Source organism: Vipera berus, assembly GCF_964194415.1.
Source record: "Vipera berus genome assembly, chromosome: 1".
Lineage (NCBI taxonomy): Eukaryota > Metazoa > Chordata > Lepidosauria > Squamata > Viperidae > Vipera > Vipera berus.
The window spans coordinates 202825788-202947683 of NC_138202.1; the positions used below are offsets into that span (position 1 = coordinate 202825788).

Here is a 121896-nt window from a genome sequence, read left to right on the forward strand (position 1 = left end):
GAACTGACTGAATCCCACCACTGGTCTAGTTCCAAAGCCTAGTGGAGGTTTCTCACTTGTTGAGATGGGAAGACATTGCACAATTTCAAAATGGAAGGAAGCCAGCAGCCTTACTGCTGAAAACCTGAAACAAAAAGCCTCAGCCACACTCAGAATCATGATGTTCCATACCCACTGCTCTTTGCCTTGCCCTCTGCAGCTTTTGCCCCTACTGGAAGTTTGAATAGGCTTTAGAACATATCTTCTTTCTCTCTTTCTTGATTGTACAAGGCTGAGATTTCTTTCTTTGTTCATCCAATCTCAGCCTTGCACAATCAAGCCTCCGGATCCTTTCCAGGGACCCTGTTCTGTATCAGTTAAACTGCCTCAATCTAGAAGGCCACCAAGGTCAAGGAAGTACCAGGAGTTAAGTTTCTTAAGTGCAGTGTGTGAGACACCATCTGACACTGTTTATAGATAGAGTTTGCCTCTGATTGACCACAGGATAGAAGTTAAAAGCATCAGTCTGGGAGTTCAAACACGTTAACCTCTGAAGTGATGTTTGAATTAGTGTAATAAAAGGCTGAGGTGGAGGGGGGAGTAGATAGGATACCCCAAAAGGGAGGTTAAACTAAAAAGGTTGGAAAATATTTTCAGAGGTGATGATTGTGTCTAAAGGTGAAGGTGCCAAATGCTATACTATCAGGGACTCTGGGATAGGAAGGTATTTATTCATTTTGTGAATTATGAGACGGGGCTCCAGCCATGACGAATAAAAATAACTGACACAATACAGAGCACACTTTTTGTTTTGCAGGTTACGATCGGCCTCAAAAATGTTGGTAGCAAACATGTTTGCTGAGTCCAGGGATCAGTCAGCCCTAAGAAGGGCAGTGTACCTTGGATAATCTCCCAAATAATTCAATATTAGCCCCAAGATGAAGTAGAAAAAAGAGAAGAATCTGGCTCCAAAGGCTTGTTTTACTTCTTGGCAACCTGCAGCATCTCATAAAGAAATGGTGAACAAACTGGCCAATAAGGAGCACTGAGATTGGTCAACAACATTTTTCTGAGGGGATTCAGATGAAACTGTACAAAAGGTGGCACTCAAGCCAGCTAGGGATGTAAGCATTGCATGGAGTGTACATTTGATAAGTGATTAACCCAAAGCTGCTCCGATAGCCACTAACCTGGTCCTAGTCACACACACACACCCCAAATGGATTTTGTAATGTGCTCATTGTGCGACTGCCCTTGAAGAGTATCTACTTCAGCTTCAGCTGCTGCAAAATGCAGAGATGCAGGCAGTAATGCATGCTCCAAAAACTGCACAAATAGCATCTCTGCTGTGCAAGCTGCATTGGTTGCTAGTTTGCTTCCAGGTCCAATTCAAGGTATTAGTTATGACCTTTAAAGACCTAAGTGGCATGGTTATCTGAGGAACGGCTTTGGTTACATCTAGCTGTCCCATGGGGAGGCTGGCAGAAGAGGTACGTTATGGCTCCTGCCACCTAGGGAGTTTCAACAGGCAAGATTTAGGAGGAAAGCCTTTTCTGTTATGCCCCCCCCCCCCCATGAAACAACCTTCCACCTGAGGGGAGGCAGGCTCTAACCTGTTGACCTTACAGGAGGCCCTCAAACACAGTTTGGTCAACTGGCCTGCAGCTCCCTGATAGTTACATGATGGTTGACTGGAATGCATTCTCTGTATCATTATTACTTTTTGCCATTTGTTTTTTGCCTTTTAAATTTAATTTTGGTTGTATTTTTAAATCATTTTTAACTCTTTGGATTGTTTTATGGTCTACGCTACCAAGTTACTACTTGAGATGGGTGGCTATATAAAATTGATAGATGGATGAAAGGTGATAGATGAGAGAGACAGACAGACAGACAGACAGACAGACAGATAGATAGATAGACAGACCGACGCAGACAGATGATAGGCAGGCAGGCAGGCAGAGACAGACAGACAGACAGAGATTATGTCCTTTTCTACTGTCACTAGGATTAGTTCAATCTGAGTGCCTCACTAGATCACTACACAAAGACAGAAGCCAATGCTCTTGGAGGTAGGCAATGTGAAGCACCAGCAGACTAAAGGCTCACTTCATTCAGAAATAATCCCACTGTGACTAATTGGTGGATTGCTCTAATCCATGTGCTACGATAGGATTTTGTTCAACAAGAAAGATCTTTCACATGCTACCTCTACATTATTCATCAACTAATTTCTTAGCAATAGCACAATTAACTATTAGCACATGGGTCCACGCATCAGAATAAACCATGGTTGGTTGTAGCCATAAAAGGTAAAGGTAAAGGTTCCCCCGCACATGCGTGCTAGTCGTTTCCGACTCTAGGGGCCGGTGCTCATCTCCGTTTCAAAGCCGAAGAGCCAGCGCTTGTCCGAGGACGTCTCCGTGGTCATGTAGCCGGCATGACTAGACGCCAAAGGCACACGGAATGCTGTTACCTTCCCACCGTAGTGGTCCCTATTTTTCTACTTGCATTTTTACGTGCTTTCGAACTGCTAGGTTGGCAGAAGCTGGGACGAGTAACAGGCGCTCACTCTGTTACGCGGCACTCAGGATTCGACCCACCAAACTGCCGACCTTCTGATCGACAAGCTCAGCGTCCTAACCCACTGAGCCACCGCCTCCCTTGGTTGTAGCCATACCAGTAGTTTATTTGACAATGGTCTGATTCTCATACAACATTGTGCCATAAAGTATGATTTAGAAATGAGTGACTTCACACATTGCATTAAATTACAATTAAATAAGTTGTATAATAAGTGGCTTTGTGCAATGTCTGACTCAGGTCAAGCATGAAAATCAGAAAAGAAAGAAAATCAGAAAGGACAGAATGGAGGAAGACGATGGTATGAGCTGTTTTGATGATATAGTCAGTGTCACTCTCAGACATAAGGACAAATAAATGGTGTACCAGAGACTTAGGTTATAGGAGTAGGAATCTGTAATTACAATCTATTTATAAAGTCCAGAATCACACAACACATTGAGCCAACACAAAGCACCTGATGGCTTAGCACGCATCAATTCAGCAGTTTCTGTGCAGGGAACAAGCACCTATGATGGAAAAAAATGCTGTGGGGACACTCCCTAGCCCAAAAAAGTAATCTAGCCCTAGCCTAGAGCACTTGTCCATGAAAAAGGCCTCCTTAATTTACTCCCAACTTCTGAAAATTATTTATTTGGTCTTCTAATTCTACCTTTCATTCCTGTCTCACTTGGAGCACTGGGCAGATCCTCCATATGAAATGCTTACAAGATCTACAAACCACCGTTAAAAAGTCAGAGAAACTGAACTCCTTTTCTTCATACCATTATTATTTTCCAATATATGTTGGTGTTGCACAACTCTACTGTGGCCCAAAGATGCTGGATAATGACCCTCAGACTACAAGCTGAGCCTGCAGAATTCATAGCAGGACTTTGGAGCATCAAATGATGGGACCAGCTTCAGCAGAGCTCCCTTACAAGTTGGCTCCCAACTTCACAATGGGTGGTGTGAACTGACTAAGATTTAGGCCAGAGGTCTTCAAACTTGGCCCTTTTATGACTCATGGACTTCAACTCCCAGAATTTCTCAGCCAGGCATGCTGGCTGAGGAATTCTGGGAGTTGAAGTCCATGAGTCATAAAAGGGCCGAGTTTGAAGACCCCTGATTTAGGCATTAGGAGGAAGAGAATGTGATATTAACGGGAGAGGAGAAAGGCCATTTTAGACTGCTCAGGCTGCTACCTGTAATATGTACCACGTGATCGTGCCCAAGTTTATGACTGTTTTTGTGGTGATCACTAAGCAAACACCATGGTTGTTAAGTGAACGCAGCAATTGTTAAACGAACCCATTTTTCTCGGTGGGTTGTTTTTTTTGCCAGAAAGTAAATGTAAACAACAAAAAATGCTAAAAAGCATGATCACATGATCACGGGCAGCTGCAAATGGCTATAAATGTGAAAGTATTGCAAAGCACCCAAAATGTGAGTACCTAATTGCAGATTGGGGGGCTGTTGGAACTGTAACCAAGTCTAGAAAGGTCCATCATAACTTCAAGTGGTCGCTAAGTGAGGATTACCTGTGCAGGTTTTCTGCTGCTTGTCTCCACATGGGGTTTGCAGGGCCATGCTTTCTCCTTAAGTTGAGAGAGGAATTTTGCCTATGCCGTGTGGGCTACTTTCAGTGCTACTGGTCACAGCCATTCCCAAGCAACACAGCCATTCCCTCGCGTCACTTGTCTAAGATGGAGCTTACTCCTTATCAGTCATTTCTTCCCCTTATTTGCCTCTCCTCCATATCTGCAATGTGTCACCCAGGATGTGGGTTTAGCACATTTTCAAAAATGCACTAAACTCCTGTTCAGAAATAGCCTCAAGGGACAGTTCCCCGGTTTGCAATCCCATGCCAGACTTGTTCACCTGAGCAACTTCAAACTGACCAAACTTTTCAACCCAGATACTTGAGATTCTTACCCAATCTTGCCCTAGACAAGAAGAACAGTGTTCGGTGGCTTTTTTTTTATTCTAAGAGGTTACACTTAGTGGAAGAAGCAGGAAAATGTGCCAATAATTTTCCTTTATACAGTACTGTATATCCTGCTTTAAAATCATATGGAAAGCTCCATTCCCATTTTTTTTGGTCTTGAAGCAGAACAGGGATCTGCGGTCAGAACCCCAGAGTTTATGCTGGGATACTTTTCTGCTGACTTGGAAGACCGGCAAATAGCATGTCAATGCAGCCATCTGGCTGTACATGGGAAGCCCAGCTTGATCTCACTAATACATATGACCCATATGCTAAGAAAATGGCTGAGTGAAGCTGATACTTTTTACTGTATCTCTCAATTCAGCCAATTTATTCAATCCTTGCACAAATGCCCTATTATGGAGATTTGGAAGATCTTCTTTTTTTAAAAAATGGAGCAGTGTTTCAAATTGCAAAATTTGTGTTTCCAAAGAAACAAACCAATCTGCTATCGAACAAATAAGCCTTGCAAGTGGCCCCAGATACTGTATATATATTTTTTTATCCTTCATAATGCAAAAAGGACAAAAATCTGTCTTGCTTCTCACAAAAGAGAGCAAATGACATAGGTAGTTGTAAACTTCAGACACACAGTGGGTGTGACTGTCTGTGTCTGGTCCTATGCGTGCATGTATGTCTAGTCATGGTGATGACAATATCTAACTGAAGGCTTTTATAAGCAGGTATGTAATAAATATTATTCATGTTCAAACCTTTTTAGGAAAAATAAGTGCAGGTCACTAATCTCTGATATGCTTCTTTTTTTTGCCAAAAATGTCTTCTGTTTCCGTATCTTATTTGTAGGTTTTTGTTGACCGACTGGTCTCCCATTTTATTGTTGACACTGACAATAGAAGACATTGTTTTATTGCTGCTTTTGTTTCACTATCTATGTGTTTAGTCATCTTCCTCCCCACAGACACATCTCTGTATTTCTCTACTTTCCCCACCTCCCCATTCTTCCTGCAGGAAAATTTTTAAAAAAACAAAAAATAGAGTAAAAGCTGTCACGAGGCTTCCTCTGGAATTAAATTGATTCGCAGAAAGGCCAGGAAAGGCACTTGTAGAACACAGAATTATCGAGTGAAAGGCAGGATAATTCTAACCTGCATTCCTTGGCCACCTCATTATGAAAATAATTACAGCCACTTCTGTCAAATCTGCCAAAAATGTCTTCTCTTCGGGGGGGGGGGGGAATATGAATCTCATTTATTTCCATCAAATGAAAGTCTTCCTCTCACGGACTTGACCGTAGCACAAAAAGGAGCACTGCCTGAGTCGGTACACCGCAGTCAGTATATGGAGGTGGGAGAGTAGGGGGAGGGGTACTGGAGATGAATATGAACCTGTGTATTCTGTGTGCAGTTGGATGCAGGGATAACAGAACGGCACATTACACCTCTGCTCTACAAGCTGCAATGATTGCCAGTTTGCTTCCAGGTCCAATCCAAGGTTCTGGTTTTAAAGCCCCTCATGGCATGGAACTGGGCTATCTGAGGAACCTCTCCCCAATTACTTCAGATCTGGTGGAAGAACTATGCTCCAGGTCTCGTCTGTTAAGAAACTACATCTAGCGGGACCCAGAAGATGGACCTTTTCTGCCATGGTGCCTGCCCTGTGGAACATCATTTCCCCTCACCTTCAAGACAAGACTGGCCCTGCCCCCGACATCCCTTCCAGACGTCCCTTAAAACCTGGTGATGTCAATAGCTTGGCATTATTTTTTAAAATTAATTTCAATAATTTAATATTTTTACTAAAATTTAATAATAGGTAAAGGTAAAGGTTCCCCCGCACATGCGTGCTAGTCATTTCCGACTCTAGGGGCCGGTGCTCATCTCCGTTTCAAAGCCGAAGAGCCAGCGTTTGTCCGAGGACGTCTCCGTGGTCATGTGGCCGGCATGACTAGACGCCAAAGGCGCACGGAACGCTGTTACCTTCCCAAAGGAGTGGTCCCTATTTTTCTACTTGCATTTTTACGTGCTTTCGAACTGCTAGGTTGGCAGAAGCTGGGACGACTAACAGGCGCTCACTCTGTTACGTGGCACTCGGGATTCAACCCGCCAAACTGCCGACCTTCTGATCGACAAGCTCAGTGTGCTAACCCACTGAGCCACCGCATCCCTTTTTTAAAATTTAATAATAGTTTTGTTTTAATCATAGAGCATTTTTGTAATTACTCTTTTTATGGTTTTATTGTATGCCACCCAGAATCATGCTTCTGTGACATGGGCAGCATATAATAAACAAACAAACAGATACAGTGTATATTATGGGTGAATGTCTATAAAGGTATTGCATGAGTGTAGTTAACCATAGCTATCAATATGGTTTTAGCCCTGCCAGCTAAAGGGCCTAGTGAAGTATATAATCCTAGATAGTAACCTTGAGGGTGAAAATGGAACCTAACCCTGGATGCATTTTTTTACTGTAATTATATATCCTTCTTTATACATTAAAGCTCAGAGACAGGATATCATTTCAATGAATTTCTGCTACAAAATTAAAGCAATCTATAGCTGGTTGTACCTTATTCCCTCATCTACCACACCGCTCTATGATTCCAAGAATTCAAATTCAATACTCTAGACAAGGCCTGCTGTGTAGAACATCATCCTGGGTTTGTTCTAGAAAGAGAATTAATGAGACCATAAATCCTAAAGAGAGAAGGAAGCTGAAGCTTCTTCAGCTAGTGTCTGCCCTTTTCTTCTCACTAAATGCCTTATGAAAAAGATCCTATAAAGAATTTTCATAATGTATGTAAGTGAAAGGATCTCACTAATTTTAAAAGTTTATCCCCCTCCAAAAATCCCCTTGGATGAGGAGTTAGTAAAAGAAGGATAACCTGAAAGCATTTCTGTCAAGCAGAATTAGGGCTGACCAGAAAAAAAGTCACTGTTGATTCTAATGGAGGTGAGTTAATCCATATGTATCAATCGAAAAATTATGGCCAGTGGTGGAACGTTTAATTGCACAATGAACATCATCAGTTGATGCAATATCCTTAAAGTAAAGACAACTACAACAAAATAATGTACAAGTAGCATAATAGAGTCACAATGGTTTTGTTTATTAAACAGCTGGGAATCCAATTTCATTTAATTAATGGAGCTTGTAATGAAGTGGTAAATGCAAATGGACCTGCCAATCATCCTAGGGCAGCCTTCCCCATTATAGCAGTTTCAGGCTTTTTATGTTCAATGGATAGAAAACTGGAAAGTGGGGGCATGCATACTGGTTATTTGAGCAACTGGAGAGAACATTACAGGTGTATTGCAGGGAAAATCAAGCTATTTATGACATTCATTTCTTTTCCTATCATACACAGAATTTCCCTATCACAGTATTGCCTGTCTGTTGTCCTATTAGTACATCAGACAACTTCCATAATTGCCAGTTACACTGGCTGAGGATTTTGAATTTGCAGCATGGGATGTTGGAATAACACCAGATTGAGACTGCTCCTCTGTCTTGCTTCAATCCACCCTCCTTACCAATAACGCTTAGGACGAGTAATGCACCATATGAGCACAGTGTAGGCCACCTGTACATTGTATTGTGCAAGGAACGATCCAGCTTAGCCGAATAATTCCAAATTATTTTATTTTAAAATTACAAATTTGAGGAAGTTACTTGTAACACAAGTCAGTAGTTATCTGTTTAGCATCTGACTGGGCAATTTCAACAACGATGAGCAATCAGGCTAATTCACCGGCAGCCTACTTCATGCCCTAGGATAAGCTCCTTTGAAACCGGGGAGTTTAAAAAAATATTAGCCTTGGTACAAGGGAGCTGTAGTATAATGAGTCTGCCATTTGAATGGGTTAAATGTTTGGAACCAGCCTGCTGGGGCATCCTCTAGGCCAGACATATCAAACTCACGACGTCTCATGACATCACACAACGTATCGGAGCTTTTTCACCATTACCGGCAATGGGGTGAGCGTGGCTTCCGGATGACGCGTCTGGCCCATGGGCCGGGAGTTGACACCCCTGCTCTAGGCACTTGAACGCATCTAATTCTTTGATTTTCTATCTTTTCTCAGTAACTGTACAATTTCTAAAATATATCTGCCTTTTAAAAAATATAAAATACCCTCCTCCCATATCCTGTCTCTATGGCAAGGCCTGTATTAACAGATATTTGACAGAGGCAGAAATGTGATGGCAAAGCCGATCAAGGTAAACATAGTTTAAAATGCTAATGCAAAGCTTAAATGATCCTTGTCATATTCACACTCATCCTTATTATTGTTGTCACCATATGAAACTGATCCTCTTCCTTTTATGGAGAGAATTTTCATTTTTTTTATCCCATTTATATCCCGCCCTTCTCCAAAGACTCAGGGCGGCTTACAATCTAAGAAGCACAAATCAATGTGCTTAGCAATAGCCTTCATTCTATGTATATGCCGGCTTATTAGGACTTTCCCCCCCCCCAGCGGCATTTTTACAAAGTCAGCTTATTGCCCCCAACAATCTGGGTCCTCATTTTACCTACCTCGGAAGGATGGAAGGCTGAGTCAACCTTGAGCCTGGTGGGACTCGAACCTGCACTAATTGCAGGCAGCTGGTGTTACTTAAGGAGGCATTAGCCCACTGCTCCACCAAGGCTCTTTTAATTTGAACCACTCCATGTTCTTGTTGTGCCTAATGTCAGTGTTGTGGTTTTTTCTCCATTTTTGTGTTTGTCCAAAGTAAGGGACACAAGAAGAAAGTCTGAAATAAGGCTTAAGATTACATTTTGGGAAATTCATCTTACTGTCTGGAAAATATTGAACCCCACTGGATCATTTCAGACACTGAGACATTCTTTGGGGTGGGAGCTCCATCCCTCGAAAACAATGTTCTGCTCTCAAGGTTGGCTGATCCCACCTAAGAATAAATGCAATGAGAACTCTCCATCCTGCTCTCAGACATTTCCCAAGCATGACTCAACATGGAGTATGTGTTTGACTTTGGTTTGTTTTTTTAGACTGCCTCTTAAGGAATTGGTATGGGGGCAACCATATAAGATTCTCATGTGAATGGCAAGTTCTCCCACTACTCCTGTATAACCAAAATATTTCTTCAAAGACCAAAATGAAATAACACAAAAATATGCCTTATTTTTGTGGCTGTATTTTAATTCTGTGGCTGGGTTTCAATCAAGAAAAATGTTTTTTGTCTCGAGCTTATGAATCAAAATAATACCTTAAAATAGATAGAGAAAACGTACAGCTTTGGAAACATAGATTACATTGCTCTGTTTTTTTATACAGCGAATTCACTACGCAGTGAATTTATGGGAAAGAGATTACAGGCCAGAAATCTGGCTCATGGTCTCTACCCACAACCTCAATTCAAATATTATTTTGTTACACGCATTTAATGTTTCTATTCTCAACACCCAATGCAGCTAACAAAATACTTACTATGTTTATTTAGGATGAGGTTCTAGAGTCCTCGCATCAAAGGATACTAAGATGGTTCCATTTTCCCCCTCTGAGGTTGGAGGTAGCAGTACAGCTTCAAAGGGGGAGTGCCAACATGGCATCTGCCTTTTGCCTTCCTGCCAATCTTCCTGTGTAGTCTTTCCAAGGATAGGAATTCCTGATTTTCAAAAAAGGTTGGAAAGGGAACAAGAGCAGGGTTAAGTAGAGGGAAAGGATAGGGATTAGGCGAGGGGGTGGGCGGGGAACGGAGTGAAATGGAAATGGGAATGGGAATAGAATAGAATAGGAATTCTTTATTGGCCAAGTGTGATCAGACACACAAGGGATTTGTCTCCGGTGCATAAGCTCAAAGTGAACATATAAACAGCAACTAATAGGTCATAGGTCATAAATCATAGTTATAATCCTTAATCATAAATTACAAACAACAACTGATAAATCATAAGAAACCAATAGGAGAAGATAGTAGGAAAGATGAGAAGGTGAGGAAAGATGAGAAATGGTTGAAGTTAAAGGTTGAAAGAAAAAGATGCAAATGTTTTCTTCAAAATGTAAATGTTTAGCAAATACTCCTTTCCCCCTACTTTCCCCTTATTCTTGGGAGGCATTTAGGAATTGTTGAAATACTCCGTCATTAGTATTCTCAGTTTCCCTCAAGGATTACTCTGTTTGAAAACTGATACCCAATACACAGGATGGCCTGTAAAAATTAAAAGCATTAGTGCAACCTTATCACACACATTTGTTAAAAGCATAAAACCAGGAAACAGGTTCAGTCAATAAAAAACATTTTAAAAGGAAGATCTGCTAAATAAAAACAACCATTGGCAAGAAATCTATTTGGAAGGCAGACCTGGCAAGAGATATATTTGGAAGGGAGAAAGATACTGCACACACAACCTGCAAACATTTCTCTCAGGGAAAGTACCTGCCCACAACCACAAAAGCAGCCCATTTTCTGTGCTGCTGCAGCAGCATCACCATTGTTGCTGTCATCTGCAAAAAGAAAGCAAATGGGGAAAAAGAACAAATGTGTGTACCTCATACATATTAAATAGTCTCTGGTAATATGATACAATTAATTTACTAGCATTTAGTTAACATTGCAACAAGGAGGAAAAAAATGTATAGACTGTGTATGCAGTCCAGATTTTGAAAAAGCCCTCCAAATAGTATTGCTTGTTTAAAAATAGATAAGTTTTATATCCATTACATACATTGATGGGGAAGAGATAATTTTCTGACCTTCTGTTCTCTTTTTTTTTGTGACCATAAAAGCAACTAATCTATTTCTGTTGCTCTCCTGCTAGATTTAACCTTTTGCATATAATTTCTAAAGAAAAAATGTTAGCATTTACAAAAAAAAATCAGAAGGAATATAAGAAGGAACTTTTGTGCAAAAGAGAGACATGGCGCTGCATAACCACATGAACCAGTTGCCTTTTTATTTGTTATTATGTATAATTTATTTTTATCCCACCTTTATTATTTATACAAGTAACTCAAAGCAGCAAAAAAAATCCAAAACGCCTTCCTCCTATTTTCTCTACAACTCTGAGCTGAGTTGGGCTAGGAGAGTGTGACTCTCCCAAAGTCACCCAGCTGGCTTTCATGGTCTGAGGTAGGACTTGAACTCAAGGTCTCCCACTTTCTAGTCTGAGCCTTAACCACTAAACCATATTGGCTCTCTGAGTGCCATTTGTCAAAAATTAGTTGAACCTGCCAATTACTTGTAAATAAAAGCAAAGGTGCTCAATGCATGCCAAGGATAATGCTTACTGAGTTAACTGTAATTTAAATATATTAAATAAAATATGCTCTTTGACACCTGATATTTGTGTCTTGCCGTTTCCATTCCTCATTCTATGGCTTCATACATATCATTAATCATAACCACTTAAATCATCACACAATCTAATGGTTGGGAACATCACTGGTTTGCGGACATCAAGGCACATGAGGTGGTGTTCAAAGAGGTGGAAAAACCAATAAAAATTATTTTTAAAAAGGTTAAATGAGAAGACCAAAATCGCTTACTGTATTTTGTGCAAGAATGCCAAAATGATGACCTCTATGCAGTGGTGGGATTCAGCCAGTTCGCACCACTTTGGCAGAACTGGTAGCTTACTTTTTTGTTGTCCAGGCCCAGAATGGACTTCTGGAAGCAGCATACAGAGATCCGGTTGTTCACATATTTGAATCCCACCATTGCCTCTATGGCAAGGTCACTTGCAAATATCTTTGTGGACCATGATCTCTGGAAGTGAGGTGGGCTTTGGGAACTATTGTCTCACTCCAGGCTTCCCAGTATTTGTAAATATCTCAATTAATATATCCCAACTACCGTTTCTGAGGATCTGTTAAAAAGAACAGAGTGTGGTCATAATTGTCAAATAATACTAGGTGCGTAGTTTTGCAAACCCTCTAAGAACAGGGACGATAGCACCAAACTGGGCGCTATCAGGACTATCTGCATTGGAGGGGCCTGCTTCGCCGGGAGCTGCAGAGGGAAAACCATTTCAATGGGACCTTAGCCAGGGAGCTTCGCTTAAAATTGGGAGAAACTGCTCTTACAGGGATTCTTCATCCACTATTCCCAGGGATATTCTTGGCGGGTTGGGTGGCGTTCCCCCTTCTGCAACACCACCACCCCCGCCCGCTCATTCCCAAGAAGGCTTCCAAAGAATGCCCTATCAAACCCCCCCCCCCGCCAAAAAAAAAAAACCCAAACCCAAGGTGGTCTGAAGGCATCGGGATCGAGGGGGAAAGAAGCAGTTTTGCCCGCGAAGAGCACTGCAAGACGTTGGAATGAATATTTATGCCGCGCGCCCGCCCGGACTCCTTCCCCCCCACACACACAAACACACACACAAACACACACACTGCCCGGGCATCACGCGCACGGCTTGAACTTTTGCTCGCGGGGAAAGGTGCACCCGTTCCGCCCTCGTCCTCTTCTTCTGACCGCCTCCTTTGCAACTTTAATCTGTTTGCTTTAGCATGAAAGGAAGAGAAACCTCGAAGGGAGCCGCGAAAAGCTGAAAGCCTCCCGGGCAAATTGTATTCCGCTTCAGGGCGTCCACGACTGCAGGACAAGAGGCAATGAAAAGGACTGGGTGGCAAAGGCAAGCAAGGCGAACGGCCGGCTGAGCGTGGAGCCGGACCAACTTATAACTTTGACAAGTTGTTCTTGTGTTTCGACCGGGCCTGCTGTGTCATTAATTCAGCTAGTAGTGCTCGGGTACTTACAGTAAGCACTCCCGTTCAACGTCTCCGATCTTGCATGTGACCACATGTAAATGTGTCTTTGATTTTATGGCGCTGTAATCGAGGGCTTTTAAATTCCCCATTGCTGGAAGGCATGCTGTAAAGCAAACGCCGGCTCGTTCAGGGTTCAGCTTGGACGACCGCTGCCTTGTTTGACTGAGTCTTACCTTCTCTGCCGGTTCCTTGTTCCCTATTAACTCTGCGAACAAGCCTCATTAAGGGAACAGGCAAGCCCATTTATAGTTAAATACTTTATTTCTTGGGGCGTTAGGCGACAAAGGCCCATCTTTTCCCACTGACTACTTCAGAAACGGGGAACCTGGTTCTGAAGGGAAGTAGCTGAAATTCCTGCTAGCTCCTGTTTTTCATCTCATTAATTTGACTCTTTGAACTGATCAGTTTTGCTGCCTTGAATAAAAGAAAATATTAATCCATTTGATTATTTCAAATTATACCTTGCATATTATATCTTCCAATATGTGGGCCTCAGAGTACTTAGACGCACACATCCTTTGCATTCCATTTAGAAATACCTTACAAGTGTATTCAACCAAATCTTTCTTGAAGCTTGACTGCAGGCAGAATAGATAACTTTTAAAGCACCAAATTAATTTTGTAAATTTTAATTACTCTTTTTTCAAATGAGAAAGGAACCCCTTATTGGGAATTCGTGCACCAGAAAAAGGAAACATTTTGAATTTCTTCTTAAAATAGAGCAGAGGTCCTGAACCGTTTTGGGCGTCAGGGACCGGTTCCGTGGAGAAGGGTTTCCATGGACTGGAGTGCTGCCTGCATCCCATAGATGGGGCTTTGCTTGTTTCTGCGAACTGGTTGCTGGCATGCCGTGGCCCAGTACCAGTCCACAGACCGGGGGTTGGGGACCCCTGCAATAGAGCATGACCTATCCTTAGCACTATATTATTCTCTTTGTTATACAGAAAAAAGAGACATACATGTAAAAATAACTCAAACTTTAAACCCAGAACTAAATTATGCCAACATGGAGTCTTTTCATACCTGATTTATTAAACTCTTAAACACAATTTGTTAATATGGAGATATTTCCTTTTTGCCAACGTTCTTACAAATAACTAATGCTACCTTAAGAATAGCATTATTAAAGAGTACTTTAATGATTTGGAATCACCCCAAACACAAACACAAAGGTTTTAAATGATGTCAATGCAACTGGACCAAATAGTAAACTTAAACCAAATTTTTAAATAATCCAATTTCTTGTAATAACTCAGATGGTTTTTGCTTGGCCATTTATACTCTAAAGCAGGGGTGTCAAACTGCCGGCCCACGAGCCGGATGCGTCACGAAGAAACCGCGCCCACCCCATTGCCAGCAATGGGGAAAAAGTTCTGATATGTCACGCGACGTCATGTGACCTTGCGAGTTTGACATATCTGCTCTAAAGTGTTTTTTTTATTAAAAAGTTTTACAATACATTTTATCTTTAACAAAACAAAACAAAACCCCTCCCAACCCCCTCCCCTCCCACCCCCTTCCCACTCCCCAACCCTCCCCAGCCCCTCCCTCCCTTCCCCCTCCCCCCTCCCCCCTCCCTGACTTTCCAGAGCTAAGTACAGGGTATAAGAATACAAACAATCATAATCTAGCTTATGCAAACAATCATAAACTATTAAAACTATCGCACTTTAACTCATATGAATTAACTCCAAACAGTATAAATATCACATCAATAATTATTCAAATGCTGGATAATACTTTTTAGTCCCATATTTACTCCGTAGTATCTCTGTTGCAAATAGTCTTTCAGGTACACTAAAGTCTTTGCCATATCCTCGAAATTGAAAACTTTACAGTCCATTCTTCTATAATCGGTAGTTCTTCCTTTTTACTAAAAGTCTTACTGCCATAGTTAAATTCAACATCCACTTGATATCCACAATAGTGTCAATAAAAATACCCAATAAAAACACTTACAGACAAAACAAATTTACATCAATCATTAAAAAAACCAATTTTCTATTCTTCTTTCCATCTGGGCTTTAAATTTCCATACTAAAACCAAGTTTATGCAATCTTTTCTTCTCTTAATATATTATACAGCTTCAAGTACCATACATTACTTTCCGAACTTAAATTTTTTTATATATATAATCACATCATTTTTATATTTTCTATTACGTGTTTCATTATTGCCCATAAAAATAGCTTACAAGTTAGCTTCCATCTATAGTTTTTCCCAAACTTGCAACAGAGCATGTCACAAAGTATATACCTTAAACACATTATCCACCTTCTTATCACACAATAGATATACATACCAACCAAATAGCAAATCATAACCTTCAAAATTTCAGTAAGCACTACTACAATTCTTCCCAGTTACGTTTTTGTAATTATCTTAAAATTAAAACAACATAAAATATTACAAAACATAATTATTTTATATAACTCTACATTTGAGGGTGAAAAATATATCCCCAAATATTTAACCCTTTTAACAATTTCAATTCCCGTTTACTCTTCTAAAACCACCCTTTATAATCCTTATTGCATTATTATCTCCTTCAGTTCTGCAACTAAATCTTCAGGCTTGTCTCGTTCATCTAGAAGCAGCACGCCTCTTCCAATTTCTGGCCTCCTCCAGTGACACTGAAATTTGATCCACTCCTGTAACTTTCTCATCTGTCTGCATTGTTCCTTCAGCACCTTGTAGATTCTCTCTGTATCGTTGAGACTCTCTCTCACCTTTCTTCTTTGTAGATTCCAAAAGTGGTATGGGGGCTGCTTTTAAAACATTACTGTAAAAATCACGTGCCTGAATCACCGTAGTAAGACGATGCCTCATTCCTTCATAGGTCACCACCATACCCACTGGTATCTCCCATCTAAACTTGATATCACGTCGTCTCAATTCTTGTGTCAAAAAAGCAGATTCCTTCCTTTTTCTTAAGATTCTTGGAGGGATCTCTTTTAAAATCAAGACTTCTTGCTCAGCAATTACAAATTCAATGTTGTAGGAGGCTTGAATAACTTCATTTCTAATCACTCTCTTTGTAAAATAAACCACCACATCTCTGGGTAATTTCCTTTGTCTTGCAATCCACGAATTAACGCAGAAAATTTTATCTATATCTTCCATTATTTCATCTGCTGGTCACCCCAGCACCCCTTCCAGAGCCTCAGAAACTATTTTCTTCAAATTTTCTTTAGGATTTTCTTTTAAGCCTCTAATCCTTACAGCAAACTCCATCTGATAATACTGTACCGAGGTCAAATCACAATCAATTTTCTCTACCACATTTTCAATTTCTGTCATTTTTACTTCCAGTCTAGTATCATTTTGACTGAGATCTTCCACTCTTTCATCCAAATTCTCAATACATACAGCCATGCCTTGAAATGCAGATAAAATGTCTGCTCTTATTTCTGTTAGTTTCTCTGTAATCTTTTCGTCCATAACCTCAGCTAGTTTTTCTATTAACTTCTCCTCCAGCTTTTTATCCATTATCTCAGCAAATTGTTGCAATTGCTTTTCCATAATCTCTTGCATCACATTCTGCAAATCTTTAACTGTAAGGGCTGATGCAAATACGGGTGCAGGGGGCAATAAGGCTTGTGACAAAGACTGCCGCACCAGAGCAGAAGCTTTAGAAGATATAGCCGCCATTTTCACCCACTATTGTTTGCTACGCACTTCCACTTTCAAGCTCAGCAAAGTCCATTGAGTTAAAGATCAAAAGCCCATTTTCACCTAAATCTCCTGTATCGCTCTGCCTGCGTCCTCGTTCTCCAAAGTTCTTTCTTGCTAGCAGGGATGGTTGCGGATGCCCTGTTCTGCTCCAAAAAGCCCGGAGCAGAAGCGCCTCGCAGTCTGGAGCATGCCCAGGCTTCGGGGGGGGCTCAATCCTTCAGCTGCCAAAACTCTAAGTTCTGGCGGCCCCGGAGAGCTCTACCCCTACCTGGGCGCTCGCCCCCTCCTCTTCTCCCGAGGAGGGGGCTTCCGAGCTGCTGAAACAGCTGATCGGCGCTGTTTTCGGCGGCTCTACGGAGCCGCGAGGCTGACAGCCTAAAAATGGCTGCCTCCGGCGACGCCTTGCCATCCGGAAGTCCTATCTGCTCTAAAGTATTAATACCCTGCTTGGCCCATGAATTCTAACAATACTAATGAGGACAAAAAAAATTATTGGGATCATCTCAGGATAAATTCATCAGCAGTCAATAAGCAGTCTGTTGCACAACAGTCAAAATGGACTTCTAGCTCAACATCTCTTAAATATGCCTTCAAGCCTTTAATGCTAGAAATATAGTAGAATTTTTATTAAAAGCCGAAGAGTCATCAAATAATGTTGCTGATAATGTTTTCTGGAGCTAATCACCTGGTTTCATATGGTAGAGTAATAGAGGTAAAATAAACAAGCAATAGAGATAATAGAGGCCATTTTTTCTCTGCCCTGGTTTAGTCAACAGTGGGTTCATACCGTATATCTATCTTTTCACCAAATATTTTCCCAGATTTGTCCATCTACATTTTGAAGGATGGAACTGACAACATAAACACACCCCAAGGTGTACATCCTGATCCATTCCCCTGGAGGATCTTTGAGCCCATCCATTACATATGCAGATGCTTGTAATCAAGATGGCCTGGGTAATTATTTCCTAGCCTTTGCTATCAGCAGTAAAAATCCCATTTGTCATAGCTTGTTTTCAGCACGGCCCTTATTTTCACTGTAGTAGCATTCATTAGAATAAAACAAACAAACCTGTGAAAACACTCACAGTTTATGAGTTAACAGTAAATATGCATATGCTCACACCCCACATGAAAGGAATATTCATCTACTGCCACCAATTTAATTCCCACAACTGAAGTCTATGCTGTATATAAATGCCTCAGCTACTGTCACACTCTTACTAAGCAGGAAATAAAATTCAGGGCGAGGAGGTGCTTCTCTGTTTCATCTAGGATAGTCTTTACGTAAATGAGGGGGACTCTCTCTGATCATAAACCTGAGCGCCTAGGGGCAAAGTGGCCATCATTTGCTGGAACCTGACGAGCAACAGTCTGCCCCTTGTTTGAAGGCAGCAGACCTCAACCCCACAGGATGCTTTCAGTATTAATCTTCCATGAAAGAAGATGGAGATGCCAAGGCTGCAATATTCTTTCCAGGCACTTTAGATTCCCATCACACCAGGGAGAGAGCATTTCTCAACTTCAGTGACATCTGCCACACACAGAAAGAAGTGAGGTAGATCTAGGGGCCAGAGAGAAAAAAAAGTACTCTGAACAAGATTTTTTCTCAGCAACAGAGAATAGCTTGGCTCTCTCGGAGGTTCCGTGCAGCAGCAAGTAAACCCAACCCAGCTCTGACCTTCTCTTCTACTGGGGTTTTTAGTGCATCTGCTGCAGATCTGATCTGAGCTCTCTAAAACAAAACAGAATACACATCCCTTCAGTGCCAGTTCTCCCTTTGCAGCTTTTAGTTTTTCTTTAAGCAGGGCCATTGCAGCAAGTGCAAACAGCCCTTACGTTAGTCTAACTAATGTTGCTGGCTTAAGCAGCCATGTTGACCTGTATCACTGATGTGTCAAGGTTGGCCTTTTCTCCCAGCTCCTCTGAAACAAATCTGGGAAAGATCATTTTATAAAAACAGGAAAAGGGGAGCAGATGGCACAAGGATGTATTGATGGTGGGTGCTTTATATCCATCTGCATCAACCATAAAGTGTCATCATTGCTTTCATCATAAAAGAAGCATGCTTGCCTGATTACAGTTCACTTTAGATTAAGATGAAAAGAGAACAATGAACCTGATATGTAATAATATCAGTTCAAGCTAACTTTATTTGCAAAGTAGCATTCAGTTGGCTTTCTTACTAAAGATGAAACTTTCTGCTTCAATTTTCCCATTTTAAACTGAGTTATGAACCTGTGTGTTTGTGGGTGTGTATAATGTGATGATGGTTTTCTGGGCAGATCATGTAGCTATTTAAAATAAAAGAAGGAAGTCAGATTACAGTACCATAGTATATCCCATCACCAAATACAGTAACATCAGTACAATAAATGCAATACAAGTACAATAAAATAAATTAAAAAGCCCAACTTTAATATAATCCAAATGATTATAGCATCTAAAAATGATCAGACCCCAAAATGTTAAATCCTACAATTATGATGAATGACATAAGATTGAAGTTCACACGCATTGTAGCAAATGTAAACAACTGGATTAGTGGGGTTTATTAGGACATAATTTGAATGACTGAGATGACACTGGTATCACAATTAAGATCAGGGAGCAGGCAATGTTGCCTGATGCACAGCTGGGGGAGAAATGAGGTCATTTGCAAGTAAAAAGCAAAGGAGATGACTTTGGTGGTGATTATTATAACCAATCTCAATAAAAGTAGTTTTAGCCTTCCTGTGAAGTTGGCATCTTAATCTGATCCTTCTAGTAGAGCTAACACAACTTTTAAACAATGCAAACTAGTTTGGAGTTAATTTTATTCATAGACCAAGGATGTTGAATGAGATCTGCCTACATTAATATCTCATTAGGTTTAGAATAGGGACGCGGTGGCTCAGTGGGTTAGGACGCTGAGCTTGTCGATCAGAAAGTCGGCAGTTTGGCAGGTCGAATCCCGAGTGACGCGTAACAGAGTGAGCGCCTGTTACTCGTCCCAGCTTCTGCCAACCTAGCAGTTCGAAAGCACGTAAAAATGCAAGTAGAAAAATAGGGACCACTACGGTGGGAAGGTAACAGTGTTCCATGCGCCTTTGGCGTGTAGTCATGCCAGCCACATGACCACGGAGACGTCCTTGGACAAGTGCTGGCTCTTCGGCTTTGAAACGGAGATGAGCAGCGGCCCCTAGAGTTGGAAACGACTAGCACACATGTGCAGGGGAACCTTTACCTTTACCTTAGGTTTAGAATAGGATTCTGTCTGTCTGTCTGTCTGTCTATCTATCTATCTATCTATCTATCTATCTATCTATCTATCTATCTATTCATTCATCCATCCATCTTGTAATTCCACCTGACTCCATGATGACTCTACTAAGCAGACTCCATCAGTTGTATGTATTTTAAAACTTTCTTAATAAAGCCATACTACCTTTGGACATGTCTTAAAACATATCCATGTTGTCATGATGAGGATCTGTCTGCTGGAGAATGGTGGTTGTCCATGTGGATCTTCCCAGACCTTGAAAACTGTTTTATAAAGAGACTTGGTCTAGCCTCTGTAGACAAATTTCTACAGTAATTCTTTCTCAGTGCCTTGTAGGAAATGCTTCAGCAACTTCCATGTTACAATCTAGTGCTTTTTCCTAGTCAAAATTCTGTGTGATTCTTATTAAACAGAAAAACCTCATCCAAATTTTATTTCTAAAAAATGAAAACATATTACATATAATAATATCTAATATTTTAGAATATTTTGCATATATATTCAGTAGACATGGCTCAGCCTAGTTTTTTTTTGCCTGGAATAGATCTTAAATCAACTGGCAGCATCAAACATCTAATATTTGCACACAGTTAGAAAGAATAGGATAAAAATAATCCTTCAGTTTCCACATTTTAGATGGTCAGTTTCCAAAAAGTCTTTAATTGTAACAGTCTAGGGAAGCACTCCCTTTAATTTTTACATTAAGAATACATTTCTGAACCCATTTGTTTGCTCATTTTTATTTGAAATTTATTATCTCAGGTTCTGCAGATTAATGCCTTCAAAGCAAGCACCCCATTATGAAATTAGGGTGCCTGATTTTTCTACCTCCACCTTTTGAATTGTTCATATTGCTTTCAAGTAGTACTGGAAGAGAAGAGCATATGCTTTGTGGCCATTTTAAGCAATGATTAACCAAAACACATTTCTGGGTTAAACTCACCCCCACCCTTTGAAATTGCCTTTCAAGTTGCATTGTAGCAACAAAAATGGGGGGAGGGGGGAACAGGGTAGTGGTATTTCCCAGGGAACTATGATAAGCATTCCGAACACATAGGATCCTGTGATTATGCTAAACTGCTTAAATAAATTAGTAAGATAAATACATGAATTGTAGAACAGCTGGTGCAAATGTATGCAACTACAAACAACAGAGGCATTTAAAACACAGGGAATTATACAGAGGTCTTGATGAAACAGGTTTTCTTTACTTTTTGGAATTGTTACCTCTAATGTGCCTTTTTACATTTGTATTGCAATCTTGACTTGTGAACAAACTTGCAGCTAGCTATCTCTACTTCTTTTCCTCATTTCTTCTTAAAAGTATAAAAACAATGAATCTGGCATGTTGGGAATACTTGAAGGGGTATCTCACCAGAGTTAGCTAAATATGGTTTACTTGATCATGTCCTTCACATGTCTTGGAAGGAGACCTTTCCAAATTCTGAGAAATGCAGTCTCAGTATAATTGGAGCATACAATGCTGCCTGGGTATCCATACATTGGATGTGAAAGGATTCCCAAGGAATTATGCCCATTATTTTCTTCAACATCTTTATTCTTTTTCATGGGCCTAAAAACGTTAGCTTCAAATTTCTATCAACAAAAACTTCCAAGCCAACAATGGAAGAGGACAGTTATTTTGAAAGAATTGATATTTCTAGAACATAATTAATTCCACTGCCCTCGTCCATCTAAGACAGGGGTCAGCAACCTGAAACAGTGAAAGAGCCACTCGGAACCAGTTCCTTCACAAAAGGAAAAACTGGGAGCTGCAAAAAATGTGTGCGCATGTGCATACATGCGCGCATGCGCAGAACAGAGTTTGACTGAAGAGTGGAGCCAAGGTGAGATATGCACCTACCCTGCATATTTGAATTAATTGGTTGAAATTTTTTAGTCTCACTTTTTTTTTTGGAGTACACATAGCAGAGGACTGGGAGCCGCAGGAGACGGCTGAAAGAGCCGCATGAGGCTCCGGAGCCACGGGTTGCAGACCTGTGATCTAAGACATCCTTCCTCATACAGTATTAATTTGAAATTATAGATCAAAAAGGGTTTTAAGTAAATAGAACAACTCACTCTTTTTGCTAATATATTTGGACATGTTTTTCCTTTGTCTGCATTCTTTTTTGCGTGTGCATAGGGAAGAGTGAGGGCTAGTAGCACTCATTTTATGTCTACAGTCTTAATTCTTTAATTTTATCTCCAAAGGCCACAAATAGCATTCTAATGACATTGTTAAACAGAGCAGGGCTGCACAATTGTTTTTTTTTAATATATTCTTGAAAGTTTAGAACAATGCCGGTTGTTGGAAATTCTCGGAGCTGAAGTCCACATAATTTTGAGGTTGCCAAATTAATGCATCTGTTTTACATCCATTGGAGACATACATTTTTTTTCTTTTTACAACCCTTTAGTCCCTTAATTTGGGGTAGAGACAGTGCAAGTGGATAGATCTGAGCATTTTCTGCCCGGATATTTATTAAATTTGTACACCACCCATTTCACCAATAAGGCAACCCTGGGCAGCTTACAAATGGTAAAAAAGTAAATATAAAAACAATTAAAATTAAGACAAGTTATAGAAAAACTAAAACCAAGGGGACAGACAGGACGAGAGCGAGATTTTCTTCTTACCCCATCAGTCACCTCCAGTGGAGAGTGCCCCCTCGGGGCCACAAGCCAACTGACAAAGTCGTATTGCTTATTTCTCCAAAAAGCACTCAACCTTGCATTGAAAAAGATAATTAGCTCATTTCTGAGTTATGATTAGAGGAGTCATATGCCCGTCCCATTCCAGAAAAGTACACAATTTGCTTATGTCTTTTAGATCATTGGCTAATCAGAGCTAACTTTGAGGTCGAAGCTGAGCAGGGTTGGCCATGTTACCTATCTGGGTGGGTGGCTAACATGGAAACTCAGGCTATAAATGAGTCTCAAAAGTTAAAAGACCTCCAGAAAGAAGGCAGTGGCAATGGAGGGATGTGTCTGAAATTATCCAGTCACTGAGTCTGTAATTCATAGACTTTACTAATACTTGTTACTGAGCTGCACCTTCACTTTGAATATTCCTGTGATCTATAAATGTTAGACACTTTTGTGTCTTTTGTGAATGCATCCTCTGCAGAGGAATATAGCAAGCAGGTTAAGTAGAAAGCTACCGTTAGCATTCTGGAAACACTGCAGCAGAACTCAACATTTGACCTGCATGCAGTGGGAAGGAAGCTTAAGTCCAGACCGAGATTGCAAGCCTAGGAGCAAGAATATTCAGAAGTAATTTCCGTTTCTCATCCTTGTCCAGACTCACCACAGGCAGGCTCTCAACGGATGGTAGCCTTCCCCATTTTTCTTTGCTCTCCAACCCCCCCCCCAAAAAAAACACCCCGTAAGTAACGATTCCCCTTTGATCTGCCTTTGCAACAGTGGCTCTCACTTTTTGCTGGGGTTAGATTCCTAGATCCCAACATTAATACAATGGAAAAACTCGTCGACTGAAACCTCATTACACCCCCTCATCTGTTCCACTACATTCTTTGTGAGACTGAGCGGTCTTACTGTGAGCGGCAATAAGACCTATAAAAGCAGCTTAAGTAATTGGATTGCTAGATGGTATTGAATTTCTGACAACAAATGATATCCATCTCTATTCTCCTTGCTGTATCTTTGTTCCTGCCCTGAATTTATTTAGGGAGGCACTTGGAACGGGGGGGGAGCCTCTGTCAGGAGAGAGAAAGATCATTGGGGGGGGCCACAAAGACAGGGCCAGCTGATGAACACGGGGAAAACCACAGTGCCCTTCCAAGAAGTTAATTACAGCGAACAAAAGCAGCAGACGATGACTTGTTGATCATTACCATAATCACATTACTCCACTCTTCGTTCTTTCCCAGCAGCGGTGTGCCTTTTCTGCCTTTTGTTTGACACTTGTGCACCCCATTAATTGTTTGCCACCCTAAAGTGACCAGCAAAATACAGACTCAGAGAATGGAATTCCTAGTGAGAAAACGAGAATAAAATTTATGTGGGAAGCCACTCGGCATTTTCAATAAATAAGTCTCCCCACGCCTTCCCACTGGAAAATTCTAGGAGAAAATGTACAGGAATACCACCACCTCCTCCTCCTCCTCCTCCTCCTCCAATGAGTCAAGGGTTTTCATTTTTTTTTCTGCCAAGAAAATGGGGAGATTTACATAAGGAAAGGGAAACACCCATAAAATTGTCAGATCCTTTTATGGTGCAGACTTTCTGGATTATAATAATAATCTATGTAACCTTTGCTTTCATCAGAGCTCCATGCTTGGAGGCATGTTCTACCTTTAATAATGGTAGATTTCATACTGATTTGTCTTTCTGGTCTCCAATGAACTTAGCTCACATCCAGAATCTTCTTTTAATACAGCTATAGCTTAAAGCACCAAGGAACAGAAATGCATACAAGTCCGGTGACAATGAGATTTTATAAATGAACAGCATAGTAAAAGATCTGATGAAAAGGATAGTTAGAAAAGGGATCCTCAACAGTAAAAATCCAGTTATACTTCTTTTTTAAAAAAAGAAATGGGTTGGATTCAGATTAAATTATCAGGATTTGGATTCTGTTGATATCCATGGGTTGAGCCATTCATTTCTGTGCCAAGTAAGTTCAGTTGATTGAGTCTAGTATCTCTGATCGCCAGCTCTTTTGCTCCACTTGCTAAAGCAATGTTGCTCTTCCCAGAAATAAACTAGAGTCTCAGTAAATTAAAAATGCAAAGTGTGGCACTGGGGCTCCTACAGGTTCATGAAAATGCCTGAGGATCAGTATTAGCAGCAGAACAATTTCAATAGGGGCCAAGAAGTCACAATTTAATGCAATGATATATTGACCAATTATCCCCAAAATGAGGGCCTATAGCTTTAGATCTCCGTGCGTCGTTTTGAATACAATATCATCCACCACGGTAGCCTGTATACAGGTCATAACATGGTATTCTTCCACATAATGTCCCTTACAATGAACTTGGTTGCCCATATTTTGCATATCTGTTAAGAAGTAATGCCTCTGGTATTCAATAAAATTCATTCCTGGCTCAATTTGTATAGAATTTTTAAGCATGATTATGAATCCCCTTCTCAGAGAGAATTAATATTTCTATTCTTCTATATAGAAAAGAAAGACATAAAATACTGTAAAAGGGTTAGTAGGGGAACACCTACCCTGCCTCCCTCAGGGTGGATTAAATACTGGCAAAGCAAAATATCTGAGGGGTTTTAGAATTTAAAATATCTAAATGTAAGCTTTCATGTCCCCTGAGATGCATTACTATTAAGTGCATTTTGTACAAATGATAATTGGACAATATTATCCACATAATAGTTACAATGTTTACCTAGTAGAATTATCTGCTAATTATTATCAATAAGTAGTCATAGATCAGCAGTTAAATTACCTTGAGTGAAATTGTAGAAATCAAACAAACAGCTTTCTGTTGGTTCACTAATTGTTCATTGCTTTCAAGAAGATAGAATTCCTAAGACTTTATCCAGTTTTTTAATGAGTGGTATCCTGTATCTATGCAGTGGCCCTGACCCTAGGCCCTGACGCACATTGATATTTATAAATGTGCAACAATTTTCACAGGAAAAGCAAAATTCACATTGTTTAAATCACACTATGACATTGTTAAGTCTAATACAGTCGCTTCTAAAGCAGAGGTGGGCAACTGTGTCCCCTTTACAACCTGTAGACTTCAACTCCCAGAATTTCTGAGTCAGCCATGTGGAACTTCATGGCTGACTCAGGAATTCTGTAAATGGAAATCTGCAGGTTGTAAAGGGGACACCGTTGCCCACTAAAAAAGGTTGAGTGCACTTACAGAGTTAGAAATCTATTCTGTCAGCTATTGACCAATGGCTCCATTGCACTTTTAATGCACCACAGTAATCCCATGTTGTCCCAGGCACTAACAGTGGATTTTCCACTCAGCATACACAGCAGTTTACAGCATGTCTAATCTAGTCTTCCCTGGATTAGAAGTACAAAGTTGCATTGCCTGCCGCAGATAAGGCTAATTGGGACTTGTTTCAGGCCTTCCCGGGACAAAGCAAAGCTGATGTATGATAGAAAAGCCACAAGATCAGTTTAAGTAGAGCCTATGCTGCAGTATATAAAACAGACAGGACTGGTGCTATCCTAACCACTTTGCAGTGCTACCTCCAAGCATGCATATTAGAAGCCTTGCAGAAACCTGGGTTCTAGGTAGAGCGAATACTCGAAAGCATACACAAAAGATCAGATTTTCTGACCAATTGCTTCTGCAGTTGATTCTGGGAGATTTCTCTGAGGATGGTGCTAGTTGAAGCTAGGGCAGATGACTCTAGGCCAGGGGTAGGCAACCTCGGCTCTTTTATGACTCATGGACTTCAACTCCCAGAATTCCTGAGTCAGCACAGCTGACTCAGGAATTCTGGGAGTTGAAGTCCATGAGTCATAAAAGAGCCGAGGTTGCCTACCCCTGCTCTTTGTTGTTAGCTGCGAAGTCGTGTCCGACCCATCGCGACCCTATGGACAACATTCCTCCAGGCCTTCCTGTCCTCTACCATCTTCTGGAGTCCATTTAAGCTCACGCCTACTGCTTCAGTGACTCCATCCAGCCACCTCATTCTCTGTCGTCCCCTTCTTCTATTGCCCTCGATCTTTCCCAGCATTAGGCTCTTCTCCAGTGAGTCCTTCCTTCTCATTAGGTGGCCAAAGTACTTGAGTTTTAGCTTCAGGATCTGGCCTTCTAAAGAGCAGTCAGGGTTGATCTCCTCTAGGACTGACCGGTTTGATCGCCTTGCAGTCCAAGGGACTCGCAGGAGTCTTCTCCAGCACCACAGTTCAAAGGCCTCAATTCTTTGGCGCTCAGCCTTTCTTATGGTCCAACTTTCACTGCCATACATTGCAACTGGGAAGACCATAGCCTTGACTATACGCACTTTTGTTGACAGGGTGATGTCTCTGCTTTTTAGTGTGCTGTCTAGATTTGCCATGGCTTTCCTCCCCAGGAGCAAGCGTCTTTTAATTTCTTGGCTACAGTCCCCATCTGCAGTGATCTTGGAGCCCAGGAAAATAAAATCTGTCACTACCTCCATTTCTTCCCCATCTATTTGCCAGGAATTGAGAGGGCCAGATGCCATGATCTTGGTTTTCTTAATGTTAAGTTTCAACCCAAGTTTTGCACTCTCCTTCTTCACCCGCAACAAGAGGCTCTTTAGTTCTTCTTCACTTTCTGCCATTAGAGTGGTATCATCTGCGTATCTTAGGTTGTTGATATTTCTTCCGGCAATCTTAATTCCAACTTTTGATTCATCTAGCCCTGCCTTTCTCATGATGTGCTCTGCATATAAGTTAAATAGGCAGGGCGACAGTATACAGCCTTGCCGGACTCCTTTCCCAATTTTGAACCAATCAGTGGTTCCGTGTCCAGTTCTCACTGTTGCTTCTTGATCCGCATATAGGTTTCTCAAGAGACAAATAAGATGGTCTGGTACTCCCATCTCTTTAAGAACTTGCCACAGTTTGTTATGATCCACACAATCAAAGGCTTTAGCATAGTCAATGAAGCAGAAGTAGATGTTTTTCTGGAACTCCCTAGCTTTCTCCATGATCCAGCGTATGTTGGCAATTTGATCTCTAGTTCCTCTGCCTCTTCGAAATCCTGCCTGCACTTCTGGTAGTTCTCGATCCACATACTGCTGAAGTCTAGCTTGTAGGATTTTAAGCATGACTTTACTAGCATGAGAAATGAGTGCAATGGTGCGATAGTTTGAACATTCTTTGGCACTGCCTTTCTTTGGAATTGGAATGTAAACTGATCTTTTCCAATCCTGTGGCCACTGTTGAGTTTTCCAAATTTGCTGGCAAATTGAGTGTAGCACTTTTACTGCACTGTCTTTTAAGATTTTGAATAGCTCAGCTGGAATACTGTCACCTCCACTAGCTTTGTTGTTGCTCAGCTTTTCTAAGGCCCACTTCACCTCACATTCTAGGATGTCTGGCTCGAGGTCAGTGACCACATCATTGTGATTATCTGGGACGTTAAGCTCATTCTTGTATAGTTCTTCTGTGTAATTTTGCCACCTCTTCTTAATCTCTTCTGCCTCTGTTAGGTCCCTGCCATTTTGGTCCTTTATCATGCCCATTTTTGCATTAAACGTTCCCTTCATTTCTCCAATTTTCTTGAAAAGATCTCTGGTCCTCCCTATTCTATTATTTTCTTCTATTTCTTTGCACTGTTCATTTAAGAAGGCATTCTTATCTCTTCTAGCTATTCTCTGGAATTCTGCATTCAATTGGGTGTATCTTTCTTTTTCTCCCTTGCCTTTCGCTTCCCTCCTTTCCTCAGCTATTTGCAAAGCTTCCTCAGACAGCCATTTTGCTTTCTTGCATTTCTTTTTCTTTGGGATGGTTTTGGTTGCTACCTGTTGTACAATGTCGCGAACCTCTGTCCATAGTTCTTCAGGCACTCTGTCTATCAGATCTAATTCCTTAAATCTATTTGTCACCTCTACTGTATATTCAACAGGGATATGATTTAATTCATACCTGAGTGGCCTAGTGCTTTTCCCTACTTTCTTCAGTTTAAGCCTAAACTTTGCAAGGAGAAGCTCATGGTCTGAGCCACAGTCAGCTCCTGGTCTTGTTTTTACTGACTGTATAGAGCTTCTCCATCTTTGGCTGCAGAGCATATAGTCAATCTGATTTCTGTGTTGACCGTCTGGTGATGTCCATGTGTAGAGCCGTCTCTTGGGTTGTTGGAAAAGAGTGTTTGCTATGACCATCGTATTCTCTTGACAAAATTCTATCAGCCTGTGCCCTGCTTCATTTTGCACTCCAAGGCCAAACTTGCCTGTTATTCCAGTTATCTTTTGGCTTCCTACTTTAGCATTCCAATCCCCCATGATGATAAGAACATCATTTTTTGGTGTTAGTTCTATAAGGTGCTGTAGTGCTTCATAGAACTGGTCAATTTCATCCTCTTCAGCACTGGTGGTTGGGGCATAGACCTGGACTACTGTGATATTGAATGGTTTGCCTTGGATTCGAACTGAGATCATTCTGTCATTTTGAGGATTGTATCCCAGTATTGCTTTTCCTACTCTTTTATTGACTATGAAGGCTACTCCATTTCTTCTGAAGGATTCTTGCCCACAGTAGTATACCTGATGGTCATCTGAATTAAATTCACCCATTCCTGTCCATTTTAGTTCGCTGATACCTAAGATGTCAATGTTCAGTCTTGTCATCTCTTGTTTGACCACGTCCAGTTTTCCTTGATTCATGGATCTTACATTCCAGGTTCCTATGGAGAAAAAATCTTTACAGCATCGGACTTTCCTTTCACCACCAGACATATCCACAGCTGAGCGTCCTTTCGGCTTTGGCCCAGTCGCTTCATTCTTTCTGGCGCTACTAGTACTAGCCCTCTGCTCTTCCCCAGTAGCATATTGGACGCCTTCCGACCTGAGGGGCTCATCTTCCAGCGTCATATCGTTTTGCCTTTTGGTACTGTCCATAGGGTTTTCATGGCAAAGATACTGGAGTGGTTTGCCATTTCCTTCTCCAGTGGATCACGTTTTGTCAGAACTCTCTGCTATGACCTGTCCGTCTTGGGTGGCCCTGCACGGCATAGCTCATAGCTTCATTGAATTACGCAAGCCCCTTCGCCACGACAAGGCAGTAATCCATGAAGGGGACAAGGCAGTAATCCATGAAGGGGAGGCAGTAATCCATGAAGGGGTACCTGCTCTAGGCTAAGGTATTTGTGATGAAGAGACATGAGGCATTTACAGGATTAGCAGGGAGGAGGGTGGCAACAACATCCTCACAACCAGTGATCCTCTCCAAAAGAAGCATATCCAGATCCCTGTTACTGGGCTTCTTTTCTGACTGAGGAGGCCATCTTGGAATCAAAAACTTTAAAAATGGCTACAGTGATGTTTCCAGGAGAAACTACCACTTCTCTTTCCCCACAGTTGTGTGGTTCTGTGGTTCAGTGCACTAAAGTAGGCAACCTGCTTATGCATGGCTATCTTTTCAATGCAATCAACCAACCCTTTGAATCTTAAAATGGATGAAAATGCAAACGTGCAGATACACAGTACTACAATTCCTTTAAGGGGGGGCATTATGTATCTATTTGGCAGTGGAGGAAATAGTCATTAATTTTCTAGCAATGCAGCAGGCGAGAAAGTTTTAGTTCTCATCTTGCAGTTCTTCAGCAAACTGGCTTTCATGGTAACATGAAGACATATACAGTATACTTATGGCATCGCTCTCTTCCCTGCTGGCCTTGTTTGTTGTTTTATGCATTTCTGCATCATTTAGAGTGTTCTCTTTGATGTGCATTCCTCCTGGATGTGCCATTTCCTTTCCAACTAATCAAAAGAAAAACCAGTTTGTTTGAAAAAGAGGTTTGAAGGTTCATAGGGCAAAAGCATCTATTTTTAATTCAAAGTAAGAATGGCAGTCCTGTCTTTCTCTCCCCCAGCATGAGGGGGAGAGGGGGGGACAACTTGCTTAATTTGGCTTCTGAATTAATCAATTTTCAGGATTTGCACTATGTGGTCGTTCATAAAATATTGAAACATTTAGCATGCCCAACACACTAAACGTAAAAAAAGAGGAAAAGTGGGAATCAAGGTTAAAACTAAACCAAGTTTAGCATTTAGGACAAATGCAGTTGTGGGATCTCTAACTGGCATGGTTAAACACATGGCACCAAGTCAGTCTGGTTCTGAGATTCTCTAGACCGAGTTGCAAAGCCAGATCCATGCTGTGGTTAACCACTAGAAAGATTAAATGTTGAAATACTTGCTTGCTTAAAAACTCAATATACTTCAGTGCAGCATAATTAAAACACAAAAAATATGAGGGGGAGAGCTATTTATTTAGAATCTAGATATGCATATGACTAATTAAGTCTTTGTAAATCCTCAGATTTGTAATCATAGGCCCCAAGAGGGATCTAAATAAATATTTACATTCTATATGTATTGGTTCTGTAATGCAATTATAGATCTATTTCATGTGTAGATGTATATCTAATTCGTGTGTGTGTGTGTGTGTGTGTGTGTGTGTGTGCGCGCGCGCGCTCATGTAGTTTGGGGTTCTAAAACCTTATTATAGGTCCTGGGAGCTTATGATATCTACCAGCATTAGCTGTAGATTTTTAACCTCATTGCCAGGCAGAACTGTTTATCCTACCTCTTCAGATACGACCATGTGTGTATCTGCTATACATTTTATAGTGCTGCATCTCTGATTCTGTTTGAAATGCAATACTTACAAATATAGGCCACAGGTTCATTTTGGAATGATACTGGAAAGTGACAGGAATTAGGCACCACAAATTCAAAATTTAAAATGTATAATGATTTTGCATTTAATTATATAAATTTCAGTTTTATGCCAGTTGGCCATCCCAATATCATATGAAGTGACTTACATGGGCACAAGCCTTCATTTCAATATGTGTAGAATACTCTTATCTTTTGTAGCAGAAAGTCTTAAGAAAGCTAGCTCTGCGGATATGATTCTACATTTAAAAGTATTTTTTTCTATACCGCAATGAATGTTACTACCTAAGAGGAAACAGTCCACAGAGAAAACTTTGTGTCTGTATCAACAAATTAAATAAAATTAAGTAGACAGATTTTATTTGGCCATATTCCTAGGTTGACTCTGTGACACCAGTTTTTTTGCAGAATTAAGTCCTTCCACCAAATGGCTATTTATACTAGAGCTAGAAGGTAAAACCTAATTTTTTTAAAAAAGAAGAAAACTTGGATTATAATTTCTGTCAATAATTTCAGACATATTTCTGTTATTTAAAGCTTATATAAGCTTACAGAGCTTTTGCATGATCAATTAAGATTGGCATGGCCAACAGGTTTACAACCTAAAAGGTGCAATATAAAAAGAAATACAGAAAGAGAAGAAGGAAGAAAACGGCAAACTCAAGAGCATATTTAAAATAATGCTTAAAATCATAATAATCAGCTAGAACTGAAATCATTTAAGGACTTCAAGTTTTTGCTGGTTGGCCACCATATATGACCAGTGGCACATGAAGTGACTCTCACATGCACAAGTCTTTCACCTCTATATCTTCTTGCACAGAATGCTTATAGTTCTGGAAGATATGTTGACCTTGTCACACAGTCAATACAACTGTTGCCAGAGGGAGAACAGTTCTTTATTCAGATCCTAGATCTCCATCATGTATCAATATATGAAGAGTGAAAACAATATATTGGGGAGAAGTCAAGGAATCGCAAGAAGTCTTGGATCTTGGAACAGCCCTAGGTTCCTTTTAGAGACCAGTAAATTCAGCTCCTGATTATTTTGCTAGGGATCCAACTTGATAATGTCTCCTGAAGCAGCAATGGAAAAGAGAGTTTTATTTATTACTATAATTTCCTCATTTAGGTTTAATTTCAGCTTCTTCTACCACTATGCAGCCCATCAGGCTTAGGTCAGAGTCAGAGGAATACCTTGCTTAGGATTCCAACCTTCACCGGGATCATTGTTTTAAATTTAGATATTATTTGAATGATTAAATAAGGACAGTCATTGAGACTTCTGATGAGAATGGGAAATTTTGGACAGGAATTTAATTTTTCTAAAATGATTTAACTATATTCACTCAATTATTTCATAATTCATTTGAGTGTTTTGTGAGCATTATTGGCTGCTACGTTTATATTATTTTGTTGCTTTTAAATTCTGGCTGTTTTTTGTTGATTTTTACTCTGTTTTAATCTTTAGCTACCCAGAATCCTGTATACAAGGAAAGGTTATATAGGATGGATGGATGGATCAGAGAGGTAGAAAAAATATAGAAATATAAATAGGAAAAATAAAAAAAACAGAACGACAAAATGTACTCATTCTTGAGCAAGTTGTGTGCAATACTGTTTTCATAACAAAAAGAATGCAAGGCTTCCAGTTAATATCAGAGATACTGCCCTAATGTAGAGTAATATAGATACATGGGAAAAATAAAATAAATCAAATATAAAAAATAAAACTGTATCAACTTTATAAACAATAAAAATAGATAACTATATAAAATGACAGTACCACATGGTTAATGTTGTTTATAGTTAAATAGATGAGGCATAAAAAGGCAGGGAAATGTGAAAAATTAAGAAATGTTCAAGGGACATATCATTTATTTATTAAGAGTATTTGCAGTCTACCCAGTAACAAAATTGTCTGTATAGTTTATCATACCAGTGAAATATTAAAATACAGTAATCAACCATAAAACAGCAGAGAACTCAAACGATATGCAGTGACAATAAAAGATTCACAAGCCACACGGAGAGATATACACATTTTTTTAACAATCTTCTACAGCAATTTAAGAACTCTAAATGCGCCCCACATTAAAGAAACAGAGCAGTAGCCCAGAGGTGGGTTCTATAAAAGAAACCAAATTTATTTTCGAGAAGTGGGAGAGACAAAGAGAAAAGCTTGATGGAGCAAAAATAGTACAAAAACCAGAAGTGTGATAACATTTGAAAATCACAAGGACGTACAATTTCACGATGAATTGAGAGGAGATCTGGATCCCCTCCTGATTGGTAGGGAATCAAACTCCCAGAGTCAAAACAATAAAATATCCCTTCTCTATCCTAATCCCTAAGGGACGCGGTGGCTCAGTGGGTTAGGACGCTGAGCTTGTCGATCAGAAGGTCGGCAGTTTGGCAGGTCAAATCCCAAGTGCCACGTAACAGAGTGAGCGCCTGTTACTTGTCCCAGCTTCTAGCAGTTCGAAAGCACATAAAAATGCAAGTAGAAAAATAGGGACCACTACGGTGGGAAGGTAACAGCGTTCCGTGCACCTTTGGTGTCTAGTCATGTCGGCCACATGACCACGGAGACGTCCTCGGACAAGCGCTGGCTCTTCGGCTTTGAAACGGAGATGAGCACCAGCCCCTAGAGTCGGAAACGACTAGCACGCATGTGCGGGGGAACCTTTACCTTTTTCCTAATCCCTGTATGAGTCTTTATAAATCGGTAACAATTGGGACAAGCGAAAATTACAAAGGTGTGCAGATAAATGTTAGTACAAACACCATTTCTGGCCCTGAAACAGACGTTCTATCTAGGTAGTTGAGCGTTTACTCTTGTTCTACCATTTCACACTCTTTTTCATTAGCCATAATGATGGGTTGGTTTGCTATGAATAAGTCTTAGGAATGCCTACCCTCAAATGATTTTCAAAATCTTTGGTCACTTCTCCACTGGGTGAAATTAGCTGATTCTGATTCTACAGGTGCTTCAGTACTGTACCTTACTCAGCTCCATATTTCAAATATGAGAAAAGCAAGAACCACTACAGAACATGGTATCACAATGGAAAAACCACATAGCCCTGTTGGACCTTCTTTTTAAAGGTGAGTAGCGACCTGTGTTTTGTAGAGAGCTCACCCAAATCCAACAGCTGATGTAAATGAGTCAGGAGTGCAACTCTCAGAATTCCTAGCCAAAATTCATTGAGAATTGTGGACAGCACCATGTTCCAGAAAACTGCTGTAGAGAGATAGTAATAACTACTACTTAGTAATGACTGCATTTTCTTCTGTTTGTGTAGGATGCATTCCATTTTAAAGTTGTATCTAAACATTTACTTGTCCCAAAAGTGGAGAAAAGCAAACAACAGCAGAGTAAATAACAGGCTATACAGCATGTGTGCGTGCATGCGTATCATTGAATAGTTAAGATAGCCACTCTTCTTCATTCATCTCATTGCAGAAATTAAAGAGAACTCATTCAAATGTAGCCAATCTTTCAGCAGGTTGAAATTACATAATCATAAAAAAACTTGATTTTTGCTAGGTTCCTTTATTGGCATCCTCTCATTCTGCTACTTGTTCATTTCTTGCACTGTTGCTCAAGAGTTTTTGTTTTGTTTTGTTTCCTCTAATCATTTTTAATGCCTTGCATTTTCTTTAGCCCAGTCACCCTCTATTCTACTGCATTAGGTCTGATCTCCAACATGCAGCTCCAGCCTTTGTTCTGTTCTCATTAAATTATGCCCCTGTGTCTGGGCATACCCATTTTTCACTGTGAAAAATTCTTGGTTAGGAAAGCAAAAATGGGATTTAACAACTGTATAATTAAAGATGGCAGGGGGCAAGAACATCTTAAAGGCAATATTAAGTGAAAGGAGAGCTAGACAGCAAAAAGAAAGCCACGATGAACACATTTTTTCACTGTTGTCTATGATTATGATTTATTTGTCAAATTTAGGTACTGCACATCTATCTCAGATTACTGTATTCCTAAAATATGTCAAAGTATTGTTGTTATCACATTCATATACCTAATTATGATGATGATGATGATCACACTCATAATAGATGGAAAAATATAAGGGGAAAATTAGAGAAAAAAATCAGACATATTCGATTGGATACATGCTGTATCAATTGAATTTCTTTTATAATGCAACCTCGGTCAAGCATAAAGAGATCATCTTGGCCTGTGCAGGGATGTCCATTTCTCCACTGAGAAAATCAAGATGATAGCTATTGATGTTGGCACACTTAAGTGGCAAGGCTTCAAGCTTAACCTCTCTCTCTCTCTCTCTCTCTCTCTCTCTCTCTCACACACACACACACACACACACACACACACATACACACACAATGCATCTGCTATGTACTGATGTAATAGGTTGAGTTTACTAAGCTCATTGAATCTACCAAGATACATAAGGATTAAGGAAATAAAATTCTAGCCTTACTCTTTCATAGCTAATCTTAAGTCAAAAATCAAGATAGTTGATGCCTACAAAGCATGAGAGAGCAGTTCTGCAAGGTTCATAATCTGGATTCTCACATCACACTGAGTCATGATTTAATCACAGTTCATTGCATAATTCACACTAGCTGTATTCATCAAACATCCAAGCTATGATTCACATCCACTGTGACTGGCTTTACCCAGCACACTAAAGCAAAATCAGACAAACTACCTTCTGTATGAACCAAGTGATCATCCCATTGGCATGAGCAGGAACTAAAGGGAAGGATACCATGCTCTTCTGCAGCTGCTTTTCATTGAATGGAGCTTGTAATGGGTTGTCCTCCAGGACTAGCTCTCCTTTACTGGAGCAAGGTTCCAGGTTTATCTAATTCCCATGTCACTCTTGAGGTTATGAGAGACACATGCTTTAACATGCTTCCTTTCCTTTAGGCATTATGCATGGAACATGTCCTCCATAATGTTCTCAAAACAGTAGGTTTTGTGAATTCTGTTATCTGAAATGGCTTACATGACAACATGTTTCCCACAGTTAAAGATTTTGATGTATGGTCTGGGTTTATACATCGGGCTAATTGTCTAAGCCCAAACCAATGCATTGCATTATAGTTTAGTGGGATACATTAATTCAACCACAGAAAGATAGCACGCCAAGAAGAAGGCTAGACAAGAATCCCTCTCAAGTCCATGTTTTCTCTTCCCTCTCCTTCATTCCACTGTCTATGGCATTGGACAAGTGCAGTATTAGTTCCACACTTGTTTGGGGCATAACATAGAAGGGTCTGAGATTTAAGTCAATTTATTTCTGCTTTTGTTTGAAAACTGGGTTTTCCCTTTAAATTGTGCCTGAGTAAAGCCCTGGGCAGTTTGCTCTTGCCACACTACATTTTCCAGCTCCTGGATTAAGGCAGTTATTACTTTTTCTCTCTGCTCACCCCCACACAGGACATCCCAGCATGGGCCTAGAAGCATTTTAGAGTGGGACAAGAATATTTAAATCTTACAGAATAACAGAGTTGGAAGGGACCTTGGAGGTCTTCTAGTCTAACCCCCTGCTCAGGCAGGAAACCCTATACCATTTCAAACAAATGGTTGTTCAGTCTCTTCTTAAAAACTTCCAGTGTTGGAGCACCCATAACTTCTGGAGGCAGGTTGTTCCACTGATTAATTGTTCTAACTGTCAGGAAATTCCTTCTTAGTTCCAAGTTGCTTCTCTCTTTGATTAGTTTCCATCCATTGCTTCTTGTCCTGCCTTACGGAGCTTTGGAGAATTGCTTGACTTCCTCTTTTTTGTGGCAACCAGAGAATCTTCTCCTCCTCCTCCTCTAGCCATTGCAGCAACAGAAATTCAAGATTGCAGCTATCAGGAAAAGCTCCTCATTGTAACCTGATAGTCCAATGGGTTATTAAGAAGAGAAAAAATGGTGGAGACAAATACAGGATGCTTTCCCTCCTAGCCATTACTCAGTTTTGTTTAGCTGGCAAGCAAGAAGACAGGTGCACAAAACATGTATGGAAAATGTGGATGGGGCATATTGTGCTAGCAATATGTTTTATTTCTCTTTTTAATGGCATGAGGATACAGAATACCAACTTTATACAATCCTGTTCACTAGCATTTACTTGCCTGTGATGATCTGTGCACCTTAATTTTTAAAATCTGCAGCAGGAAAGATGACCACAGGACAACTTCAAGCTGTAAAAAATTCAGGGACCGGAAGCCCCGTGTGTCTTGGGTGGAAGAGGTACATTGGGGTTTGGAAACATTTAATAAAACAGGAACCATGCATCTGTAATGGTACTGTTCAAGTATCACTTGACAATATCATCTACTTTTTTTTTATGAGAACTAGGCCAGAGAATAAAATGCGCAAATGACATTAGCAAATGTTCCACCCTGTACCTTGCCTCTTAATTAGTGTGAGAGAAAGTCAGAAGCCCTACTATTTCCAAACTGGATTATGTCCTTCCAAAGCGAATAGGTTTGGAATAAGCTGTGCTGTTGTTGCTACAACAGCTGCTCTGATTTGAGAATAAAAGAATGCAGGCTTTGTGTTGTGGGATCTATTATTGATCAGCGCAAGGTTAGGCGAACAGGAGGGAAGGGCAGTTCTCCTTCTTTTGAACTGTGGTATGTGCTTTTCAGGCTCACATGATCTAGCAGAAGCAACAAAAGCAAACCCCCCCTCCAATCTCACAAGCTGCTCTCTGCAGGACTGCACTTGTTGAAAATTAATCAGATGCACCCAACTTGGGTAATTTCAGACTCTTCCTCCATTTCTCACAACTGGCTCTATTGTGGCGCCATGTAGTACAACAGATGGGTCTGCAGAGCTTCTGATGGAGGAAAGAGCTCTTCCCCTACAACCATCAAAAACCAAGTTTTGTTCATATTAGCATTCCCCACAGCACATATTCCTTAGCATGTGCTTCCAATTAATATTTGAAAGGGGATGGGAAGGAAGTCCCAGTTTTGAATTGCACAGAGGAAGGTCTGTTTAACAAGTTGATGAACATTTGCCCTCCTTTACACTGTATAATTTCAGGACCAAAAAAAAAATCCCACGGATGTCGCCTTTGTAGAACTCCATTACTGTAGGTCCTGCATGTAGTAACCCCCAAATAAAACACTTGCCCTGCGTGAGCTTTCTCACGTGGCCCCGAAACAAAAGAGTAAACTGAAAGGGAGAAGATAAGAGCCAGCTTTGGTCTTGTATTTATTTATCAACTTACTAGATACATATCCTACTTTGACTTCAAGAGCTCACCCCCACTAATCTGATGTGCACAAATTCAATGAACACTTTTCTCTGTAGTAGAAAAGCTTCAGCTGCTCAGTGTGTACATAAAAGGCTAGGCTGCATTTAAAGGCAGGACAGGAATTCTAATAATTACCATCACCCCCCAATATACCTTTTGGCTGACAAGTGGCAGATCCAAAACTTCAGATCTCCGTGCAAGACTTCCAAAACAATTCTGTCTAATAATCTGAAGAAATCAACTCAAGAAATGGGGTTTTTTTTCCCTACAGTGGAGAAGGAAGGAGACTTTGATATCTATTCCCTCTGGATACATTTTTTAAAAAATTGAAACTCTCAAAATGTTAGCAAACGGAATGTGAAAGGATCATGGTTTTGTATAACTGCAGAGCTTAGCTAAAGGAGTTGCACTATTTTAAGCCAGATGCAGGTGCTATATTAAAGTAAGCTTATTGATTAGGCTCATACTGTTGCCATTCCTGTTTAACTTATATGCAGAGCACATCATGAGAAAGGTAGGGCTAGATGAATCAAAAGTTGGAATTAAGATTGCTGGGAGAAATATCAACAACCTAAGATATGCAGATGATATCACTCTAATGGCAGAAAGTGAAGAGGAACTAAAGAGCCTCTTGTTGCGGGTGAAGAAGAAGAGTGCAAAAGTTGGCTTGAAACTTGACATTAAGAAAACCAAGATCATGGCATCTGGCCCTCTCAATTTCTGGCAAATAGATGGGGAAGAAATGGAGGTAGTGACAGATTTTATTTTCCTGGGCTCCAAGATCACTGCAGATGGGGACTGCAGCCAAGAAATTAAAAGATGCTTGCTCTTGGGGAGGAAAGCCATGGCAAATCTAGACAGCACACTAAAAAGCAGAGACATCACCCTGCCAACAAAAGTGTGTACAGTCAAGGCTATGGTCTTCCCAGTTGCAATGTATGGCTGTGAAATTTGGACCATAAGAAAGGCTGAGCACCAAAGAATTGAAACCTTTGAACTATGGTGCTGGAGAAGACTCCTGCGAATCCCTTGGACTGCAAGGCGATCAAACCGGTCAGTCTTAGAGGAGATCAACCCTGACTGCTCTTTAGAAGGCCAGATCCTGAAGTTGAAACTCAAATACTTTGGTCACCTAATGAGAAGGAAGGACTCACTGGAGAAGAGCTTAATGCTGGGAAAGGTTGAGGGCAAGAGAAGAAGGGGACGACAGAGAATGAAGTGGCTGGATAGAGTCACTGAAGCAGTAGGTGCGAGCTTAAATGGACTCCAGAAGATAGTAGAGGACAAGAAGGCCTGGAGAAACGTTGTCCATGGGGTCGTGATGGGTCAGACACAACTTCGCAACTAACAACAATTGATTAGGTAATCAGTCACCTAGGAAAGAACATCTATTTGCATTCTAAGAACTTAGAAGATCAACATGACCTGAAATAATTTTATGTAAGAAAGAAATGTAGTCAGGGAAGGATACATTTCAGCTTGAGTTAGAATACAATGGTTTTTGCTGAAGCAATACAATTTTTCAAATATTTAGGATTATATTTTAAAAGGTATAATAAAGCAATTGAGGAAAACAAACCAATCTTAACATAAAATTTGGTGGTTTGAGTTGCAGGCCTGCCATGCTTCTCCTGTCTCAATGTTACTCATCCTTTCCTCTCAATATAGATAGCCTGGTTTAGGATAGAAGATAATGAAAGGGTCAAATCTGACATTTAACAATCATACTGCCATGCAGTCTTATTCCCGTGCAAGTGCACACATCAGACTGCAGGCTGATTTTCTTATCTGTTGCACATTATGCGGGTCATATTTAATTAAAACACAGAAGATCAGAATAGCAAATAAAATTAAAACTCGGACTTATCTACAAAGTCAATTAAGCGATAACCTACCCAATACATTAAATATTCAATTTATAATGAATACCATATTTACCCAAAAGGACAAGATAATATTAGCCAAGAAGAAGACCTGAATGTAAGAGGATTTCCCCCAGAAGACAATTCTCCATTTAAAAAATGAGATTATATTTGAGGAAAACTAGCCTTCCTTTCAGATTAACTACAGTATTATCCAGCTGGGAACACTTCTACAAAATAGTGTTAATGCTACTTTACAGCTTTCAAAGCAAAAGGTGTATCTGAATAATTTCCTCAACAGATTTAGAAACAAGCAAGCATTTACACCCACATTCATGAGCTTTCCACAAGTGAAGTAAGAAAAAACTATTCAATCCATTTTCATAAATAGACCAGCAGAACAGGGTATTGGCAATGATTGCTTCACCACAAATAATATGACATGAATAGTAAATCAGATGGCAACATTGTCCCATTTAAACCACCAGACTTTCTTGAAATTTTAATAAAGATAATCTCAAAGCAGACTCAAACAGATCAATAGGTAATTTTTCAAATCATAATACATTTTTTACTATGGAGCACCAAGGTACTTGCTCAGTATTTGCCAATAAAGATAAATCTCTGAGCTGAAATATATCACTCAGTCAATTTTTATTTCATTTAGTCAGCCATCAACTTAATTCTTATAATTTACAGAGAAACTATGGAATTGGCACATTTGCTATTTTGTTGGGGAGACGAGAGAATCACTTTAGAGGAGTTTGAATTAAACCAGTGTTTCTCAAACTTGGCAAATTTTTAAGATGTGTGAATTTCAATTCCCAGAATTATTGGTTAGGGAATTCTGAGAGTTGATGTCTACACATCTCAAAATTGCCACTCCAAATAGTCTCTCAGTGAGATGCAATAAGCTTTTTGGCACACAGTTGAACAGAATGTGACTTTGAATGTACTCATTTCTGGGTTATTTTATGTAGTTCTCAAAACATTTCCAATCCTGAACAGCAAAAGCAAAGAAACAAAAACTTTTGGGTTTTTTTTAAGGGATTACTTTGGAAAGGTTAATCTTAGGCTAATTATTTTCTTTGGGCATTTATGTTCTCAGTAGTGTTTAATGAAAAGATTTGTATTGGTCTCAGCGCAACGTAACCTACGCTGATTTTAAAGAGCTTTTCTTCCCATAACTAAACTATATTAAATGTTGATTTCTTAAATCCACAATAGCTGCCTCCTGACCAAACCATCCTTATTTTTTGTTTCTAAGGGTTCAGTTCAGACATCACACTAAATCAAGATTGAATTAATGTCTGAAATCAAGGTTGTAGTAATGTCTGAATTGGCAAACAACCCACTGGAAACATGGCAAGCTAAATTCAGACACAGCTACAGTACATTCCTAACCCATTGCTTACTTAGAAACTCCCAATCTTTCCTGTTCAGGAGGGAAATCAAAATGATACCAGAGGCAAGAACAGAGAGCGTACATCATTCCCCAACCCCTTCTCTTGAAGGAAAGAAGCTTCAGAGTATAGAGCTTTCACCCTCCAACATTTTGCCATCGCTTCTTGTTCTTATCAAATACTGTTTAATACAGCTGCCTCGTTCTATCCAATAGCAGGAGTTGCCTCTGTGCTAGAAAACCAATGTATTTTCATGCAATACTGTTGAAGATCTTGAGCAGGTAATTATGAATAACCCCCCTCTCCCTACCATATCTGGGCAGAATTCTCCCTAATGGATGGATGGCAGGGGCTCTCCAAGAGCTGGCAGCAAATAAGAGCAGCTTCTTTGCAGCTAGAAAGTACAAATGTTCATCTCGTGGTATCTTAGGTGGCCACCTAAGAACACTTTGGGTTGAATTCTCGCCTGTCAGATTTTTATGGCTAAGATTTTGAAGGTCAGCTAGTGACCTTTGGGGGATAGAAGGGGGGATACATCTATAGGCATGTCAGCATGTGTTGAAAGATCCATTTGTGTCAAGTAGTATAATGCATACTGATTTTCCTTTGAAGCCCGCTCCCTCCAACTTTTCAAAAGTGCTCTTCCTCTGGAGTGAAACCTGCCTTTTTAGTAGTTATGTCATGTACATCCAGTAGTTATATCCATGTATATCCAGTAATTATATCAAGTTCAAAAACTTTGTAGTCCTGGTCATTCTCATAATCGCAGGCTCCAATAGATGTGTACATAATTCTGTGCACTCCATACATCACATCTGTCCCATATTATCATCATATAATTGAGTCTTTTTATGCCTAGAACTTTGTTGTAGATCTTTGGGAGTTTATAGACCTGGACACAAGGCAATGGCTTATCCTTACAAGTTGGGGAAGAGAAGGCCCTCATTCTAGGGCCATTTTGGGCAATCAAAAAAAAAAGGCTAAGGAAGGAGAACCACTTTAATCATAATTGGAAAGCTTGTGATGCACACACAATCTCCCACTAGTTACTCTCGGAGGTGGAAGGTCTAAAAAATGCAGGAGTTTGAAATTGAGTACCCCATGGGATTGAGAACTTTACAGAAATAAGCCATTCTTCCTATCTGTCACAAATTGCCTTGGCATTTCAGCAGATAGGTGTCTGCAAACCCTCTCTGTGGGTATAATCCTTAAATATTGTACCCAAAGATGGCTTTCCAGAACAAGGCACTTTGACACATTGGTTTTGTGAAAGGTTCCACCCTTCACTCAACTTTCTAATTATGGATGCCAATTTCCTCTTGGATAAATATAGTACAGTTAAGAAGAAGGGAAATCTCCCAGTTAAATACCTTCCAATTAGTTCCCTGCCCCTAACCCACTCCCGCGTTAAATGGTTACAGAGGCCGAATTCCCATCCCATGCCCGCGATGAAAAGTTTTCCTGGAGTTCAGTTGCACTTGGTAATTACAGAAATTAGCTTTCAAGTTTAGATCACTCGGCTGTGCAAATGGGCTCCTCAGGTGGAATGCACATCAGTCAACCATGAAGCTGGAGAGGCCCTATTCTTATATTTGACACCACCACATTCATTCAAGTGAAGGGGATCAGTTTCAGCATAAGAGCAAGATAAAAGTGGCCTGGGGGCACTTATGGAAGCCTCTTTAACTAAAAGGAAGCCTTGCTCAACATGTTCTCTATGAAAGCACACCTTGACACACGGTAGCTTTAAATCCTCGTAAAGGGATTAGCTAGATGGGTGGCATCTACTCTTCACTCAGAAATTCAACAGGCTGTATTTTCTAATAACACGGGGAGAGAAACCATACCAGTTAAATTGTGGTCTGCCACGGACCTCTTAAATGAGCAGGAGGAGGGGTTGAGCAACCCATTCAGTTGTTGGAATATATGCCGTTCTTTAATATAAGACATATTAAGTCGAAGGTTTGTAGTATGTGAAGAACTATCCACATGCCTGGCATTATGATGATAATTACCAGCCAGGTCACAGCTCTCACCCAAAATTGCAGGGAAAATTACCATTTCTTTAGCATAGAGAACATTGGATTTTTATTTTATTGGTTTTCACAGCACTGCTTTATTGTCTTTTGCAAAACTGAGCTCCATTATTTCATTTCTTAAACCTGTCCTATTTCTAATTTGGAACAAAAGCGCCTCGGGTCAGGGTGATCACATCTGGATAACTCGTACAGCTCTAATGCTCATGGTTTCCATGGCATGTTTTTAGAATGACTGTCATCTTACAAAATAGGAAGATGAACAAGATCTGAGTAGGAAGGAAGAGTGAAAGCTGAATGAAATGCTGAAGGCTCCACTGGGCCACCGCTCAATCTAGAATGGTCGCTGGGATACTTGTGAGGTTGAGACACGTTTAGTGATGCTGTGCTGTCAATTGTCTGCCACTTGCCCGGTTTGGAATACAAATGTATGCGGCTTGTAGAACCCAATGGGATTATGAATCCTTTCTCAAAGAAGTTCTTCTCTGTCTTGGAATCCTGGAGACTCTTAGGTTGTCAGCTCCACTAGGGAAACCAGATCAGGAAATCAACCCCCGAAGATTACAACTACACTAGTCCTCACTTAACAACCAGTAGCTTAGCAATTGTTACAGTGGACCTCCCCAGTGGACTGGTAATTTGTTTTTGAAGTTCTGACAGCTACACACACACTGGTCACATGATTGCATTTAGGACGTTTGGCAACTGCAGTGTCTTGTGGTCACGTGACTACAGTTTTTGGCGTTTCTCGCTATGTTTACTTCTGGTTTCCAGCAAGAAACACCCACTGGCCAAAACAGGACCACCACATTTGTTTAATAAACATTGCAAAAAAGGTTGTAAAATCAGGCGTGGTCACCTGATGACCCCCTGAATGATCACAACTTATGACCATAATTCCAGGCTCAATTATCCTCATTACATATTATCTGTACATTTTATTGAGCTTGAACACTGTAACAGAATCTTGTAAATCTGATTGTGCTATACTTTCCCCCACCTCTTATATTCCAACAAATCAGAGAGGTATCTGCCTGAGTCACTTCTGAATATTATCTTGTTTCTCAGGATTTAAAAAATGTTTCAGCACCACCACCCCTTTGCCTAGGTAACAGTTCTTGCATATTTCCATCAATGTCCTCTTCCTTATTCTCTACACAGGTCCACCCCACTTCCCCAGAAAGGGAAAAAAACAAAGAGAAAAGGCAGATGTCAAGTAGACTTGTCTTCGTTGCTATAAAAGCAGAATAGAATCCAATTATGGTTCATACAGTACAACTCTGCCTTGACTTTGCTTTCTTGGTCACATTAAAATATGACAAAATATTGAGGAAGGCAGGGGTTAGTTTGCATAATATTAAAATAATAACTGACTGCAACTAGAAGCTGCACAATTAAAACTAGAATTAGTGTGCTATCACTTGAAAACGCAGACTACCTTAATTCTGGTGCTTTAACCCTTTCAACAGATCTGACTGCATTTACTGCAATTAATATATCCTACTCAGGAACCTGCAGTAACCATACACAATCCCAAGGCCCTCCATATTCAGCAGCTTCAACATACCTTAAAAATAAATAAATAAATTTATTTTATTCATTTGATTTTATTATTTTATTTTATTATTTATTTATTTTAGTAAGTAGGTAGGTAAGTAAATCCCAGATCTTGTGAAATTCCCAAAGGCGCTCATACCCCAAAAGGTTGCTAGCTCCTTTCTTCATTGATGGAACAACTGCAAACCCCTCTAGATTTACACAGAAGTGAGATTTACTCAGAGGTTGATACACTCAGGATGGTAATCTTTCATCTGTAGTTAAGAGGCATCTAAGGCAAGAAAAACAGAAGAGAGAAATATTTATAAACCCGATAAATGCAGTCCTTTAGTGACTCATCTGGCCATAAGCCTTGCTAAAATCAATTGGACTAACTTTTGAATCAATATACATAGAATATAGGCTATAAGCTACGGGTAGCCATCTACTGACAGTGAAGAACATTTTTTCTAAATGCCTATTCCAATTTTTAACTGATAAAAAGACTCCAGCAGTTGTCATAACTCAGCAGCCCTGTCCTTGGTATTTAATGCCCCTGAATATTGTTAAAGCTTCAGAGCACCTCAGCTGGTGTCAATTTGGGATGGCTCCAGTGATTTCACTCATATCATGTTCTCGCCTAACTCTGGCGGTGGTGGCAAGCAATGGAGAATTCTGCCTTTTTGGTTTTACCCAAGCTTAACTGCAGCTCTCATCATCCGTTGGGAAAGTAATCAAGCTGTCTTTTGACAGTTTGGGTTTGCTACACAGAGGTTTCCTTAAACAGCAACCAAAGTCATAATGACAAACAGCCTTCAACACAGCTGCCCTGCAGTGGGCTCGCCAAGCTCACACAACCTTTACTATGCAGTGGGATGCTCTTCTACTCAAAATTAAACCTTGGTTTAAGGGGACAGACTTGGAGCTAAAATGTGTAGGACTACCACCCTGCAGCACTCGGCTTCATAGATGGAAGTCTTTTGCAAAGGGACACTAAAACGCTTCTCAACTTACGACCACAACTGAGCCCAAAGATTATGTTGCTAAGTGAGACATTGGTTGTGAGTTTTGCCCCATTTTACAACTTTTCTTCGCCACATTTGTTAAATGAAGCACTACAGTTCTTAAATTAGTAATGCAGTTGTTAAGGGAATCTGGCTTCCCCATTGACTTTGCTTGTCCGAAGGTCGCAAAAGGAGATAACATGATTCTGGGATACAGCAACCATCATAAATATGAGTCAGTTGCCAAGCATCTGAATTTTGATCACATGACCATGGGGATGCTGCAGCAGTCTTAAGTGCGAAAAATGGTTATAAGTCGCTTTTTTCAGTGCTGTTGTAACTTCAAATGGTCACTAAATGAACTGTTGTAAGTTGAGGACTACCTGAACACTTTAAAGGCAAAGGAAAGCCAGAAAGATGCAGAAATTAAGATGTTGGACTTTCACCTGAGAGAGTCAAGTATGAGTCTATCCTCAGCCATGCACCAGCCCAAACTATTTTATAGGAACACTGTGGGGTAAAATGGAAGAAGGAGACGTGATGTGTGACATTTTTCGTTCTCCTGAAGAAAAAGCAGGGTAGAAAATTTACTATGTAAATCTAATAAGCAAACAAATCCCCTTAGCGTTTAGTTTTCTATCTAGGCAAGAGAGGAATTCCTGAGGTTCAGACTTTTATGAGGGAGAGACATGGATAAATGAATGCTTCTCAGTACAGAGAGGATCCCATTATGGTCTATTAGGGAGCAAGATCCTGGCCTTTCTTTCTGAAATCCTGATTGCTGAATTGTGAACATGTTTCTGTTATGACCCTCCAACCATTGGTCACACCCATATTAGCAGTCATCCCAGCTCAGGGGCCACTTGGTTTTCTAGTAGTATTAGGTGTTTAAATTGGTGATCTAAAACAGAGGTGGGGAAGGGTGCCCCTTTATGGCTTGTGGACTTCTACTCCCAGAATTCCTGAGCCAGCATTATCTGAACATGGCTAGCTCAGGAATTCTGGGAGTTGAAGTCTACAAGTCATAAAAGGGCTATCCTTTCCCCCAGCCCTGATCAAAAGAAAAAGAGAGAGAGAGAGGGGGGGGGGGGAGGGAGAGGGAGAGAGAGAGAGAGATGTTCCATAGACTGATATATACAGAATGATTTGAGCCATTTCCCCTCCCAAAAGATTGTGGTTTCTACACAGCGATACCTCTGAGTTTATATTGCTCTCACGTCCTTTTTCTCCTTGATATTCAGCTGAGAATAAGGTAAAGGTAAAGGTTCCCCCGCACATGTGTTAGTCGTTTCCGACTCTAGGGGCCGGTGCTCATCTCCGTTTCAAAGCCAAAGAGCCAGCGCTTGTCCGACGACGTATCCGTGGTCATGTGGCCGGCATGACTAGATGCCAAAGGCGCACGGAACGCTGTTACCTTCCCACCGTAGTGGTCCCTATTTTTCTACTTGCATTTTTACGTGCTTTCGAACTGCTAGGTTGGCAGAAGCTGGGACGAGTAACAGGCGCTCACTCTGTTACGCGGCACTCAGGATTCGACCCGCCAAACTGGTGACCTTCTGATCGACAGGCTCAGCATCCTAACCCACTGAGCCACCGCATCCCTTACATCATCTGAGAATACAAATCCTCAAAAACAGTTGGCTCAAGCTAACCATCTGATTCAAGCTTTTGCTGGTGCAACACATTAAGACTACCAGTAGTCCTTGACTTATAACCACAATTAGGACCAGAATTTCTGTGGCTAAGCAAAGTGGCTGTTAAGCGAGTTGCCTCTGATTTTATACTTTTTAATTGCCAAAAGGTTGTTAAATGAATCACTGCCGCCGTCAGTCAAGTGAATTGTGTGAGCTGTTAAGCGCATCTAGCCTTGGTTTGTTGGAAGCCAGATACAAAGGTCACAAAATGGCAACCGTACAACTCTGGGGTGCTGCAACGATTGTTAATATAGGCTGGTTGCTAAACAGTCAAATTCCGAACATGGTGATCGTGGAGATGCTGTGAAGTCATAAAGTCCCTTTTTTCAGTGCCATTATAACTTTGAATGGTCACTAAATAAATGGTTTTAGCTGCCTGTAATAGTCTGTAGACATGATTAGATACAGCAGTTCAACAACTATCAGGCACTCACCACTCCAAGAATTTCACTCCTGTGTGTTCCAGGCCCTATGCTGGCTTCCTCTTAGCTTCCTGGGTGCAATCAAAGTTCTTCCTGTCTCTGTACAGCCTGAGATAGCCCTGCCACCAAGATACCTACAAGGACCATCTCCATGCCCAACCCATGCATCCTGAGAGAAATTTTGAGTAATTGTCTCCTCCACAGAGGAGGAGGTGCTTTTCAGTGGCAATGCTTATTTCACAGAACAGCCTCCCATTAGAAACACGGTTGGCCTCCTCAGTCTTGATCTTCTGGAAATTCCTGAAAACAGAAGTATTCCAAAGAACCGCTAGTGAATGGTGAGGTGGCTGGTTTTGGCAATGTTTCTGGTTTTAGACTGGCACATATATGTATTTCAAGTGGTACATTTTATTTAAAGTGCTTGGGTTGTTTGCAATTACTGCAAACTGCTGAGAGTCTTACAATTGTAGCAGAGACTGGCAGGTAGATAGAAAAAAAATATATTTATAGGTTATAGAAACCCCTCTGGCAATAGCTTTACTGCAATTTCTTCCCTCCGTAGTTAAGAAAATCTCCCTTTTTAAAGAATTGACTGGTTTGAAGCATAGAAAATCAAGCAGATCAACTACCCATGAGGTTCTACTCCCTTAACTCTGCACCCTGTAAACCTCCATCCCATGTAAAGCTGGCAGCAAACTGAATGGCACTTCCAGGCCTCTAAGGCCAAATTACAGCGTTTTCTCCAGCCTGCAAACAAAGCATTGTTCCAACCACATTTAGGACCCAAACAAAGTCTGTATATAGGTAAGCCATGAGCAACCAGCAATCTGAATATTGTTGCTGGTAATAAAACTGCTATATCTCTGCCCTTTGGTATACCAACTAATCTTCTTATGATCTCTCTGGTTCTTGAAACCGGATGGAGGCAGGGCACAAGGAGTGCCACCAAAACCTTGCCCTACAATTCATAACGTCCCCATCTTTTAGAGAGAAAGTGTGTGAAGGAGCATAAATGACACCAGCTCTTCAAGGAATGGCAATAAGTCCCTAAGGGAAGCGGGGAGCCATAAAGTTGGAAAGTAATAAACTTGTAGTCTGCCCCATTGGCATTCCAGCCAAATCCCTTCATAGTATTTCATCATTTATTTATATGGTCCCTCATTTTGAGATAACAACAGTTTTGTTTCCTGCACTCATGTTCAGGCTATTCAATTTAGATATTATTAGTAATAATTATATTTTTGTGTTCCTCAAAATTCTCATGTTCACCTTGGCTTGTAAAGAATGGAAGTCAGAAAAATATAAGGAGCAGCATACAGAACCTGGTAATTTGGTGTTTTGTTTTGTTTCCTTAGTAATATTGGAACCTGAGCTTATCCAATATAATTGATTAGAAATAAAGATTGTGACACTGTTTACTGATTTCTGACACTCACAGCCACAAGGTCTGCTGAGTGGTTGCAAAAGTAAATTAGACAAATTTCTGGAAAGAGAGGTATATCAATGATTATTTAAGCCAGGGGTCTGCAAACCTGGCCCTTTCATATCTTGTGGACTTCAACTCCCAGAATTCCTCAGCCAGCGTGCCTGGCTGAGGAATTCTGGGAGTTGAAGTCCACAAGTTGTAAAAGGGCCAGGTTTGAAGACATCCCCCCCCCCGATTTAAACATTACAAAGAAATGGAACTTCCAGAAGCAGATGCAGTATACCTGTCAATCACAGTTGCTGGGAAATACAAAATGATAAAGGGCTAATCCCTTCAGGAGTTCTTTATTTGCTTCCAAGGATGTCGTAGAAGCTCTGTGGGTTTTGTTTTCTCTCACATCCCATCTTTTAAAAATGCAACTTTTAACCATCTCACTTACGAGCTCTGTAGAGCTTGGGAAATTCCTAACAACAACCACAACAAAAAAATCTCACTTCTCTGCACCTTCAGATATTAAAATGGTCCTGCTATTCTAAGTGGGGGGGGGGGAGACTGCATTACACCTGCCTGCTGTAGGAAAGGAGGAATCTGTTCCCAAACAGGAGATTCCGCAACCCTATTTTGCCAACACAACCAGCATGGCTCAACGCACAGGAATTCAAAACGACGCACTTAGCTCTATCTGCTCAACCTGTTTTTCTCCTATATTCCATTTCTTTTTTTTTTCCTGGTGCTTTCAGGGCTCGTTTATGACAAAAAAAAAGGTTTGTGGGTTTGGGTGAGCTCTTATCAAAAGCTAATCAAGTTCTCACAGGAGTCTCACCTCTCCTGATTCAGAAGCTTCTGGCTAGTCTCTGTGGGAAACAAAACCCTGGATTTGGATGGAATGCTCTGTAATTCTTACCTGCTCTAGGGACAGAAACCCCACAATATTTCTTGCAGCAGATGTTTGCCAAAATAAAGAGAAATTGAGATGCATCTCAATAACCTCTACGGCTGAATCTGATTCAGCACACAGACCAGCTTTGCCTGTAGCACCCAAGATAGCAGCAGTCATGACACAGACTTTGGGAGTCTTCTTTTGGCAAAACATTCAGAGCTCTCAGGATGGATACGTGAGGCTGGATAGCTTGAGGAGGAAGGGCTTCACAGCCAGGGAATGCCCAAGAAAACTGCTATATACAGCTTTGGGGTGGGAAGCCAAGGCAGGAGTCACAGAACTAAATGTTTAGCCAGGATTAATAAAGGAGGCAATTAATCATGGCTTACAAAGTACACCGGTGAAGGTCACATGCAAACTAAGCCAAACCACACTATGGCTTAACATGCTAAGCAAACTCAGCTCACCCAGAAAAATAAAAGGTAAAGGTAAAGGTTCCCCCGCACATGCATGCTAGTCATTTCCGACTCTAGGGGCCGGTGCTCATCTCCGTTTCAAAGCCGAAGAGCCAGCGCTTGTCCGAGGACGTCTCCGTGGTCATGTGGCCGGCATGACTGGACGCCAAAGGCGCACGGAACGCTGTTACCTTCCCACCGTAGTGGTCCCTATTTTTCTACTTGCATTTTTACATGCTTTCGAACTGCTAGGTTGGCAGAAGCTGGGACGAGTAATAGGCGCTCACTCTGTTACGCGGCACTCAGGATTCGACCTGCCAAACTGCCGAAGCCCCAGTGGGATGACATTCATTTAAAAAGCCTAAAGGCCCCCTCTTGAAGAGATGGAAGTTATTGTCCCAGGTTGTGTCCTTCAAGAAAGCTATATTTGGGTATTATATTTTTGCTTTTCCTTGAAGGAACTCTGGGCATGAACCAATGGTGGGATTCAGCCAGTTCGTGCCAGTTACGCAGAACTGGTAGCTAATTTTTTGTTGCCCAAGCCTAGAATGGACTTCTGGAAGTGGCATCCACACAGAGAACAGGTTGTTCACTTATTTGAATCCCACCACTGGCATGAACCCCACCACTGGCATGAACCCCACCACTGTCCCTCTCTTCTTTTAGCATTGTCTCAAATACTTTGAGCAGGACAGGCAAGCAATAGCTCTGGACCCACAGTAGCAAAAGTATTCACAGGGTGTAGTGTGTGTCAAGAGGGTCTGTGCAACAGTACATACAAAACATTTTGACTGTTAGTTATCAATCCGGCTAAGTCAGAACATGGCTTCCTTGATTTTGGTTTTGTTTGTTCTATAAAATCTAACCGCTGTGGTTTATAAACGATAGTTGATAGTTTGGTGGGATTTGTGATCCTGACCACCATGGCTTAAGATATACACCCAATCAGCTATGTGTGTTTTTCAATATATTTTTAATAGGTAAGCCATCTAGAGTCATTACAGAATTGGGCATCATCCAAATTCAATTAAATAAATTTACCAAGCCATTTAAATAAGCCATGGCTTAATGTAATGCCTGAGACTAGACAAGATTACTCAGTACACGTTGAGGGAAATATACAGTTTTTGTAGCAAAAAAAGAATATCTAAATTTGGGCCTAGTTCTCCTTAAGGCAATTTAGGCTGTCCCACTTCATACTACAGATAGGGGACTTCAGGATTTCATATTCCTCTCTAAAATAAATATTGGCAAGTAAAAAGCCCTAGTAGGTTAGAATGAAGGTTACACTAGAAACCCTTGCCTGCATGAGTGGGAATCTTCTAATCATTACTATGCTAACACAAAACTCTGTCACCTGAGTCCTTACACACAGCAGTTTGAAATGATATTGTTGAGTTAAAGATTTCCATGTTCATTAGGAGCAAAGTTTGTTTTTCAGGCTCTCAAGGAGATGTCAACTTTTTATTGTTTTTCATTTTTAATAGCTCTGAAGTCCACCCATAGAATCTTATTAATGGGCTGATTAGAAATATAACCAATCAAGGGGATGGTTGCAAGGATTACTGTATCTTGTGTACATTTCAGCTCTTAAGAAACTGAGAACATGAACAGGAATTGTTCTTGAACTATTAGAGTCCACAGACAAAAAGAAAAACTAATTGGTACAAATGACCCAGGCCTTTCTGCTTTAAAGTAATTGGTGTTTTCATTCCATAGAATCCTTATTCCCAAATTATCATCTGGCACAGCTTTTGGTTTCCTTAGAAGCTCCATTCTAGCTGGGTCTGCCCCACTTCCTAATAACAGTATTTTATGCCTGCAGCTAAAAAGCAGATTGCCTAGTTGGGCTCCCTCATAGGATGGCTACTGAGCCAACTGCACAGCAGTAGAAACACTTAAGAGGGTTGTTCTTGGTTGCTCCTAGGAGAGTGCAACAACTCAGAAGTAATCCTTGGTTTGCTTGCACTAATTTTTATCAGCCTCCCCACATTGCATCAGGTGAGTAACGGCTTCTGGACTCTCCTGAAAGCTCTCCCATTGCCAAAAAGAAGTTTGTCAGCCAACTTGTGCAAAGTCAGTGCTCTAACACATTTCAGGAAAGGAAATCTCTGCAGCTGAAATGCCACTTTCCCAGCTGAGAAAGTCTCTCTCCAACACACACCCTCTTTTTTCCTCAGGCTGGCAATTTGTCTTCAGACAATGATTTCCACCACATGCCTCCTTTTCCCAGTGACGCACACCCTTTCCTCTAGCTAGTGCCATATAGCCTTGAGCCTGTGCATGTTTACTTGTGACAGGTAACCCTGTCTTCAGTTCAAACACCCTTACTCAGGCAAGGCAGTATGGAACTGTGGCAAGGGCCTTTTGTTTGCAGGTTTCCATCTAGCCTGGTCAGCATTATTTTCATCCTTTTTATCGCCCTTCTTAAAATCCACTTTCTTAGGTCTGCCAGATCTAAGAGGTCTGACTGATTTCAGCACAATGAAAAGGTAGGGGCGAGCTATAGACAAATCTAAAATTGACAAAATCATTTTTTTAATCGTAACGGAAGGTGTATGAACAACCACTTTAAACTTAATGTAAACTGCTTTAAACTTGATTGTAAAAAAATGATTTTTGTAACAGTGGTCAAAGTCTGGAATATCTTACCTGACTCCGTTGTCATAGCTAACTAACAGTTTTACGTAATTTCAACTTCTGCGGACCTCATCCCATATTCAAGAAGTTCTTGAGGGGAGGGCGTGTGTAAGCGCACTAACATGCCTAGCCTTGCTGTCACATTTTAGTTGTTTTTCATTTTGTTTGTTCACATTTGCAATTTTTGTTTGATGAATCAAATAAATTAAAATTTTTACCTGGCTGCCTCTCTCATGGGTATCTAGATTTTTTTGCAGCCCAGAAAGTGTGATGTTGAAACTTTTACTGAACCCTACAAGTTCCTGAGATGGCTGTGATCATTTGGGCTTAGGGAAAAGTGCTTTTAGTACATTCATAGATTTGCTTTTTTTTTAAGGTACAGGAGGTATGCTAAAAAACAAAGTCTAAAACCTGATTGCCATCTTTCACACATAGAAACACACTTCCGCTAAGCATATTGTCTAACCTCCATCCACTGGTTTCCCAAATTAAGCCACTCTTGGAAACAGGATTTCTTAAATGGATGTAAGAATTTGTTCATGTCAGCTCACATTCTTTATGCAATTCATTTTTGTTTATGCAATTCATTTTTCAAAGCCCTGTATAGTACTGGTCATTCAAAAACAACATCAAGCAGGTAGATCCCAAATCCATAACCGAAGTCAAGAAGGAGCAGCCCTGGAAATCCAGCAGGCTTTGCCAAATTAAAAGAGGACAAGAAGAAGCAAGGAACTCTTCCTTTCTAGTGGCAAAGTCAGGACAAGTTAACTTACATTTGAGCTATACTACCAGTGGCTCAGTGGGTGGCTCAGTGGGTTAGGACGCTGAGCTTGTCGATCAGAAGGTCAGCAGTTTGGCGGGTCGAATCCCGAGTGCCGCGTAACAGAGTGAGCGCCTGTTACTCGTCCCAGCTTCTGCTAACCTAGCAGTTCGAAAGCACGTAAAAATGCAAGTAGAAAAATAGGGACCACTACGGTGGGAAGGTAACAGCGTTCCATGCGCCTTTGGCGTCTAGTCATGCCGGCCACATGACCACGGAGACGTCTTCGCTGGCTCTTTGGCTTTGAAACGGAGATGAGCCCCTAGAGTTGGAAACGACTAGCATGCATGTGCGGGGGAACCTTTACCTTTACTCACCAGTATTTCAGACAGCTAGGGAAAGGCAACTTAACCCTAACCCTCCCTAGAGAAGAAAAAGTTAAATAAGAATGTAATTTTCCCACCTGGAAAATCAGGGTGTCAGAAAAATCCTAGTTGCTTTCCCTCATAGGCTACCTTTCTACATGCCAGGAACTATAATCAGATTAAATGACTGAGATATAAATGATCTCACAGTCTTCCTCTTTAGGTAGTGGTGTGTATCACTTTCTTCAAGATAAAACGGGGAGCCAGATGTGCTTTGGGGGGGAGAGGGGGCACATTACAGTATGCTTTCTGTCCTGAAGCCTAACTCTGGCAACTTTGCTATGACAGAGGCACTTTCCAACCACACGTGGCTCATTAACAATTTGAAGTTGCCCAGCATGAAGACTGAAACCCTGTAGATTTCTTTAGCAGTAAGTTGCACCCAAAACGCTACTTTTTACTGCCGAGTAAATACAGCCTCCCTCCAATTTCCACAGCCCAGACATTTCGGGGGTTCAGTCTTCTGCCTGCCTGCCTGCCAAAAAAGTCAGTTGCTAAAGTGGCTTTAATCAGGTTAGAAAAGCTACGGAACGTACTTGAGAATTAAAAAGCTGTTCTTTTATAACTCTCCCCGCCCCCCGCCCCCCCCGCCGCCGCCGCACCAACGCAGCCAGCATGTGCACTAAGTTATTCTTTCCACCTCTCGTGAACTTTGCGATCTGAGCCGTGGTAACTACGATTTTTTAATAACCCTCCCCCCCAAAAAACCCCACCCTGCTCACCAGCATTCATTTGGTCTTCCCAGGCTGTGAGAACTGGCTCCGCTTCTCGGAAAGATTAGGAAAGGGCGCTTTCTCTCTCTCTCTCTCTCTCTCTCTCTCTCTCTCTCTCTCTCTCTCTCGGAAAGATTAGGAAAGGGCTCTCTCTCTCTCTCTCTCTCTCTCTCTCTCTCTCTCTCTCTCTCTCTCTCTCTCTCCCCTTTTCCTTACAGGAAGAACAACACCACAAACACCCGTCTTGTCGTCCTTTTTAAAAAGGACGTATAAGTTTCTGTGCACTAGGAACGCGCTTTGTCAGATGCGCGACTGGGTAGATTGCGCGCGCGGGGACACATTCCTACGTGTACCCCCTTATTTATGAGGACCCAGATTGTTGGGGGCAATAAGCTGACTTTGTAATAATGCCGCTGGGGGGGGGAAGCCCTAATAAGCAGGCATATACATAGAACGAAGGCTATTGCTAAGCACATTGGTTTGTGCTTCTTAGATTGTAAGCCGCCCTGAGTCTTCGGAGAAGAGCGGGATATAAATGGGATTTTTTTTTAAAAAAGGGAAAGGTCGCAGTAAGATCCTACGCACAGCCTCTCTGCCAAGGGGACGGCGCTGGTGTCAAAGGAAGCCCTTTCCCCTTTCACACCTTCCAGTGCTTTCGGCCGTTCTTTCCTGAGAACGACAGACGGCACAAACCTCTGATGGGTTTATCATGATGATGATGATGATGATTTTTTTTTTCTTTTTTTAACAAGCGAGCGCCCGCTTGGCGCAAGGATGGGGATGCATCTTTTGAGCGCGACCGTCATCAGGCGGTCCAGCTCGCCTTCCCCGCTTGCTCGCCTTTGCTCTCACCTATTCCAAAATCTCCGCCTTCCCTGCCTTTCGCGCATCTCTGCCCTCTCCCTCCTCCCTTCTCTCCTCGGCGGCCATGGCTCCTCCTCTTTGTCACCCTTCCAAGGAAAAGGCCAAGCCTCCCCAGGGAGCCGAGGCGGCGCTGCCGCTTCCTCTCCACCCTCCTCCTTAATGCATATTAATGTTGACGCATGCGCCGCCTGCCCCTTCCCCTCCTTCTTGTGGCCATGGGCTAGCGCGAAAGAGGCATTCTGTTCAGTGGGGCTTGCGGGACGGGCGATCGGTTCCCTCCTTCTCCGGCTTTTTTTTTTTCTCCCCACTCACCTCTCTCCCCCCACCCCTCTTTTCTTACGCGCGTGTAATTTTTTCCCCCTCTTTTGCTGCTGCTGTTGTCGTCTTTGGGTGTCGTCTATGTGCGTGTCGCGGGGGGTGGGGAGGGGGGCTCGCCCGGGTTATTGTGTGGCCTCGATCGAGAGGTGGCAAGTGATCTGCAAAGAAAGAGAGGCGGAGAAGGAGGGGAGAAAGGGACCAGAATAACCATCGCTAGTTTATATATATATTTATATATATATATATATTTAAAAAAAACACAAGAAAGCAAAGGGGGGGGGGGTGAGGGAGGCCAAGGAGAATAAAAGGAGGCTGGGCTGCTTTGCATTGAAGATTGGGGCGCGATTGAAAAGCTTTTGAAAAGTGGTGTTGTCTTCCACCCGTGCGTACTTCGATTCGGGGAGTATATTAGAGCCGGACAGCGGCTGCCACAGCAGCGGCACCTTAGGAGCGTCTCTGAGCGAAGGGGACTCTGCAGGAAAGGAGGCATGCTTTTATCAAAGAGACCGCAGCTCACCGAGTTTTCCCTAAGTCTTTTTCTTGCGCTGTTATGCTTGCGAGTAAAGGTACGTTGCACACCTACTCTTCCCGCTGTAGATTAGAGTTTGCTTTTTTTTGAAGAAGAAAAAGAAAAAAAAGAATTAACTTTCAAAACAAACGCATCGCGGTTCTCTTTTCTTCCGCGATATAGTTAGCCGACTTAATTTTGTACAACGAAAACGGAGCAAACGGGAGCGGGGAGAAAAGGAGGTTCTTTAGGACTCCGATGAACCTCGTGCTTTACAAACCCCAGGTTTTTTTTCCCGTTTTCATGTAAAAACGCTTTAATTCAACATATCTACCCATTTTCGAACCGCCGGAGATAATTTCTAAAGAAACTGCCCCGCCCTCTTCGCAGATTTATCTAATTACACCAAACTTTCCAAAGATTGCTCCATTTCACTTTTTCCTACAGGAGTTCTGCTTTTTTTTTTAAAGAGCTGATTGCAAAGTGACTTACAATCGTACGGCTGTAGTGGCTAGATTAGAACTGTAGGTTTGCCCTGTGTACTGATTGCTATTACTGACTCAAAGAGATGGGTTTTTAAAAAATATTATTCCTTCCAGATACCACAGCATGACACCCCTTTCCAACTCTGATTTTTTTAGAATTTCCTTTCTTGCTTCTTTTTTTTTTTGGGGGGGGGAGGGTTTGAGAAGGAAGAAATGCATTTGTGACTTTAGTGTTCATAGCTTATTTGGTACTTTAGAGGAAGAATAGAAGAAATCTTATCTTCTCATTTGTGGTGTTGTTTCCTTAACTGATCTGTTCCTTTTTTTACAACCTGTGTGCTAAAACTCTGTGCCTCTCCCTTTTGTGGGGAGGGTCTTTCGTAACAGGTGGCTCTAACATCAGGCCAGTTCGAGTTTGAGATCATATCCATGCAAAATATAAACGGCGAATTGCAAAATGGAAATTGTTGTGATGGGACCCGAAACCCAATTGATAAAAAATGCACCAGAGATGAATGTGATACCTATTTCAAAGTTTGCCTGAAGGAGTATCAGTCCCGCGTTTCTGCTGAGGGCGCTTGCAGTTTTGGATTTGGATCTACCCCCGTCGTCGGTGGGAATACCTTTAATTTAAGATACAGCCGGAATAAGGAAAAGAATCGGATTGTCCTCCCTTTCAGTTTTGCCTGGCCGGTGAGTGAAGCACTTAAGGCATCCTGCCACATTTTGTGTGTGTGTGTGTGTGTGTGTACACGCGTACGAAAGTGCTGGCTGCATTCAGTATTCTTGGTGGAGTTCTTGGCTTCCCTTTCTCTTTTCTGTCCAGCCAAAGAACAAGGATTTGGCAAGCATGCACAGACCTTCCTAGGCTAGAGACCTCTACTGCTTGGTCCGATTTAGTTTAAGAGAAATAGGAGGTTCAGGTAGCTTGTATCACCTGAAGTATAAATGTACTCTCTGTGCATTTGCTCTACGCTCTTCGAAAGTATGTGTGAGTTTCCTTGAGAATTACAAAGGTCACAAGTTCATGTTACCGATTTTATTTTTCTTCCCAATTAGTTATTGTGCCCAGAAAGAAAGGGAGGGGCAATGCCTCTCCTGGTCCCTGGGTGAAATGTAGCTTGCCAGAAAAGGGCATGCTTGGGGAGTCCACCCTAAAGGCTTCTCTGTATTCTCCATGGTACACGTTGAAGCTGTTTGCAGTACCATCTTCTCAAAGAATCTTGAATGCTTATAAAGCAGAATGAAAGCCAGAGACCCACCTTGCAACCTTCTGATCTCCCCTTGCAAGCCACCATTGCTTCTGGCCAGGCAAAAATATCTCTCTCCTGGAATCATGGGTTCTTTCGGGTTAAGTGGGATGGATAGCTATTCTAAAACACAAGGATTTACATTGGGGAAGGTTTGAACTTGTAACTTTTGGAGCAGACCCAAGAGTAATATTGGCTGTAAATAATCCAGTCCTTAAATAAGTGATGAATCCATCTGTACCTTATGCATATTACTTGTTCTTGATGAAGCTTCTTTGCAGTTGAGGTTGTTGATTTATTTCAGACTATGCTATCTTTGCTCAGGGCCAAAGCTGAACAGTATTTTAAAATAAACAAAAACAGCAACAACTTTGGCCAAACATGTGAGTTCCATCTAACATCCTTCTTGAAGATGCTGAACAGTTGTATGTTGCGAGTGGTTTCATGGAGTATTTCCTGGTTACTTTGAAATCCTGAAGAGAATCTGTCTCTCCTTGAAGAGGGTTCTCCCCCCCCCCCCCATTGGTTCTTTGGAAGAGATGCAACTCTGAGGTCTCAGACACAAGATTGTGTTTTCTTATTGGCTCAGATTACTAAATTGGAGGCTGTGGAAGAATCAATGGGAGGGATGCCCAAGCCACCGCCTCTTCTCTAGTAGTTAGGAGCAGAATTTGCCAAATGCTGTTGTACTGCCTCCTGTCTGCCTATGTGGTAAAAAACCTTCAGCTCACTCATTTTTCTCAGCATTTGCCCCCTCCCAACTTTTTTTCTTTGTTTTTTTTGGGTGTGGGTGGGAAGGAAGGGATTGAAACCAAATGCATGTATTTAAAAAGATGTGACTAAGTAGAAAAATGTCCTCTATTCAGGGCTGTAATAAGCCTTGTGGTTGAATTTTACTGGGAATAAGATAAAGCCATGACAACCATGCCATCAAAGGGGTACATTTTTTAAAGGGTGGTGTTTGACAGTGGTCAGGGATTGCCACATTTTTATTAAAAATTCAGACTCTTTTCTCTTTAAAGTGTGGGAGGTCTGTTGTGGATGCCTTGTTAGGAAACCTGTCTCAGGTGTCATAAAACAAATTGTTTCTGCCTCATTACCAAACAGTGACTTGCACTTTTGCAAAAGGGAGCAAGGATTGAAAATGGTTGTTCTAGGAAATTTGGTAGAATACAGCCCCACATATAACTTACAGCACAATCACTGTCTATATTTGGAACCAGGTCTGACTGAGGTCAGTGGAGCTTACTTCCAGATATATCACTATAAAAATTGAACCTTTGATCTGGAAAGAAAGTGGAGATTATTTAAAAGTAAAATGCACTTCTCTGCCTCTCTTTATGTTCCAGCATGGCCATGTGCTTTTCTTCCTAACTCATTCAGAAACACCAGCCTACCTTTTGTAGGAAGCATTTTGAATTAGGCACGACTTAATCTTATAGTAAGCTCTTTGTCTCACCAGGTTCCTTACTAGGTCTGTTTCTAAAAGCACTAGCTGTTTATTTTTTTGTTTTGCCAGATAAAGCATTTCTTACCTAAGCATTATGATGGATAGTATATGCAGATGAAAAGACACACCAAAACGTTTCTGAATTAGAAATGTGATTTAGATGAAAGCTAGTTCCTACAGCATGGGCAGAGGTGGTGGTTTCCTCTAGTGCTCCTGAGGCGTGGTGCTTTTTCCCTCCCTTTCATCCATCTAGCTGGGTGTGTTTTGTTTTCCTATCACAGCTCTCACTTTTGTTGTTACCTGTCTTCTGCAGGCGTGCTTCAGGCCTCATGCTACCTCTTGTTCACTAAGTGTTAGGCATGGCCAAGTCATCTGCAGGCATGTTTTGGGATATTGAGCTACAAAGGCAATGCAGGGCCTAACTTGCACAACTCTAAACTTGTTAACCAAGGAAGTTGTTCTTGAGACTTGGGTTAGGTGTTTACTCTGTTACTCATAGAACAGTTATTGCCAACTTTTTGATGATGCGTGGGGTAAACTTCCTAGCCTGTAACAAACTGGGCGGCTTTTGGAAAGTTGGTGGAAGCCAATGCTTCACTTGGATTTTTCCCCTATTTCAACAGTAGGAGACATATAAGTATGACTTGCTATTGCTTTAAGTAATGTTGCGGGAAGCCTCTCTAGCTTGTTTTTAACAAAATCTTGCATCTTTCTATTTACTAAAAAATGTTTCTCCCTGTGGTTTTTTCGGAAACTACACTTGCTGCAATAATATTGTGTGACACAGCAATATGTCTACCACTTTCCCCCCCCCCTCCCCAGTAAGCTACACAGAATAGAATCCTTGTTTTCTTTGAGTGAATCAAAACAGTTCATTTTAAAGGGAGATCAGGAAGTAGGTCTGAAATTTGGTTGTTAAAACTTCCCATTGCCTGGTCTGGATTTTGATGTAAACTGGATGAGTAATGATTGTGGGGACAGAGGGCTGTAAATTTCCTTTTAAGAGATTGGAGATTTGAATTAGTTGCTAGGAAACAGGACAGCAAATCAGCAGGAAGGAAATAAAGGGAGCCATCCAGAGTACCACACCTGCAATCATGGCTAAAATTAAGCTTGGAAAAAAATGGAAGTGTTAACCAACACTTCAGCCAAGGAGCAGTGTCTGTAATGATAAAATCTCACAAGGATGCTTAGTCTCTAAAGAGACCCTATTCTTAGTTCTTATTCCGTAGAATGCACTTGTTTAAAAACCTCCATCCAATGCATAAGTAGATTTATCTACTCCAGTATTTGAACTGCATTGATCCATTGAACAAGCAGCCATTATTTATTAAATGAGGTGGAGCATTAAAAGTTGGTGTTTTGTTACAAGGAAGGTCCCCATTTCTCTCTGTGTCCCAGGAGTTTTGGGGCTTCTCTAAAATATATTCCTCAGAGCTTGAAACGGTCCCTTTTTATCCCTGATGAATTTGCTGGTGTATAAAGTGTGTCAGCCTGCTGGATTTGGAAGGAGGTGCTAAAGTACTTTGACTGGTCACTGAAAAAGTTTAAGATAGAAGTTTTAAAATGTCTGATGCTTGCACGAACTTTTGGCTTGGAAAAACCTTGGAAGCAAGCCAGCGTGATCATTTCCAAAGATTCTTAAAAGTAACTTGCAAGTGGTAAGATTCCTTCAGCATCTGTTGTTGAGGGAAACTATCATTTTGCTGAGTTATGCTAGGCTTTTATTTGTAGTCAGTCCTCCTAAAGGCCTTTTGTCTAGTCTATCAAAAGGGCCTCTGACCTAAGGAGGAAAGAAAAAGAAAAGCTATCAGATTATCTTGAGCTTGTGAATGCTTTCCCATTCAGACTTTGCAAGACCAGTCACTCCACTTAAAGTAACTTTCTGAAAGTGAAATTTGCAGCACCAAGCGTAGAATTAAGCAATGTTGAGCAAACCTACATTCACTAAAAGCACTGGGTACATCGTGGGAAAGACTGTGAAAATACTTGTTATTTTTAATGAGAGGCTACAGTGGAGCAGGTAATTGTTTGCATGGAGTTGGTTACTTTTCAAACACTTCATCCGTGTTGGATTGCAGCTCGTTGGGCGAGGTTGGTAACCCACAATGTGTAATGCTTTATAATCTGATTGAAAAATTTTTTTACACCCTTTGCCCATGAGTTTAACTTGGAATGTATGGATTTTTAAAACAAGAACTGATTTGTTCATTCCCAGATCCTCATGCAGCAAAAACAAAGGCCCACTGTAGGTAAATACATATACAGTTTTAAAGAGAACCCAATTCTGTAGAAGATTGGACTGTTTCTTGATTTTCCCCTGAGTACATTCTTCAAAAATCAATGTAGGTTAAGCGTTTATGTACACTAGCAAATAAATGCTTTGGGTCACTTCTGATCAAGCTGACAGTCCATCAGCTTTTGCTCTTGGATAAGAACATGAGCAACCTCTGCTGTTAGAAAGAACACAGCGGGGTTTTTTGTTTTGTTTTAAAGTACAATATTCCACCAGTGATATTATGCTCATCATGCTGAGGTTAGAGAACTTAGACTGAGTAGTTAAGTGCCTTATTGCAATAGGAGATTGTATTGGAAATGAACTGGGTGGAATGAGAAAGTGCCAAAAGAAAGCTAAAGTAAGATGTACTGGAGAAATTGAATCGTGCCATGCAAATGGTCCAACATGTTATGAAATGGATAGATTAGCCTAAGTAAATGCCCCAATATTTTGCATGGTTTTCTTATGGAGAACACTACCGCTTCTCTCTGTTTGAGGCTTACTGTGTGCAACTCTTTAAGTTTTTGCTTGGCTGACTGCTAGGTATTCTGCCTATTAACCTTGTCACCCTGTCCTAACTAGGGCATTTGAATAATCAAAGCAGTGCTTTAAGCAGGTAGTGAAGCTAAACGCTGAGAATAGCAGATAACCTCAGTGGTGAAGTTTAAACTAGCGGCTGGCAGCCCAGCATGCTTAGGAGAAGGTAGATGCAAACAGATATAAAGTTATCAGTTACCTTTTTAAAAAAAAATCTCAGCCCCACCCCCTGGCCAGCAGATGAAATCTTTTTCGGAGAATATCTGGTTAAAGAGAAGGTATCAAAATTATATGTTCTCCCCCCCCACCTTTTAATTCCCCTCCTTTTAAAACATCATTTTAGTCTTTGGAATATTGTACCCTGACCACCCAGACAGCACTGGTGGCTAATATTAAGCAGTGACAATAGCGTGGCCATGCTGACTGCAGAGAGGATTATTGAATATAATGGGGCCAGTCCAAAAATAATGCTAATACAGGGCAAGCAACAGGAAGCAACAGTAGACTCAGCATAGTTTGGCTCCCAGACAAACTGTGGACTAGCTTTACACAATGGCAAGTTCAGCACATCCCTAATAATAGTGATTATTATTCCATCAGCCTTGCCAGAGCCCTGATTGACTTGGTTCATTACAGGCAGAGCACGCACATTCAGAAGTCACTCTGTCTTCCATTTCAGAGAGAGAGGGAGGGAGGAAGAAAGAGGTGTTGTATTTGGGGGCACTTAGCAGTGGGACAAATCTTTGCTCCTTCTGCAAAGTGTGTGTGTGTGGGGGGAGAGACGCAAAGCTGACTCTGAATTAAAGGAACAACTCAGTATGGTCCACATCCAATAAGATATTTTTCCCCAAAAAACTGCCATCAGCTTGCCCGGGCCTAGAGCTGTCTTGCTACGCGGGCTATCAGATTTCCAGGCTTTTGTTTTTCTATTATTTTGTTGATCCTGAACTAAAAATCACACCAATGTTCAGATGTGTGTTTCTTTCTGTTCTAAAGATCCTAGAAAGATGACTGATTTGCATTAAAATATATAACTGAAATTAAAATCGAGGGTTGTTGGGGGTTTTTTTTGAACAACAAAGCCAATAGTTGTAAGGAAATCAAGTGAAATCTCGCAAATCTACTTCAATTTGAGACCTGATGGATGTGCTTGCTCGGTTATTCTGGGAACAGAAAGTTGAGCTAGAGACGTTATCTGTTGGCCATGTGTGGTCCTTAGCCACAAAAAATGCCAATGTAGTTCCCTCCTTCCTTGCCAGACAGCTGATCAAGCTGATTAGCTGGTTGGCGATAAATACTCATTTTCCACAGCTGGTGGAAACACTTTGAATATTTTGAAAGCTATCTGGATGAAAGGGAGTGTGTTGAGTGGCAGAAAAAGGAAGATGTCCATATTCTCATATGTTTTGAAGAAGTGGACCTGTGTAGTCTTCAGGGCCATAAAGGTTCATAAAGGTTCCCTTTTCTCTAAATGATATTGGCCAAAAATCTCTCAAGCCATCTAATTCAGTTCTGCAACCAGATGGTTCTTTCCTTCACTCATAAACCACTCAGCCTTTTTACAGCCTTGCAGGTACTAGAGGAGCATCTTCCACTTTTTTTTTAATAACTCAAATAATTACCAAAGGAGCACTGATGGGGGCAGAAGAAGGGACTCCTCCAGTTGTTTTGTCTTCCCTGAATGTGGAAAGGAGTCCTCTGAGCAGATACCCCAAAAACAAAATAAGCCATTCTGCCTCTCTGAGCTTTTGCTTGGTTCTGAGTAACCACATGGACTGACCTGGTTTCTTGCATCTGGCCAGATGTATGTGGAAATTAATTGCCAATTAATCTGGATTTTGCACCTAATATGGGTGGTGATTTATTTATTTTTTACTTTACCCTTATCAGCAGTGAATCTTTCAAGAGGCATGGAAGGAAATTAATTTGGAATGATGGCGTCACTTCCATTTTGGGGCTTTCTTCCATCAGGAAGCCTTGGCACAGGAGAAAATTTCTTCTTTGTCTCTTAGATGCCGTCAGGCATGTTAGCATTTCTCCTTTCCCATTTTGCATCTGTAATAAGAGAGAGATGTTTGTAAGGTCTTGCTCTTTCTTTCAAGGCTTGGGGAGTTGGGATTAGCATAGCTGACCATGCACACTGTTTGGCCCAGCCCAGTAGACTTCTGGCTAAAAAGGCATGAGAACTGCTAATTTAGAACAAGAAAAATAATCCCATCACACTTTTCTGTTCAAGGGAATTAAATGGGTTTTTAGTAACTTAGCTGCCTATTGTTAGATCCCAACCTTCTCCAATTGCCTTTGGAAAGTAGCAGAAGGAGGTTGAAGACAACAACACTAAGAGAGAAGGTGTAAACTAAGTATAAAAGGAAAGCATTCTTACCTATTGGCTAAGATTGAGAAAAGGTAAAGCTTCTCAAGGATTATATTTAAGTATATTTTTTTTGGGGGGGGGAAACCCCACATTGCAGTGTCAGGTCTTGACAACCCAAGTGGTATGATTTATTGCATAAAATGTTTTCATCCCATTTTTCCACTTAAAAGGCACTCCAAGTGTGAGGAGGCATAAATCTTTGAGCTAGAATATCAAGATTGGCTTCACATTTTTGCTGCATCAACTAGCCAGACGTGAACCTGGGACCTTCAGATAAAATCTCTCTTACAAAGTACAGTAAGGCATTCTGGTTCTTTTTTGGGGGAAAGCGAATCAAGGGTGAGGTGCGTGGGAATTAGAACCACTGCTGGCAGGAGTCATACTTAGATCCCTGCTTTTCCCATGCTTGTGGAATGTAGCCGGGGCCACAAAGGCATATACCAAATTTAGACATTGGAGGGGGGGGGAATGTAATTTCTCTAAGATGAGTTGGCTTAAGAGGCAGTTGGGTTTCGCATTATAAAAGCTGTAGGAAGGAGAGAGCATTGGAGAAGTTTCCTGCGAACATCCTAAAACACACTGGTTTGCTCAGGCATTCCTGTGCCTTTTAATTATTTCTGGTGATATCATGACTACATGATTATATCATGACTACAACTCCCCCCCCTTTCCAAGTGGGACAAAACGATTTTCTTTGGGGAAAGAGAGAATAAATGGCACCTGTTTCAGGAGGTTTTTCTGAATTGCAGTCTTTTTTTAAAGAAAAAAAATCCCTCCTCTTTTATCCATTGATGTAAGCTTTTCTCACCCCAGGGAATCCGATTGTATTCTTGAGGTTATATACTTGGGTTAGGAGTGTGTAGTTAACTAAGGAAGGAAGAGGTAGGGGTCAGTTTTATGGCCGTGGGAACCTAACAAGTATGCATTTTCATTGGATGCCAGCACATAAAAGGCCTGCCCCAGTTTAAACAAATATCAAAACTCTTGTCACTCAAACTGTGATATGCTGTGGCAGCCCAGGAAGATTTGTAAACCAGAAGTAGGTAATGGGCATGTTCTAGAAATTTTGGGCTACAAATTCTGAGAAGTAACCTTACACATTTACGCTGATCCAGAATCACAGCCCAGGGCAGCTGGTGGCTGTTTTCGGAAGCTAAACAGCGTCAGTACTGGTGAACACTGGATAGAAAACTTCTAGGAAATCTCCAGGCTGTAAACTAGACTAAGAATTTTTTTTAAAAAAAATGGAAGAAGGCAGTGGCAAATCATTTAATCTCTACGATTGTGTTCATAATGTCACTTGGAGCCTCTTTGTAGCAATATTGTTTGCTCTCAGGAGCTGAGAGCGGGCTTTTTAAGGTAATGACCAGGATTGCAAGTCTCCTCTGTCAGTACATCCCAACTAGAGATAGCCTTGGACAGCAGTCTTGATTGCTGAAAGAATATCTGTGTGGAAGGGGCTGCATTGGGATGGTGGGCAAACTGTGTAGAGGGGACAAAATAGTGTTTGCGCAGGAAGAGCAAAGTCAGCAAAGAGAACCAAGAAAGGGCTAGATACCTGGCCTTTACAGATATTAAGTTTTACTTCTTATTATCAGCAGAAATGTGATCAATGGTAAGCTTGTGTCTGGGATGTGGATGTGGGCATGCTTGATAATAGGCTGTCCCAATATATTCTAGACCAGAGGTCCCCAACCTTTTGGGCACCAGGGACCAGTTCCAGGTTTTTCCGGGGAGTGGGGAGTGCGTGGTTTTGTGTGCTACCTGCACCCCACAGATGGGGCTTTGCTTGTTTATGCGGACCGTTTGCTGGCATGCCGCGGCCTGGTAGCGGTCCACAGACCGGGGGTTGGGGACCCCTGTTCTAGACCTCAAGGAAAACAATGAATTTAGAGAAGGAGACTTTCCCTTGCCTTATCTCTGACATTTATAGCAGGGGTCCCCGACCACCGGTCCGTGGACCAGTACCAGGCCGTGGCATGCCAGCAAACGGTCCGCACCAACAAGCAAAGCCCCATCCACGAGATGCAGGCAACGCACAAAACCACGCTCCGTGGAAAAACCTCTTTCCACCAAATCGGTCCCTGGTGCCCAAAAGGTTGGGGACCTCTGATTTATAGGATGGTTACTGGTGGGGCAATTTAATCATCACATCATCCTCTCCTGGTAAGGCTGAAATAGTAGTGGCTAGACACAGTGTGACTCCCTGATGAGAGCTGGCCAATTCCTTTCTTTCTGAAGGTTCATATTACATGCCTTGGGGGCTTGCTTTGTGTTTTTGATTCTGAATAAGCCATAGAGGGGTTTTTCCTGTCATTCCCAAGCCTAAACTTCAGGCCTATATGGTTTTCTTTTCCTGTAATTGTATGGAGGCCTCTTTGTCTCTGGCTGGCCAAGGATAGAGTTGCACTAGGGAACTGGATGTGACTTTCTCTTGTAGCTGCCTTCCTACTTGTTGCCTAGTACCTTGACTTGATGGGATAAGGTTCAAGATGTGGAATTCCTTGTGTCTGACTTGTATTTGTATTTATTCAAAGATGTGCAAAGGTCAGACGTGGCATGGGAAAAATTAAGCCTCTGTGCTGTATGCCTGCATTCCTTGGCTATCTTAATAGTTCATCTATAGAGTGGGGATTGATGCACACCTCTTAACTCTCTAATGTCTTGGTGGCGCAGGACTTTTAAAGCAGAAATCTCCAGTTGGGTACTACTGGAGATTTCCCTGCCCCTGACAACTGAAATGGATCAGGCCGAACAAACATGGGACATGGGAGTCAGGCTTCTGTGTTAATTGTAAAAAATTGTGCAAAAATGAAGACCTTTCACTAGGCCAGGTAAAACTAGGCCAGGTGAAGAAGAGGGAGTCAAGCTATTCTCCAAAGCACCTGAAAGCAGGACAAGAAGCAACGGATGGAAACTAGTCAAGGAGAGAAGCAACCTAGAACTAAGGAGAAACTTCCTGACAGTTAGAACAATTAATCAGTGGAACCACCTGCCTCCAGAAGTGGTGAATGCTCCAACACTGGAGGTTTTTAAGAAGAGACTGGACAGCCATTTGCCTGAAATGGTATAAGGTTTCCTGCCTTAGCAGGGGGTTGGACTAGATGACCTCCAAGATCCCTTCCAACATTATTATTATTATTATTATTATTCCCCACCCCCATGCATTTGCCAACTACATGCAATAAATGGCCATTCTAAAACTTTTGCATTTGGGCTGCAAGTTAAAGATCGTTTGCCTGATAGAAATGCAAAGGGGCCACTATCATTCCAGATTAAACAAAAATCAAGGGATAAAACAATACGAAGAAAGTGACTCTTGAATTGAGCATGCAAGCAAATTAAGACTTGCTACAGCGGCATTAAAATGTGGTATGGTGGTTAGTATAACAACAGTAGTAGCCCTTGTAGCAATACACTCCCGGAGTGAAACATGCTGGCCAACAATGCTAAAAGGAGCAGGAACTGTTTGAGGAGGGTATCTTCTGAAATGATTGTGCAACCCAGCATGAAAACATCCTCTTAACTGGAGGTAGCATGAGAGGCCATAATTGGCTCTTTGTTTTTTTTTGTTTTTTTGTATGTGTGGTATGCTTCCAGCTTGCTCTAACATGTTGTGCCTCTCTGCACTGATAGAGCCTGAATGTTGCTGCAATTAATCCAAGGAAGAAGGTTACCTTGACAGGTAAAACTGCTTGCCCATGAAGTTTAATGTATATTTACATTGTGATCTTGGCATCTTGGATTTCCGATATCTATGGGTGGGGGGGGGGGTGTAGAGAAGGAATTATATGAATAAGGTACTTCAGTCTTTTTTCTTCTTTTTTTTTAAGATTGTCCGTGCTTAGTTGTGACTCAGGAAAAAGCCTGTAATAGAGTGATAATGAAATATGAGTGCTGTAAAAGAAAAAAAAGAAATCAGCCATTCATTGCAAGATGGGGCACAAGTCTCTGCTTGCCCAACTTTGCATGCTTTGGGAAGCATTTTCCCACAGTTATCAGTGAACGAAATGGAATCCTTGTCTGCTTTCAATATGAAGCATATTTAGGCTGCAGTCCAAGACTGTACCTTTAAAAAAAAAAGAAAAGAAAAACTAACCTTTTTCTCTTGTTCAGTTACTGAATGCAAAGCAAAGTCGAGAGCAATTAGTTTGCGTTGTGTTTAGAAAAAGTCAGCTTTGTGTATATATAACAGTGGTTGTTTTATCTCAAAGAAGCTATTTGTTTCAGGTAGTTTTTAATTCCTTCCCACTGGTCCTTTAAGTGGATTGCTAGCAAATGCAGAGCAGTTAATAAACATAAGGCAAATTTAAGCCTTAGGAGTTACAACTGTTCTTTTTGGTTGCCCAAAAATCTTTTGACTTCTCTCTCCTGTGTTTCTCAAAAGTATGGTGATCTAATAATTGCACCTGGTCTCTTTAATATTTGGCAGACTCTTGATCTGTTGGCCGAGTTATGTGAGAAATAAAGCCTTTTTTTCTTTGTGTGTAAAGACCACGTTTGTATTATTTGTTGTAAATGCAAAAACTTTTAAGCACTAAAATGATTCCTAAGTTTTTGATTGAAAAGTTTGTTGTGGCCAATAAGGGTAGAAGAATTTTAAATCCATCCAGAACTTTCAACATGGAGATAATACCGTATTTTCCGGCATATAAGACGACTTTTTAACCCATGAAAATCATCTCAAAAGTTGGGGGGTCGTCTTATACGCCCAGTCATCTTATACGCCGGAAAATACGGTACTCAAAGAAATGTTCTGGAAAATGTGAAAGTTTGCTCACTCTTCCATGTTATTTGGATTGGTTTTCATTTAAATGTGTTAGCTATCTCTGAGATTCGGATGTCATTTTTAATAAAGACGTTTTAAAAAGTTTCTACGGCTTGGAATAATACCTCCCAGCCAACTGTGCCACTTGCAATAATTTGGGGTGTCCTGGCATTTTACAGTTTGGCAAAGGTAATAAGCAATGTTCAGCTTTCATAGGAAGTACTTGTTGTAACCTTCATTTCATAAGTTATACCAGTTATAATGTTCGTCTTAGGCAATATAATCTTACTAGACATTTTACTGCCCAACTCCTACAGTCCAACTTATCTAAGCATTCTGACTCAAACACCATTCATTCTTTGCGGAGTTCTGAGAGAGCCAGTTTGGTATAATGGTTAAAGTGCTGGCCTAGAAACCAGGAGTCTATGAGTTCTACTGTAGTCCCACTTCAGGCGTGAAAGACAGCTAGGTGACTTTGGACAGTCACTCTCTCTCAGCCCAACCCATCTCTCAGAATTGTTGAGCAGAAAGGAGCATTATTACATATGCTTGCTGCTTTGAGGTACCTATAAAGTAGTAAAGTAGTAAATTGCGTGTAGAATGGACAAAAGAAGATGGCGCCTACTGCCCTCTAATTGATTTGGGTTACAGGTCCTACAACCAACAGGGAGGTCAAAGTTCAAAACCTGAGGAAGCACCAGATTATATCCCTTGAGTTTTTAAATTTCTGTTTCGATTCAAGGTTAAAGAGAAGGTGGCTTAGTTAGAGTAGCTGGCATCCTTCCAGCCTAAATCTGTTTGTCTTGTATACTGCAATGACTCCTGGCATTTAGATCTCACAGGGCAGCTTAATGGGTTTATAAGCGTGCAGTTGCCACTAGTTCTCCCATTTTTAAAGTTTCATCCAGGTAGGTTTTGAACAAGGAGAGAATACCCTTCTATTCCTTTCCCCACCCCTTTCATGGCTGTTTTATACATTTCTCCCTCTCTTTCCCCTTCCCCCTCCCTTTTCAAATTCATCTGCTCTTTCCTTTCTTTCGTTACCTGATCCTTGTGGGAACAGTGATGGCTTTGCCTAGGCCCTAGACAAAGTGTTCAAAGAGGTGCTGAAAAACTGAATCTCTAGAGATTATGGCTCTGAACCTTGACAGTGCAATTCTAGCAGCCATGCCTGGCTTTCTGAATGGGAAACATTGATATTTGTAAAATGTTTGGGTTTTTTTATTATTATTAAAAAACAAAAATCTCCCTCTCTCAGGGCTGCTTTCTTCTTGCAGCATGTTTTATGTAGCATAACAACAAAACCCTGGCCGGGTAAGGGATGGTAACTTCCTGCCTAAGTATGTAAGATGCATTAGTGATGACAAAGATGAGACTTTTCACCTTAAATTGCTTGAACCAGGAAGGATAAGGCAGCTTAAGCAGCTGCAAGAGGATCACCTTTGTTTCAGCTATAATCTACTGACTATTTATGTTTACTGGCAAGTCACAATTTAAAGAAAGCAGCTCAACAGTTTTTAGAAGGTGCTCTATAAAATAGTAGAAAAAATGTGCCTTACAAAAATAACTGATCCTTATTACTATCTTGCAGAGATCCTACACATTGCTGGTTGAGGCCTGGGATTACAGCAATGACAGTGCTAGTAAGTATACATTTCCCCTTTTTATTTCCTTTTCTGGAATTATTTAAGAGTAAGCAGTTAGGATGGCATTACAAAAAATGCGACCCTTCACCATGCTGTGGCAAAGTTGCCATGCATATCTTAATCAGAATAGTGTCCACCTGTGGAAAAGGGAAAGCTGATGGACATACACTAGGAGTCTTCTGGATGCACCGAGCGTACAGCTCCTAGAATTCCTAATTAGCCTGCTATGGTCACAATGCATCTGATGATACCCCCTTAAAGAGAACATTGTAGAATATCTCTAATCTTGGACCGAATTTTGGGTGAGGTCAGTATCAGGGAATAACCGTGTGACTAGATTGACAAAATAAAGGATGGCAAATCCTTAAGTTATTCTGAAATTTATATTTTTGATAGACATACTGTTGCAGCAACAGAAAGATTTTTTTCCCCTTCCCATGGTGGTCCCAGGTTGAATTGAGAAGAAACCTGCTACATTAGGGAAAGAGAATTTATCTTCCAAGAGGAGCACATCTGGACTTCTGATCTATTGTTGCATGGCTCATAACGAGCATTAGTAAGAAAAAAAAATAAAGCAGAAAATTGCCAAGATATTTCTTTTTGGACAAGCTGAAAAGATTTTGAAGCAAGTATAGGAAGTACTTGTGGAAATCTACTGGGATTGGTTGACCCAGTTTGCCCCATGTGGCTCTGAAGATCCTTTCTAGAACAACTGTGGATGGTAGCACTAAACCAGGGGTATCAAACTGCCGGCCCGTGGGCCGGATGCATCATAGCGCCCACCCCATTGCCGGCAATGGCAAAAAAGTCACAATACGTCACGACATGTCACGTGACGTTGCGAGTTTGACACCCCTGCGCTAGACTATAACGTGACCATTTGCTAGCCAGCCTGCCTGAACAAGAGTCTGTACTGTAACTGAGAAGAGAGGGAAACCTGGAAACTTAATATAATAACATTTTGGAGAAAAGGTAGGAGAGAGAAAATGAAATCAAAAAAAGGAAGCAGGGACAAAGGACAGGATAGATAAATTATCCACCACGTAAAATGAGCCAACAAAACAACTAGCAAGTAGGTATTGTGGAACAGTAGCAGAGCCCCTGAATCCAGAGACCCTATCCCTGAAAAATCAGCAATTATTTCCTCAAAATGGCCTTCTTTCTTGATACACTCAGGATCTTGCCAACGAATGAGGAAAACTGGATGTCTTCTATCAACCTTGTCTTGAATGTAGTTTACAACTTGGTCTAGGTAGGATATAAATGCTTTTTCTGCCTTGACAGAAAAAGTTCTTTTTCTGCCATGATAGAAACTTAACAGATGTGCCACTTAAAAATATCTGTCTTCCCTAGGGATGAAGCTGCTAGGAGAGGTAGGGACCTAAGTAGCAGATATAGAAGCCATGAGATAATGAGATAGGAATGGCAGGTTTTCTCCAGGAAAATAATTAGGGACCTGGTCAAGCCTTTGATCTAAGGTGAGAAATCTGAAAAAGGATGGAGCTGAGGGAAGGAATGCATCTGAAACTCCCCTGAGGTAGGCATAAAAGGCTGTCTGCCATGAAGAATTATACATAACTAACAATCAAGACCAAGCATGTTGTGAAAGCCTACTCAGTTGTCTGTCCCTTCTCCTTGGGAGCAGACATCGGACAAACCCCAGGCATATCCTTCGACCAGTGGGGCCAAAATAATCACCCTGCACTCTCTAAGCTTGACATAAGCATTGGTTCAATCATTCTGGCCCATGGGATTATGAATGTTGTTCACCAGCCATTATTCCATTTCCCATTGGAATTCAAACCATAAAGAAAGGAAGTTGGCAAAATACCCCAGCATATTAGAACATTTGAATTCATGAGTGCATTGAAACCATATATGTCCTACTCAGTGCTTTTTTTGTAAAAGAAAAAGGTGCCAGAACTCACACATGTCATACAACCTGCCTTGCCTACCCTACAAGGTTCCATCCAAAAAAGGTGCCGGAACTCCGTTTTGAGCGTTCTATGAGAAAAAAAGCCCTGGTCCTACTAGTTTTCTTTTAGAACACAGGGATGAGGAATGATGGCCCCCTTTATGACTTGTGGATGTCAACTCCCAGGATTCTTGAGCCAGCATCCACAAGTCATAAAAGGGCCTATCATTCCCACCCCTGTTTTAGAGAAATGTACCTGCACAATCCTTCTTAATTTTCCCTGGCGAACTCATAAGTGCTGATTTTTCTATAAATGTCTGTTGTTGCTATAGTACAGAGGTCTTCAAACTTGGCCCTTTTATGACTTGTGGACTTCAACTCCCAGAATTCCTCAGCCAGCATGCCTGGCTGAGGAATTCTGGGAGTTGAAGTCCACAAGTCATAAAAGGGCCAAGTTTGAAGACCCCTGCTATAGTACTTTCCTCTGTGCATACTGCTTCCATACAATTTTTATGTCATGTGCTTAGTACTTTATGAGTATGTTTTCATTTGGCCCACAGCATGATGCTATGTCATGAAACTCAGATGAAGTCTTATGTATGGACTAGAGGAAAATTGGTAGCATATATGTCACCTAAATAGGTGGCAGATGCATTGCAGAGATAAATAAGTAACATCTGCAGTCATTCTGGCTTTTCAGAAATGGCTCAAGTCCAATTCAAGGAAGTGATGTTTTGGAGATCCTTCCTTCATATATGAAGCAACAAGGGGTTCTAAAGCTTGCTAACGTTGCATCTTAATTTGGAAATAGAAGCAAATGACTTCCTAGGTCTTGCTGATTTAGGCAGATGTCCGCTGCCACCAACACCATCTTCCACTTTTAAATCACGTGTATGCCTGCTCTCACTGTTAGCACTCGGTTGGATTCTAGTTCTTTTTGGAACCCCTTTTTAGCAGGAGGAGGAGAGCAGTTGTAACAATGAGTTCATTGTGCAGGGCTGTAGGTCTCATTTCTATCTAGCCAACCTTAATCATCTTCTTCCCAAAATTGTTGTGAAAGCTCTCCTCTAGAGAAACTTGCTTGCTAACATTTTCTCATGGTGGATCTTACAATGATGAAGGTTTCATCATTGGTTGGATGGTCTCTTCTGCATGGCAAGCAAAGGATGAAGAACACTTCCATTACAGAAGCAAGTGTATTTTGTGGACACTGCAACTAGAAAATACAAGATTGGCCCTGGCATAAAAGCATAAAGAACGTATGAAAGAGAAGTGACTCTCATATAGGTGTTGCCACATTGAGTCTATTGGAGAAACACTGCATTTGAAAGAAGCTCTTGTTTGCTAGAAAAGCCTAATTCTTTTCATTCTGCATCTTGTACTATCTCTGCTTTGAATAGATCTCATCTTTATTTCATGAAACAGAATGTCTAAAGCTTCACAATGGATCCTTTATTTGTTCGAACATTCTGGAAGTGAAGTTTTTCCACCAACCCCCGCCATCCCCCCCCCCAAAAAAAAGTTACTTAAAATCCTTTTTCTGAAAAGCATGTTTGACCACGTCGAGATGGAGCTTTGCCCTTAATTCATGAGTCAATTTGCAATAGATCTGATATTGCATAATTGATCACAATGGTGGCCATGCAATGCAAACTTCCTCCTTTCAATATTACATTGTTTACCTGCTATTGCAAAATTTTATTAGGTCTCATAGAACTTTATGATGAATAGATTAGAAAGCAATACCGCAATGGCAATTGATTCATAATTTGCATGTGTTTTAAAAGAATGGGGCAGATTAATTAATGTAACTGAACCGTTTTAAATTGCTTTTGGAGAAACAATATTTAGACTGGTTAACAATACATTCATCTTTACTAATTGAAGTGTTAAATATTTTGTGGAAAATATTTTGTGCTGTTCCCTAAAGCTAGAGTCCAGAAGCCCTATTAATGTCAGATTAAAGAGCAAATTTTCTCAATTATGTTGCAGTTCTGAGCACTTTTATCTTGCATAGCCAGTAATTGGGATAGATTATGGAAGAAGTAGTCTAACATATCTGGAAGATAACTGTCTAGTCTACCATCTTGTTTGTAATACCATCCAGTTAAAGCTTTCTGAGTGGTTCACATTCAGCAGCCCTCCACAAACAAATAGTATCTTATTCAAGTTCGGGCGAGCCTTTAATTCCAGGATCTCAAAACAAAGATAGGAATCTTTCTCTGTGTTACCTTGATGTGCTTCCAAATATGGCATATGAAGATCTTATTATTCTTGAAGAATACGTTTAGAGGCAGGTATGGAGTAGTTATGGTACATAAGTAGGTATTTTATTGGTCCTTTCTCTGAAAAACAAATGTATGACAATTTAAAGTGCTTTCTTCAGATGTACTTAGATGGGAGATGTCAAATGTACTAAAAGGATAGGCAGTCTGATGCCTGCTAGGAAATCAGCTACAGTGACTATAATTTATTTATTTATTTATTTATTTATTTATTTATTTTAATTCCATTTATATCCCGCCCTTCTCCGAAGACTCAGGGCGGCTTACAAGCTTAGCAGTAGCCATCATTCTATGTATATGCCTGCTTATTAGGGCTTTCATACACCCCCCAAGCGGCATTATTACAAAGTCAGCTTAATTGCCCCCAACAATCTGGGTCCTCATTTTACCTACCTCGGAAGGATGGAAGGCTGAGTCAACCTTGAGCCTGGTGGGATGCGAACCTGCACTAATTGCAGGCAGCTGGTGTTACTTAAGGAGGCATTAGCCCACTGCTCCACCAAGGCTCATAATTTGGCCTACAAATAGTTTCGGCCATGGTGCATAGGAATTCTGGGAATTGCAATCCAGTGCAGGTTGTAAAAGACTGGGTCTGAAGATAGCTAGCAAAGGTCATTGGGTGGTAGCATGCTGGTTTTTTCAAAGGACTTGAACCTGTAGGACTAGGCATTCCTCCTTTGGAACATATCATGAACATCTTCTTTTAAAGGACACATCAGCAACATAATGAAAGTTAGCAGGAATTCTTCCTAAATAAGGCTGAGATAATACATATGAAAATTACAGGTGTCTGGAATCTTTTGTGAGATTGGAACCTCTAGTTTGCTAGAATGAGAAAGTCAACTAACAGTTTAAAAGGATGCATTCTGAATAGTGTTAGATATTCTGAGTATATTTCCTAATAATTCAAGCAGACCTTAGGAAGGCATTCTGAAGATAATGTATTGTCTGGTTCTCCCTACCCTAATCTCTATAGTCTTTAAATCTAAGTGGATTCTTATTTATGTATCTAAAATTGTTGAGGTCACTTAGGGATGTTGATTTCGTTTTAAAAAAATGTATTCCACTTTCTGAATACTCTTAGATGGGTAAAGATGGCCTTGAGGATTGATTTAACCATTGAATGTGATATGGTAATGCTAATGGATAAATAATGACCTTATGGGTCTCTGAGTAGGCATAGCTTCCTTATTTCAAACTTGTGAGGCTGTAGCCTACTTGCTTACCTTAACAAAGAGAAAAAAAGCTATACAGCACAGCTTTGCCCTAGTAATAATTGATTGCCAACTGTGTCCTGGTTTAACAGTACAGAATATACCCCCCTGGAAAATTGGATTTTGATATCAGAAGCTGAAAGGCTCTTAATAGCCAAACATCCCACCACAACAGACCAGATTAGTAGGTAAATTAATGATCTAGCCTTTCTAAATTATCTGCTATTTAAGCAAGAAAACAGCATTTTATCTGTGCATCTTGACTTGCCCAAATACCATAAACACATTTTGTGATGAGCTTAGGCAAAATAATAATAATAATAATAATAATAATAATAATAATAATAATAATAATAATAATAATAATAATAATAATAATAAAAAGAAGTAATAATAATAATAATAAAAAGAAGTAATAATAATAATCCCAAAACAACTGGAGCACCACTTGAACACCATTGGCATTGACAAATTCACCATTAGTCAATTGCAAAAGGCGGCCTTACTAGGAATTGCTTCCATCCTGCAACGATATCTATAATATCATCAAACATCCACATCTGCCTATCCCAGGTTCTTGATAAGAACTCAATAGATAGACAAAAATGCCAAATCCAGTCTGAACATCTGGCTGACTGTGCAATGATCAATAATAATGATGATGGTGATGATGACAACACCTTCATCCCTCAATATATACCTTCTCTTTCCTACATCCCTATTAGTGACCAATTGCTTTCGGTGCGGGGGGGGGTGTTTCTCTTCTCATTTTGATTCAAAGTGTAAGATTCCAGCGTGGTCAGTGGCAAAATCTACAGATCGCTTTCTCTCTAGGCAGGCTGGCTTTACTTATTTTTTTCACTGTCTGCCGCCATTGGATTGCTAGTCATTAACCTTCCATTTCTGTGGCTTAGTAATGGAAGGTTTCTCAATCTCTGAACTAATTTTCTTTGGGTACTGCAAGCTGCCAAGGTGGGAGGGGAGAGAAGGAGTAAAGAATATGTGGAAAATCCTACCACAGCTGGTTATGTGAGTGCTTGTTTTTTTCCTGTGAGGTGGCTAATAACTGCCCAATAATGTTATGATATACCAAGGTGAAGTGGGGGGGGGAGGCAGAGGCGGAGCATTTTACACATATAAGTTGCATTCCCCTTGTCTCTTCAGAGCTTTATGTGAACATAATGCTAACTCTGCAGACCTAGAGGTCATGCAATTGCTAGCAGCATGCTCTTGCATCCCTTGATAAGGGATCTGTTGACTTGCACGTGTGAATTGGCCCTACAGGTATCTCCATTATTAGAGAAATGAAGTGTGCAACAGTGGCTCTTTATGATGCAATTTACATTACAAAGTGACCTGGAACAAATATTGTGAAAGCTGTTAGCTGAATAAGTAACTAGGTCTATGTTCCCAGCATAACTGTTCTCAAAAGAGAGGTATAATATCCTTGCAGAAAGCGGTTTTTAAACATAGCGTTAAACCTTAAGTGTGTAGCTTAATATTATCGGTCTTTCCACTATGCCTGTAAAGCCAGTTCATAAGTAGGGAGTGAACATGTACTATTAGTTCAAGATTGTAACTGAAGATAAATTGTAAATTGCTGTATTTCTGTCAAAAGAATAATACAGTTTGCTGAATCTTTTTGCTGAAAATCCATAACTCGATTATGTTAAATTCCATTTTTTAAAATATAGAGTTCAAAATCATACTCGTCTCTTTCAGTGTAATTACTTTTCTCAAAATCATTTGAACAAATATATATGAGCATTCAGCCAAAACTGGTCTTTAATGGGACAAGTCCAAATCTTGTGCATAAATGTCCCCTGTCATTTTAAACTTCCATCATGCCATTTTTTGTGTTGGCTAAACTAATATTTTAAAGAGATTTAATGATATTCTTACTCTTTATTTCAATATCTACCTCCGCATTGTTCTTTAACTGTCTATTTAAAAGAAAATCTGCAGATTTAGAATTGTCTAACAGCATTTCTGAGCTGATAATAGTTTTGGAGGCTTTGGTGGCTTCTAATGTGTTTGGATCACATGGTGAAATCAGGACGAGTTTCAACAGAATTTACTGCTATTCCACATTTCAGTTGCAATTCTTCTTGCGATAACTCCAATGGTTTAAAAGCTTGATTGGCATTTAATTGTTCAGAAGTATTAATACCTCTATTAGCCCATAATTAAAGCAGCCTATAATGCTGGAAATAGAACTGTGGCTAAAAATGGAGCAGAGCCTCTCCCACAATATCAAGTGGGATCACATAATCCTCCCTGAAGCTCTTACATGATAAAAAAATAAAACCAAACAAGGAGGCTGTCTTAGTAACATAGTCATCAACTTGAAATACCTAAATTGACTTTTGTCCTTTCTTATAACTTCATGGATTACATTTGCCATGGCTGTTCTGCAAATAAGACTTAACTTCAGAAATGAATTTGCATGCGGAAGTCCATATTCAGTTTCTTCCAGCTGAAGTATTCTCAGCTGAGTTGGAAGAAATTTTATAACACACCCTGGACAGCCATGAAAAGTTGTAATTCGCTAAACTAGGCTAAATAAGACTATCATCATCTAACTTCGTTTGAGGCTTTGGAATACATTCATATGTTTGTTGATGTTTTTAGTCCATGATCTGCTCACCACGGTTCATAATATAGCTAGAATATTCATTTCAAATTAACCTGTTGAGTATATACTAAATAACCTGGAAGCTTTAGGTGTTGTGATTCAGGGTCAGCCTGTGGGTTCGGCAGTTGGGTCGGACGACTCAGAGGAGGAGGGGGGTGTTGAAGAGCTTGCTGAGGGGATTGGACAGCTTGATGAGAGCCCCCAGCAAGGCCCCTCTCATCTGGTCACGATGCAGACCCAGCTGTGTGAGCCTGACAGCGTGGATGAAGATGACCCACAGGTGGCCCTGTTCAAGGACGCCCGACGCAGGAGGCAGTCAGTCAGGAGTAAACAGAGGAAGGCAATGGGGCACCTCGGAAGGAGGCACAGAGAGGCCACGCCCTGAACTGTATTTAAGGGGAATGTGTGGGAGGGCTGGTTTGCTGAAGGCAACCACTTGGATTGTTCCTGCTTCTTAGCTCGTGTTTTATGGTTGGTGTCTTGTCTTGCTCTGTTTTATGTGAATAAATTTGGCAGGCGTAATTCCAGCCTCTTGCCGTTTGTAAAGGGGTTGTCCCTGCCTTTTCTGCAGGGCCGGTAGCAGGCTGGTACAGAACATTAGGAATAATCTTTAGAAAGAGAACAACCAGAAGCTCATAAGTTTCTTTTTCATTACTATTCCAAAACAGAAAAATATGTTTTTTAAAATTTTATCTTTAGGAAACTGGGCAGGTTCTTTTTTAAAATCTATCTTGCTTTACTATCATTAGGCATGCTGTCACCTTACCTACGGTATATCTTGGCATTATTGCCAATTTTTCCCCCTTCCCTTCCCTTCTTTCCTCCCCATTTTTCTTTCTGTGCCTTGAAAAAAATTCATGCTATAGCCCAGAACTGCTAGCAAGCAAGTCATATGGCAGTGTCAGATAACTGAAGTCACAGGGCTAGACTACAAAGTGAAATATCACAGATCTATACACAATGTTCCATGCTAATGTGAAATTTTCAGGTGTTATGTATACCCCACAGCAGTTGAGGGCTTTCTTTCAGAACTAGGATGAGATTCCTGGAAACCAACCCTTCCTTCAAAGAGATCATGGAGAAATCTTGTCAGATTATTTCCACCTTCATTTTCCCAATTTAGCCCTTTACATGTCCACACAGACATCAGTGCTATGAATTAATCAGGCTTACTCAAAGTTAAGCGTGTATATAACGATAGCTTAAAGTAGCTTGAAAACTGGCATCTAAAAAAATGGGTGACTACCATAACTGGCTTTAAAAAATTACTTGGGGAGGTGAGCAACCATCCCTTATTGCTTTAAAGTCTTGCTTAGACACGTTGGTCTGGAAATTTTTGGCATGGGTTTTCCAAGTCCAAGTAGGTTGTTGCAACACTTCTACTGTATATGGCCCAAAGGCTTTATAAATGCTATGCAAAGGCTATCTGGTTGTTGAATGGAATTATCAAAATAAAGCACATTGTAAGTGGGAGCTGGGTTCTTCTTGTTTGTAAAAGCTGTTCCAGCCTCGTGCTGCCTTCCTACTTGTTCATCATATCTTCCGCTCCAGATTTAGAGTTACGTTTTTTTCATAAAGCACGTGTTTTCTAGCTGCATTTTCTTGATTCATAAAGTTCACTTTATAATTGTTTGATTTAATGGATAGAATGCTATCCACACAGTTGGCAGAACTGGGCAAGGAGGTATTTTATGTTAGGAATAAGGAGCTCATTGGATTGCATATGCATAGTGTACTTAGAAATGCTAACTAGGAGAGCAACGGCAAAGGATGAAGTAGCCCCAAATTTCTATGAAAATGTATGTTTCCTGTTGGTGACTTCAATGCAGGTGGGTGCTTCAAGACTTGACAATATTGTTACATTAACTACCACATCTTTCACTTTTGGGGGGCTGCTTGGGTGAATTAACACTGTAGTAAAGGTCCTCCCAAATGGTTCTTTCATTCTTACTGATTTTTCTTCCTTCTTTTTTTTTTCATGTCAGATGCAGATAGCATTATTGAAAAGGCGTCACACTCTGGGATGATCAATCCAAGCCGTCAGTGGCAGGTCTTGAAGCAAAATTCTGGCGTAGCTCATTTTGAATACCAGATCCGGGTCACCTGTGATGAACACTACTATGGTTTTGGATGCAACAAACTTTGTCGACCAAGAGATGACTTCTTTGGACACTATACTTGTGATCAGAATGGCAATAAAACTTGCTTGGAAGGCTGGATGGGACCAGACTGCAACAGAGGTTTGTAATACCCATGTTCTATTTCTTGTACATCCTCCACTCCCAAATTCTAGAGGCCAAAGAGGTTATCTTTTTAGGCCAACTAAACATCTGCTCAGAAGAAGTGGTTTTGTTAGAACTTAGGCAAACAAGTTCTACCTTCACATATATGCTAATGAGGTCAGAGTTGGTAATGACTGAGTAAGGAGACTAAAGATACAGATGTCGTCAAGAGATAATAATAATAATTATTATTATTATTATTATGTTTCTAGCAAACATCCAAGATTTTTTTATTGCTGTGGTAAAGGCAAATTCCATGCTGGGAAACATGGAGGAATGAACACATATTTAAGTTACCAGAACTGTAATGCCTTTATGGGGAGGTTAGAAGTTGAATGGTGAACAAATCCAAACAGGTAAAAGAAGCACTACAGAATCCAATCCGGGTCAGTCACCAGGAGCACAGATTTTGTCTTCCAAGCTTTCGGGCGCATGCTGGAGCCCATTCACAGGGAACTTCTCTCTAGAGTCAGTCCCGGTGACCAAGCCAGATTGGATCCTGCAACATCATCCTGAGACGCGTATATTCGCCTTCATTTGTAAAAGAAGTACTGCTCCATACAAGATGCAGATAAACAGAACATGTTCCTCCTGAAAGCTGTAATGATGATACCAGTTTAACTTGTTTGAAAAGCAGATTAGATCAGTAAACCTACTTGCCCACAGTGCAGTTGGCACAATGCAGATATCACACGAACCAACCTCTTTAGCCTACTGATACAGCCATCCTTGAACAGTTACATTCCCTACCAGTGAAGAAGGGACCGAAAGGATTTGAACAGTATAAAAGCTGTGTTACAGCAATCCAGCTTGGACACCACTAGTGGATGAATAACTTGACTTCTCCAGGGAGAGCTGCAGCTGGCAAAACAAAACAAAACTCCTTAACGTTGATGCCTAAGCTTTCTCAGCTAGTGATATATCCAGGAGACCTCCCAAGCTGTGTTTGTTTTCAGTTTAATAATGCATGATTATTTTGTGAGTTGTGACTTCCATTCAGTACCTCATACGACTTGGTCTAATGTGGCCTCTTAGAGGTAGTACTATGCTTGCAGATCCTGACTTAATATAGATCAATCTTCCCTGTCCTCCTGGGCTGTATGTGTGAGTCAGTAAGTGAGTGAGAAAGAGTGATTGTATTTTTTGGAATATTTTTTAAAAAAAATTATATACATATTGAGCTGCAAAACAAAACCTAAGCTTCTTTATAGCCAAGAACGCATCTGAGGCCTAATAGACCTCATTTTATTTTAGAAATTAAAAATGGTAGCTTTCCTCCCTTCCTTGAAGAAGGACAGTAGTAAATGGGGGGTTCTGTTAAAAGAGGGGCTTCCATAGGTATCAAGTAGGATCATAATTAGGGATTATACCCTCTACATCAGCCATTTTGCGAATGGATGAACCTCATCCCAGTAGCCAACGTCTAGCAAGCACCCACAGGATGTCCTCTACATTCCAGAAGTGTCCACCAGTCCCCAAAGCCTGGGGATGCCTAAATAACCAAACATAACCTCTCTTTAAAAAGCAACTATATCTCATATTATGGACTGCTTAACTTTGTACCGCACAGCCCTAGGTGTACAGATTGCCAAAACCGATTGCCAAAACCGATTGCCAAAACGGAGGATCCCTCAGATTGCCAAGACAGAGGAGCAGGTAGCAGAATGATGGGGAAAGATTGCTACCTGAGCTGCTGCTGCTACTAACTAGAGCAGAAGTTAATATTGGGGTGTCAATTTAAGAATGTTTTGCCCATGAGACTTCCACAAATTGGCCTACCCTCCTCTTCTCTAGTTTGGCTTTTAAAGAAATCCTTGTGAGAAGCTTTTTGAGGTCTACACTTGTTGCATTTGCAATTGGACAGGGACTCCCTCTATGCTGAAACCTCTGCTTAAAAATGGCCTGTACCCTGATACCTTCACCTGCCGTTTAGGCTTGCCAGGTGGCTTCCGCTGGAAAACCTTTGGAAACCACATTGTTGCACACATGCAAGAAGAGTATGGGGAATCTGTGAATGTGTAAGATAGTGGAATGACCATGCCTGCTTTGCTTTTTGGCCTTACCTACCTCTGGCATGCACTTCTTTCCTCAAAGCTAGAGACAATTTTGTTTGATTTGAAAATGATCCCTTTCTGAGTCTGCTATGTTTCATATTCCTACCCACAAACAAGCATTAAAAAAAATTCATTGGTTAATGCTAAGAAAGCAAGTGGAAGAACCTTGGTTGCTTTTCTGTTATGCATTGTCTACGGTGCTATCAGTGCGTTACAAATCATCAAACATTTCACTGTTGGAGTGGGTGAAAGGTGCTTTTGCGCAAATGACTTGCAGCTATAATATGTGGGTGCATAAATGGATAAACTGCTTAAGAGACAGAAAATGCTGCAGGCCATTAAAGCCTGTACAACTTTCAACACTGGGCTCGTGTAAATTTGTTAATGAGGCTTTCACCGAGCAGTTGAGACCCCTTCTTTGTAGGCTGCTGGCGTGAAGAATTTATTTATTTAATTTATTTTATTTTAATTCCATTTATATCCCGCCCTTCTCCGAAGACTCAGGGCAGCTTACAAGCTTAGCAGTAGCCTTCATTCTATGTATATGCCTGCTTATTAGGGCTTTCACACACACCCCAAGCGGCATTATTACAAAGTCAGCTTAGAAAAGAATCTCAGTTTCTTTTTTACTAGTGCTGACTGGGCTATTAAACTTACCAGGGGATTCAAGGTGCAAGAAACGTTCTTTTGTACATTTATTTCTCCCATTCCCTTTCTTTTTAATTTTCTCCGTTTTTCTCTTTTCAGCAATCTGTCGTCAGGGTTGCAACCCCAAACATGGTTCTTGTAAAATGCCTGGAGAATGCAGGTAAAAGCAAAGAAATCTTTTCTTTCTTAAATGATTCAGAATTGCTGTAAAGTTTAAAAAAGAGAGAGAGAGAGAGTAGCATTGGGGCAGTCTTGATGCTTAACTTTGAAGCAAATATTCTCAACCCCAGGGCTCGGGAAAGAAAACAATGCTTTGGGAAGATATCTTGGAAAAGCCTGTTGCATGTAAACGTATTTCATTTATGGAATCAGCTGCCGGTTGAGCTCCGGATGGCACCTGACCTTCGCTCCTTCCGACGCGGTCTGAAGACCTACCTATTTGAGCAAGCCGGCCTGGCCTGATGGGGGATGTGCTGGGGTTTTTATTGGGGATTTTTAATATTATTCTACTGTTTTTAGCTCGGGCTCTTATTTAATTCTTTTTTAATTTTTGTATTCTGTATTTTTTATGTGCCCTGTTCACCGCCCTGAGTCCTTCGGGCGAAGGGCGGTATACAAATATAATAAATGAAATGAAATGAAATGAAATTTGGGTCTGGGGGCAGGAAGTCAAATCGACTTTACCTTCTATACTGAATGGCAGCTAAATTCTTGGGCCAGCGTTAGTGGGTAATCCGTTGGAGGCATTAACTTCTAGTAAGTGTAATTATATGAATGGTTTTAGCATTCTCCATCTCCTCCCCTCCCTTCTTTCCCTCAACTTTTCCCATCAGTAGGCACAAGTTGAGCATTCTTGAGACGGGATTAATGCGGCCTCCTTGGGTCCTCTGCTCTTGGGAGCCAGACTTCAGAGTGATGAGAGGTTAATAGCTTGGATGGAATCTTGTCCATCTGTAGATCTTCTTGAGGAGGCAGAGGGCTGCTGTGGTTCTTTGATGTCTCCTGTCTTTTCTGGCAAGCAGACAAGGTTGGGGTGGGGAGGTGGGGTGGGAGAACAGCTTGCATGTTGCCATCTTTGAATTGGGTTTGCATTAAGGTAAGGCTGGTGAGCATTGGGGTTAGGAACCTTTGCTTTTTAACACTTCCTTTCTTTCCGGAGTAATTGCTGCCTGCGTTTCAGGCGCAGGAAAGGGAAGCGCCTTGACACTGGCAGAAGGGCCCTCCAGAAGTTGACTGTGTACTCAGACATATTGTGGGATTTTTAGTTTCTTCCCTAGTCTGACTTTGAGACTCGGTCACCGAAGCCAGAAGCATTTGGGGAGGTCAAGAAAATCTTTGGCCTCAGGGAACCACTTGAGGTTTAGAGGTTTGCCAGTCTGAATCCAGAGAATAGCTTTATATTCCAAAAAGTGGTGGCAAGCACAGTGAAAAAGGGGGGGGGGGTCAGTCGGACGTCGTCTTTCCCCCTCCATTGGCAAGCATTGTAACCAATCATCCCCAGGCCTGCCCAATCATATCTTGGCAAGCCAACGCACTCCTCTCTCTTTCTTAATCTCAAAGCCAATCAACTCCCTGCTTTCCTCTCCCTGGTAACGGCTCCCACCCCATTTGTGTCCTCTCAAAAGTCAAGTAGACCACTGCCAATAACTCCATAAGCACCTCTCTGTAGAAAACAGGACTATTACTTGTCTGGCAGCTGTCAAGCCTTTATTGATCCATGTCTGCCTGGAGAAGATCCTCGGCTTACAACAGTTCATTTAATGACCATTCAAAGTTACAACATTAGTGATAAAGTGACTTATGACCATTTTTCACACTTTATGACCATGGTTACATGATCAAAATTTGGATGCTTGGCAACTGACGCATATTTATGATGGTTCCACTGTCCCGGGTCATGTGATCAACTTTTGCAACCTTCTGACAAGCAAAGTCAATGGGGAAGCCAGATTCACTTAACAACTGCAGTGATTCACTTAAGAACTGTGGCGAGAAAAGTTGTAAAATAGGACAAAATTCATTTAACAAAGGTTTTGCTTGGCAACAGACATTTTGGGCTCAATTGTGCTCGTACGTCAAGGACTATCTGTAAGTGGAGCTGCCAGTTGGTCACCCCGGGAGGGCCCTTGTGCGGTACACAACATTCCTTCAGCAGCAGTAGGATACTCTGCATTCTCTCAGGACACTTGCTCCATGTTAGAAGTAGCTTCCACCTTGCAGCTGCACAGTATTTGCAAAAGAGAGGAATCTGTTTGAAACAGGACTAGCCCAGCATGGCTGCTCCCCTGAGGCCCCTCTCAGTTGCAGAAGTGGAATATGATTATGTTGGGAAGAGACATGTTAATTATGAACTCGAGTGCCCTTCCCCTTTCAGTCATCAGAGCTTGCTTGCTTTTGAAAGCCTTTCTACCAAAGGTGGGCTCCATCCCGGGGCTGCCTGGAATGGAGGGGAGGTGTGTGTGTGGTGGGGGGGAGGGGGGCAGGTAGGCCATATCCCGTGCCTTTGTTGTGGAGAAAATCGGATCGAAATCTAAGTAGCCCTAACAGGCTATCCAGAAGAGGAAAAGTGGTAAGGTTCTTGCTTTGGCTGTCTATCCGTGCAGACTCACCCTCAACCAGCCTGTCGTATTTCTTTGCCCTATTTTGGTTGGGCTGGATCCCAAGAGATGCACAAGCCAAAGCAGCAAAAGATTTGTGCTTCTGTCATCCGGCTGAATGTGCCTTAGAGGGTTTGCCTGCATTCCTTGCTAGCCAGAACAACAGGCTTTGTTTCCAGAGTTCAAGCCTTCCTGTGCCTCTCGCCTCCCACTTGCTGCCCAGACATGCATTATTGCCCTTATTTACTTAAGGTGCAACTTTCCCACACTTCTTTTATATATATATATATATATATATATATATATATATACAAACACACACACACATACACACTCCAGCAGCAGAGCTGCCCTTCCTGATACCCCAGCCTCAATTATCTTCTTGGACTCAGGGAAACCAAACTATATGCCATGTTCTTTTTTATTTTTATTTTTCCCACTGAGTTGGGATGAGTCACAGTCTGCTCTGTTACAAACGCAGCAGTTTAAATAAAAATAAAAGCCCGGCCAAAGCTGCTTTTAAGACCCAAAACAAAACCGTATGGAAGTTTATCTCATTCTCATTGGAAGTGATGCGGACTCCCCCACCCCACATTAAAAAAAAAAAAAGACCTGATCAAGATGAAGTGGACCCATTTTGTAAGCCAGGCTCTTTTTTTTTTTTTAAAGCATACAGTGGCTGGATGTATGTTAATGTGGAAAGACTTAATAAATTCCTCTGCTAAAATTAGCCTTGCTTCAGTTTGGCTTATTTTTTTGGAACTGAACTATCAAGATGGGCCTTGCCTAGCATTAAAAATAAAGTTAGATTTTAGAGGCTGTTTTTTTTTAAGACAACCCACCACCCCCCCACCCCGCTGCTTTGTGTTTAAGCAGTGTGTGCTGCAGCGGCTGTTGGCCCTTAAACTACAGTAGTCTGTTCTGGAAGTCCCTCTTCCCCAACATCACGTTCTCCTTTCCAGCACTGCCTGCCAGTGATGGGGGCTGTGTAGTCCAAAATTTCAGGAAGCTTTTTTTGTGAGGGGTAGGAGAGAAGCTGCTATAAGCTTTTGTTCCGTGCAAGGATTGAAATCCGTCTTTTTATCCTTCTGGGGCTTTCTTTATTCAAAGGGGAACTTCCATTTCCTCTGCTCGGCTGCTCCCAGAGAAGATTCCACAACAATCAGGACTTGAAATACCTGTTGTTTTCAATCTGTCAGTGGCATCAAGGCCTCTATCTCTCTTTCTCAAAGCTGCTGCTTCTGTTTAAAAAAATAAATAAAAAGATAATCATTAAGGGGAGTGGCTTTCTATCTGAGGTGTTTTGTTGTTGTTTTTTAGGGGAATTGAAGCATGATATTAGCGCTAATAATGGTTTAGCTCCCCAGTCATATCCCTGCTGTTATTTTTCTCATCCCAAGGCTGTGTGGTAGGGTATTGTTTTGAAAATTGAATGAAAAGGGTTGTTTTGGTATGTTAGGTCCAATGGAGTTGAGTAATTGCAGTTGATTGTTTCTCCCTAGATGTTGGGTATGAAATGCCTCTTTTGTTCACTCACAATTTCACACTTGCAGATATTTCATTTTCCACCTCAGATGGTACATTTTATTATTTTCTTTAAAAAAAACATTGGCAGTGCCGTAGTGCCCCAAGGGCGGGAACGTGGGGGAGACTGGATAGTTGGCTAATAAATTATTTTTCCCAGATTTTGTTCTGACATCAACTTGCCTTATAGAGCCTGTGTTTGTTGTTTTAAACTTACATAAGCCTTTGAGCCAAAGTTTAAATAAAATCACGGTAGAACTGGGGGTCCCTGTACTGAACTGTGTCTGCGGCAGCTGTATCAACTCCCACCCTGTCCCCTTTCATGTTGTGTATGGAAAAGGAGACTATCTAATAGAAACATTGCTTTGGGACTTCTGTTATTATCTGGTTTAAAGTGGCTTCCTTCTCCTCACGTCAGCATGTGACTCCTAGTAACTGCCTACCCCAAACAGTGGTACATCTCTGAGCAGAATTGTGGGGAAAGGGAAACCTAGTTAGCTAGCTGCTTCATCCTGCTGGGCTGTTTGCCTTTCTGCTGAAATGTCCCTAACCCCTTGTATTCATGAGGGTCTTTGGATAATTGTTGCTCCTCCTGACTCATTCTTTTCTCTTTTCACCCTGATTCCTTTCTCTAATCCATTTGTCAAGGCCCAGAGATTGATCTCTTGTGTCCACCCACCCACCCACTCTCCCTCCTGCCTTTCTGTGAGCTTCAGAATAGCATAGAGCCTTGTCCTCAATGGCTCCACACTGAGCCTCCTAGAACAGTTATTCTGTTGTACAAAGGCTGCCTTTAGAGAGACCTTGGTTAAATCTGTTTGTTTACAAGAAGCCACCAAATAAGTCTCCGAAAGAATGCTGCATTTAAAAAAAAAAGGAAAGTAAAACTTGGACTTTCCAGCCACTGGTCTTTTTATTTCCTTTCGGGGATATAATTCCAAGCTCTCTTTCTTTGAAGGTGTCAGTATGGATGGCAAGGCCAGTATTGCGACAAATGCATTCCACATCCAGGCTGTGTCCATGGCACTTGCAATGAACCGTGGCAGTGTCTCTGTGAAACCAACTGGGGTGGCCAGTTCTGCAATAAAGGTAGGCTGAATCTAGGAGGAGCTGTGAGGGGGGGTTTGAAATGCAGATAAATATCATGGAGGTTGGGGTGGTAGGTAGAAAGCGCACTTTGGCCCTGCTGGCTTTGCTTTCCCTATTCTGCTTTTGAGCTTGCTGCCATCTGATTGCTTTGTCTTGGAGAATAGCATGACAGAGGACACAGAATATCTGCTTTGAAACCTCTTATTCATTCTTTGGCTCCTGTTTATCCCTTGCAGATCTCAACTACTGTGGGACTCACCCGCCTTGTTTGAACGGAGGGACCTGTAGCAACACGGGCCCTGACAAATATCAGTGTTCTTGCCCTGAAGGCTATTCGGGACAAAACTGTGAAATTGGTAAGAAATTCTCCAGGGCCTACTCTGTTGTATTCAAGCACCATGGCTGCACCCCTAGGGATCATCTGGGCAGAATGAGAGATGGGAAGAGAATGCAAAATTTATTTATTTATTTATTTTATTTAGATTTATATACCGCCCTTTCCCGAAGGACTCAGGGCGGTTTACAGGGCATTTAAAAAACAGTCAGTACAAACATCAAAACAAAAGAGATTAAATAGAACCCTGAGAAAATTAAAACCCAGTTAAAATTAGAATTAAAAATATTCTCAGCCTGGGCCAGAGAGCTCGAAGAGCCAGGTCTTCAGGTCCCGGCGGAATGAACGGAGGTTGGGGGCAGTCCTAAGCTCCGCAGGCAGCTGGTTCCACAGGGCAGGCGCACCCACTGAGAAGGCCCTACCCCTGGGTGTTACCCGCCGGCAGTCTTTAACCGGCGGCACCCTGAGGAGACCCTCCCTGTGGGAGCGCACTGGACGAAGGGAACTTGATGCTGGCAGCAGGTGTCCCCTCAAATATCCCGGACCCTCGCCATTTAGGGCTTTATAGGTCATCACCAGCACCTTGAAAAATTGTATTACAGCGCATAGTAGGAAAACAGTGGTTCTCCAGAACTTTGCACTCCAGCTTTCATCTGGCTTACCCGGCATCGCTAATGGCAAGAATAATGGGAACTGAAGTCCAAAAGAACTCCAACTTCCATTCTTGAGGAAGTCAGCCACAACCATTCTTTTCATGCATTGGCCTCTAACCTCTAGCTTGGCACCCTGCCATTGGTTTCAGGGTAAACCTGGTAGCATTCAAAGATGGACAGAGTATTAGGTCCCCTGCAAGATGGAAAGTTGGAGGAGCCCAAGGAAGCAGGGAGTGGCTTTGAGGGTGAGAGGGGAGGGTTCACCTTGGCAGCTTTGGCTAAGCTGAAGGTGATTCTGTTCTTGCTGCAGCGGAACACGCTTGTCTTTCGGATCCTTGCCACAATGGAGGAAGCTGCCTTGAGACCCCTACTGGATTTGAATGTGTCTGTGCGCTAGGCTGGGCAGCACCAACCTGCACGCTTAGTAAGTGAACTGGAATGATAAAGCTTTAACCTCTCTTGCCGCCTCCTTAAGTGTCACAGAAATTTCCAAATAGTTCTTAATAGTTACTGCTGTCAGAAACCATGCTGATTTCCAAAAGGCGGTACCGGTTTCCACCTTTTAAAGATTCTCCATTAAGAATTCCCAAATTCTTAAACCTTTTATTACTCGCGCATCTTGCTAGTATTATCTGCGAGTTTGGGAGAAGAAAGAACCAGAGCAGGTTTTTCTGTCTTACACGTGTTATCTTTTCAGTGAAAATCAGTTCCAGTGTCCCTGGACAAGTAAAAATTATACCTCAGGAGAGATCAGAACTGCAGTTAAGGACAGATGAGAACTGAAAAGCAGAGCTGGACAGTACTTTGATTCAGAAAAGATGTTTTGGAATATGCATGAATGCAAAGGAAAACAGAATGGCAGTTTATTATAATTATATTATTTAGTATAATTATAAGGAAAATTATTACAATAAAATAATGTGTGCAGAATGTCCCATGTTGGTTGGGGAGATAGTAGTGTGTGAAACCCTGGGAAGTCCCTCTTAGTGTTGAGAGTACAAGTCTTGGAAGGGTTGAATTGCTATAAGACAGCTCTCTGGATTTTCCTGGGCCCCACTTGAACTTCTCCCAAGTCTAAATGAATTCAGTGGAGTTTTTTTCAGACTTGGCACTTAAAAAGCAGGGCAGGAATGTTTTTGTGAATATCCATGAATGAATATTTTCACTGGCATTCTGGCTGGAGTGTAGTTATCTCCTGTTGGAGGACAATGTGAAATTGACTAGCACTTTTCCTGAAGGCTATTAAGTCCAGAAAACCTGACGGAGTATGAACATTCCTGGTGTTGAAAGTTTCATCTTATCCAAATTCATGACTACGTTTAAGGATGTCTGAGGCAGAAAAGACAGTTTGAGGAGGCAGGGAGGAGTGAAAAGTGAAAGGCACGATGTAAAAGTTGGATATTTCTTTTGGTATATAGCAAAGGGATGCATAATTGCTGAAGTGTTGGTCGGATGACAGTTGCCTAACCTAAGGCTAAATAAATCTTTTCTTGGCAGATATTGACGACTGTTCTCCAAACCCTTGTGGGCATGGAGGGACTTGCCAGGATCTAGTTGACGGATTTAAATGTGTTTGCCCACCTCAGTGGACTGGTAAAACATGTCAAATAGGTATGTATGATGGTGAGAGCCACTGTGCCTTGAGCTGATTGGGGAAACCTCAGGTTCTTTTCTTCTCTTCCCAGATAACAATGCTTAATCTGTGGAGATGGTTAAATTGCATAATCTAACAGATTTTCCATGGGTGCCCATGCATTATGGAAGGAAATTTCAAAATATCTATGTATCTATCTATCTATCTATCTATCTATCTATCTATCTATCTATCTATCTATCTATCTATCTATCATCTATCTATCTATCTACAGTATCTATAAGGTAAAGGTAAAGGTTCCCCCGCACATGCATGCTAGTCGTTTCCGACTCTAGGGACCAGTGCTCATCTCCATTTCAAAGCCGAAGAGCCAGCGCTTGTCCGAGGACGTCTCCGTGGTCATGTGGCCAGCATGACTAGATGCCAAAGGCGCACGGAACGCTGTTACCTTCCCACCGTAGTGGTCCCTATTTTTCTACTTGCATTTTTACGTGCTTTCGAACTGCTAGGTTGGCAGAAGCTGGGACGAGTAACAGACGCTCACTCTGTTACGCGGCACTCAGGATTCGACCCACAAAACTGCCAACCTGATCGACAAGCTCAGCGTCCTAACCCACTGAGCCACCGCATCCCTATATCTATCTATCTATCTCTATATCTATATCTATCTATCTATCTATAGATATAGTTATAGATATAGATAGATATAGATATAAAATTTATCTATCTATCTGAGAAATTCAGATTTGTTAATCTGGGAATCTCGAGTTGCTTGAATTCAGAGGAGAAGACCTTCCTACCATTTTCCCAAGGGCACAAGATTAACCTCTGCAGTTATCTTAGCCCTTCCCATCTCCCTGCACGGTGATTCTGGGGGAAGTAGCCCCCTTTATGCAACTCCCGAGACTGTTTGCTTATCTTGGGATCGGCTGCGATGCGTAATTGGTTGCTGTGAAGAGCAAATATATGCTCCTCAAGGCCGTGCACTCTCCTACCTGTTTCCCCCTCTCTTTTGGCCTCGTGGGAAAGTCGGGGCATCTCACCAGCCTCATTAACTCATCCAGCCAGGAGAATTTGCAGCTGCATTCCAACCTCTGGCTTGATCCCCTGAAGAATGAGTCATCTGCACTTTGAAGACCATGTTTTAATCCCAAGGACTGAGGGTGCTCTCTCTATTCCTTGGCTAATCTCCACTTCACTCACCTCTTCCTGCCTCCCCCTCCCCCTTTAAAAGTAATTGCTCTTAATCACGAGGGGGCTGGTGTCTCAGTGCTACTGATGCCATTGTGAGAAATCAGAACACGCTTTAGTGATTTAAACGCGGGACTAGGCTGCCTGGTGCCCTCCCAAAGTTTTGGGCTGTGCTTCCTCTAGTTTGCGATGACGGGCTGCAGCTGCTGGGAGCTGTATTCCCAAATGTTTGCAGGGCATCAGGTTGCCTAGCCCTGAAGTAGTTCTTCTCTTGCTTGTGCAATTGTGTAATCTTTCAGAGTCCACTGGCTTTTTAATAAACATGGAGTAGTGCCTGCTGTGAAAACAAGAGAGGGATGTGCTTTCCTCTTTCATTCTACCCATGGCTGAACGTTGAGCAATTCCATTTTCTCTTTTCAGATGCCAACGAATGCGAGGGCAAACCTTGTATCAATGCCAATTCATGCAGAAACCTGATTGGTAGTTATTACTGCAATTGTATTGCTGGCTGGACTGGCCAGAATTGTGAGACCAGTAAGTTTGAGCACGGGTGTAGCTTGGGGGAGTCGAAGTGCAAAGTGTTGCTATCAGCACCAACCTTGGAGTTTAAATTTTGTCATAATTCAGTCAGAAGGAAGTGGGGACAGGAGGGGCGGGGGGGGGGCAGGGAGAGTCAGTGATGTTTTTAGAAAGGGAGTAGTCAATCTGGCAAGAATAAGAAGCAATTTTATCAAACCCATTAGTCCACAATATGGCTAGATTCTGATAAGGTGGCTTGAAACAATGATGTGAAGTTTCAGTTTAACTCTACTGGAAGAAATGCTGAAGGTTCCCACCCATTACAATAACTGTTATCTCGAGGAAAGCAAGCAGGAAATTTCACAGAGTTTTATCTAGCTGGAGCTACAGAGCCCCCTGGTTTTTGTTTTTCCAATTTTGGATTTCACTTGCTGTATTGCCTTCCCACCCAGGTTGTGTTTTTCTTCTTTTAATTACAGATATTGATGACTGTGTGGGACAGTGTCAGAACGGAGGGACTTGTAAAGTAAGTAATGGCTGATTTCTTTTTGATGGGTCTTTGTACCAGTTTTCAGCAGAGAATAGCGATGAAAGAGTGAATGGGCAGCGGTCGCTCTTAAGTTTGTGTCATTTTTGGTTGGATGTCTGCTAATTTGGGAATGAGATTTGAGGGAGAAAAGAATTCCTCGTTATTCCTACTGAAAGAGTCTTTTCTCTCAAAATATGCCTCTGAGGTGTTCTCTCTCTCTCTCTCTCTCTCTCTCTCTCTCTCTCTCTCTCTCTCTCTCTCTCTCTCTCTCTCCTCCTCTCTCTCTCTCTCTTAAATTAAGCTCCCACACTGGATAATTGGAAAAAAGATAACAAATAATTTAAATTCTAGTCTGCAAGCAAATCCAGGAAACAGATTGGGAGAGTTCATAATTGAATTCACAAAAATCAAATTCCTTAAGCACCCCCACAACAGCCAGAGTTAGTTATTCACTCGTTTCAGAAAGGTTGTGGCGCTGGATGACGTGTTATTTTGGCCCAGCGTTCCCGCTATGAAACAAAATCTGCCCTTCAGAAAGGTTGCCAGTCAAATCTAAATTCAACCATTTTACTCTTTAAATCCCTCAGTGGTCCATTGGCAGAAGCTTATTTTATTACTAAATTGTTTCTGTAGGAAAGGTCTTTTTGGTCATTCTAGAAATGAACATCAACCCTCAAAGCTTGTCTAGCTTAGCATCACTACTTTACTGCTAGTGTCAACTCGCTAACTTGCACACAAACCACATAACCATGGTTTGGTATAATCATGGAGAATTTGCACACACCATTGGGATAATGGGTGGATTTTCCATCGAATTAATCGACTGCGAAATGATCATGTTAAAACTTAGCATGATGCGTGAACCAGGCCATTCCATATGAAGGGGAAATCGTTTTATGCTAAATAAGCGCAAAAAGGAGGTTAATGGTAGCCTCACTTGCAGGGTCATTAAATTTCATAAAACCTTTGATGATGACATTTAATGGTTTTCCCTTCATACGTAATTTTATGTCATTTTTCACATTTTAGAAAAATAATACTATCACGTGCTATTAATGTATGTTCAAAAATCTCAATGCGTGAATGCGTAATTTGTTGCTACCAGCAGCTGTTGTGTGTATTTTAATATATTCCATCTTTAGCCTATCCTTCATTCAAATTGGCATGCATCTTCCTCTGCTCTGCTCCCGTGGTGGTCTCATTTTAATGCTCTCAACAGTTAGAAAGAGGAGGGCTTCACGGATGAAATGGGAGTTCAGCCTGACATCGAAGGGATTGTTGCTCACTCACAAATTAGGCATTGAGCACAAAATGTATGAGTTTTCTTTTTTTTTTCAGGAAAAGAGGCTGGGAGAGGCCTGATTTTCCTTCCACTTTATTTCTGCCCCTTTTTCTCAGCTTGACTTTAGTAATAGCAATAGCCCTTAGCACTTATATACTGCTTCGCAGTGCTTTACAGCTCTCTCTAAGCAGTTTACAGAGTCAGGCTATTTCCCCCCCCCAAACAATCCGGGTCTTCATTTTACTGACCTGGGAAGGATGGAAGGCTGAGTCAACCTTGAGCTCCCATCAGAATTGAACTCCAGGCTGTGGGCAGAGTTTGCCTCCAATATTGCAATACTGCATTCGAACCACTGCACCACCACGGCTCTTATCTTTCTGTGATCAAAGTTGCAAACCTTGTAGAACCAAAGCAAGGCTTTAGAGGGCACTGAGTCCATTGCTAGTGTCATCCTCCTGTAAATAAGTATCTGCCTCTAGTTATGAATTTCAGACAGCATGTGCAGGAATGAACCAGCGTTGCTGCCTCATTCTGTCTGTTTAGCTCTGATGATGCAGTGGATCCAAGTCCCCTCCGGCTTGACTTGCTTCTTCCCCGTTGCACTTCAGTGGATTTGCATTGTATAGGTAGTCCTTGATTTACAACTATTCACTTAGCGACCTTTTGAAGTTTACAGTGGCACTGAAAAAAAAGTGATTCACAACCAATCCTGCATCCCCACCATTACATAATCAAAATTTGGGCACTTGGCCATCAGCATGTATTTACAACGGTTGCAGCATCCCGGCGTCCTGTGATCACCATTTGCAACCTTCCCAGCCAGTTTCTGACAAGTAAAGTCAGTGGGGGGGAAAGCCAGAGTTGCGTCACGACAATGTGATACCCTTAAAACAACCACCTTGTTTAACAACGAAAATTCTGGTTCCAATTGTGGTCATAATTTGAGGACTCCCTTGTAAGTCACAATAGTCCCAGCGCACATGGTCAGAGAGAAGGGCTTGTGAGAGTTCTAGTCTTAATGCCATCCTAGGACATCAAATGGCCTCTCTGGCTTTTGTGCTGCTTGCATGTGTGAATGCTTTTGTGCTTTATTGGCAAGGTAAGCTGATCTCTTTTTTGTTGTTGCACCCTTTTGTCTTTCCAGGATCTAGTGAACGGTTATCGCTGTCTCTGTCCACCTGGCTATATTGGGGATCACTGCGAGAGAGACATCAATGAATGCGCAAGCAACCCTTGTTTGAACGGGGGCCACTGCCAAGATGAAATCAACGGCTTCCAGTGTCTCTGCCTGGCTGGCTTCTCGGGAAACATCTGTCAGGTGAGGCAGGTTCCAGATAAGAGCAAACTCAGTGTGCAGTTCCGTGGATCTGTAGGCTGAATACCTGTATTCAAGCAAGCAGCGTTAATAGAAGCTTTTATTTAAAAAAAAACATCAAGGGTGAGGTGTGGGAATTCACAACTTCAGGAGCACTTGTGTGCATTCGTGTTGCGAGCGCTCTGCGTCTACCCAGCCTCTGCGTGCTGTTTGATAACCTCGTTATTTTAGCGAGGCTGGTGAGAGCTGCATTGTGTCTGGCGTACACAGGCAAACAGAGGTGGCAGATAAAAAGGTCAGATTCCACATTTCCTTCCTGTGACCGTGGGAAGAAGATGAATAAAGCCTTTTGACTTAGATCCTCTGTTCTGTCCTCCTCTTTCCTCCCTCTCCACCACCACTGACAGTTGGACATAGACTATTGCGAGCCCAACCCTTGCCAGAATGGGGCCCAGTGCTTCAATTACGAGAGCGATTATTTCTGCAGCAACTGTCCGGATGATTACGAGGGCAAGAACTGTTCCCACCTCAAAGATCACTGCCGCTCAACTCCTTGTGAAGGTATGCTTTTGAAGCTTTGTGCCATGTCGTCGTAGCAGTCGCTCATTTACCCCGGGGACAGCGATGGGGGTCCGTGCTGTTCATGCGTAAAAGTCCCAGATTCAGTCTCCAACATCACTTGACCCAAGATGTCTGCCTGAAATTTCAGGGGGCAGAACTCCAGTGACTCAGCGTAATCAGTGCTGTGTTAGAACAGGTTAGCAGGCTTGGGCCACGAGGCAGCATGGAGCCTTCAGACCCCATGTTCTGTGGTCACACCAAGTATTGAGTTATGCCCTTTAAATACATTACCAGCCATTGTTCTCTGGCTTTTTTTTTTTGAGAAGGAAGGCCCAGTAACTTTACCATGCATTTCTAAATAAGTTTTAAAACTACAGAATATCCCAGCTCTGCCCACTTAGTAAATCCAATTCAAACCTGTCTGATTCAAACTGTGTGCTTCAAAGCTCATCCTAAAATGGTTTAGTGCAATTCTCAGCCACCAAAAGTTCACCTTTCCCTGATCTAGATGGAGAAATACCCTGGCCTGATCTAAGGCCTTTCTGGTTACATATGATGCTCCTGCTCCTAAGAGTTGGGGATACTTAGAAAATACAAAGCGCTTTGGAATCATATTTTTACACTTCTAAGGGATTTTTTAATAGCAGTATTGGAGAGTCATAGGATGTAGGTATACTGCCCTTTGGGACTAAAGGTCACATACCAGGTTCTGGAAAGTATTGGGGCTGGGTGGAAGACATATTTATTTATTTATTTATTTATTTATTTATTTATTTATTTATTTATTTATTTATTTATTTATTTATTTATTTATTTATTTATTTATTTATTTATTTATTTTTGGGACTTATATGCCGCCCTATCTCCCGAAGGACTCAGGGCGGCTAACAACAATAAAAAATAACAGTACAAAAATTAAAAAAGAATTAAATAGCCCCAAAATAAATGGCAAGGGAGAAGCAGATGTGTTCAAAGTAGAAAGTGAGGGGGTCCGAAGTTGAAACCACTTTTCTTCACAAGTTGAACTCTGTTGCATTTCCTTATCAAACTTTTAAAACAGGAATATCCAACCTTGACAACCTTTAAAGACTTGTGGACTTCAACTCCCGGGATTCTCCAGCCCGCCATGCCTGAGAGTTGGAAGTCCACCTGTCTTAAAAGTTAACTGAGGTTGGGCACGCCTCCTTTAAAACCTAGTTTAATTTGAATGTACTTTCCCCACATCGGCAACAACCCTGGAGAATCCATGAAGCTACTGGTAAGACGGTGAAGATTCATTTTTTGCTTGCTTGTCTCTTTTCTGCAGTGATTGACAGCTGTACTGTTGCTGTCGCTTCCAACAGCACCCCAGAAGGGGTCCGCTATATCTCTTCCAATGTTTGCGGCCCCCACGGCAAGTGCAAGAGCCAAGCGGGAGGCAAGTTTACTTGTGAATGCAACAAAGGCTTCACTGGCACCTACTGTCATGAAAGTAAGATTTGGAGATGCTTATCTTGGTTCCTCTCATTTATATCCAAGTTTGAAGCTACTTGTGTAAATAATAAGAACTTTTGTCCTTGGGATGCAGGAGTGGCCGTCATACATCTTTTCAACCCTGCCAATTTCTCTTTTTTCCTCCTCCTGAGACTGGAGCCTTGGGGAAATTGTTTAAGAGGTCCCTGCCCTTGAATATTTTAACTTTTTAAATAAATTATAACATCAACCTGGGCTTGTGTACAGAAAGCTTCTTATTAACGTACAGCAAACTTACCCTGCCATTTTTATTGACTGCCTTACATAATGTTTAAAGCATGTGGGGATATTAAGAATAAGCTGTTTTTATTAGCCTGCTTTCCATTTTTTAACAAGGGGCCAGGCACTTTCATATTGAATGGAACAGATTTAATCTTGACATCTCTAGGGACTGATCTAAAATTTGCTCGGGGACGTGATCTTTTTCAGCCTAGATTGCCTGTTCAGTTTTTAAAAGGCACTTTTGGTCTACTCATCTCCTTTTCAATCCTTGTTTTTCAGACATCAATGACTGCGAGAGTAACCCGTGTAAAAACGGAGGCACGTGCATTGACGGCATCAACTCCTACAAGTGCATTTGTAGTGATGGCTGGGAGGGCACCTTCTGTGAAGCAAGTAAGCAAGTCCTCCTTTTCCAGCAGATGGGAAGATGGAAATGGGGGGGGGGAATATTCTGAAAACACCATGAGCCTCATTTATGGAGCAGCCTGCCTAGATACATTGAGAGAGTTGGGGGTTTCGGTTTGAATCAGGAGAAAATAGTTTTCTGGGTTTGTAGGCTATACAACATTAGACGTTGCAAGTGTGTGTTGTACCCCAGGTTGTGGGAATAGTAAGCGAACGTTTCATCCTGCCCACTTGTACCCTCCTTCATCTTAATTTGGACATTGGGCTAAGCAAGGAGGAATTCATCTCTTTTCACAAAACCAAACAGTTGCTCGTTCTGACCTCACATCTAAGCCCATCCTACAAGCCCTTATGTGTTGATGCTTTATTTTTCCCCCTACTTGTTTTTCTTGCTTTTGGGATACCCAGTAGAGTTGTCTTAGTTTTAACTCTCTCCAAATAGCTGACAGCGCCTATTTATTCATTGGATTTTATTTACTGCAGCTTTTCTGCAGCTCAAATCAGCTTACCAAGGATAAATAAAATAAGAGCTATTATAAAGCATTGACAGAAAGAAAACAACAATGCCCTAAGCAACAGCTTCAACATCTAAATCTAGAGCAGTATAGATTTGGAACAGTGTTCCAGGCACCAAGAAGTCTGGGAAATGTAGTTTTCCCAAGGTATTTTTAGGTGTTTTTTTTTGCAGAGTAATCTGGTTATAGTCCAAAACTGTTGCACCACTGGAAAGGTACTTTTGCATTTCATTTTGCTTCTCACCATGTGCTCACACAAGACATGAAATAAATGTTCTTGAGCAAAAAAGGATATCCTTTTGCTCCATCTAGTTACCTGTGTGCCTGAAGTGCCCTATCTAAACTGCTATATGGTTAAGGGAATGTTGGCTTCATTCAGTGATCTGAGTTTAGTATAAAGTGAGTGTAGCTAAAGTACTGGGATGCCCAACATTTATGTTGTTAAGTGAGACATTCATTGAATTTTGTCCCATTTTACAATCTTTCTTGCCACACTTGTTAAGTGAATCACTGCAATTGGTAAGTTAATAACATGCTTGTTAATTAAATCTGGCTTCCCCCATTGACTTTTCGCAAAAGCTGTTCCCATGACCCCAGGACACTGCAACCGTCATAAGTATGAACCAGTTGCCAAGCATTTGAATTCTGATCACATGATCATGGGGCTGCTGCAAATGTGTTAAAAATGGACATGTCATCTTTTTTTCAGTGCCGTTGTGACTTTGAATGGTCACTAAATGTACTGTTGTAAGTTGAGGACTACCTGTACACTAGGAGCTGAATAAATTGCTCACAGATTTTGCAGAGTTACACTCTAGGTATTTTCTTCTCCTAAAACCCTTAGGCATCCAGCAGACTTGTAAGTTTTATGAAGCTTATACCAAGAAAAGAATCTTTACCTTTTGAACGTCACCTTACTGTTGTAATCAGTTTTTAATTTTGTGACAATAATACTCATCTCAAGGGGAATTTGCCACAGAGCTGCAGTGTCTCAAGGACAGCCAGGAACATCTGAACGGTTAGACTTTGGCCTGGAAAGGATGTCATTACATTATAAGATCTAGTTTTCATTCCAAAGGACTTGCAAGGAAAGCTGAATAGTGAGAAAAACCAAAAGGGAACACAGGGATGGAGGGCAGAAGAGAGGCAATAGGCATCAAGATCTTGGGGCATTTAAGAGCCTTGGTGGAGCAGTGGGCTAATGCCTCCTTAAGTAACACCAGCTGCCTGCAATTAGTGCAGGTTCGCATCCCACCAGGCTCAAGGTTGACTCAGCCTTCCCTCCTTCCGAGGTAGGTAAAATGAGGACCCAGACTGTTGGGGGCAATAAGCTGACTTTGTAATAATGCCACTTGGGGGCCCCCCGAAAGCCCTAATTAGCAGGCATATACATAGAATGAAGGCTATTGCTAAGCACATTGATTTATGCTTAGATTGTAAGCCGCCCTGAGTCTTCGGAGAAGGGCGGGATATAAATGGGATTTTAAAAAATAAAAAAATAAAAAATCCAGGAGCTACAGGCTAGAAAGAGGGATGTGAATTATGCAGACAAAGCCCACTCTGTAAATATTCTTAGCTCCTACCGATGGGTAACCAGCCGACAATTCTCCTCTGTTATCTCCAGATATCAATGATTGCAATAAAAGCCCTTGCCGCAATGGAGGGACGTGCCGAGACTTGGTCAATGACTTTTTCTGTGAATGTAAAAATGGCTGGAAAGGAAAAACCTGCCACTCACGTGAGTGTTTTTAACAGCTTCTGTGGTATTCAGAATGTCGTGTTTTGTGCCTGAATTCAATTGAATTTCCTCAGCCGGGTTCATTGTCTTCTGAGTAGAAGAAGGTGGTTTCTGTTCCTCTGTCCTTGAAACGTTCAGAGTATCCTGTGTATCCCAAAGGCGCTTTCTCGAAAGGCCAAGTGGTCTTTCTTTGTTTTTGCTGGAAGACCTTTTGCCTCTCGTCCAAAAACGCTTCTTAAGGTCTTCAGAAGCTTCTTGGATGAGAAGCAAAACATCTTCAAGCAAAAACAAAAGGAAAGGCCCAGTTGCCTTTCGAAAAAGCACCCTTGGGACAGCCATGACCTGGATGACTGAGACTCTCCATAGGCCACAGGTCTGCAACCCGCAGCTCCAGAGCCGCATGCGGCTCTTTCAGCTGTCTCCTATGGCTCCCAGTCCTCTGCCATGTGCAATCCAAAAAAAAAGTGGGACTAAAAAAGTTCAACCAATCAATTCAAATATGCAGGGTAGGTGCATATCTTGCCTTGTCTCCACTCTTCAGTCAAACCCTGTTCTGCGCATGTACGCACATGCGCACATATTTTTTGCGGCTCCCAGTTTTTCCTTTTGTGAGGGAACCGGTTCCGAGTGGCTCTTTCACTGTTTCAGGTTGCTGACCCCTGCCATAGGCAAAGCATCCTGTGGTTCAAAGCCAGCTGGCTTATGAATGCCAGTGTTGAAGTTACACAATGCCAGTGTCTACCTGGCATGAGTTCAGGGTACGTTTCTCTTCACAAAAGTGCATCATTTTGAATATAGGGATCAATGGGTAAATGTGTCCCAGCCACAACCTGATGGTGCCCTTTTCTCTATAGCTTCCCTATACGTTAGAAAATTGAGAGAGACCCGGGTTTATATTGGGGGGAGGGGGGGCAGAAGGGAGAGGGAGGGGCACAATGATGTCACCTAAGTTACCATGACTGAGTAAGGGGAGAGAACGTTGCAATAAGCTTTAATAAATAGATTTAAAAAATAAAAAAGGTTGACTCAGCCTTCCATCCTTCCGAGGTAGGTAAAATGAGGACCCAGATTGTTGGGGGCAATTAAGCTGACTTTGTAATAATGCCACTGGGGGGGGGGGTGAAAGCCCTAACAAGCAGGCATATACATAGAATGAAGGCTACTGCTAAGCTTGTAAGCTGCCCTGAGTCTTCGGAGAAGGGCGGGATATAAATGGAATTAAAATAAAATAAATAAGTAAAATAAAAAAAGGTGTCAGATCTTGGTGATTTTGAAACTAAGCTGAATGCATCTCACCCATCACCCATTTTGATCTCTTGGATTTTTAAAAGTAAAAAAGAAGGAATGTAAAGTTGATCGAGGTTAAAAAAATATACGATGTTCTTTCCAGTTGCTCTCAATGGGAATTTTTTGACCGGGACTGAATGACAATATATATATATTGTCCCTCCTTTCATAAACTAAATCACAAATTTAACAAATACCAGAAAGAACATGTGTAGTTTAACAGTAACTAAATAACCCAACTTTTACTTTAAACACCGTATTTTATTACTTTGTCTGAAAATACAACAATGTTCTTTCAACACGTTCTTTCTGGTATGTGTTAAATTTGTGATTTAGTTTAGGAAAGGAAAGAAAGAGAAAATGATAAGAAATTAACATGGGATGTTATTTGAAGGGCTCAAAGAAGAAGATTCTTAACATGTTACTTCTGGTAGCTCTGAATGGATTTTTCTTGACTAGGTTCAAATGAAGAGGCTTTAAAGATTTGTTTATAGATAACAGATGGCAAAAAGTGGGTTGTATTTTTAGAGGAAATAATAAATTACTGTCTTAAAGGAAAGAAATATGTAACTTTTATTGGATTGAGGTTCAAATAGCTATGTTGTAATTTTTGGTAATTCTTAATGGGGTTTTGCTGATGAGGATTGAATTATGAGGCTTTATCATTTGCTTATAGATAGGAGATGAGATATGAGAAGAAGATACCTTTTATTGAAACGGTGACAAGTTGCTGAAAGAGTTTTTACATGTCTTGATGAAAGGGGAAATCATTTCTTTTAACTTTTCTTCTTTTCTCTGCGTATTTTCTTTTTCTCTGCATTTTTTATTAAAATTTTCTTCTCATATTTTTCTTACTTCCTATTAGTTCTTTAAAAGGGACGCGGTGGCTCAGTGGGTTAGGATGCTGAGCTTGTCGATCAGAAGGTCGGCAGTTTGGCAGGTCGAATCCCGAGTGCCGCGTAACAGAGTGAGCGCCTGTTACTTGTCCCAGCTTCTGCCAACCTAGCAGTTCGAAAGCACGTAAAAAATGCAAGTAGAAAAATAGGGACCACTCCGGTGGGAAGGTAACAGCGTTCCGTGCGCCTTTGGTGGCGTCTAGTCATGCCGGCCACATGACCACGGAGACGTCCTCGGACAAGCGCTGGCTCTTCGGCTTTGAAACGGAGATGAGCACCGGCCCCTAGAGTCGGAAACGACTAGCACGCATGTGCAGGGGAACCTTTACCTTTTACTATTAGTTCTTTATCTTTGTATTTTTAAACTTTAATAAACGTTATTATTAAGAGGGGAAAAATATGACCCGTTGGCTTTCCCCGTCCGTCGGGTAGGTGACAGCCAGTGCGATGAAGCCACGTGCAACAATGGAGGGACGTGTTACGATGAGGGCGACGTCTTCAAATGCATGTGTCCTGCCGGATGGGATGGAGCCACTTGCAATATAGGTACGAACCGGTGGGTCCTCACCTTTCCTTCTCCAAGGCGTGTGCCGAAGAGACCGGCAGCATGCTTTTTTATGTTTCTTTTACAGCGCGGAATAGCAGCTGCCTGCCAAACCCCTGTCATAATGGGGGAACATGTGTTGTAAGTGGAGAGACTTTTACGTGTGTCTGCAAAGAAGGCTGGGAAGGAGCTACGTGCACCCAGAGTAAGTTCTTTTTAACACACACACACACACACACACACACACACACACACACACACACACCCATTTCTTCCATAAATACATCTAGAGGGGCTTTGTTGAGCCCCTGGGGAATTGGAGATTGAAACCAGAAGTGGGAAGCTGTTGGATGTGGGACCTGAACCTCACCTCTCTCCCTTGGCTTCAATGACTTTGTAGGATGGAGCTTTGACCTGGGCCTGAGAAAAAGTGGCAAGCAAGTTAAGTGGAGGCAGATGTTGAGTTACTCCTCCTCCACGTGGCTTTGCCTCCCTCTTCCCAAGCAGCCACCATTCAAAGCTCTTCCCTCTGAGATTCTTTACAGTAATCCCCTCCTTGGATCCCCACCAAGCTCTAGATTGCACAAGGCTCCCTCTGTTTGAGCCTGATACAAAAGTTAACATTCTTGTACCATTTTAAATACGTATCAGTGGTGCCCAGGGGTTCTGTTATGTCCAAACTGAACTCAGTCTTCCTGTGGGGGGGGAACCTGTTCCTGACTATTCTGAGCATTTTAGCAGGATGTTTTTTTTAATGTATACCTGTGTGTACGAATTAAATCTGGGAGAGCCCTATAGCTGTTGCAACTGTCAAATAACTAAGAGTCTAAAAGCCTTGCCAGTCACTTCAAAAGCTGCAGAGAGAGAAAGAGAGAGAGATTACTTTGTGTGAGTAATAGAACTTTGAAGGAGGGCTTCTCATTTACTGTACAAAACTAGAATGTTGTCAGTGGTTTGTTAATTGAAAAGTAGCCAACAAGGCTTCCCCCCCCCCCCTTCTTTTAATCTGCGTGATCCAAATTTCTGGCTTAAAGAATGAAACCAAGATTTAGAGGCCATCCACAAGAAAGTCCATCACTCACCCATTGCCCAGCTTCTCTTACTTTCCTCTAACTTTACCTTTCTTTAATCTCTCTGCAGATACAAATGACTGCAGTCCACATCCTTGGTAAGTCACTTTCTTGCAGCTGAATAAAACCCAGAGGGAAAAAAGATGAATGAGGAAAGAAAAAGCTTCCACCCAAGCCATTTCCTTTTCCCCTGGACTGTCATCTCTATTTTTACTGTAGATATGTTTATTTGGAATAGAGTTCCCCAACCTTTCCGGCTTTACGGACCATCAGGGGAGCGGGGATGGTCCACACATGTGAGCATGCAACTCCATTTGCATAAGTGACAGACACACGCGCCCGCCGCTTGTACAAACGGAGTGCTCGTGCAAGTGGAGATGCACGTGCCCTCTCCTACCATTTCTGTGGCCTGATTCTGAATGGTCCGAAGCCCAGTAGTGGGCCATAGCCCGGGGTTTGGGGACCATTGACTAGGAAGATTCCTTTTTATTAGTCATACGTTGAACATTTGGATAGGTCAGGGGTCTTCAAACCTGGCCCTTATATGACTTGTGGTCTTCAACTCCCAGAATTCCTCAGCCAGCATGCCTGGCTGAAGAATTCTGGGAGTTGAAGTCCACAAGTCATAAAAAGGCCAGGTTTGAAGACCCTTGGGATAGGTATTGCATCTCCTTCCTCCAAAGCCTTTGAATTTCTCTGAAAACGTCCTATCAAATTCTTCAGTTCAATTCTTCATCTTTGCTGGGTCTGTCATTGTTCTACTAAATAACAAGCTCATTACTTGGCACACTATACATAACTATGTATAATTAACTACGTCTTGTTAAACCAGTGCAATTTGTAGTAGAATACAATTCATGTGTGTATGTTTAGAATAGTTAATATATAGAATGGGTTATAATGGACAATCTGACCTTCCGGGTGTTGATGGCCTTTAAATCCCAGCAGCCACAGATGGCGGAGTCAGTGCTAAGTTAACGCTAAGGATTGTAGTTCAAGGCAGCAAGGTTACCGTGGTTTAGAAATCTTATTACATTTTGAAGGTCACCCTGCACTTTGTGGAAGTAAAAACCAAAAGATTTTGCTTTATCTTATTTTTTTTCCTCTTCTCCCCATTCCTCCCAAACAGCTACAATAACGGAATCTGTGTGGATGGAGACAATTGGTACCGCTGTGAATGTGCTCCAGGTTTTGCAGGTCCTGACTGCAGGATAAGTAAGTTTTTAGAATGGTTTGATTCACAGACGTTGGTTTAAAGCTTGCAAATTGGCTCATTTGAGCAGTGGTTGCCATGGAATTGGTCTTTGATTCAATGGTCTTTTCCGTGACAGCCCCTGCCCTATGGAACACTTTACCCCCTGAAGTTTGGCGGACCTCCACCCTTTTAGCCTTCCATAAGGCTTTAAAAACCTGGCTAATCTCCCAAGCATTGGGAGCTGAGATGATTGCACATCAGAACTGATTGGCACCAGTTTTTGTTGTTTTTAATGTTTTAATTGGTTGAGTTTTCTAGTTCTTAAAATATTTTATAGGATTCTTAATTTTTTTTTTACTGGGAGCCACCCAGAATTAGATGAAAGATGGGCAACAGCTATATAAATGGTTTAAATAAATAAACAATCATACCACCATAATAGAATCCCATAAATGAAGAATGTGCTGTGTGGATATTCTTCCTTATTTGTATTCAAAAGCTACCCTTTTTCCCCCCTCTTCTTCTGAACTGGGCTCATAAGAGTCCTAGTTTCATCCTTCCAAGGAAAAGGCATTTCAAGAGGGGCTGCAAGGGGTAAAGAATTCTCTCTCCTCTTCCCTTTCATTCTGAGAATGAACTTTCTTAGGGCCAAGAAACTACTCAGAAGGAAATGTTCTCTAATTAGAATACTTTTTTGCCTTGGGCTCAGACCTTCAACTAGCATACATGGTTCCCTGTCAGTAGAAACTCACCAGCAAAAGAAAAGCTATACTTCTTAAAGGACAGAAATACAATCTGGTGTACAGAATACAAAATGTAATGGAAACTCTTGTTATCAGAGGAGTCGATGAGGTTGAAAGGGGCATTGTTAGCCAAAATCTAAAGACCATTATAATGGCCCAGTATAAGAAAGCTTTGCGTGTTCATAAGCAGCATCTATTCCTGCTTTGTAGAACTTCTGAAATAAGTACTCGGAGTTCCTTTTAATTTTATTATTACCATTAAAGATAATAAGTGTATAAAAACTAATAAATGTAATACAGGGGATTGTCAGCTAATGACCAGGGATTTCATGACCATTCAAAGCCACAGTGGCCACGGAATGGATGCTTTATAGCCCGCAAAGCAACCACGGCCATAGTAAATGGTTACGTGCCACCAGTCACACGACTGCATGTTGGGTGGGGTCAGCTTTACAATTGGTTGCCGCGTATTGAGGTCAGGTGTCTCAGATTTGGGATTTATTTATTTAGTTATTACATTTTTATGCCACCCATTTCTTTGATGCCAAAAATCTGGGCAGTTTGTGCCAAAAAAAAGCCCATTCCAATGAATGGGTTCGCTGAATGACCGCTGGCTTAACGACCGTGGTGTTCACTTAACAACCGCTGTGAAAAATTACTTCTACTCACTCTATGCCTCAGCTTATAAATGCAACAAATTATGGCCATAAATCCAGGCTCAGTTGTGCTTGTAAGTTGGGGATGGCCTGTAATAAAACCTTCCATAACAAAAGCGATCAAACTTTACAGGTTGATTAAGGCTATTGTTGGTTCTGCTAAAGTGTCCAAACCAATGAATTACATGGATTCCTCATCTTCCTCCCTTCCCCTCCAGATATCAATGAATGTCAGTCTTCACCTTGTGCTTTTGGAGCAACCTGTATAGATGAAATCAATGGATATCGCTGCATTTGTCCACCTGGCCGTGGTGGTCCCAGATGTCAAGAAGGTATTCCATGTCTTGATTTAAATTGCATTGTTCTATTTAGCTGCAGCAAAATGCATTGTCTAAATTAGGAGCTGGGGTGCCCTTTATGTTTTTAAAAGCCATCTTCCTCCTTTTCGATCAATTATTAGGCTGAATAGCAGCAGCACTAAGATTTATATACCGCTTCATAGTGCCGTAGAGCCCTCGCTAAGTGGTTTACATAGTCAGCATATTCCTGCCCCACCCCAACAATCTGGGCCCTCATTTTTTTACCGACCTCGGAAGGATGAAAGGCTGAGTCAACCTTGAGCCGGTCAGGATCGAACTGCTGGCTGTGGGTAGAATTTGCCTGCAGTGCTGCATTCTAACCACTTGCGCCACCACAGCTCCTAGACAAGTCTTCTCATCTGTGTTGGGGACGCGGTGGCTCAGTGGGTTAGGACGCTGAGCTTGTCGATCAGAAGGTCGGCAGTTTGGCGGGTCGAATCCCGGGTGCCGCGTAGCAGAGTGAGCGCCTGTTACTCGTCCCAGCTTCTGCCAACCTAGCAGTTCGAAAGCACATAAAAATGCAAGTAGAAAAATAGGGACCACTACGGTGGGAAGGTAACAGCGTTCCGTGCGCCTTTGGTGTCTAGTCATGCCGGCCACATGACCACAGAGATGTCCTCGGACAAGCGCTGGCTCTTTGGCTTTGAAACGGAGATGAGCACCAGCCCCTAGAGTCGGAAACGACTAGCACACATGTGCGGGGGAACCTTTACCTTTACCTTTAAGGATGTCTAGATGATTTTCTTATCTTCCTTCCTTTCCCCCTGTGTATTTCATCTGAAGTCTCATTCTGAATCAGTGGTCTTGAAGATGAATCCCTTAAAAATGCTTTCGTCTTAGTTTCAGGAAGACCCTGTGTTGCCAGTGGGCATATTATTCCAGACGGTTCAAAGTGGGATGACGAATGCAACAGCTGTCAGTGTGTGAATGGAAAAGTCTCCTGTTCTAAGGTAACATATCCTAGATCTCTGCACCGGCATGCTTCTTTACTTTTCCCCCCTGTTTCAGAGGGCCACTTAACCATTAAGTGTTCGGTTATCTTTAGGTCTGGTGCGGTCCAAAGCCTTGTGTGGTAAATGCCAAGGGCCAGAGTGAATGTCCCACGGGCCACACCTGTCATCCTGTTAAAGCTGACCACTGCTTTGTCCCACCCTGTGACAACGCAGGCGAATGCTGGCCGTCAAATCAACAGCCAGTGAAAATGACCTGCAGTTCGGATTCTTACTATCAAGAACATTGTGCTAACATTACCTTCACCTTTAACAAAGAGATGATGACTCCGGTAAGTGAGCCCATTCCAGGGAAGGACCCAAGAAAAAAATTCCTCCTCCTTTGCAGCAGCCGCTCTGTCTCGTCTGCGATCTGAGAGAACCAATTACCGTATATACTTGAGTATAAGCCGACTCGAGTATAAGCCGAGACCCCCAATTTCACCCCCCAAAACTGGAAAAAGTTATTGACTCGAGTATAAGCCGATCCGCCGTTCTGCAAGCCTCTGCCGCCAGCAGAGGCTCGATCCGCCATTTTGCAAGCCTGAATACACAGGAATACCCTGTGTGGCCAAGGCTCGTCGGCAGGTCTCCGTTCCTCCTGCCGACCTTTGGGGAGGTTTGGGCGCCTCCCCAAACCTCCCCAAACCTCGGCAGGTCTCCGTTCCTCCGCGCAGACCTGCCGACCTTTGGGGAGGTTTGGGCGCCTCCCCAAACGTCCCCAAACCTCGGCAGGTCTCCGTTCCTGTTTGGGGAGGTTTGGGCGCCTCCCCAAACCTCCCCAAACCTCGGCAGGTCTCCGTTCCTCCGCGCAGACCTGCCGACGTTTGGGGAGGTTTGGGCGCCTCCCCAAACCTCCCCAAACCTCGGCAGGTCTCCGTTCCTGTTTGGGGAGGTTTGGGCGCCTCCCCAAACCTCCCCAAACCTCGGCAGGTCTCCGTTCCTCCGCGCAGACCTGCCGACCTTTGGGGAGGTTTGGGCGCCTCCCCAAACCTCCCCAAACCTCGGCAGGTCTCCGTTCCTGTTTGGGGAGGTTTGGGCGCCTCCCCAAACGTCCCCAAACCTCGGCAGGTCTCCGTTCCTCCGCGCAGACCTGCCGACCTTTGGGGAGGTTTGGGCGCCTCCCCAAACGTCCCCAAACCTCGGCAGGTCTCCGTTCCTCCGCGCAGACCTGCCGACCTTTGGGGAGGTTTGGGCGCCTCCCCAAACGTCCCCAAACCTCGGCAGGTCTCCGTTCCTGTTTGGGGAGGTTTGGGCGCCTCCCCAAACCTCCCCAAACCTCGGCAGGTCTCCGTTCCTCCGCGCAGACCTGCCGACCTTTGGGGAGGTTTGGGCGCCTCCCCAAACGTCCCCAAACCTCGGCAGGTCTCCGTTCCTGTTTGGGGAGGTTTGGGCGCCTCCCCAAACCTCCCCAAACCTCGGCAGGTCTCCGTTCCTCCGCGCAGACCTGCCGACCTTTGGGGAGGTTTGGGCGCCTCCCCAAACGTCCCCAAACCTCGGCAGGTCTCCGTTCCTGTTTGGGGAGGTTTGGGCGCCTCCCCAAACCTCCCCAAACCTCGGCAGGTCTCCGTTCCTCCGCGCAGACCTGCCGACGTTTGGGGAGGTTTGGGCGCCTCCCCAAACCTCCCCAAACCTCGGCAGGTCTCCGTTCCTGTTTGGGGAGGTTTGGGCGCCTCCCCAAACCTCCCCAAACCTCGGCAGGTCTCCGTTCCTCCGCGCAGACCTGCCGACCTTTGGGGAGGTTTGGGCGCCTCCCCAAACCTCCCCAGGTCTCCGTTCCTGTTTGGGGAGGTTTGGGCGCCTCCCCAAACCTCCCCAAACCTCGGCAGGTCTCCGTTCCTGTTTGGGGAGGTTTGGGCGCCTCCCCAAACGTCCCCAAACCTCGGCAGGTCTCCGTTCCTCCGCGCAGACCTGCCGACGTTTGGGGAGGTTTGGGGAGGCGCCCAAACCTCCCCAAAGGTCGGCAGGAAGAACGGAGACCTGCCGAGGTTTGGGGAGGTTTGGGGAGGCGCCCAAACCTCCCCAAAGGTCGGCAGGTCTGCGCGGAGGAACGGAGACCTGCCGAGGTTTGGGGACGTTTGGGGAGGCGCCCAAACCTCCCCAAACAGGAACGGAGACCTGCCGAGGTTTGGGGACGTTTGGGGAGGCGCCCAAACCTCCCCAAAGGTCGGCAGGTCTGCGCGGAGGAACGGAGACCTGCCGAGGTTTGGGGAGGTTTGGGGAGGCGCCCAAACCTCCCCAAACAGGAACGGAGACCTGCCGAGGTTTGGGGACGTTTGGGGAGGCGCCCAAACCTCCCCAAAGGTCGGCAGGTCTGCGCGGAGGAACGGAGACCTGCCGAGGTTTGGGGAGGTTTGGGGAGGCGCCCAAACCTCCCCAAACAGGAACGGAGACCTGCCGAGGTTTGGGGACGTTTGGGGAGGCGCCCAAACCTCCCCAAAGGTCGGCAGGTCTGCGCGGAGGAACGGAGACCTGCCGAGGTTTGGGGAGGTTTGGGGAGGCGCCCAAACCTCCCCAAACAGGAACGGAGACCTGCCGAGGTTTGGGGACGTTTGGGGAGGCGCCCAAACCTCCCCAAAGGTCGGCAGGTCTGCGCGGAGGAACGGAGACCTGCCGAGGTTTGGGGAGGTTTGGGGAGGCGCCCAAACCTCCCCAAACAGGAACGGAGACCTGCCGAGGTTTGGGGACGTTTGGGGAGGCGCCCAAACCTCCCCAAAGGTCGGCAGGTCTGCGCGGAGGAACGGAGACCTGCCGAGGTTTGGGGAGGTTTGGGGAGGCGCCCAAACCTCCCCAAACAGGAACGGAGACCTGCCGAGGTTTGGGGACGTTTGGGGAGGCGCCCAAACCTCCCCAAAAGGTCGGCAGGTCTGCGCGGAGGAACGGAGACCTGCCGAGGTTTGGGGAGGTTTGGGGAGGCGCCCAAACCTCCCCAAACAGGAACGGAGACCTGCCGAGGTTTGGGGACGTTTGGGGAGGCGCCCAAACCTCCCCAAAGGTCGGCAGGTCTGCGCGGAGGAACGGAGACCTGCCGAGGTTTGGGGACGTTTGGGGAGGCGCCCAAACCTCCCCAAAGGTCGGCAGGTCTGCGCGGAGGAACGGAGACCTGCCGAGGTTTGGGGAGGTTTGGGGAGGCGCCCAAACCTCCCCAAACAGGAACGGAGACCTGCCGAGGTTTGGGGACGTTTGGGGAGGCGCCCAAACCTCCCCAAAGGTCGGCAGGTCTGCGCGGAGGAACGGAGAGCTGCCGAGGTTTGGGGAGGTTTGGGGAGGCGCCCAAACCTCCCCAAAGGTCGGCAGCAAGAACGGAGACCTGCCGAGGTTTGGGGAGGTTTGGGGAGGCGCCCAAACCTCCCCAAACGTCGGCAGGTCTGCGCGGAGGAACGGAGACCTGCCGAGGTTTGGGGAGGTTTGGGGAGGCGCCCAAACCTCCCCAAACAGGAACGGAGACCTGCCGAGGTTTGGGGACGTTTGGGGAGGCGCCCAAACCTCCCCAAAGGTCGGCAGGTCTGCGCGGAGGAACGGAGACCTGCCGAGGTTTGGGGAGGTTTGGGGAGGCGCCCAAACCTCCCCAAACAGGAACGGAGACCTGCCGAGGTTTGGGGACGTTTGGGGAGGCGCCCAAACCTCCCCAAAGGTCGGCAGGAGGAACGGAGACCTGCCGAGGTTTGGGGAGGTTTGGGGAGGCGCCCAAACCTCCCCAAAGGTCGGCAGGAGGAACGGAGACCTGCCGAGGTTTGGGGAGGTTTGGGGAGGCGCCCAAACCTCCCCAAAGGTCGGCAGGAGGAACGGAGACCTGCCGAGGTTTGGGGAGGCGCCCAAACCTCCCCAAACGTCGGCAGGTCTGCGCGGAGGAACGGAGACCTGCCGAGGTTTGGGGAGGCGCCCAAACCTCCCCAAACGTCGGCAAGTCTCCGTTCCTCCGCGCCCTGCCTGCCTGCTTCTTTCCGCTGCGGAAAGAAGCAGGCAGGCAAGGCGCGGAGTTTGGGGAGGTGCGCGCGCACCTCCCCAAACCTCCCCAAACTTCGGCAGGTCTCGGACGGCGGTGGCTTGGGAGAGGTGCGGGCGATCCCGGAAGCACCAAAGCCTCGGCCGCGCACAAGTCCTCGGTAAGTTTTTTTGTTGACTGGAGTATAAGCCGAAGTGGAATTTTTCAGCCCAAAAAGTGGGCTGAAAAATTCGGCTTATACTCAAGTATATACGGTAAACAAAACAAAAAAGATCCTTCTGCACAAAGTGGTTCTTCAGGTTTCTCCCTCGCTGCCCTGAGTGTCCTCCGTGGGACTTTCTCATCCTATCTTTACATCAACCCTTTGACAAAATCTAGGCAGAGATGACTCCTGCGGGGCTGAGCAAGAAGCTTCGGTCAGCAGTGACTTAATTTGGATTCCTTATTGCCAAAGTCAGCAAAGTGCCTCAAAGCCATTTCACTTATTACATTTTTTTTGTTGGAAAAACCCTCTAGGAGTATAATTGCAAGTGCACTCCTTGTGCAGGTTCTGCTCACTGGGGAGCTACCCTAAGTGTGTCTCTTGTATTGAGTTTACTTTTGCAAGCTCAGGTTGATCGTTTTATAATTGGCCCTCTTTGCTAAATAGCAAATGCAAGATATACAGCTCCAGTTCTAACATAAGAGACAAGGAGTCTTGTATAACAATAGCTGGATACAATTAATGATTCATGATCTTTATAGATCCTCTGCTGTCCAGGAACTCATGCTTTCTTGCCTATGCTGTTTCTCTCTTCCCTCGCCGCCGCCCCCCCACCCCCCCAAAATTAGGGTCTGACAACTGAGCATATCTGCAGTGAGCTGCGGAATCTGAATATCTTGAGGAATGTCTCCGTTGAATATGCTCTCTATATCACCTGTGAGCCCTCGCATTTGGCAAGCAATGAAATTCATGTGGCAATTGTAAGTCCATAATTGTAAGTTTGGCTTGGCTTTTGAAACATCTGGAGGAGATAGTCTCCCAGCCTCTCTGGAGGGGGAGAGAATAAGACAAAAGGAGTGCTTCCTCTTGCCGTTTCCACTGCATTGGGTGGTATTAATTCCAACAGGAGGGGGGGAAAAATCAGGCTCTCTGGCTCCCCCCCCCCTTGTTTCTTGTTTTCTAGGATCAATTTCTTTATGCAACAGCGAGTTTGTGTTAGCCACCTTGGAAGCTTGATAATGGGATGTTGTAATCTGAGTTAATGACAGAAACACAGTGGGCATTTTTGTAAATTCTGCAATGCGTTTGGATTTGTTGAATGGTTTTGAAAAGTAGGAGGGAGACTTTGATTGCATGTAATTAATAGTCTTGGGGTTTTTTTTGCTGAACTTGCAGGATCCATGCCTGTACCATATTGATTCAGGCTAAAGCTTCCCGTATTGGGTTACCCTTGCTTCCATACTGTTCTCAAAGCCCTTTGTCTTATTTCAAGTAGCAGCTGATTTTTAAACTCTGCCTTCCTTAAAATATAGTTGTACTGTTCTCCCTTCAGTCTGCCGAAGATATCCAGGAGGAAAATAATCCAGTAAAGGAAATAACTGATAAAATTATCGACCTGGTCAGCAAACGGGATGGGAATAGCACGCTTATTGCAGCTGTTGCAGAAGTCCGAGTCCAGAGGCGGCCAGTTAAGAGCAAAACAGGTAAACCGTTTCGAGAGGTGGAAGGATTATTTTTTTTCTTGAAACTTAAGAAGACAAGACAGTCTCTCTTAAATCTGCTTTAGAAGGGGTGCCTTTGCTGGTGGTAAGATAAAAGTGTTTCCAAATGTAATTTTTCTAATACACAGCTTGAGATTATCTTGTTCGGTTTGTATCCGGGGGGCATCTGGGGGGGGGGTCAGAAAAGGCAAGCTGCCAGCCATACAACCAGTGCCTCACTCCCTTTTACATGCACGGCATATAAAAGAGGGTGAGGCTTTGATTGTAGGAGATGACCAGGCTGAGCCGGATGGAGGGGCAAACGCATCATCAGTCATGAGTCCCTGCGCTTACACAAGAGATCTAAGTCCAGCCTGCCTTGAATTCCCCTCTTAACTCCTCTAATTTCCCTTGACCTCTCGAGAGCTTAAGCTTGCAGTCAGTCTTTATACTCATGGGAACTGCCTGAATTTCCTGATTTCCCCAGCTCTTGACAGTGATTGCACAATAACAGCTGACGCTTTGGTTTTGCTTTATTTCCCTTTGTGGGTGCCCCTGTTTCTAGCTGACAGGAGAGGAAACCCCTGTGGCTTGAGCCAATAAAAGTTGTTCTTAGGCAGAGCTCAAAGTTGAACTAGCCCAGGGGTAGGCAACCTCGGCTCTTTTATGACTCATGGACTTCAACTCCCAGAATTCCTGAGTCAGCATAGCTGACTCAGGAATTCTGGGAGTTGAAGTCCATGAGTCATAAAAGAGCCGAGGTTGCCTACCCCTGAACTAGCCCTATGAGGACCATAGATATAAACTCCTCTTGGGCTCAGATACTGAAACTTAACTCAACATTAATTAATTAATTAATTACTTTTTAATAATTTTTAATTTTTGTATCTTGTTTTTATTATGTATGGCCCTGTTCACCGCCCTGAGTCCTTCGGGAGAAGGGCGGTATACAAATTAAATAAATAAATAAATAAATAAATATAAATAAATAAATAAATAAATAAATAAATAAATAAATAAATAAATAATAAAATAAACGTTGTCCCATTCTTCAGTTTCTGCAAATGCCCTGTTATTGAATGAGTAAGATATTGGTCTTTAATGGGAGGGGGGGGAATTGAATAATAATAATTAATAATAATAATAATAATAATTAATAAATAATAATAATAATAATAATAATAATAATAATAATTAAATTTGTGTGCAACGTGATTTTGGGTGGCTCACAACGATCAAATTATAACATGAACAATGAAAAGGAAGATAAGGGCAATGAAGGGAAGATCCTCCTCTCACTGAAGGCCTGAGTGAAGAGCCAAGACAGCAGAGCGGGGGGCCAGCTAGATCTTGGGGGGTGGAGACCTAGTTCTAGAGGGCAGGTCAGAGTCCTGAGAGAAGACACTGTTTAATCGAAGGAACCCTGAGCCTGTCAGCCTTACAGGATCATATCAGCCAGGCAAATGTTGTAGATGATAGGCAGTTTAAGTAACCAAGCCTTATACCATATATGAATGACCTCAACCCATGGTTGAACTAGCATTATAAAAAAAAAAGGAAAACATAGCTGTTCTTAGAAAGTTAATTAGGCTATGTTAATAACCCTTAATTAGGAAGATCAATATCCGATGTCAAGGATTACATGCAGGCTTAGTAATACTTAAGTCACACCTTTATAAATCTGTGAGATATGTTAGACGTAATTAGTCTGGATTCCATTGATTTTTGTAGGTTTTCTCTAAATGAGACAGCCTGGACCCAAATCCTGTGAGCCAATTCTAGTTAGGTCAGCCCTTCGGAACTTCCATGGCAGAATCCTAACTCGGATATAAAGAAAAAGGGAAGCATTGCTTTTGATCACAGCTTTTGTATTTAAAAACGTGGGTAACATCCTAGCCTGCATCTTTTACAAATAATTTTTAAAGTTAAACAAGTTAGGTAAAGAATTCATTAGCGTGGGAAAACTTTTTCTACCATGATGCCAACCCCCCCCCCACCCCAGTATGTTGGAATTCAGCCACCAAATTCCCCAGGCACCAGGGTCAAAATTGAAATTGGACATTACGAAGGACCAGATCGGGGAAGGTGGGCATGAGGTCTGTCATTCAAGGAAGAAGCAGCCCCACTTCTTGAAGTACTAATGGTGAGCCCCAATTGCCTTCCAGATTTCTTGGTCCCATTACTGAGCTCCATTTTAACTGTGGCTTGGATCTGTTGCCTGGTCACCGCTTTCTATTGGTGCATCAGGAAGCGGCGAAAGCAGAGCACCCATACGCACACCGCTTCGGAAGACAATACCACCAACAACGTGCGGGAGCAGCTGAACCAGATCAAGAACCCCATAGAGAAACACGGGGCCAATGCTGTGCCGATCAAAGACTACGAGAACAAGAACTCCAAAATTGCCAAAATAAGGACACACAATTCAGAGGTGGAAGAAGATGACATGGACAAGCACCAGCAGAAAACCCGATTTGCCAAGCAGGCAACCTACACGTTAGTAGACAGAGATGAAAAGCCACCCAACGGCACTCCTACCAAACACCCAAATTGGACAAACAAACAAGACAACCGGGACTTGGAGAGCGCACAAAGTTTAAATCGAATGGAATATATTGTATAGCAGACAGCAGGTGCTGCCGTGCAGGGCCTTTACCTGTCAATCGAAGGCAACTCGGAGCTTGTAGTTCTTAAGACGGTTGTGTAATATTTTGAGTCTAAGGCTATTATTTGCTTAATATCCCTGTGTTAATTTAAGTTTTGACAAGCTGGCTTACACTGGCAGTGATAGTTGCTGTGGTTGGCTGGATTACCAAGTGCTGCATTTCACATCTATGCAAAACTAGTAAAAAAAAAATGCCCCTGTGTCAATTCAGCCACAGCCAATGCATCCCAGAAAGGTTTCATGAGGAATCACTAGGAATTTATTTTGCTTTTTTTTTTCCCTATAGCGGGAAAGAAATATATGCATATTGGTGGATCTGTTTGTTTTGTTTTGATCTCTCTCTCTCTCTCTCTCTCTCTCTCTCTCTCTCTCTCTCTCTCTCTCTCTCTCTCTCTCTCTCTCTCTCTCTCTCTCTCTCTCTCAGTCTGTAGTCTTAGAAGACAAATGTGTTTTATTTATTTATTGAATTAGAGTTCTTTTGTATATTGGTTTTATGGTGACATACAACTAGTTCTGTATTTGAAAGTGCCTTTGCAGCTGAGAACCACAGCAACTATCAAAAAAAAAAGTTTATTATTTATTTTTTTATTGTATTTTTGTTTTGTTTTGTTTTGTTTGGGGGAAGGGGAGGGACCAAGAAGATTCATGTCAGCAGTTGCTGGTTAAAAAAAAATAATGAAGAATTGAGAGGAAAATGTGTCAAAAGTAGAAGTTTGTATAGTTATGTAAATAATTCTTTTTTTATTAATCACTGTGTATATTTGATTTATTAACTTAATAATCAAGAGCCTTAAATATCATTCCTTTTTTTATTTATATGTATGTGTTTAGAGCTGAAGGTTTTTCATAGCATTGTATGCTTATGGCTTCTTTACTTTTTTACTCCCCCACCCCACCACCCCACCCCGTTGTTACATGTTGCCTACATGCCAAAATTTAAATGTTTTGAGTTTTGTTTTGTCTTATTTTTAATTTTTAACAATAGGAAGAGATTTCTAGCCTTCGATGCTGACTTTTTTGTATGATGTCAAATGTGTCTCTTTTATTCCTTTGGAAACACCTTCCACAGTACCACATTCATATATTTTATTTTATTTTTTGTAAAATACCAGCCAAGGCAGTTAGATCTAGATTTTTCTCTCTCTTTTTTTTTCTGGCTGCTTTAAAGATGGGGTGGGAGGGAAGGAAAGGATGGGAGGCAGATCATATGCTTCAGAGCAGCTTAAGGGAACACAAAGGAGCTATAACCTCTATAGATGAAATGTGAGAGTTGTGAGTGGTTGCATGTAATTAAAAAAAATATTGAATTAGTGTGTGACGTTGGAAGCACCAAAATCTTATTTTGTAAATTCTTGATTTTCTCCCCCGCACACACACCAAAAATAGTATAAAACTGAACCACCTGTAGATTTGATTTCTTTTCTTTGTAATCTACTGTATGTAGAAAGTATTCTAATAAGCTAGTTGTTGGATACTTGGAACAGTAGAATGTCCAGTAAGATCACTGTGTAGATTTGCCCACAGGTTCCACTGCCCGCCTTAAAAAGAAATAGGGAATTCAAAGTGCTATTACAAAAGTTGGATGATCAATTTTTTTTTTTTTTAAAAAAAGGGATTCAAACATTGACCACTTGGATCACGGAGATAACTTGTATGATAATATTAGTGTTACATGAACATGAAAATACATCTTTTGATGTGTTATTCCTGGCAATAAACCTTGAAAAATATTTATTAAATTTTTTTTTCTATAAAACTCTGAAAAAGTGAGCTTCACTGAGCTGCTGACTTCAGTGTCTGGCAAAGATATTTTTCATAGCGTTAGCATCAAGACCGTTTCTCAGCTCAATGCCACCTCTGTGTTGAAATACAATTCAAAAATTGCCCCAGGTTGATGCTACCTACAACAGTAGAACCTTCTACTCCATTTAAGAGCCATCAGTAAGCCAAGATGGAATTTGTGTTCCCACAGATACACAACCCAACTATGTCTTCACTAGATACATATAATTGCACTAGATCCCAGTTTCCTTTGCTTGGAAGAAACGGGGGATTCAATTGGTCATGTGCACCCACTGCCACTGTTGTGGGAATGGGGAGTGGTCATTTCACTACAGTCCTATCTGGAAATTGTAATTTAGCATAATTAAAGTTCAATCAGTTAGGAAGGATTGTCCTCCAATCTCACAGAGCTGAACAATAAATTGTAAGGCTGCACGATGGTGTTCTCTTCGTTGGTGAGTTTCATGATGGTTCAACTCACACATGAGATTTGGCAGGGTTCAGACAGCATATGAAGCCATAATATGGTGTGTTTGCTTTTACGTGTTATGTGAACCTAGCAAATTATCATTTATTAAATCATGATTAAGTGAATTATAATTTAATGTGATTTGTGAATCCAGTCAGTATTTCCAATAAGTGGATTTATGCCAGCTGCCTTATACCACGTTTCAGCATTTTATGTGTGTTAATCTGGTTGATTATGGAATAGTTCAACTCAAGCCAGCAAGACTACACCCCTGGAACGTATTAAATGTCTGTTTTTCTCAACATGGAACTTTCCAAGTTTCTTCTGTGTGTTCCCTGACTGCTACTACCATCAGTCTTGGACTGAAGACCCAAGACCTTCAGAATGGCCATATTTTCCTAATGTTGAACTCCTTTCAACTTGATGATTCGGAGATTTCTTCCATCATGGAGCTCATGGTGAGGCAGACAAGATATCTGAACTGTGACTGGACCCATTTGGCTTAATGAGTCTTGACATTTTCCCTTTTAATGATTCAATA

General features: G+C 42.1%; 1 protein-coding gene across 1 annotated transcript; it reads left to right on the forward strand.

Moving 5' to 3' along the window:
- Positions 1-57454: 57454 nt before the first annotated feature.
- Positions 57455-121438, forward strand: JAG1 (jagged canonical Notch ligand 1). Its single transcript, XM_081313428.1, has 26 exons — positions 57455-57728; positions 58543-58848; positions 72404-72455; positions 82493-82747; positions 85591-85651; positions 90571-90701; positions 90938-91057; positions 91999-92112; positions 93186-93299; positions 94894-95007; positions 95472-95518; positions 97948-98121; positions 98526-98679; positions 99986-100150; positions 100693-100806; positions 102958-103071; positions 105687-105800; positions 105887-106003; positions 106939-106966; positions 107998-108083; positions 109681-109794; positions 110662-110771; positions 110867-111103; positions 115588-115719; positions 116292-116442; positions 118605-121438. The coding sequence occupies exons 1-26, from the start codon at positions 57651-57653 to the stop codon at positions 119060-119062; spliced, it is 3660 nt and encodes a 1219-aa protein (XP_081169554.1). The 5' UTR covers positions 57455-57650; the 3' UTR covers positions 119063-121438.
- The last annotated feature ends 458 nt before the right edge of the window (positions 121439-121896 follow it).

Bases quoted from the DNA above. Each gene is read 5' to 3' on its own strand.
- JAG1 (XM_081313428.1), top strand. From the start codon at position 57,651: ATGCTTTTATCAAAGAGACCGCAGCTCACCGAGTTTTCCCTAAGTCTT. The intron at 100,151-100,692 runs GTAAGATTTGGA...CTTGTTTTTCAG, and splicing joins TGGCACCTACTGTCATGAAA to ACATCAATGACTGCGAGAGT. The intron at 108,084-109,680 runs GTAAGTTTTTAG...CTTCCCCTCCAG, and splicing joins AGGTCCTGACTGCAGGATAA to ATATCAATGAATGTCAGTCT.